At 42.6% G+C, this 144,179-nt stretch overlaps 1 protein-coding gene across 4 annotated transcripts; it reads right to left on the bottom strand.

Annotated features, from left to right (window-relative positions):
- Positions 1-51,869: 51,869 nt before the first annotated feature.
- On the bottom strand, positions 51,870-118,357 carry LOC147635895 (serine/threonine-protein phosphatase BSL2 homolog). 4 transcript variants are annotated; one of them, XR_015266453.1, is made up of 22 exons: positions 117,457-118,357; positions 117,256-117,316; positions 82,581-82,659; positions 82,394-82,473; positions 82,214-82,308; positions 82,012-82,111; positions 81,768-81,837; positions 70,337-70,438; positions 70,140-70,221; positions 69,859-70,038; positions 69,482-69,767; positions 69,140-69,398; positions 55,835-56,005; positions 55,472-55,710; positions 54,390-54,474; positions 54,205-54,303; positions 53,893-54,092; positions 53,703-53,778; positions 53,384-53,519; positions 52,974-53,113; positions 52,423-52,881; positions 51,870-52,299 (listed from the first exon to the last, which is right to left on the bottom strand). XR_015266453.1 is itself a non-coding variant. In XM_086801295.1 (21 exons), exons 1-21 carry the CDS (start codon positions 117,914-117,916, stop codon positions 52,798-52,800), a joined length of 3,084 nt encoding a protein of 1,027 aa, XP_086657421.1. In that variant the 5' UTR covers positions 117,917-118,357; the 3' UTR covers positions 51,870-52,797. The 4 variants fall into 4 exon arrangements, 3 of the variants coding, with proteins under 3 accessions (XP_086657421.1, XP_086657423.1, XP_086657424.1); XM_086801295.1 differs by having other exon boundaries at positions 51,870-52,881; XM_086801297.1 differs by lacking the exons at positions 82,581-82,659; positions 117,256-117,316; positions 117,457-118,357 and having other exon boundaries at positions 51,870-52,881; positions 82,394-82,485.
- Positions 118,358-144,179: the final 25,822 nt, after the last annotated feature.

The following is a 144,179-nucleotide window of genomic DNA, read 5'->3' as shown; positions in this document are numbered from 1 at the left end:
ATTTAACTAAGATAATAATCCATTTACTCAACTAAACCATAGGACTAGAATCCATGCTACCTTCTTAAGAAAGAAATCCTTTTCATAAAGATTTTAGCATTTCAACTTGAGATTGTGATAAGACATTCTTTATTAAGGCATATGCTGTTGTTTAAAAGAATACAAACTTTAACTAGTAAATCAATCAAATAGATCACTATTAACAATTAATAGAGAAGTTGGGGCCATACCTCAACCCCTAAGAATGATATATAATTGAAAAACAAAATATATATATACCTTATGGAAATTTATCGTCTATCGTTGTCTTTGCTCATTAATAAGAGTTTCAAAACTTGATATATGAGAATAAAGAGTCTTCTAATACCTTCTCTTACGATTGAAATCATCCGATTTATCCCCAAGATTTATCTCCTCTTACTCGTACTCTGACTTTTCTCTCTTTCGAAGGTCTATGGCAAAATAGCCTTCTCTGCAGGGCTACGGCATACTATTTTTTCTTTAAAAGAAAAACTATGGAGTTTTGGTCTCTTCCTCCAAAAGACCATAGCAATCCAACCTTATCTTCTAAGATAGATAAGAATAAAGGGATATATACATCTCAAGCTCTAGGATACCTTGAGGCTACTTGTTGCCTTCTTACAGTTTTCCCTATGTAGAGACCCTGACAGAATCAACAAATTGTTTCGGCCATAACTCTCTGATCAAAACTCAAAATATGGTCATATAGCCAGTCAAAAGAACCGAAAGGTATCTAGTCTATAAGCCATCGTGGATAGAATAGGCAAAAACGTCTGTATATAGCCACAAACATGCCATCTTTGGAAACGCATTGCTTTTTCACATTTTTAGTATGCATGAACTCTAAATATGTAAAAGTAGTCTAAATACAACCTCCTATCACCTAAATTCGAATTTCTATTTTTGGAGATACTTATCTCTTAATAGAACTATTCTTGTCTTCTTATTTCTTTTAGGATATTTGGAGCTCATATTTTTATTCTAACACTTTCCTAATGTTTCTAGCCTTATTGTCTCACTCTTCTCTAAGTGCACTCTCTTTCCTTATTGAAATCTATATAAAAGAGACACATACATGGCTTGGGAGGGACCTTACGATCTCCCCCATTTAAAAGAGACACATACATGGCTTGGGAGGGACCTTACAATCTCCCCCACTTAAAAGATTCGAGATGTTCTCATCTCGCGGGCTGGGGTAGTATCTAAATAAATCCTCCTCTCTCTTTCAAAGTGGTGTCCCCACTAGGTAGAAATCTTCTTTTATCTAAACATTGTTCCTAAAGAGTCTCTTATTTCATGTGTTTGACTTGTTTTGTTGTGCCTCCAAAAGGTCTATTATTCTAAAGTTAATTGGTCTTATTATCCTAAGTTCATGCATCCATATATACCTCTCATATGCTATGAACCTTCGAATTCCTTATTCTATACCCCCATGTAATATGGTACTTAACAAATTGTCATGGAAAAATGTAAGGAAATCAATCATTTACGCAATCCAGCCTATGATAGAAATTTCATAATCTTAGTATTGTCTTGTGGAATAGCTCTATTCATCATGCACATTACTTCACATGAATCTTGTACCAATCCTCTTCTATTTACTCATAGAAATACTTGTTGGATTCGATTATCTTTAACCATGCTATCCCTATTTCTTGACCTAATTTTGCTCTAGCTCATGATTCCTTGTAGCAAGGGTGGGCTTGATGTTCCTGTTGAATTAGGGGACCTCTTCTTGATTAACATGGACCTTCTCGACACTTTCTATATATAATTTTTTTTATCATAGTCTCTAGAGCTATAATTATGGCTTTTGAAATAGAGGATGCTTTTGCATTCTTGACGAGGTTATTCAATGGTAGATTAAGCTTCCAAATGAATCGATGGAGAAGAGTTACCTCATCCATCTCTAGAGCAAATTGGAGAAGTTTAACAAAAGTTTGGTGGTATTCTCTTAGGGTCTTCCTTTCTTGGGTTAGCTCCAAAAATTCATTCATTTTATCCTCTCAAAATCCTGGAGGACAAAACCTTTCTCGAAGGTGTACTTTCATGGCATCCCATAACTGATTCTGGTTCCAGTGGTTAGATTGACAACAGTGCTTCCCAACTAATTTGGCATTTCTTACAATTTTTAGACGCGAGCAAGGGTAAACTTGCTTCTTTCATTGTATCCACTTAAAAGTTCAAAACTATCAAATACTTATCATAGCACCACATTTGAAGGCAGTCAAGAGGACTAATACATCTGAGATCTTCATTTTTTTGAGAATTACACATCTGGTGCCTTGGGATTGACACATCCAAATATTATCAGGATTAACACGTCTGAGATGATTAGTTTTCTGAAACTTACACATCTAGTATCTTGGGATTAACACATCTAATAGCATGATCCTTTGGGAATTACACATCCGAAGTTAGACCCATGTTTGTCTGAGATGGGTTCAAGATCTTGGATGATCGTCCTAGTGTAAAGCATCCAATGGATGGCATTCACACATCAACTATTCAAACCTTAATGGAGTTATAATCTTAATAATTTATAATATGCAAGTTAATGAGATATATCCTGAAAATTTCTCTAAACAAAGTTTCGGTCTATCCTTCTAGTCATTCAGTCTCTCACTAGTTTCTTAATTTGATCGCCCTATGTTTTTCCTCAAAAGTTTTCCTCCCCAATCTTATTTCTCAAATTTATTGTACAAATATCTTGTGTGTGCACCCCCAAGATACAAGCACAATTTCATAGTATGATTGTCTCAACATGTCAAATCACTTCTATGGCCCCAGTAGAGATGATTGATTCGTCCTCATATGATAAACAATCACTTGTTTAATCCCTTGACAATTAACCTTTGAAAAACAAATCCTAAGAACTAAGATCGGCTCTGATACCACTTGACAGGTTCCCCCCTTCCAAAATAGGGGAAACACTTGAGATAGTTCACTAAGTCTTATCTTGGAGAAAATTTCCTACTCATTGACATCTTGACCATGCAGAGATTCAAGGATACGATTCATAGGTAAGACCTAGTTCTATCCCCCGTGGTCTTCTAAAAATCAAATCACCCATAGGATAATTGATCATAATTTGGACAACTACTAGTCTTGATTCCTACAATGCTTTTTTCCTCATCCATACAAGCACAGCCGTTGGCCTAGTCTTCTAGAATAGGATTGCCCGAGAACCTATTTATCTAGTGTAGGGCTTTCACTTAATATGTTAGAAAGCTACCCGACTAATCGAGTCCAGTCGTCCGTAAAGATGGTGCCATCGGGGCATTCCATCCTCCCACTTTCCACCCTACTCATGCGTCAATTTGTTTTCTAATTAATCCTACCACATTGTTTGCATAAATAAACATGTTCCTTAATTAAGGCCCTTTTCACAAGGTTTGTTAAAACAGCCTTTTTCCACAGTACAATAATGCGGCCAAAGACAAGATTTATAAAAAAAGTTTATACATGAATCAATTCCATACAAGCCAAACCGGCTCTCTTATTCTTTTCCTTTATACTACTGATGATCTGAAATTCGGCCTCTCTTATTCTTTTCCTTTATACTACTGATGATCTGAAATTCGGCCTTCCAGCCTCTACATGCTAGGCAAAACCCTATGGGACCATATGGCCACCGCTGGGCGAGGACTCAAACTGGCCTGTCACCCTCTCAGGCTCCGTCGCTCGATCCTCCCGTCCCTCAGAGGGATGTCTACACACTAGGGTGGGCTAATTCACCACACTAGCTTGGGCCCTCAGAACTAGGCAGTATCACAATCACTCGCTTAAATCGGTGAATGTCAAGGTAGGGAGAAGTTGTACCTATATCTTAATTTAACTAAGATAACAATCTATTTACTCAAGTAAACCGTAGGACTAGAATCCATGTTACCTTCTTAAGAAAACAATCCTTTTCACAAAGATTTTAGCATTTCAACTTGAGATTGATAAGACATTCTTTATTAAGGCATATGCTGTTGTTTAAAAGAATACAAACTTTAACTAGTAAATCAATCAAATAGATCACTATTAACAATTAATAGAGAAGCCGCGGCCATACCTCAACCCCTAAGAATGATATATAATTGAAAAACAAAATATATATATACCTTATGGAAATTTGTCGTCTATCGTTGTCTTTGCTTGTTTTAATAAGAGCTTCAGAACTTGATATATGAGAATAAAGAGTCTTCTAATACCTTCTCTTACGATTGAAATCATCCGATCATCCCCAAGATTTGTCTCCTCTTACTCGTACTCTGACTTTTCTCTCTTTCGAAGGTCTATGGCAAAATAGCCTTCTCTTGCAAGGCTATGGCATACTATTTTTTCTTTAAAAGAAAAGCTATGGAGTTTTGGTCTCTTCCTCTGAAAGACCATAGCAATCTAGCCTTATCTTCTAATATATTAGATAAGAATGAAGGGATATATACATCTCAAGCTCCAAGATACCTTAAGGCTACTTGCTGTCTTCTTATAGTTTTTCCTGTGTAAAGACCCTGACAGAATCAGCAAATTGTTTCGGCCATAACTCTCTGATTAAAACTCAAAATATGGTCATATAGCCAGTCAAAAGAACCGGAAGGTAACTAGTCTATAAGCTAGCGCAGATAGAATAGGCAAAAACGTCTGTATATAGCCGCAAACATGCCATCTTTAGAAACGCATTGCTTTTTCACATTTTTAGTATGCATGGACTCTAAATATGTAAAAGTAGTCTAAATACAACCTCCTATCACCTAAATTCGAATTTCTATTTTTGAAGATACTTATCTCTTAATAGAACTATTCTTGTCTTCTTATTTCTTTTAGGATTTTTGGAGCTCATATTTTTATTCTAACACTTTCCTAATGTTTCTAGCCTTATTGTCTCTCTCTTCTCTAAGTGCACTCTCTTTCCTTATTGAAATCTATATTAAAAGAGACTCATACATGGCTTGGGAGGGACCTTACAATCTCCCTCATTTAAAAGAGACACATACATGGCTTGGGAGGGGCCTTACAATCTCCCCCACTTAAAAGATTCGAGATGTTCTCATCTCATGAGCTGGGGTAGTATCTTAGTAAATCCTCCTCTCTCTTTCAAAGTGGTGTCCCCACTAGGTAGAAATCTTCTTTTATCTAAACATTGTTCCTAAAGAGTCTCTTATTTCATGTGTTTGACTTATTTTCTTGTGCCTCCAAAAGGTCTATTATTCTAAAGTTAATTGGCCTTATTATCCTAAGTTCATGCATCCATATATACCTCTCATATGCTATGAACCTTCGAATTCCTTATTCTATACCCCCATGTAATATGGTACTTAACAAATTGTCATGGAAAAATGTAAGGGAATCAATCATTTACGCAATCTAGTCTATGATAGAAATTTCATAATCTTAGTATCGTCTTGTAGAATAGCTCTATTCATCATACACATTACTTCACATGAATCTTGCACCAATCCTCTTCTTTTTACTCATAGAAATACTTGTTGGATTCGATTATCTTTAACCCTGCTATCCCTATTTCTTGACCTAATTTTACTCTAGCTCATGATTCCTTGTAGCCAAGGGTGGACTTGATGTTCCTCTTGAATTAGGGAACCTCTTCTTGATTAACATGGAAGGACTCATGTCCTTCTCGACACTTTCTATATATAATTTTTTTTATCATAGTCTCTAGAGCTATAATTATGGCTTTTGAAATAGAGGATGCTTTTGCATTCTTGACGAGGTTATTCAATGGTAGATTAAGCTTCCAAATGAATCGATGGAGAAGAGTTACCTCATCCATCTCTAGAGCAAATTGGAGAAGTTTAACAAAAGTTTGGTGGTATTCTCTTAGGGTCTTCCTTTCTTGGGTTAGCTCCAAAAATTCATTCATTTTATCCTCTCAAAATCCTGGAGGACAAAACCTTTCTCGAAGGTGTACTTTCATGGCATCCCATAACTGATTCTGGTTCCAGTGGTTAGATTGACAACAGTGCTTCCAACTAATTTGGCATTTCTTACAATTTTTAGACGCGAGCAAGGGTAAACTTGCTTCTTTCATTGTATCCACTTAAAAGTTCAAAACTATCAAATACTTATCATAGCACCACATTTGAAGGCAGTCAAGAGGACTAATACATCTGAGATCTTCATTTTTTTGAGAATTACACATCTGGTGCCTTGGGATTGACACATCCAAATATTATCAGGATTAACACGTCTGAGATGATTAGTTTTCTGAAACTTACACATCTAGTATCTTGGGATTAACACATCTAATAGCATGATCCTTTGGGAATTACACATCCGAAGTTAGACCCATGTTTGTCTGAGATGGGTTCAAGATCTTGGATGATCGTCCTAGTGTAAAGCATCCAATGGATGGCATTCACACATCAACTATTCAAACCTTAATGGAGTTATAATCTTAATAATTTATAATATGCAAGTTAATGAGATATATCTTGAAAATTTCTCTAAACAAAGTTTCGGTCTATCCTTCTAGTCATTCAGTCTCTCACTAGTTTCTTAATTTGATCGCCCTATGTTTTTCCTCAAAAGTTTTCCTCCCCAATCTTATTTCTCAAATTACAAATATCTTGTGTGTGCATTCCCAAGATACAAGCACAATTTCATAGTATGATTGTCTCAACATGTGAGGATATTCAAATCACTTCTATGGCCCTAGTAGAGATGATTGATTCGTCCTCATATGATAAACAATCACTTGTTTTAATCCCTTGATAATTAACCTTTGAAAAACAAATCCTAGGAACTAAGATCGGCTCTGATACCACTTGTAAGGTCCCCCCTTCCAAAATAGGGGAAACACTTGAGATAGTCCACTAAGTCTTATCTTGGAGAAAATTTCCTACTCATTGACATCTTGACCATGCAGAGATTCAAGGATACGATTCATAGGTAAGACCTAGTTCTATACCCCACGGGGAGCGTGGTCTTCTAAAAATCAAATCACCCATAGGGTAATTGATCATAATTTGGACAACTACTAGTCTTGATTCCTACAATGCTTTTTTTCTCATCCATGCAAGCATAGCCGCTTGCTTAGTCTTCTAGAATAGGATTGCTCGAGAACCTATTTATCTAGTGTAGGGCTTTCACTTAATATGTTAGAAAGCTACCCGACTAATTGGGTGGACCCGACTAATCGGGTCCACCCGTCCGTAAAGATGGTGCCGTCGGGGCATTCCATCCTCCCACTTTCCACCCTACTCACGCGTCAATTTATTTTCTAATTAATCCTACCACATTGTTTGCATAAATAAACATCTTCCTTATTTAAGGCCCTTTTCACAAGGTTTGTTAAAACAGCCTTTTTCCACAGTACAATAATGCGGCCAAAGACAAGATTTATAAAAACAGTTTATACATGAATCAATTCTATACAAGCCAAACCGGCTCTCTTATTCTTTTCCTTTATACTACTGATGATCTAGAATTCGGCCTTCTAGCCTCTACATGCTGGGCAAAACCCTATGGGACCATATGGCCGCCTGCTCTGGCGAGGACTCAAACTGGCCTGTCACCCTCTCAGGCTCCGTCGCTCGATCCTCCCGCCCCTCAGAGGGATGTCTACACACTAGGGTGGGCTAATTCACCGCACTAGCCTGGGCCCTCAGAACTAGGCAGTATCACAATCACTCGCTTAAATCGGTGAATGTCAAGGTAGGGAGAAGTTGTACCTATATCTTAATTTAACTAAGATAACAATCCATTTACTCAAGTAAACCATAGGACTAGAATCCATGTTACCTTCTTAAGAAAACAATCCTTTTCACAAAGATTTTAGCATTTCAACTTGAGATTGCGATAAGACATTCTTTATTAAGGCATATGCTGTTGTTTAAAAGAATACAAACTTTAACTAGTAAATCAATCAAATAGATCACTATTAACAATTAATAGAGAATCCGGAGCCATACCTCAACCCCTAAGAATGATATATAATTGAAAAACAAAATATATATATACCTTATGGAAATTTGTCATCTATCATTGTCTTTGCTCGTTTTAATAAGAGTTTCAGAACTTGATATATGAGAATAAAGAGTCTTCTAATACCTTCTCTTACGATTGAAATCATCCGATCATCCCCAAGATTTATCTCCTCTTACTCGTACTCTGACTTTTCTCTCTTTCGAAGGTCTATGGCAAAATAGCCTTCTCTTGTAGGGCTACGACATACTATTTTTTCTTTAAAAGAAAAGCTATGGAGTTTTGGTCTCTTCCTCCGAAAGCCCATAGCAATCCAACCTTATCTTCTAAGATATTAGATAAGAATGAAGGGATATATACATCTCAAGCTCCAGGATTACCTTGAGGCTACTTGCTGCCTTCTTACAATTTTCCCTGTGTAGAGACCCTGACAGAATCAGCAAATTGTTTCGGCCATAACTCTCTAATTAAAACTCAGAATATGGTCATATAACCAGTCAAAAGAACCGCAAAAGGTATCTAGTCTACACGCCAATGTGGGTAGAATAGGCAAAAACGTCTGTATATAGCCGCAAACATGCCATCTTTAGAAACGCATTGCTTTTTCACATTTTTAGTATGCATGGACTCTAAATATGTAAAAGTACTCTAAATACGACCTCCTATCACCTAAATTCAAATTTATATTTTTGGAGATACTTATCTCTTAATAGAACTATTCTTGTCTTCTTATTTCTTTTCGCTAATATTTTTATTCTAACACTTTCCTAATGTTTCTAGCCTTATTGTCTCACTCTTCTCTAAGTGCACTCTCTTTCCTTATTGAAATCTATATAAAAGAGACACATACATGGCTTGGGAGGGACCTTTCAACAAGGATGATTCCGTTCAAGCTGGTATATGGCACTAAAGAAGTGGTACCAATAGAGTTCCTGGTGCCGAGCCTCCGAATTGCCATCGCAGAAAAGCTAAGTCCCAAGGAATCCCTACAAAATCACATGGATGAGGTCCTACAATTGGATGAAGATAGATTCAACAGCTTCTTTGTAGTAGCCACAGTGATCCAGAAGCGGAGAAAGAAGTGCATGGACCAGCGTTCCTGGTTTTGGCTATTCAAAGAAAACGATCCAGTCCTACTGTTCCAATCAAGGATGGGTCTGCATTCAGGGATGTTCTAATCTTAGGGATGGTTGGGGAAATTGATGCTCACAAGGGAGTGCTTCCAGAAGTTGGTGATGGCTACCACCTTTGACCATACAACAGGCCAATGCCACCTAACCCTTTTATTTATGGGGCAACGCCAGTAATCCACTACCTAAAAATCGATCACATTAATATGGGCACTCTTCCTGGTAAAATCATCACAAATTTTCTTGAAAAACTCAAATGTTTTAATACCCCTTAATCATGATCACTCAAGGGCTATGTGGCAATCATTCACAAAACAAGGCATGGTAACTATTTTGGACTCTCGCTTAATGTCGTTACTTTCTCACTATCACCTATCTTTTTGCATGCAGGGCATCTTCTTGCACAAAGCTTTCTATGCTACAACCACCTCGTGCAAACCATAGATGAACTTCCTTCTTGCACAACTTCTTCTTCTCCTACAGTAGCCATGGTAACATTGGAGCCCTTCCATTTCCATAGATAACGCATATGTGCAGGGGTGGGTGAGACTCACCTAGCTAGCTAATTTTATCAATATTCCATGGCACACAATACATGTGCACCCTAGAGCTGATGATCTTGTCAAAGCAACTACAAGGGAGGTACAACCATCAACCTACCGAGCATTGAGATGGAGCTCATAGAAGCCTTGGTGGTAGAAGGCTAAAGTTTCCCCTCGACGGCCTTCAAAGATCGCCTTGGGAAAGTAGGAGTACATGGTCCTGCAATTGGGGACTGAGTTAGTGGTGGAGAACATAGGCTCGCAAATCACAAAAGAACCACAACTATCCTTTGCTATACAAAATGTTTCTAAAGAGTGGCTGCCAAAAAAAAACACAGCACATCTCGGTAGTAGTGGCCATGGGCTGGATCCAGAAAGCGGAGAAGGGCAAGGACATCAACTAGGCCACCCTTTGCTTCATGAAACTACAAAAGGAGGCCACCCGCCTGGTGAAGAGAAACACCCATAACAAGATAGAATGGTTGGCGATGTTGTTTCCATTTAGCATCGGCAAACCTGCCCCAGCAAGCCAAAGTGCAAAACACACAAGAACCACGGTCGAAGCCACAAACAGCAAAAAAACAGATGGAGGTGGTTAGTTCGAAAACACACAAGAACCATGGTCGAAGCCACAAACAGCAAAAAAGGTGGTTAGTTCGAAAACACACAAGAACCATGGTCGAAGCCACAAACAGCAAAAAAACCGATGGAGGTGGTTAGTTCGAAGAGGACGATCAACTAGACCTCTGAAATGGGAAGAACCAGATCAACGACCAGGGTATCGTAGTTCAAGCACAAGCTAGTTCTTGCCTCCCAAGTGTCCCAAGAAAAGAAGCAATGGGTACTGGTGGAGGTGCCAACCACAAAGCTGGCTGACCAACCTCCAATAGGCCCAAGTGCCCTTGCATAGTCGGTGGTGGTCTCTCCAGCCAAGGGGGTCCTTCAACCCAAGGCCAACCCAAGGCCAACCCATCAACATCCTCACGGCCCATTGATACACCAAGTACCTAGCCCAGTGCTTTAAGGGGGAGGATCTTTTCAGCATGCGCCAATTTGATGCCCAGATGCTCCGCCTACAAGAAACAATCAATCGATTCCAGTAGCAAGAGAATGACAACCTGAGAGAGCTAGGTAGCAAATGCACAGAGGGAGGTGACCCTTACAAAAGAAGAATAAATCCAAGCCGTCGCCCACTTCATACACTTTCTGGACTTAGTCAAAGACCAAGTCCTCACAAAGACAAAACACAAATCAGCTTTCTCAAAGCCTAGCTGAAGATGCACATCGGCGCCTCCTCCAATACCAACCAAATTGACACGGAAGTCCTAGCCAAGCTCTCAGACACACCCTGCAGGACAACCTGAGTCATCTATGGGAGAACCTCATGGACCAGCTCCGCCTAATCCTCCCAAGCAATGCAAGCAGCCTACAATCGAGCCAAGGGAGGATGCCAACTTGGATGATAATGACAAGGATGCTCAATCTAGACCACCGAGCCAAATGCCCACCCACCAACACTAGTTGATTATGCTGTAAGCCCCAATAGCTCTGACCCAAGCTCGCCACCAAAGGGATCAGCTCCGTCTACATGGTGCATCATGATCTGCTGCTCAAGATGGAGCAGCTAGAGCAAGAGCTCACCCAGTACAAGGAGCAGAATGCCAAGCTAGTCGCCTTAGGTGAGAGGCCTCTACAGGACTCGAAGGAGCCGATCTGACATGCACAATCTACAACTCGCAATGGTGCCAGTTTTCGATGCTACCACATCAAGGGAGGACTCAGCCATGTCTCTATTGAAAGAGCATGCGACAACCCTCCAAAAAAATTATGATGAGCTACAAGACCGGATGGCAGCCATAAAGATGGTCTACAAAGATAAAGAGAATGTGGGGGAGAGGGAGAGCTTCAAACCCTAGCAAGCAAACACACACACACAAGAGAGAGCAAGACACGAGAGAGATGGATAGCTGGATTTTCTTCTATCTTCTTCTTCTCTACTCAACCAACATAACATAAATATGAGAGTACACACTGTAAGGGTTAGTACTTAACTACTACACCATACATGAGTCAGTCCCATAATGTGAACCCGACTAAATGAGCTAGCGCTATAACTATGGCAGTCTCTAGTAATCCAAAATGGTTGTCACACACAGCCTGCCATCCCACTACCTGCATATCACCCATAATCTCACCAACCATGCCAGTGGTGTAGATGCGGAAGCTATCACCCAGGCGGGTCATCAATGTCCGTCATCAATGTCCGCCATAGTACTAGTTGAGCACGATTTCTCAAACTCCACACACTGCACTCCAAGTAAGCTCCTAAACCTATGGAGCTTCTCTGTGCCTAATGCCTTTGTGAAGATGTCAGATACCTGATCCTCTGTCCTGACATATACCAGATCTAGATCTATTGCTAGAACCTTCTCCCTCACAAAGTGATAATGCACCTCAATGTGCTTCGTTCTAGCATGATATACTAGGTTACTAGCCAACTGTATGCTTCTCATGATGCCACAATATATGACAACTACCCTATCCACGGGCTCTCCCATGTCACCAACAAATAGCTTCTGAAACCAAGGTACCTCATAAGCTGCCATAGCAACACCCCTGTACTCTACCTCTGTACTCGACAAGGCAACTATTGGCTACTTCTTACTACTCCAACTCACAGCAACACTCCCAAATGAGAACATAAAACCACTGGTAGATCTCCTATATGCAATACTACCAACCCAATCAGCATTTGTGTACCCATGCAACTGTATCTTTGTACCAACCTCATAGAAAATTCCATAGTCAACTATAGACTTTATGTACCTGAGGATCCGTCTAGCCGCATCCAAGTGTGGCTTCCTAGGGGCCTACATAAACTGACTCACAATTCCACAACATAGCTCAAGTCTGGCCTTGTAATGGTCAAGTAGATCAAACTACCCACTATGCGCCTGTATGTAGTGCGGTCCTCCAAAAGCTCACCTGTATCTGAAAGCTTTGTGTTCTGCTCCAATGGCATTGAAATAGACTTACAGCCTGTCATACCATACTTGGACAACATGTCCAAGCCATACTACCTCAGCAATAACAAAATGCCATGAGGTGATCTCAACTCACCCAAATAATCTTGTCCAAATGTCAGCCAAACTGAAGCTGAAAAATTCTAGAACTTAGTTGGACTCAGTTAGAGGCCTCCCTCACCTATAAATAGACCCTCATTCTTTTGTATTCTCATCTGTGAACTATACCATGTCAATATTACATTAAAATAATGATATTTTCTATTATCCTTTAAAAATCCTTTACATTTTGGAGAGATTGAAGCTTCTCTCTCTCTTCAACCTCCCTTGGAGCTTTACTCTCAACACACTAACCAATTGATTGGTTGGGGGCTTCTTCTAAGATAGAGAAGCAAGCAAAAACAAGAGGTAAAGTATAATTTTATGGTTTTTCTCTACTATTCTCAATGTTTTCACTTCTCAACCCCTCTCAAGCTTGAGAAGTTTCTAAATTAAGTGTTTATAATGCAAATCAAGCTTTTCTTAAGAGTTGTAATGAATAATTAAGAAAAGTTTATCTTTATGCTTAATTTAGGATATTTTTTATGTACATCTCTCTCTCCCCAAAAGAATGGTCATTCCTATGACCAATTCTCTTAATAAATTCTCAATTCACAAATCAAACTCTAGGCTTGTGAAGCTAGAGGTTAAGAAAGTTCCTTTTTATACTTTTATGCTTCTAAAATTATGATAATCTTATGATTTAAATCCATAAATTGGATTTAAGTTTAGAAGATAGTTATACTATCATAATTGTATTACTGAGTTTATTCTTTTTAAAAATATTAAAATTATAAGTAATAGCAACGGAGCTATGGCAAAAAATTTAAGAAATTGATACATAATTCATTCTTATACATAACGTGAAAAGAGAACTTCCTACCATATTCTAGGATTGGTCATCCTATGTTAAAAGAATGATTTTCATCACATTCAATGGAAAACTAATTTTTTAGGTTTATGCATAATTAAATAATTAAGAAAAGAGAAAATTATGGTAATTTTATTTAAATGATAAAAGAGGAATTCCTATGACATTTGGAATTCAATCATTTAAATGGAAAAAGTAAAATTCTTAGCATATTGGAATTAATGGATATTTTATTTTAGATAAATTTATTTTATACATGAGAAATATTTAAATGATAAAAGAGAAATTCCCATTACATTTGGAATTCAATCATTTAAATATTAAAAGTGGAATTCTTGGCATATTGAATTAATGGATATTTTTATTAAAGAAAATATAAATTTTAGATAAATTTATTTTATGATAAAAGAAGAATTCTCATGACATTTGAATGTAATCATTTAAACACAAAAAGAGGAATTCCCATGATAATTGAGATCCAAGAAATTAAATGGAAAAAAAGAGAAATTTTTAGCATAACTCAAATTATGAGTATTTATCAAAAATAGAATTTTGAGCATTATTGGAAAATATGGGTAGATTTGATTTTTGTAAATCCCATGAATTCTTTTATTCAAAAGAAGAATATTGAATATAATTCATTTGAGAAATTGAGAAAGAATATGGAAATAGCCGTCGAGAAAAAGAACCTTTATCTAGGCCAAGCAATTGGCAGAAATTTAGAAAAAGTCCCATTATCGGTATCGAAGTAGGAAAAGCTACTAAATGGGAATAAGATGTAAATGGGATGTGATAGGATGTGGTGTGATGTAAATGAATGTGGATGAGATGTAAAGTAAATGGATGTGGATGTGTATGTGAAAGAATGTGATGTAAATGAATGTGGATAAGATGTAAAGTAAATAGATGTGGATGTGTACATGAAAGAATGTGATGTAAATGAATGTGGATGTGAATGATGAGATGAGAATGAGATGTGAGGTTATGTGAAAGGATGTGATGTGATGTAAATGGATGTGGATGTGGATGCGATAGGATGTGATGTGATGTAAATGGATGTGGATGTGGATGTGGATGTGATAAGATGTAAATGGATGTGGATGTGGATGTGGATGTGATAAGATGTAAATGGATGTGGATGTGGATGTGGATGTGATAAGATGTGATATGATGTAAATGGATGTGGATGTGGATGTGGATGCGATAAGATGTGATGTAATGTAAATGGATGTGAATGCGGATGTGGAATGCGATGTGATGTGATGTAAAGGGGATGTGGATGTCAATGGATGTGATGTGGATGTGATGTGATGTAAAGGGATGTGGGTGTGATGTGATGTAAAGGGATGTGGATGTGAATGTGATGAGATATGAAGTGATAGGTGTGAATGTGAATGAATGGATGGATGTGAATAGTCATGCATGTGAATGACTGGATGGATGTGGATGAATGAGATGGGATGTGTATGAATGAGATATGATGTGGATAGATGTGGATGTGATGTAATGTGGATAGAATGTATGTGATGAGAATGAATATGATGGATATGATATAAATGAATGTGATGAATGTGAGTGAATGGATGTGATATAAATGAATGTGATGAATGTGAGTGGATGTGATGTGAATGGATGTGATATAAATGAATGTGATGAATGTGAGTGGATGTGATGTGAGTGGATGTGATATAAATGAATGTGATGAATGTGAGTGGATGTGATGTGAATCGGGATAGATGTGAATGGATGAGATGTGATGTGAATCGGGATAGATGTGATGTGAAATGGATGTGATGTGAATCTGGATAGATGTGAATGGATGAAATGTGATGTGAAATGGATGTGATGTGATGTGATGTGAAATAGATATGATGTGATGTGATGTGAATCGGGATAGATGTGAATGGATGAGATGTGATGTAAAATGGATGTGATGTGAAATGGATGTGATGTGAATCAGGATAGATGTGAATGGATGAGATGTGATGTGAAATGGATGTGATGTGATGTGATGTGATGTGGATTGGGGTAGATATGAATGGATGAGATGTGAATGAATGTAATGTGATGAGAATGGATGAAGGACGATGGGAATACATATGATTGGACGTGGATTAAGATCACCATCAAGGCACGTGCCTCTTCTGCAAGGTGCCTATTTTTCCTTTCTGCAACACCATTTTGCAGAAGAGGCACGTAAACTACCTCTTGATTCCCTGCTGTCTCAGGAAATTGCTGAACTCATTGGAGAAATATTATCCCCCACCATCTAATCTTAGGCATGTAAGGTTACTCCTCAGCTCTAAAGATGTATAAGCTCTCATCTCAGTCCCCTGTAATCATCCCCTATTTCAGAATGCAAAGAAAACAATGTTTTCTCTTATTTTTAGCCTAGAGAGAGATAACACAAAATTGAGATATTTTGGATACAAAGTTTATCCTGATATCTAAGATGAATTCCCTTGAAATAGAAGTTCAAAAATAATTTTCCAATGTGCATTAGAAATTAATTGAATATATGTATTAAAGACCTTAGCCTAAGGATCCACATTTTCAAAAAATTTTGACTAAGGTCCAAATAGGGCCAATAGGATTAATCCAAGTGTTGGGATGACAAAATTACAAAGAATAAAATAAAATACCCCAAAAATGAGTAAATTCTCACATAAGATTAAGAGTTGACCAAGTACTGGGTTTATTAGTTGAAAATTAAGGTTTATTAGTAAAAAAATCAAATTTTGACACCTCAGTAAGGAGGGAAAGGGATCATGAGGGAGGTGAATTTTTTTCATCATTACCTTGCATTTTAAATTCAAAAAAATAAGATATTTTTATCTCTCCTCTCTCCTCTTGCAAACTAGATCAAAAAGTGAGCCAAACTGGTCCAAAACTTGTCCAAAATGGATCAAATTGAAGCTAGAAGCCTCTAGAACCCAGTTGGACTTGGTTAGTGGCCTCCCTCACCTATAAATAGACCCTCATTCCTTTGTATTTTCATCTTTGAGTAATTACATGCCAGTATTATCTTCATTTTAGTGTAATTCTATTATCCCTCTATTTTGCCTCTACTTTTAGAAGCTTTGGAGATTCACAATTCTCCATCCTCTCTTGGAGATTACCCTCCCCAACTTGGTGCCCAAAGCTTGCTTTAGGGGCTTCACTTCTTTCTTTAAAAAATCAAGCCAAAATCAAAGGTAAGCCTTAATCCAATGGTTTTTCTATCTTTCTCAATGGTTATCTCCTTCCCAACCCCTCTAATGCTTGGGAAGCTTTCAATTAAATGGTTTTTTTCTTGAAATCAAGCTTTCTAATGATTCATAATGTTTAAATGGTTTAATACTAATCTTTGTGCTTAACTATAGTGTTTTTATTAGTAAATCTCTCTTTTTGGAAAGATTAATCATCTTTATGTTAGATCCTTGTTAGAAGGATGGTTCTTAATGATAAACTTAAACAAAACTCTAGGCTTGACAAGCTAGAGAAAAAGATTAGGTATTTTTATTATTTTAATCTAGTTAAAAATGATGATTAATTTCTTTAAGCTTGTTTATGATCAAGAAAAATCATATTAATTCATTTTAAGTTGAGAGAGGGTTATGCTAACATTTTTGGAAATGAGGAATGGATATTTAAGAATAATCAAGAGATTTATTCATAATTATGCTTATAATTATGATTATAATTATGTTATGTATGCATAAATAAATTTTAGTTTAAAAGAGGAGTTCTTATCATATTTCAATTATGAATATTCATGTAAAGTTAGAAAATTGAACATTCTCAGAAGCTATGGCAAAATTTTCTAGAAAAAAGATAAATCTTATTTTTACGCATAAATTTAATAAAGCAAAAAGAGGAATTCCCATCATATTATAGGCATAGATATTTTTATGCTAAAAGAATGATTTTTGTCATATTTATGAAAAATCATTTTATAGTATTTATGCATAATTGTTTAAATAGAGAAAAGAAGATTTTTTGTTATATTTATTTTTTATATGTACATGCATAAACATTTATATGCAAAAAGAGGAATTCCCACGATATTCTAGATACAAATATTTTAAATATTAAAAGATAAATTTTTGGCATATTTCAAATATGAGTATTTTTATTTATTTAAAAAAGAAATTTTCATCGTACTTTAATTAGAAAATGCATAAATTAATTTTGATAGACAAGGTTTTGCCATAATTTCATCTAGAAAATTATGGTATATTAATGTTGAGGATCAAAATGGAGAAAAGAATATTTTAATATATTTTTATGTGAATGAATCAATAAAATGATGTATGCATATTCACAAATAGATTATTAGAAAAAGAGTTATCTTTATAAAATTCCATCATTCTCGAATAGAACTATTTATAATTCTATTGTGACCAGGAAAGAATAAAAATTCATAAATTTTTTCCTTACGATTGGAAATCACCGCCGCCGTTACTTTATCAGATAAATAGAAGAAAAATCCTTAGGAATCAAAGCTAGGATTAAATCCGAGTAATTTATGGTTAGACCACGACCACATGAGAATGGTGGGCCAATAAGATACTTGCCCATCTCTCGAATCAGAAATTAAGCAAAACCTTGTGGCCATTCCCATTTCTTCAATACGAAGAATGGACTACCGCGCTGATTTAGAGAAGTTTTCCTTAAGACCCGAAATCGACGAAAAATAAGTTAAAAATTTGTTGTAACTGTTGGGTGGATTACCGAGATACGAGATTCGTGATTTTCATTAAGAAAGTCTGTGCATGTTTGGCAGTTTCTGTTGACTCTGATGTTTGGTATTTTGACAGTGGTGCTACAAAGCACATTACCTCTCGTATCGTGATATGTTCACTTGTCTTGAGGCTATCCCTAATGGGAATACTATCACATGTGCCAATAATGCTTCTTACCCAGTGAAGGGCATTGGTAAAATTATGCTTACTACTACAAATGGCAGCGCTTTCACACTTTCAGATGGCAGCGCTTTCACACTTTCAGATGCTTTGTATGTGCCAGGGATAAAGAAGAATCTATTATCTGTCTCTGCGCTTGCTAGACTTGGACTTGTAGTCAAATTTGTGGATGACAGATGTACTATTCATGATTTGACTTCTGGTGATACAATTATTGTATCTGGCACCTTGTTTCATGGGCTGTATAGGCTCAATTCTTATGATAAGTGTGTGGAAGATTCAGCAAATGCAGTTTCTGATGAAAAGACAGTTTCAGATGCAAAACTATGGCATGCTCATTTTGGTCATCTGAACTTTGCTAGTTTGCTACGTTTTGCAGAAATTTGATATGGTTGCTTCATTGCCCCCTCTTGAGGCACGATTGAAACATGTTTGTGAAGGCTGTATTTTGGGCAAAATGCAGCGTTCTGCGTTTCCAAAGGATGGTTCTATGTGGGCCACTCGCAAATTGCAACTTGTACATATAGTGATGTATGTGGGCCTATGCAAACTCCATCATTTGGTAAACACTTGTACTTCGTGACTTTCATTGATGATTACTCAAGGCATGCATGGGTATATCCACTTAAGGCGAATTCCGAAGTGTTTTTGTACTTCAAACAGTTTTTACTTATGGTTGAAAATGTATCCAATTGTATTGTGGGCACCCTCCGTTCTGATCGAGGGGGGGAGAGGAGTACATGTCTAAAGAGTTTGATGCATTTCTGGCTAGTTGTGGGATAAAACACCAATGTACAGTGCCGTATACCCCTCAACAAAATGGTGTTGCTGAGAGGAAAAACAGGTCACTTATGGAGATGGCACGATGTATGGTCAAGAGCCAAGCTTTGCCACATGCGTTTTGGCTTGAGGCTATCATGTGTGCTGCATATGTACTCAACAGGTGTCCCACTAAGTCCTTGCAGTCTATTACTCCATACAAAGTTTGGCATGGCAGGAAGCCTTCTATTGGTCACTTGCGTGTCTTTGGTTGCTTGGCCTATGCTTTAGTGCCTGTGCAACAATGCAAAAAATTGGATGATAAGGCTGTCAAATGCATTTTTGTTGGTTACAGTGCTTAGAGCAAGGGTTACAGATTGTATCATCCGTAGTCAAAGCGTATCTTGATTAGTCGAGATGTTGTTTTTGTGGAAGATGCTGTGCAGCCTTTGCTATCATGTACCAAAGAGACAGGTGTGAGCTCACGGGATGTATTTGATACGTTGTTGCCTCTATTTATAGGTGGGAATTCAAATGTAACTCCTAATGAGGCAAATATTCAGCCTATGCAGATTTCAAACGACATCATAGATCAGCCTATTTCTGATGCAGATTTACAGGATGTAATTTCTGAGGATAGGGCTGAAAATGAGCAGGCTAGAGGTATGCCTAAATGGCTGGTACAAACCTTGCGTGATAGTAAAATTGATGCACCTATGTCTAGTCATACTCGTTCAGGTTTTCAACATGCCTCTTATGCATCAGATTGTTATGCTTTGGCTGTGTCTAGTATGTGTGAAGAGGAAGAACCTCTTTCATTTGCTGAGGCACAAAAATCAGAAAATTGGTTAGCTGCAATGCAAAGTGAATATGATGCTATAATGAAAAATGGTACATGGTCTTTTGTGTGATTTGCCTATTGGTAAAAAGGCCATTGGATGTAAGTGGGTTTTTAAGTTGAAACGAAAGCCAGATGGCAGTGTTGATTGCTGTAAAGCTAGACTTGTTGCAAAGGGTTATGCTCAAGAGAAAAGGGCATTGATTTTGATGAGACCTTTGCTCCCACTTGTCGTATGACTACAATTCATAGCATTTGTGCATTGGTAGCTCATAATGGTTGGAATGTACATCAGTTGGACATAAAGATTGCGTTCTTGAATGGAGATTTGCATGAGGAGGTGTATGTATCGCAGCCTCGTGGTTTTGTTCAAAGAGGGTAGGAAAACAAAGTGTTGAAAAAGGCTTTATATGGTTTAAAGCAAGCTCCACGAGCTTGGTATGAAAAGATACATGCATATTTGACTGCACATGGTTTTCAGAATAGTCCAATAGAAAGCACGTTGTATGCTAAACGTGTGGATGATGTACATCTAATCATTGCTCTCTATGTCAATGACATGCTGCTCACAGGACCAAATGAGAGTCATATTGCTGATTTTAAGGCTGATTTGAATGCCTCTTTTGAGATGTCAGACTTGGGGCATTTGCATCATTATTTAGGGATACAATTTAAGCAGTGTGATGGAGGTATTGCTTTGTATCAGACAAAGTATATTGAGACATTGTTGCGGAGATTTGGCCTTGAAGACTGCAAGCCTATTGCTACTCCAATGGAGACAAGTTTGAAGTTGAGTCTTCATGATGCTGGAGATCACTTTGATGTCACACTCTATCAGACAGTTGTTGGTTGCCTCATTTATGTATGCATTACGAGGCCGGACATTCAGTTTACAGTCTCACAGGTGAGCAGGTTTATGCATAGCCCAGGGTCTCAGCATTGGAAGGCAGTTGAACACATCTTTCGCTACTTGAGTGGCACCATATATCTTGGGTTGTTTTATCCCAAGGGGGGATCGTTGCCGCCAGATTTACATGCTTTTTCGGACTCAGATTGGGCTGGTTGCTATGACACAAGAGTGTCCACAAGTGGTTTTTGTTTCATGCTCGTAGCTCACACATATCTTGGTTGAGCAAGAAGCAACCTACTGTGGCCACTTCTAGTTGTGAAGCTGAGTACAGGGCAGCTTTCACCGCTACGATTGAGTGTGTGTGGCTCAGACGGCTTATGGCTAACTTGGGTGTTGGACAGGAGTCTGCCACCTCTATCTATACTGGACAGTCAGAGCGCATTGGCAGTTGCGAGAAACCCAATTTTTCATGCTCGCACAAAGCACATTGAAGATATTGGAATTATGGGATAATTCATTTAATTTTCAAAGATAAATTTTTAGATAAAGTTATTTATCTATGAGAAGTAATTAAATGTTAAAAGAGGAATTCCCATTACATTGGAATTCCATGATTGGATGGGAAAAAGAGAATTTCTTATCATATTGAAATTATGGAATAATTTATTTAATTTTCAAAGATGAATTTATTTATCTATGAGAAGTAATTAAATGTTAAAAGAGGAATTGGAATTCCATGATTGGATGGGAAAATTGAATTTCTTATCATATTGGAATTATGGGATAATTCATTTAATTTTCAAAGACGAATTTTTAGATAAAATAATTTATCTATGAGAAGTAATTAAATGTTAAAAGAGGAATTCCCATTACATTTGGAATTCCATCATTGGATGGGAAAAGAGAATTTCCTATCATATTGGAATTATGGGATAATTCATTTAATTTCAAAAATAAATTTTTAGATAAATTTATTTATCTATGAGAAGTAATTAAATGTTAAAAGAGGAATTCCCACCATTACATTTGGAATTCCATCATTGGATGGGAAAAAGAGAATTTCCTATCATATTGGAATTATGGGATAATTCATTTCATTTCAAAGATGAATTTTTAGATAAATTTATAAATGTCAAAAGAGGAATCCTTACGACATTTGGAATTCCATCATTTAGATGGGTAAAGAGAAATTTCTAGCATATTGAAATAAGGGATATTTTAAAGGAATTTATTTTATAAGAAATATTTATTGGGAAAAGAGGAATTCCCATGGTAATTGGGATCCTAGAAATTAAATGGAAAGAAGAGGAATTTTTAGTATAAATTTGATTTATGATTATTTTACCATAAGAGGAAATATGGGTAGAATTGATTTCTATAAATCCCATGAATTCTTTTACTCAAAAGAAGAATATTGAATATAATTAAATTGAGGAATTGAGAAGCAATATAGAAATAGTCCTCAGAAAAGAATCTTTAATTTAGGCCAAGCAATTGATAGGAATTTAGAAAAAAGTCCTATTATCGATATCAATCTGGGAAAAGCTATTAAATGGTAATAGCATGAAAATGGGATGTGATAAAATGTGTATGTGATGTGATAGGATGTGATAAGATGTGTAGGGGATAGGATGTGATAAGATGTGTAGGGGATGTGATCAGCAGATAAGAATGGATGTGATAAGATGAGTATGTGATGTGATATGATGTGATAAGATGTGTAGGGGATGTGATCAGATAAGAATGGATGTGATAGGATGAGTATGTGATGTGATAGGATGTGATAAGATGAGTATGAGGAGATGTGAAAGGATGTGATAAGATGAGTATGAGATGTAAAAGGATGTGATAAGATGTGTATGGGATGTGATAAGATGTGTATGGGCTGTGTGATAGGATGAGAATGGATGTGTGAATGCGAATAAGAATATGAATGTTAATGTGAATATGGATGTGGATGTGGATGTATGGATGTGGATGTGGATGTGGATGTGGATGTGGATATGGAAATGGATGTATGGATGTAGATGTGAATGTGAATGTGGATGTATGGATGTGGATGTGGATGTATGGATGTGGATGTATAGATGTATAGATGTGGATGTATAGATGTATAGATGTGGATGTGGATGTGGAAATGGATGTATGGATGTAGATGTGAATGTGGATGTATGGATGTGGATGTGGATGTATGAATATGGATGTGGATGTGGATGTATGGATGTGGATGTGGATGTATGAATGTGGATGTGGATATGGATGTATGAATGTGGATGTGGATGTGGATGTGGATGTATGGATGTGGATGTGGATATGAATGTGGATGTGGATGTGGATGTATGAATGTGGATGTGGATATGGATGTATAGATGTGGATGTAGATGTGGATGTATGAATGTGGATGTGGATATGGATGTATGGATGTGGATGTGGATATGGATGTATGGATGTGGATGTGGATGTATCAATGTGGATGTGAAAATGGATGTATGGATGTGGATGTGGATGTGGATGTATGAATGTGGATGTGGATGTGGATGTGGATGTGAAAATGGATGTATGGATGTAGATGTGAATGTGGATGTATGAATGTGGATGTGGATGTGAAAATGGATGTATGGATGTAGATGTGGATGTGGATGTGGATGTGGATGTATGAATGTGGATGTGAATGTGGATGTATGGATGTGGATGTGGATGTATGGATGTGGATGTGTGGATGTGGATGTGGATGTATGGATGTGGATGTGTGGATGTGGATGTGGATGTGGATATATGAATGTGGATGTGGAAATGGATGTATGGATGTAGATGTGAATGTGGATGTGGATGTGGATGTATGAATGTGGATGTGGATGTATGGATGTGGATGTATGAATGTGGATGTGGAAATGGATGTATGGATGTAGATGTGAATGTGGATGTGGATGTGGATGTGGATGTGGATGTGGATGTATGAATATGGATGTGGATGTATGGATGTGGATGTATGAATGTGAATGTATGGATGTGGTTGTATGGATGTGGATGTGGATGTGGATGTGGATGTGGATGTGGATGTGGATGTATGAATGTGGATGTGGAAATGGATGTATGGATGTAGATGTGAATGTGGATGTGAATGTGGATGTGGATGTGGATGTATGAATGTGGATATGGATGTGGATATGTGGATGTGGATATATGAATGTGGATGTATGAATGTGGATGTGGATGTGGATGTATGAATGTGGATGTGAAAATGGATGTATGGATGTAGATGTGGATGTGGATGTACGAATGTGGATGTGTAGTGGAATAATGAATGTAAATATGTATGTGAATGGATATGACGTCAATATGAGAGCGAATGGATGAGATGAGATGTCATGTGAATCAGAATGTGAATGAATGATATAAGATGTGAATGAATGAGATGTAATGAGAAATGGATGTGATGAGACGTAATGTAATTTAAGAAAGATAGGAATGGATATTATGTGAAGTGAATGAATCTGATGTGATGGGATAGAAAATGATGTATCTGGTTAAGAATGGATACACATATGATTTGGATTTGGGTTAAGTAATATGGATTGATGTGGAACAATCTGGAAAGACGAGAGTTCATTATAGAAAATGTATTTGTGAATTGTTTGTAAATGACTGTTTTATGTTAAGAATGCTAGGAAAGCATTTTGACTGTTTTGACAATGTGGTCGTGGTGGAGACCTACCTGATAAAGTTGCAACAGCTGACGGAGACTCAACGGATGACGTCTTGCATAGCAAGGTCGACCGAGGTCTTGACCAGCCTCGGTTCGATTTAAATGGTAAGCTTCCGGTACGGTGGATGAGGGACCAAGGAAGCGGCCTATGAGTGAAGCTCTAGGTGACCTGTGAAGGATCCTAGAGGGTGGTGACCATACGGTGCTCGGGCTCTGGGTCGCCGAAGATACCCACACGTGCGTCGTGGAAGATATTGGAACAAGGAGTACGAGTTGTTTTCTGAAACAGAGTATGGATCTGGCTGATTGACCTTGCTGGTCCTCAACTGATGAGTCCATAGATCTCTTATATGGATCTATTGGTTGATCTTGCTGATCTTCAATGAGGATTCCATCTTGATTTTATAAGTGAATATTTGTCGGGTACTATGAGATAGGAACTATCGAAAAGGCCCCTGAGTGAACAGGTGGTGAGCGTTCTGGTTGCCAATGATGCCATAGATACTCCGATGAAGGAATGATTGGAAATTATGATTCAACCGAATACTTGGAAGTTTATGATCAGTAATACTATGATTTCATTAAATGACTGATTTAAATCTAGGAAAAAGACAATTTCATATTGGGTGTGTAAGTGGTGTGACTGAAGTTAAATTTGCTTGAAAATCCAGCTAGGGGCCCTGGGAACTCTTTTCCCTGGTACCCGGGACAAAACCTAACCAAATTCTAAATTGGATCCCATCACTACAGTGGTTGGGCGGTTGGCTAACCCATGGGACTGGATGGGGTTAGGCTAGACTGATGGATCCGTAAAATGAGACTCAATTTCTATTGTAGTACGCTAGATGAAGTAAATCCCAGATAGTAATTGTTCTATGGAAAAAGGAATCAACGGTTGTGCCTCTCGATGGGGAAAAAAGCGTTTTACAAAAAATCATGTAAGCTAGAAATCCTACTTTTTCTTTATTCCATTTAATGGTTTTCTAATTTTTGTTTTCTTTAAAATGAAAAATGGTGCTATGCCTTGTTGGAAAGGCTTTCCCCCTCTCTTCATTCTTGAATTCAGTCTTTCTTTATCCTAGATGTGTAATCAAATTGTTAGAATTAAACTTTTCATATTGTTTCTCTTTAAAAAGTGAAATTTGATTAGTTTAGAATGCTTTAAACCATTTGGGATCATTTCTAAGTAACTTGAGAATGAAAAAAATTAAAAAATGGTCAACCATACAAAGGAGGTTATGGCAAAAAATTAATTAATTTTGTGAAATAAGTTTTATCTTTTATCATTCAAAAAGAGTAATCCCCATCGCTTGTGTATTCTAAAAGTGTTATTTTTATTCTATGCATAGAAAAATGCATATTAGAAATATTTTTATAATTAAAGTGTTATTTTCATTAGAATTAATTTCTATGCATAGAAAGATGCATAAAGAAATTTATTTTTATTTCAAAAGAGTTATTCTCATCAATTTTGATTTTATGCATAGAAAGATGCATAAAGAAATTTATTTTTATTTCAAAAAGAGTTATTCTCATCAATTTTGATTTTTTTGCATAGAAAGATGCATGAAGAAATTTATTTTTATTTCAAAAGAGTTATTCTCATCAATTTTGATTTTATGCATAATAGAAAGATGCATAAAGAATTTATTTTTATTCCAAAAGTTCTATTCTCATCAAATTTTGATTTTATGCATAGAAAGATGCATATAGAATTTATTTTTATTTCAAAAGAGTTATTCTCATTAATTTTAATTTTATGCATAGAAAGATGCATAAAGAATTTATTTTTATTTCAAAATAGTTATTCTCATTAATTTTGATTTTATGCATAGAAAGGTGCATAAAGAATTTATTTTTATTCCAAAAGTGTTATTCTCATCAAATTTTGATTTTATGCATAGAAAGATGCATAAGAAATTTATTTTTATTTCAAAAGAGTTATTCTTAATTTTGAGTTTATGCATAGAAAGATGCATAAAGAAATTTATTTTTATTTCAAAAGAGTTATTCTCATTAATTTTGATTTTATGTATAAAAAGATGCACAAAGAAATTTATTTTTATTTCAAAAGAGTTACTCTCATCAATTTTGATTTTATGCATGGAAAGATGCATAAAGAAATTTATTTTTATTTCAAAAGAGTTATTCTCATCAATTTTGATTTTATGCATAGAAAGATGCATAAAGATATTTATTTTTATTTCAAAAGAGTTATTCTCATTAAAATTGAATTTATGCATAGAAAAATGCATAAAAGATTTATTTTTATTTCGAAAGTGTTATTCTCCTTAAAATTGAATTTATGCATAAATAGATGCATAAATGGATTTTTATAAAAGTGTTATTTCCCACTGAAGTTGTTCTTATGCATAAATAGATGCATAAAGAATCTTTATATCAAAAATAAGAATTCTCTTACATTCTATAAATAGATGTGATAAGATGTGATATGAATCAGATGAATAGAGAATGGATGTGATGAGCATAGAAGTGATGAGAATGAGAGGTAAATAGATGTGATCAGATGTGATGTGAATCAGATAAATGTGAATGAATGATATAGGATGTGAATAAATGTGATAGCATGTGAATCGGGATGTAAATAAATGATATAAGATGTGAATGAATGTGTTAGCATGTGAATTAGGATGTGAATGAATGATATAGGATATGAATGAATGTGATAGCATGTGAATCGGGACGTGAATGAATGATAAGGGATGTGAATGGATGTGATGTCATGTGAATGGATGTAATGTCATGTGAATCAGAATGTAAATGAATGATATAGGATGTGAATGAATGTGTTAGAATGTGAATCGAGATGTGAATGAATGATATAGGATGTGAATGAATGTGGGATGTGAATGAATGATATAGGATATGAATGAATGTGTTAGCATGTGAATCGGGATGTGAATGAATGATATAGGATGTGAATGAATGTGATAGCATGTGAATCGGGATGTGAATGAATGATAAGGGATGTGAATGGATGCGATGTGATGTGAAATAGATGTGATAAGATGCGATGTAAACTGGATAGATGTTAATGTATGTGAAGTAATGAGATGTATGGGTAGATGCAAGTAGATGTGATCTAATGAGGATAAATGAGGAAATAAGTGATGAGATAGAAAAAGATGTGATTAGATGTTAATGTATGTGAAGTAATGAGATGTATGGGTAGATGCAAGTAGATGTGATCTAATGAGGATAAATGAGGAAATAAGTGATGAGATAGAAAAAGATGTGATTAGATGAGAATGAAAATACTTATGAAATGAATGTGGATTGATGTGGGTTGATGTGTGGATAATGTGGATTGATGTGGATGGATGTATGGATGATGTGGATTGACGTGTGGATTGATGTGGATGGATGTATGGATGATGTGGATTGACATGTTAATTGATGTGGATGTATGTATGGAAGATGTGGATAGATGTGTGGATAGATGTGTGGATAATGTGGATGTATGTATGTATGGAAGATGTGGATAGATGTGTGGATAATGTGGATTGATGTGGATGGATGTATGGATGATGTGGATTGATGTGTGGATAATGTGGATTGATGTGGATGGATGTATGGATGATGTGGATTGACGTGTGGATTGATGTGGATGGATGTATGAAAGATGTGGATGGATGTGTGGATAATGTGGATTGATGTGGATGGATGTATGGATGATGTGGATTGATGTGGATGGATGTATGGAAGATGTGGATGGATGTGTGGATAATGTGGATTGATGTGGATGGATGTATGGGTAATGTGGATTGGTGTGGATGATGTGGATGGATGTATGGAGGATGATGTGGATTGATGTGTGGATGATGTGATTTGATGTGGGAATGATGTGACGTGATAGGGATCGATGAAGAAAAAAAAATTGTGGGAAGATGAGAAAAGATGGGGACTAATGTGAAAGGAGATGAGTGATGAGAAAAAATGGAAATATTGTTGGAACTGTATTTGTATGTGAAATCTGTTTTTAAATGACTGTTTTATATCAAGAATGTTAGGGAAGCATTTTGACCGTCTTGTAAATGAAGTGAGGAGATCTATCTGTTAAAGTTGCAACTACTGTACGGAGAGTCAACAGAGGATGTCTCGCGTAGCAAGGTCGGCCGAGGTCTTGACCAGCCTCAGTTTGATTTAAATGGTGAGCTTCCGGTATAGCGGATGAGGGACCAAGGAAGCTGCCTATGAGTGAAGCGCTAGGTGACCTGCGAAGAAGGATCCTAGAGGGTGCTGACCATACAGTGCTCGGGCTCTGGGTCGCCGAAGATACCCACACATACGTCGGGGAAGATATTGGAACAAGGAGAGTAAGAGTTGTTCTCTGAATTCGGGCATGGAGGGTGTGTTGGATCTTGTGAGTGTCAACATGAGATCTGGTCAAACCTTCAACTAGAGATGGCCAATGTGCTTTGGATGATGAGACACTTGCTGGTCCTCAACGGATGAGTCGATGGCTCTTTTATATGGATCCGTTGGTTGATCTTGCTGATCTTCAACGGAGATTCCATTTTGATATGTGAATATATTGCCGGTTTACTACTATGAGCTAGGAACTATCGAAAAGGCCCCTAAGTGAACAGGTGGTGAGCGTTCTTGTTGCCAATGATGCCATAGGTACACCGATGAAGGAATGATTGAAAATAACGATTCAACTGGAGATTTTGAGGATTGTGATCAGTGACACAATGGTTTCATTCAATGATTGTTTTAACAATGGTTTCATTAAATGATTGTTTTAAAGATAGCTGATGCTGAGAAAAAGGCAATTTCATATTGGGTGTGTAAGTGGTGTGACTAGTTTTAAGTTTGCATGAATATCCGGCTAGAGGGCATGGGAACTCTTTTCCTTGGTACCCGGGACAAAACCTAAGCAAATTCTTAATTGGATCCCATCACTACAGTGGTTCGGTGGTTGGCTAACCCACGAGACTGAATGGGGTTAGGCTGGACTGATGGATCCCTAAAATGAGACTCAATTCTGTTATGGTATGATAGATGAAGCAATGGAAAAGAATCAATGGCTGTGCCTCTCAATGAGGAAAAAAGCGTTGGTCTCTATGATCCAAGTGCAATCTTTTCATTGATCTGACTTTGATACTACGGGTTCGGTCAAATCAGTTCAGTTAGTTAAGGCTTTTGACTACGTTAGAGAAAAATTTATCCTAGAGGAATCGCTCGTGCTTTCCGGGCAAGGGAAGTTTTTCCGGGTGGAAGAACCGATGGAGTAGTCTCTTGTCCGGATATCCATGGGCGAGGCCCCGAGTGTGAGACCTTGCCCCGTGCAAGAAGTGCTACTTCCGCTGCTAGCACCCCTGAATTCGTTGTGCGATGGGGACAGGGATCTTTCACATCCCATCACATACATTCTATCCACATTACGTCACATCCACACCTATCCACATCATATCTCATTCATTCCATCCACATCCATATCACATCACATCACATCCTTTCACATAACCTCACATCTCATTCTCATCTCATCATTCACATCCACATCCATTTACTTTACATCTCATCCTTTCACATAACCTCACATCTCATTCTTATCTCATCATTCGCATCCACATTCATTTACTTTACATCTCATCCTTTCACAGAATCTCACATCTCATTCTCATCTCATCATTCACATCCACATTCATTTACATCACATTCTTTCACATACACATGCACATCCATTTACTTTACATCTCATCCTTTCACATAACCTCACATCTCATTCTGGTCTCATCATTCACATCCACATCCATTTACTTCGCATCTCATCCACACTCATTTACATCACACCACATTCTGTCATATCCCATTCACATCCTATCACATCTCATTTCCATTTAGTAGCTTTTTCTACTTCGATACCGATGATGGGACTTTTTCTAAATTTCTGCCAATTGTTTGGCCTAAGTAAAGGTTCTTTTTCTCAAGACGGCTATTTTCATATTCTTTCTCAAATTCCTCAAGTGAAATATGTTCAATATTCTTCTTTTGAATAAAAGAATTCATGGGATTTACAAAAATCAATTCTACCCATATTTTCCAATAATGCTCAAAATTTCACTTTTGATAAATATTCATAAATTGAATTATACTAAAAATTTCTCTTTTTTTCATTTAATTTCTTGGATCTTAAATATCATGGGAATTCCTCTTTTTATATTTAATTAATTGAACTCTAAATGTCATGGGAATTCCTCTTTTATCATCAAATAAATTTATCTAAAATTCTTTTTTTCTTTAATAAAAATATCCATTAATTCAATATGCCAAGAATTCCACTTTTACTATTTAAATGATTGAATTCCAAATGTCATGGGAATTCCTCTTTTATCATTTAAATATTTCTCATGCATAAAATAAATTTATTTAAAATTTCTCTTTGATATTTAATAAAAATATCCATTAATTCAATATGCTGAGAATTCCACTTTTCCCATTTAAATAATTGAATTCCAAATGTCATGGGAATTCCTCTTTTATCATTTAAATAAAATTACTATAACTTTCTCTTTTCTTAATTATTTAATTATGCATAAACCTTAAAACTTAGTTTTCCATTGAATGTGATGAAAATCATTCTTTTAGCATAGGATGACCAATCCTAGAATATGGTAGGAAGTCCTCTTTTCACGTTATGCATAAGAATGAATTATGTATCAATTTTTTAAAAATTTTACCATAGCTCCGCTGCTATTACTGATAATTTTTTATATTTTTAAAAAGAATAAACTTAGTAATACAATTATGATAGTATAACTATCTTCTAAACTTAAATCCAATTTATGGATTTAAATCATAAGATTATCATAATTTTAGAAGCATAAAAGTATAAAAAGCCACTTTCTTAACCTCTAGCTTCACAAGCCTAGAGTTTGATTTGTGAATTGAGAATTTATCAATGAGAAGCATCATTTGAATAAAGAATTGGTCATAGGAATGACCATTCTTTTGGGGAGAGAGAGATAAATATAAAAAGCATCCTAATTAAGCATAAATGTAAACTTTTCTTAATTATTCTTTACAACTCTTAAGAAAAGCTTGATTTGCATTACAAACACTTAATTTAGAAACTTCTCAAGCTTGAGAGGGGTTGAGAAGTGAAAACATTGAGAATAGTAGAGAAAAACCATAAAATTACACTTTACCTCTTGTTTTTGCTTGCTTCTCTATCTTAGAAGAAGCCCCCAACCAATCAATTGGTTAGTGTGTTGAGAGGAAAGCTCCAAGGAAGGTTGAAGAGAGAGAGAAGCTCCAATCTCTCCAAAATATACAGGATTTTTAAAGGATAATAGAAAATATCATTATTTTAATGTAATACTGGCATGGTATAGTTCACAGATGAGAATACAAAAGAATGAGGATCTATTTATAGGTGAGGGAGGCCACTAACTAAGTTCAACTAAGTTCTAGAATTTTCCAGCTTTAGTTTGGCTGAATTTGGACAAGATTTGGACCTAGTTTGGCTCCCTTCTTTTGATTTGGTTTGATCCAGGACAGAGGAGAGATAAAAATATCACAATTTTATTGAATTAAAAACTCCACAACATGTGTGAAATAGGCGCCTCCTTAAAGTCTTCCCCCCTCCTTACCAAGGTGTCAAAAATGTATCATTATACCAAAATATCTCATTTTTTTAGTAATATCTCATAGTTTTTAACTAATAAACCTTGTACTCAGTCAACTCTTCATCTTATGTGAGCATTTACTCATTTTTGGGTTTTTTTTTATTCTTTGGATTTATCTCATCCCCACACGGATTAATCCAATAGGAACCTTAATTGGACCATAATCCAAAAATTTCTGAAAATCTTGACCCTTAGGCTAAGGTCCTCTGTACATATTTTTAATTAATTTCAATTGCAAATATTAGAAAGTTCTTTTTGAACTTCTATTTCAAGGGAAACCATTTTAGACACTAGGAGGATTTTTATATCCAAAGATATCTCAATTTTGGATTATCTCTCTAGACATTTTCTCTCTCTAGGCCAAAACAGGGTAAAACAAGATCTTTCTTTTATTTCAGAGAGGGGAATATTTACAAGAACATATGGGGAGGTTCTCACACCTTTACACCTCAAAAGCTAGAAGGAGGAATCTTACACTAAGCTAAAATCCTATCCCCAGTAGCGTGGCGCCAAAGATGTTAACCAAATCAACATGCTACCTTGCACAAGAGAGGGATAGAAGAAGAGAAGGAATACCATACAAGGGTTGTTTCAAGAACTAGAAAATAGCTAACCCTAATAAGGGTCAACTCCCCTATGTGAGGCCAGTAGGGGCTTACTCCACCTCCACTTATCACTCAAATGGAGCTTCCACAAGCTAGGTAGAGAGAAAAGAGAAAGGGAGCTATGGAGATATCAACCTCTACTCCATGCCTTTGTGTGTGCAAGAGTGATCTCAAGAAGACAAGAAGAGGGAGAAGAGAAAGCAAGACAAGAACCATCACCTACATGCACAAAACCACAAGCAAGCAAGCAAGCATCAACAAACACAATCCTTCCACCATAGCCACAAGAGAGTGTGAGAGAAAGAGAAGGCAAAACTCAATTGTGATAATGGGATTGTCCCTTTTCATATTTTGTAAGTCACTTATATACATGAGCTCTCTTTACAATGGCTAGCTGCTCGCCCATTTAACAATTGGGGGCCCAAAACTGATTTCCTAGCTCTATGTACACGTAGGCTTATTCTCATGGCTAGCATTACACGTCATAAGCTCAGTCATCCCATTCATTATTTACATGAAGTGCTTAGCATGCCGTTACATAATAATGAGTTACAAGAAGCATAGCCATGCTTAAAAATAATGTTAACGAGTGTGGTTAACAATGATGTTGCAAAAGCATTTGGTCAATGCTCCACCCTCATGTTACCTCTTTGGGTATGGCAGATGTGCTCTATTTTGTAAGGCCCTCTATATGAGGAGTAGCCATTTTGTAAGAGCACCCCTTCTAGTTCCTATTTTAGATGCTAGATGTGGTCAAATGGTTAGGAGACGGATTATGTAGACTTGGCACTCTACTAAGTAGGGTGCATGCTTGTGTAGGCTACATGTATGCATTTGTGATGAGTGGTGGGACAATAAATCAAGGACACATTGTTCGCAAGTTATGAGGCATGTTTGAGGATCCAGATGGCCATTATAGCCTAATATGGTCCAAGTTGATGATATGATTAGACATTTGGACCAAGTCATGGTTGGCGGACATGGTCGACCTACACTGACCCTGGGGCATAATATAGACTAGTTTAGCAACCTTTGTTATCATCGAGTTCATTATGTTCAAATGCTCTTGTAAGTAAGAAATCCTCCATTGTGAGTATATCTAGGCTACCATCAAATCTCCTTACCTAGAGCACATGGGTGTAAACTTTGTAATCAATAATATTATTTACTCTCCACTTCTTTCTACAATTCATTGCTTTGTGATTCTCCACACACATACACATAATATACACACATATGTGTATATATTATTTACTCTCCACTTCTTTCTACAATTCATTGCTTTGTGATTCTCCACAAACATACACATATTCTATGTGTATGTGTGTGTGTACATATATACACACATATACATACATGCACATATATACACACATATGTGTATGTATATATGTATGTATGTATGTATGTATGTATGTATATATGCATGTATGCATGTATGTATGTATGAATGTGTGTATATATGTATGTATGTATAAATAAATTATATATATATATATATATATATATATATATATATGAATGTATATGTATATATATTTTATTTATTTATTTATATATACATACATAACATACATACATACATACATACATACATACATATATATATATATATATATATATATATATATATATATATATCTTTATATATATATATATACATACATATGTACATATATATACATGCGTGTGTGTGTGTGTGTGCATGCGTGCATGCGTACGTGTGTGTGTGTGTGTGTGTGTGTGCGTGCATGCGTGTTTGATCTATATTTATATTATATCCACAGCCGAATAATAAATTCAAGAACCCAAACAGTGTTAATAAATGAAGAGTTAAACATGATTACATAAAACATGATTACATAACAATAGTATTGTTTACAATAACCATGTCATAAGCTACGGGAGACTATCTCAAATATTGAAACTTGTGTCGGAAAGGTTAAACAGCAAGACATTTGAGAGGGTAAATCTTGTTACCTACATCCATCCAACATAGAAAAATAAATTGTTAGCCTGTATGTGTAATACAAGTGTCCTCATACCTACCACATGTTATAGATGTCACTCAAAGACCCCAATGTTTAAGCTATGGTTGGGTCAATTGGTCCCTTTTTACTTCATGAGTCAATTCCCAAATTTTTAGATAGATAACCAATAAACACATTTTGTAATCATCCTCAAGAAATGTAAGCTAAATAAATGAAAAAATAGTCTCATAGTGGGTAAACTAATGGGCTTTGTATGTCCATTGCTGCCCAAGCTACACCTTGCTGAAACTAGTCATCTGTTCTATTACAATTCAACACATTAGTTACTAGCCAACTACCAACATCATCAGAATTAAGAGATAACTGGAGTGAGTTACTATATTGGTCCATAGAATCAAGGCCCAAATTATTGGTAGAAAAAGTCAAAAAAGGGGATAAGATCCTCTTGGTAGATGTAACCATAATCTACCGATTGCTTACAATCAAAGGGTCAAATTACTTGTAGTCAACACCATAGGTATAAACCTACCCGAGTGCTAGATGCTAATAGACAACAAAGTGGACCGTATCAACAATCCTAAACCCATTGTTTATTATAGTATTTTATATTCATAGAGTCATTAGATTATTAAAAGCAAGTATGTGTGTCCATAACGAATGTATTCTATAAATAGAAAAACAGTTCAGAATGCCTGGTCTAAAATCCCCTGTGTTACCGCCATCGATAGCATCATCCTTATGTGGAGATCAAATAGTACAATGATCAATTCTAACAATCCTAGAGCAAGCCAAATGAGCAAGATATTGTGATCTCTACAACAGCCTCGAATCAATGTATATCTCTCAAAAGGGCCTCTTGGTGCAAGTTTTGAAATTAACAATATATTACTGAACAGTAATAGCTACATTATTATATAACTCAGGCATTAATCAAGTTATCATTATGACTACACAGTAAAAGCATGGTTTTGAAATTAACAATATATTACTGAACAGTAATAGCTAGATTATTATATAACTCATGCATTAATCAAGTTATCATTATGACTACACAGTAAAAGCATGGTTTGATATTAGCCCAATATACCTCAACAGTAACAGCAAAATCAATAGTGGTAGCCAATAATAGCCAGATATTTTGAATGACTAGTGCCTTATTAAGGACTCCTAGTCAAATTATCAGAAAAGCGAGAACCTCATCGAAAAAAAAATATAGATGTTCTGAGTAAAAATTAGTGTTAAAACCCACAAATTCTGTTGGCGATTTGAGTTATCAAAAACACGAAGCCCCTTTGTCATCTTTCAGAATAGAAAAAACATACTTTTATTGCGAGTACCATTCAAAATATCATGTCAACAGATATACATAGAAAGAAATGTATGTGCATTTTTTCCCACCAAATAATCACCAATGTTAAGAAATTAATAGAGTTTGTATATGCATGCATGTTATCTAGGGTTAAAATTTGGTCTTTTTGAAAAGAAAGAGATTAGCAAAGTTTAGACGAGTCATGCGCCCGCAACATGCAAACATCTCAACAGAGTAACAATGCTCAAAAGCCCTTCAAGTGGGATTCTAAAGATCATTATCCTAAGCATGCAAGATTAGTAGAGTTTAAACGAGTTATGCGAACATCACAATAGAGTAACAATGGTCAATAGCCCTTCAAGTGGGATTCAAAATATCATTATCCCAAGCATGCAAAGCCTGTCGCCCTTCAAGTGGGATTCTAAAGATCATTATCCTAAGCATGCAAGATTAGTAGAGTTTAAATGAGTTATGCGAACATCACAATAGAGTAACAATGGTCAATAGCCCTTCAAGTGGGATTCAAAATATCATTATCCCAAGCATGCAAACCCTGTCGTTCGCAACAACAAAGAAAATATGACCCATATACATGGCATCATAGTTACTGGAGAAGAAGAACTCTAGGTCGAGCCAGAACAGTCGATATAGCCAAAAACAATATTACACAACAAGCTAAGTGAGTATGTGTAACTCATATGAACGGTGGCCTTTTTATACCCATAATCTCACAGAGCATTCCAGCTACCAATGGCTTGCGTGCTCAAGGAGGATCCAACTATAATTATGTGCAGAGTACCCAAGCATGACTAGTGTGTTTATGCCTAATAATGGGAGTACAGCCAAGAGTGATAGGTAAAGTATTTAAAGCCTTATGTAATATCACTCAAAAACAACATTAATTTGGTTAAGTTAAGAAACTATATGAGTGTAATGTGTGTGTGTGTGTGTGTGTGTGTGTGTGTGTGTGTGTGTGTAACATAGCACATTAACGATGCCAAATTTAAGAGCATACCTTAGCCTTGCCAAATCATGTGTCATTGGGTCTTACCTTAGAGCCATAATGTGTGTGTGTGTGTGTGTGTGTGTGTAACATAGCACATTAACGATGCCAAATTTAAGAGCATACCTTAGCCTTGCCAAATCATGTGTCATTGGGTCTTACCTTAGAGCCATAATTGAAACTTCCTGATGCGGGTGTACTAGCTCATCACATCCTTACTCCATTGTCACACTAGAATGCACCTTTACCAATGGGGTGGTGAAGGTAGAGCCCTCTCTATACCTATACGAAGGCAAAAAAGAGATGAAGATTCTCACAAAAGGCTGGGGAAGAAGGAGAACTAATGCAAGAGGAAAACCTATAAATAAACCTATCTAGCATGCATCAAGCAAGCAAGATTCAATAGCATACATGTAAGTAAGAACAAAGAAGAGAAGAGATCATAAGTATTCTATTGAAAGAGAATAATTTTTATTGCTTTTAGTATTAAAAATGACTTATATACAAGTGACTAGTTTTCACACTAAGCCGGCCAAACTAAAAAATGGTATAGCCTCTTAAGCAAGTGTCTACAAGAATTCCTTAGACCTTCCCTATTTGACATTAGTCTCAAGGTAAGGCTGCTTTATCTGTTCCATTGCGCTATGACAAAAAATAACTACCCGTTTAAGTGGGCAAGCTGGCAAAAAGCCTTTCGATATGTGGGGCACGTGAGATCATGTTAGCCTATATAGAGTGATCTTCCATTCATGAGTCATGATCAAACTCAAGAACCATCCTCTTTGTTGGTGATTGTGTCACATAATGAAGTCTCTACATCCCGAACTCTTTTATGCCAAATCAACTCAATGGGAAGTAAAGCTTCTACATCCTAAAGACCTCAATCCCGAACTCTTTTATGCCAAATCTCCTCAATGGGAAGTAAAGCTTCTACATCCTAAAGACCTCAATCCAAACTCTTGCCAGCCGAGACCTCCACAACTCCAAGGACTTAGCCTTGAATAACTCCTCTCAATTTACATCACCACTAATGCACCCTGACCTCATGCTATGATCAATGGGCAAGATTTGATCTGACTCTTTGTGGGAAAATCCGGTGCTGTATGCACCCGCACCTTGGTATCTTATAGGTTAGCCATGTCAGCCCCACCAACCCACGACTTGATCCAAAGGTACTGTTGAGATTACAAGCTCGATGATAGCTAGATCTAGGCATGATATGTGCTGGCATGGTAGACAGATGTGTGTTGACAATAAATGGCCGCGTCCAGCTGGCTGCAATGTGTGGACATTAGATAGGGTTATTTGGTGTGTGAACACAGCACATGTAGTGTGTGGTGTGTAGTCCTCTTCTATTATGCATTGTGTGAGAGTGGATATGGATTGCCTCTATGGTTAGGGTTACACTAATGGATTAGGGTTTGTTCTCATGTGTGTGTGCTCTCTTATTATCAGTCTTTTATCATGGTTCTTTTATCATGGTATCAAAGCCTGGTGCTCTCTATTAGGGTTTTGTGAGTGAGTAAAGAAGAGGGAAAAGACCTATTTTGGATCTATCCATTGGAGCTTGGAGCAGAGAGAAGCATGTAGCACACGCCTACTTGACAGATCTGAGAGCTAAGGACCATGGGTAAGCAAAGCTAAACACCCTTGAGCAGATTGCAGGTGATTTGACACAAACAAAGTAGGATTTGAGTTGCCCAAAGCAAGTGAAAATTTTGGTTTTTTGCAAGCTTTAATGGAAAGCTTGAGAGCTTGATTGGAAGAGGAAAATGCATGTAATAGTTGCAGGGCACATCTATCTGGCATTGGTGAATGGGATAAACACCATATTGGGGAATATGGGAATTTCCCAGTAGTTTGGGACACGTGGTCAAATCTTTGGATTAATCATAACTTGAACACCGTTACTCCAAATTGAGCGCTCTATAGCTCACTAGATTCCATTTTCCAAGCGCTTTCCAACAATAGGTCACATGATATGGTTTTGAGAAACTTATAGGCATGTTATCCAGGTCCCACCTTTTTAGTATTCAAAAAATGGGAGTTGGGAAATTCCCAAACTCATGAATATAGTGTTGATAGCAATGCATATGCAATCCCTTACTTGATTTGGAGCAAATATATGTGATATTGAAGAGGTCAAATTTTGGTTTTGAGCTACACAAGAACAGAGGATGTATGCAAGAAATTGGAGCCATTGGAGGGTCAACCTATGCACATTGGTGTGATTAGGGTATAGTGCAAGGTCCCATATCTCATCCCATATGCTTGCCACACTCAACCATGTCATTGTGGAGTAATTAACTCATCAACACAGAGGCCAGAAATTAGTGCAGAAATCCACTGTGGAGAAGAAAAATTGAAGCAAGCCCAAGTGGATGTATATCATGTATAATGAGCTTAGCAATTGTACCCTACATATGTATATATCTTTTGACAGAACCCAAAAGCACTAATTTGGGTGCAGTGATGCAAAACAAGCTAGATTCAACAGGTTTAACAGAGCTGTTAACTGAGAGTAATGAACAGAGCTTTACTAAATTAGCAATTACTTTCTCCTCTTTCAAAATTGGACTAATTCCTTACATTATGGAGTTAGATAACATTGATACAAAGCCAATGAATGCATGGGCCTGAGATTAGGATGCATATTGAGTGAATTGGAAGCAGATAAGTGTCGGGTAATTAACAGCTTACAAGTTCCCGACAAAACAGAGAGCTATTTTTGGCATGTACTTGGCACTTTGTGAGCTGGGATGATGTTTATATGCTACATGGAGGATGTATGAATGTCAATGCATATTTTCCACACTTGATTTGATCATTTCCCAGTGTTTTGGAAGATTGAAAGGCTCAAAAAAGCTCGTCTCACAACAAGGCAAAGTGGACTGCTCGTACATTATTGAGCTCAAATGCTATGTGGATGATCTTGTATGCATAATACAAGCAAATTAAAGCAAATTAAAGGTTTTCTCAGAATTTATTGAGCTCAAATGCTATGTGGATGATCTTGTATGCATAATACAAGCAAATTAAAGCAAATGAAAGGTTTTCTCAGAATTTATGAGCAACGCCAGGTTGTTTTCAGCATTTGCAACAGTGGTTTTGAGTCCCAGAAGTTATCACCATAAACATTATGGGCTGTGTGGCCAGCATTGGTGCAGAGGTTTATGTATGTATGTGCATGTCTCAGTTGATTATTGGAAATCCTCAGTGAACATTGTGGTAAATAAAATGAGTGACAATCTTGATAAAATTGTTGGTGAGAAGCTTGACAGGCACAACTTCAGCATTTGGAAGTATCGTATGATAAATTTCCTCAAAGGCAAAAACCTATGGAACTTGGTGATAGGCGATGAGGCAAAGCCAAGGGTTCCCCAAATGAATGCAACACCTGCCTACCTTACGACACATCAAAATTGTATAGAGAGGGCCTTCAAAGTGTCGCATTACTTCTCCATATGTGTTACAAACACCATCTTATGCAATATACAAGATACACATAATCCCAAGGATGCATGGGATACTTTGGTAAAGTTGTATTATACGACCACAGCAACAAAAAAGATGAAATTGAAGTAAAAGATTAATGGTGTGACTCACCATAATAGAAGTGTAAATGATTATGTGCAAGAAATCAAAGAATGTGTTGATGCACTAGTATCTATTGGTGCTCCTATGGTGGATGATGATGACTTGGCAGCCATTACATTGAATGGCTTGGGTAAAGAGTACAAGGCATTTGAAACCTCTATCAGGGTTAGAGGTGAAGACTCCCTAGACTTTGATGAGCTAGTTTCATTGCTTATTGTAAAAGAGATAAAACTTGGATTAGGTGCCTCATCTAGCACAAATGAAAATGTAAGAAATCAAGCATTTCACACTTATCGTGGTATTAGAGGTAGGGGGAGATTCAGTCCAAGAGGACATGCAGGTGGCCGTGGTTGGTAGGATAGGTCACCACAGTCTCAACTAAATTTTTAGCCATCATTCAGTGCTAGAGGTGGTCATGGTTATGCCCCTCAAAGAGGTCGAGGTAATGCTCGTGGAAGAGGTCGTTTAGCAAGGCCAACAATCATCTGTGCAGCATGTGGATTGTCACAATTGTGGAAAGTTTGGTCACATGGCACGTGATTATTAGCGCAAACAGCATGATTTAAGAGAGGGTAGAGCACATGGTGTGGCAATTATGCACATGGTGGTAATTTTACATCCAGCAAACATGAAGGTAATGTAAATCATTTGTTGCAATGAAGCATGTAGTGGGTTCCATGATGACACATGGAGGCAATGATGATACATGGTATATAGATTCAAGAGTATCAAATCACATGACTTTCCATGGTGAATGGTTTGAGCATATGAAATCAATGGGTGAAAAATCATATGTGGAGACAGGTGATGACACTCAACATGCTATCACTTATGCTAGGAGTGTGCCATTGGTGATACATAATGGCGAGGTGAAGTCTATGTCAGATGTTTTGTATGTGCCTTCCATTACAAAGACTTTGGCTTTTGTTGGTCAAATGGTTGAGGAAGGATTATAGGTAAGATTCAATGAGTATAGTTGCTTTGTGTTAAGGACTTTAAGAATAGTGGTGGAGTTATTGCCACAACAAGGGCAAAAAGGAAGGTAGGTTATTCAAATTAGATGCAGGTTTTCCAGAGTTTAAGTTGGCTATGTTTTCTAAAAGCCATAATGTGGTACAAGATATTGACATGTGGCCCAAATGTATTGGGCATGTGAACATACAAAAGTTGAAGAATATGCAATCAAGAGGCATAGTTGGTGGGCTGCCCAGATTCAAATATGATGGGAGTATGCATGCATGTGATGCTTGCCAGTTTGGAAAGCAAACAAGGTTACCATTCCCATGAGAAGGCAACATAAGTAGCAGGCCACTTGAGATTGTTCACACTGATGTATGGGAGCCTACACAAAGCCCATCCATTAGTGGCATCATGTACTATGTAACCTTCATTGATGATTATAGCAAGATGACTTGGATCTACTTTCTCAAAGAGAAGAGTGAAGTGTTGGCAAAGTTCATGGATTTCAAGGCATTTTCAAAAAAGCAATATGGTTGTTGGATCAAATGCTTAAGGATGGATGGAGGTGGTGAATACACCACACATGCATTTGAGGACTTCTTGAGGATGGAGGTGGTGAATACACCACACATGCATTTGAGGACTTCTTGAGGAAGAATGGCATTAGAAGGCAGCTTTCATGGAGGTACACACCTCAGCAGAATGGTATTGCTGAGAGAAAAAATAGGGTCATTGGTGATGTGGCTAGGGAAATGCTCAATGAGAAGAGCATGCCAAACTTTTATTGGGCAGAAGCATGTGCCCAGAGCAGTGTATTTGCTTAACAAGACACCTACAGCTACCATACATGAGAGTAAGCGAGAGATGCATCTTACAGGATATAGGCCAGACATTGGGCATCTAAAAGTATCTGGTAGCATTTCTTATGTGCATGTGCCAAATGAGAAGAGGAAGAAGCAGGCATGATGGTGCAAGCACAAGTAGTAGTGCTATGGACAAAGGAAAGAAGAAAGTTGAAGTAATGGCATTACATGATATGAGTCATCTAGTTCGGAGAGTTTGGATGAGGAACTTGGCATACTAGTCTTACGCACACTAAGTGCAAAGCAAGAGAGATATGTGCCTCCACATGCGAGAGTGATAGGTGTCCAGAGTGATCCACAGGTTTTGAGGAGATCACAGAGTTAGGTATCCAATTGGCCACTGACATACCGTGTCCAGAGTGATCCACAGGTTTTGAGGAGATCACAGAGAGTTAGGTATCCAATTGGCCACTGACATACCGTGGTTATGCTATACACTATGCATATATGACTTCTTTGGTAAAGCATGTGGAACCTACATGCTATGCATAAGCTATTGAAAAGCATTTATGGGAAAAGGCAATGGATGAGGAAATGGACGCATTGGTTCATAATGATTCTTGGGATTTGGTTGCTTTACCAAACAAGGCAAGAATGTCATTGGTTGTAAATGGGTTTATAAGGTGAAATGCAAGTCAGATGGTTTGATTGAGCGTCATAAAGCACGACTGGTTGCTAAGGGTTATGTACAGACCCAAGGCTTGGATTATGGTGAGACGTTTAGTCCAGTGGCAAAGATGGGAACTATGAGATCAGTTATTGCCATGGCTGCAACAAATGGTTGGGAAATACATCAAATGGATGTCTCAAGAATGCATTTCTAAATGGTGATTTACAAGAGGAAGTTTTTATGGAGTAGCCAGAGGGTTATGTACACCCAAGGTACCCCACTCATATATGCAGGTTGAAGAAAGCACTTTATGGGCTAAAACAAGCACCTCGTTCTTGGAGTGATAAGATATGCCAATATCTTATCTCTATTGGTTTTTAGGTTTTTATGGCAGATTCTTCACTGTATCTGAAGGATACAGATCATGGGATTGTTGTGGTTATGACTTGATTCTCACACGTGATCAGGCTACAGATATTATGCATGTCAAGAGAAGGCATTGAGTGGGCAGTTTGATATGAAAGACGGGTAATTTGAGGTATTTTCTTGGCATTGAAGTGGTCAAAGATCATGGAGGAATATGGCTAGTCCAGCGTTAATATGCATTGGATATGTTGGCTAGATATGGAATGATTGGATGTAAACCCATGATGAGTACACACTTGGAGCAAAATGTGAAGTTGAGGGTTGATTTTGGTGAAGAGTTGGAACATCCATGTACAAGAAGATGGTTGGCAGCCTCATTTACATGACTATTACAAAGCTAGACTTGAGTTATGTTGTTGGGCTTGTGAGTCAATTTATGCAAAGTCCTAGAAAGCCTCATTTGGACGTAGTGAGATGGATCATGCGTTATGTAAAGACCACAGCACATTATGGTCTTCTTTATGAGCATGGTAAAGGCTTAGATGTATATGGCTACACAGATGCAAATTGGGCAGGTAGCTCTTAAACAAGAGATTTACTAGTGGTTATGCCTTTACATTTGGGAGTGCTGTGGTGAGTTGGAGTAGCAAGAAGCAACCCACTATTGCTTTATCCAGTACTACAGAGGCCTAGTACAACAGAGGAGAAGCCCATAGCTGCATGTGAAGGAGTATGGTAAAAGAAACTATAGGCTTATTTGGGTTAGCCCATTGAGGGCAAGGTTGTCATACACTTTGACAACATGAGCAGCATACAGTTAGCCAATAATCTAGTTTTTCATATGTAGACCAAACATATAGAGGTCCACTATCACTGTCATGGAGAAAAAGTTGGATGGTACATTGGATTTGAAGTATGTGAAGACTAAAGAGTAGGTTGCCGACATATTTACAAAGCCACTTGGGAGAGAGAAGTTTGAGTACTTCCGTACCATGTTGGGAGTACATGCAATGAGCTTCAGGGGGAGGTGTTGATAGCCCAAGCTCATCTTCTTCATCTATGGTTGTACATCATGAGCCTGAGAGGGGTTGTTGAGATTACAAGCTTGATGATAGCTAGAGCCAGGCATAAGATGTGCTGGCATGGTAGACAGTAGCATGTGTGTGACAATAAATGGCCTCGTCCAGCTAGCCGTATTGTGTGGACATTAGATAGGGTTATTTGGTGTGTGAACACAGCACATGTAGTGTGTGGTGTGTAGTCCTCTTCTATTATGCATTATGTGTGAGTGGATATGGCTTCCCTCTATGCTAAGGGTCACACTAATGGATTAGGGTTTTCTCTCATGTGTGTGTGCTCTCTCTTATTATCAATCTTTTATCATGGTATCATCAATGAGAGCATTGCCCTAGCCACATCACCAATGACCCTGTTTTTCCTCTCACAGCAACACCATTTCGTTGAGGTGTGTACCTATACGAAAGCTGCCTTCTGATGCCATTCTTCCTCAAGAAGTCCTCAAATGCATGTGAGGTGTATTCACCACCTCCATCTGTCCTCAAGGATTTGATTCAACAACCATATTGCTTTTCTGCAAATGCTTTGAAATCCATGAACTTTGCCAACACTTCACTCTTCTCTTTTGAGAAAGTAGATCCAAGTCATCATTAATGAAGGTTACATGGTATCTACTGCCACTAATGGATGGGATTTGTGCAGGCCCCCATACATCACTGAACAATCTCAAGTGGCCTGCTACTCATGTTGCTTTCTCAAGGGAATGACAACCTTGCTTGCTTTCCAAATTGGCACAAGTATCACATACATGCATACTCCCATCATATTTAAATCTGGGCAGCCCACCAACTATGCCTCTTGATTGCATATTCTTCAACTTTTGTATGTTCACATGCCCACTACATTTGTGCCACATCTCAATATCTTGTACCACATTACGGCTTTTAGAAATCATAGCCGACTTCAACTCTAGAATACCTGTATCCAATTTGAATAACTTGCCTTCCTTCTTGCCCTTGGCAATAACTCTATAACCATTCTTAAAGTCCTCAACAAAGCAACCATGCTCGTTTAATCATACCTGTAATCCTTGCTCAACCATTTGACCAACAAAACCCAAACTCTTTGTAATAATAGAAGGCACATATAAAACATCTAACATAGACATCACCTCACCATTATACATCACCAATGGCACACTCCCACCATGAGTGATAGCATGCTAAGTGTCATCACCTATCTCCACATATACTTTTTCATCCATTGGTTTCATATGCTCAAACCATTCACCATGGCAAGTCATGTGATTTGATGCTCCTGAATCCATATACCATATATACTCATTGTCTCCATGTGTCATCATGGAACCCACTACATGCTTCATTTCAAACAAATAATTTACACTACCATCATGACTGTTGGATGCAAAATTTTCACCATGTGCATAATTTTCACCATGTGCTCTAACCCCTCTTAAACCATGTGGTTTGCGATAACAATCACATGCCATGTGACCAAACTTTCCACAATTGTGACAATCCACATGCTGCATAGATGATTATTGGCCTTGCCAACAATGACCTCTTCCACGAGCATTACCTCGACCTCTTTGCCAACAACAACGACCTCTTCCACGAGCATTACCTCGACCTCTTTGAGGAGCATAACCATGACCACCTCTAGCACCGAATGATGGCTAAAATTAAGTTGAGACTGTGGTGACCTATCCTCCCAAACCACGGCCACCTACACGTCCTCTTGGACTGAATCTCCCCCTGCCTCTAGCACCACGATAAGTATAAAATGCTTGATCCCTTGCATTTTCATTTGTGCTAGATGAGGCACCTAATTCAAGTTCCATCTCTTCCACAATAAGCAATGAAATCAGTTCATCAAAGTCTGGGGAGTCTCGACCTCTAACCTTGATAGAGGTTTCAAATGCCTTGTACTCTCTTTACCCAAGCTCATCAAAGTCTAGGGGGGAGTCTCCACCTCTAACCCTAATAGAGGTTTCAAATGCCTTGTACTCTTTACCCATTCAATGTAATGGCTACTAAGTCATTATCATCCATATAGGAGCACCAATAGATGCTAGTGCATCAACACATTCTTTGATTTCTTGCACATAATCATTTACACTTCTATTGCTGTGAGTCACACCATGAATCTTCTACTTCAATAGCATCTTCTTTGGTGTTGTAGTCATATCATACAACTTTACCAAAGTATCCCATGCATCCTTGGGATTATGTGTATCCTGTATATGGCATAACATGGTGTTTGTAACACATATTGAGAAGTAATGCAACACTTTGAAGGCCCTCTCTGTCCAATTTTGATGTGTTGTAAGTTGGGCAGGTGTTGCATTCATTTGGGAAACCCTTGGCTCCACCTCATCGCCTATCATCAAGTTCCATAGGCCTTTGCCTTTGAGAAAATTTGTCATACGATACTTCCAAAGGCAAAAGTTATGCCTATCAAGCTTCTCACACCAACAATTTTATCAGGATTGTCGCTCACTTTGTTTACCACAATGTTCACTGAGGATTTCCAATAATCAACTCAAACATGCACATACATACATAAACCTCGGCACCAATGCTGTCCACACAGTCCACAAATGTTAGCGATAACTTCCTGGACTCAAAAACACTGTTTGCAAATGCTGAAAACAACCTGGCACCGCTCACAAATTCTCAGAAATGCATCCGAAACAGTCAACTTTTCAAAAACCTTTAATTTGCTCGTATTATGCATATACAAGATCATCCACATAGCATTTGAGCTACACTTTGCCTTGTTGTGATGACAGGTTTTTTTGAGCCTTCCTATCTTCCAAAACACTAGAAAATGATCAAATCAAGTGTGGACGATATGCATTGACATCCGTGCATCCTCCATGTAGCATATAAACATCACTGATCTCATAAAGTGCCAAAATTAACTCTCTAGTTTGGTTGGGAACCTATACATGCCAAAATTAGCTCTCTATTTTGGTTGGGAACCTATAAACTATTATATACCTAGCACTAATCCGCTTCCAATTCACTCGATATGCATCCGAATCTTAGGCCTAGGCATTCATTGGCTTCGTATCAATTAGTCCAACTTTGAAAGAGGAGAGAGTAATTACTAATTTAGTGAAGCTCTGTTCACTAATCTCAATTTAACAGCTCTACTAATCCTATTTAATCCATCTTGTTTTGCATCATTGCACCCAAATTAGTGCTTGTGGGTTCTATCAAAAGATACATACATATGTAGGGTCCAATTGGTAAGCTCATTATGCATGATATATATCCATTTGGGCTTGCTTTAATTTTTCTTCTCCACCGTGGATTTCAACACTAATTTCTGGCCTCTTTGTTGATGATTTTATTACTCCACAATGACATGGTTGAGTGTGGCAAGCATATGGGATGAGATATGGGACCTTATGCTATACCGTAATCACACCAATGTACATAGGTTGACCCTCCAATGGCTCCAATTTCTTGCATACATCCTCTGTTCTTATGCAACTCAAAAACCAAAATTTGACCTCTTCAATATCACATAGATTTACTCCAAATCAAGTAAGGGATTGAACATGCATTGCTATTCCATTCACCAATGCCAGATACATGTGTCCTTCAACTATTATATGCATTTGCCTCTTCCAATCAAGCTCTCAAGCTTTCCATTAAAGCTTGAAAAAAACCAAAATTTTCACTTGCTTTGGTCAACTCAAATCCTGCTCTGCTTGTGTGAAATCACTTGCAATAATCCGCTCAAGGGTGTTTAGCTTTGTTTACCCGTGGTCCTTAGATTTTAGATCTGTTGAGTGGGTGGGGGTGTGCTCCAAGCTTCTCTTTGCTCCAAGCTCCGAGCTCCGAGCCCCGAGCTCCAATGGATAGCTCCAAAACAAATTTTTTTCCTCTTCTTTACTCACTTACAAAACCCTAATAGAGAGCACCAGGTTCTGATACCATGATAAAAGACGGATAATAAGAGAGAGCACACATGCATGAGAGCAAACCCTAATCCATTAGTGTAACCCTAACCATAGAGAGAATCCATATCCACTCTCACACAATGCATAATAGAAGAGGACTACACACACCACACATATATGTGCTGTGTTCACACACCAAATAACCCTACCTAATGTCCACACATTGCGGCCAGCTGGACGCGGCCACATGCTACTATCTTCCATGCCAGCACATATCATGCCTGGATCTAGCGGTCATCGAGCTTGTAATCTCAATAGTACCTTTGGACCAAGTCGTGGGTTGGTGGCTGACATGGCTAACCTATTCCTATGCCGACATTGGACACTATATATAGACTAGTATGACAGTATTTTTTCATCATTGAGTTCATTGTGTTCAAGCACTCTTGTAAACAAAGACATCCTCTATCTAGAGTCTGTCTAGATCGCCATCAATGCTCCTTACCAAGAGTACACGGGTGAGCAACCACACCATCAGTTTGTAATCAAAGTTTGCAAGAAGTAATATTTTTTACTCACTTCTTTTAGCAATTCAGTGCTTCATATTGTGAAGATCCTACTTCCACTATTATGTTTTCTTAAAATGCACGATATGTTTCATTGCCTTGGTTTCTTCTTGGGTCGGTAGGTTGGCTTATTTGAGTATGCCTGGGTTCTAAACTTTAATATTTGTCAAAGTAGTATCCTTGGAGAGAGAGAATTGATTCGGACAACCACCACCACCATTAATCATTTTGATCATAGCATGAGGTCAGGGTGCATTAGTGGTGATGTAAATTGAGAGGAGTAATTCAAGGCTAAGTCCTTGGAGTTCTGGAGGCCTCGTCTATGATGACAAGAGTTTGGATTGAGGTCTTTAGGATGTAGAAGCTTTACTTCCCATTGAGAACATTTGGCATAAAGGAGTTCCGGATGTAGAGGCTTCATTATGTGACACAATCACCAACAAAGAGGATGGTTCTTGAGTTTGATCACGACTCATGAATGGAATATCACTCTATATAGGCTAACATGATTTCACCCGCTCCACCTATCGAAAGGCTTTTTGCCATCTTACCCACTTAAACGGACACTTATTTTTTGTCATACGGCAATGGAACATATAAAGTGGCCTTACCTTGAGACTAATGTCAAATAGGAAAGTTCTAAGGACTTCTTATAGACACTTACTTAAGAGGCTATACCATTTTTTTAATTTGGCCAGCTTAGTGTGAAAACTAGTCACTTGTATATAAGTCATTTTTAACACTAAAAGCAATAAAAATTATTCCCTTTCAATACAATACTTATGATCTCTTCTCTTCTATGTTCTTACTTACATGTATGCTATTGAATCTTGCTTGCTTGATGCATACTAGATAGGTTTATTTGTAGGTTTTCCTCTTGGATTAGTTCTCATTCTTTCCCAGTCTTTTTTGAGAGAGTATCTTCATGTCTTTTTTACCTTCGTATAGGTATAGAGAGGACTCTACCTTCACCACCCCATTAGCAAAGGTGCATTCTAGTGTGACAATGGAGTGAGGATGCGATGAGCTAGCGCTCCCACATCAAGAAGTTGCAATTACAGCTCTAAGGTAAGGCCCAATGACACATGATTTTGCAAGACTAAGGTATACTCTTAAATTTGGCATCGCTAACAAGTTCAATATGGTTAACGTGGTTTCACCCACCCGACCTAGGGTAAGGCGGTATGCCATATTACCTGCTCGAACGAGCAATTACACTTTATAAGATAATGCTGGAACATATAAAGCGGCCTTACTTTGAGCTTAATATCAAATAGGAAAATTCTAAGGACTTCAAATATATACTTGCTTAAGTCTAGTAATAGAGGATGGACCATTTTTAAGTTTAGCAGAAGTAGTGTGAATATTGGCTAGTCACGTTGCAAGAAATACACAATGATGTAAGGCAAAGCTTGCAAGAAATAAATCACAATGGTCCTATAAGATCTTTTGAGCGGGGCTTCTCATTTTGTCATGGCTGTTGTCACCTTGCATACAACAGGTTTTAGAAAGTGCTGTGGAGAGAACAGAAATCAACCCAAGAGCTCCTTCCCAGCTATGATTGTAATGCAAATGGCCATGCTCCTTCCCAACTGTGATTGTAATGCAAATGGCCATCAGCACTGGTCATCAATCAGAGATTGTCATTTGCAAAGCTACATTTGGATGACCTAGGCAACTTTAGCTTTTGCAGCTACCAAGTTCGACGCAGGCAAGAGAAGTTTAAAACTGCTACCCTCGCATCACAAAGTTGGAGTATTATAACAGCATTTTTAGTCGTCCGTTGTAAGATGATAGAATAGTGAACAGTAGAGAGAGAGTTTGCAAGAAACAAGCAGAAGGTAGGACAGGAGACACTCCGCTACGGCCACAGCCACAGCCACAGCCACAGCCACAGCTAACGAAAATGAAATTACTGTCTTCAAGTGTAGAACGTGGTCATTGAATGCAAAAGTCATATTAAATGCAAATTGTTTTGCATGCTTGTAAAATTGGAGACATGAAAATCAACAGAACTTACATTATTCAAATTTGGGGGTGATGTTAAGTGGGCATATGCACAGGGTATCACTGCTGGGGGTCGTTACGGTAGGACAGTTGTGAAGGAAGAGTGCTTTTACAGAGAAATGCGCTTTTACGGTAGGACAGTTGTGAAGGAAGAGTGCTTTTACAGAGAAATGGTATGTATGGTCTTTCACTAAATGGAAGATTAGGATTTGGGTTATTGCTCAGCGCTTGGGCTGATTTATGCTATGTCCTTCACTTTTGCTTTAACCCGTTGATCAAAGTGTGCAGGAAAACAGCCAGTTATCTACAGCTCAGATTTCATTTCACGGGAGCATTGTACTGGCACGGACACGACGATTATGGAAACTTGAAAGAGAGAAGCAGGGTGAAGGAATGAGTTTTGACCAAGTTAAGATGAACGGTGTGATTCCACAAAAAATCTGCATTTTGTACCACCTTCAGAACCAGTGTATTAACCACACAAACCTTCAAGCGTGTGCCAGTACCCACATCAAGTTGATAGAGCACTCCACAATATGCCACCTTTAGCATCTCCAAGGAGAAGAGCAGGGTGCCTGGTCTCCGTGTTCTCTTCTTATGCATAGGAGGACAAGCTTTACTAGTTGAAGCAGCACATGATCTCTATAGAGTTCAACTGGTTACCAAACATCTCCACAAATGAGCTTAGAACCCCTTTTTGGAGAGCTCTTAACTGGTAACTTCTTCTTCCACCACAAGTTGTCTGAAGACATATGAATGGCCTACGCGACATGATTTGCAAGAATCAGCACACTTTTTTGAAATACTACAATGGTGATTTGTATTTCCATTATAGCTTACATCCGCATAATTTCCAGATATTTAACAAATAAAAAATTTTGACTCAATGCTTGCACTAACAGCAAAGCATGCTACACACTACTTGCTTGCATGGCCAACCTACTGTGCCCTGCTCAAGCCTATCAAACAAGAATGCATGAAGCTTTTCTGCTACTATGGTAGCCAGAAAAGTGTTTATTGTTGCCTGCAAAACGAAGTAATCCTTCTTGCTTACAAGCTAGAAATCCAGCTTTGCACTCCAGCTGATCAAGATTTCTGACACCAGGAAGGTTTCCAACTTCGTTTGTCAGATGTACTCAGAGCTGCACCACCACTAAACCCAAATGTAACCACAGCTAGCACCCCAAGACTCTTCAAAGCATCTCTGCATCATGGAGGAGAGCCTGATTCACTTGAGAAGTACAGAGGTAGACTTGCACAAAATCTAAGCTAAACTGAACAGCATTCCACACGCGAAGACTGAAATGTGGATGCATCCCCAATATACCTGTTATCAACAGGTTTTGTAAACCTCCACGGAAAGCCTGTTCACACTGTCCAGAAGCACCTTGTAAGTAGAAGCACTACTTGAATTCCTCTGAGTGAATCAATCTTCCTTAAAAAAAGACTCTGATCATCATGCACCTCGCCTCTAAGCCTGTGCAAGTGTGCACAGTCTAGGTTAGATTCCACACCCTGTCTGTAAGCCAAGGCATATGCTTCACAAGACTACATGTATACAAAGCAATGCTCCTGACATCTCCAATCTGCATGGGAGGGTTACTTGGAAACGTTGTAGGATAGAAGAATGGAATCCCCTTCAGATCCAAGCCAAAGAATTAGTTCATTAACTGCTTGCAGCCTGCCTGCCTAATCAAGTCCCTTAGATCCAAGCCAAAGAATTGCGATCATTGACTGTTTGCGGCCTGCCACGCGTGGGTGTTGGAGGCCTTTGAGTGTTCAACTCCTACAATATCAGAGACCTGCATGAGTGACGAGGCACGTAGAAGCAAAAAGGATTTCATTTTCTAGTATGATTACAGTTGTGAACAATTCTACCTGCATCCATGTGTCTTCAGCATGATGCTCTGGAGAGGTATCTGGAGAGAGCACCGTAGGAGGAAGGGGATGGATAAGCTTTGGTACCACAATCAAATCTCGTCCTAGAACTAAGATGGCTCCAGCATTATTTGCAGTACCTGCAACCAATTTTTCCACTTCACAGGTACTCAAGGAACCCAATGCACTATCTTTTGCTTACACAAACCATTACATTAACCTAGCCTTACCACGCCAAGGGGCTTGTAGCCCAGCGGCATTTGTGCCTCTTGACCAGGAGGTCAGGGTTTCAAACCCCGCTGAAGGCACCCCATTGGTGCTTGGCTAGGTGCAGCCCGGCATATGGGTCTACGGGCAGTAGAATGGTTAACTATTAGTAAGATTTAATCAACCAAAAAACCTAGCCTTACCACAATAATTAGTGGCTGAAAACAACGTGATCAAGTGGCCTTGCGCAAACCGCTCAAAACCATCCATGACACACTCATGCGCCCTTACAATCAACTGCAAATTATTGTTCTTGCAGAACTCCATCACTCGATCAGGCTGTTCAGAAAAGCAGATGAACACATGATAGTTAAGGGTCATGCATGAAGCCCCACCTCACGCAGAATAAAGATCCACAAGCTCTTTCCTAACCATACTTGATGGGAGAGACCAACAAACATCCTCATTTGATGCTAAAAGAGACCCAGGAGGAGTTCCCTAGACAAGGTGCATAGAAGGTACCCCAAATGTGACGAGGCCCGGCCCTCTTGCATTAGGCCGTAAGCCCTCTACACTGTCATTTTCAGTTGGATCAGACCTGGACAAGAAGGAATAGGGGGGTATATTACTTAATAATAACACTACAAACTCAGTTGCATGCAACTTGTGGAAAAGCCATTAACTAGCAGATTTGATCAGAATAAAACCATACCACAGTAGATCCATTAGCACGACTGACCCTGTCTCCATGGTGATAGGTCGTTGCAGACTCTCAATCTGCTCCACATGATTTATAGAACGGCCAATCCCACCGTGCATGCATATTATCTTCTTCTCAATAGTAGCAGCTAAGGGAAGCCAATTGAATAGCTGGTTAATGCGGTGCCAAGCCCATATTCCATCATTTTCACCCTATCCACCATGTTTCAGGTGACAACAAAAAAAGGGATTAGACCCCTGCAAACACTAATGTTTTGAGTGAAATAAAGAAAAAAACTCAATAATAGCTCAACTTTTAGCATACCATTCGCTCAATACACTCCATTCGAAAACCAAAAAGGGCATTGATGTCAGAAGCTTCATGGTTTCCCCGAATCAAATGTACATTCTGAGGATATTCAACCTGTTCAAATCATCTCAAGTTAAAATCCCCCACCCATCCATGTTAGCAAACCTTCATCACAAAACATTGCCAAGCCACCAACCAACCTTGAGAGCAAGCAGTAGAATGATGGTTTCTAAGCTGTGCTGCCCACGATCCACATAGTCACCAAGAAAGAGGTAATCAATATACCTAAGGAAGCAAAGGCACAAAACAGCTGACTGGCATCAAACTTCTTGCCTTGCTTTGAAATCAAGTCACAAACAATAGAATAGAATAAAAGCCTGGTGGAGCACAGGACTCTATAGCAAAATCAAGCACCTGAGTAGTGAAGAAGCCCATTGGTCTGACAGAAACAGTCACGGGGGATAAAAATTGAAAATGGAAATGCTACCATATGTGCATTAGAAATGGCCCAAAACTCGAAACGGAATCTTGCCAGCTCATTGATTTGTGAGGCCCGCCATTATCAGGGAAGCCATGTCTGAGCACAAGTATGTCTGGACCTAATTTCAGGAGCTCAGGGTAAACTTGATTGCAACAAGACAGCATGGACCCAGGGTTGATGGGCAGTAGGATCTGGCACCAAAGCCAGGCATAAAATGCATTCAGCCAGACAGCAGTAGGTGGAGCTGGTGGCAGCAATCAGACTAAGGCTGATGGCAATGCTCAGACTGGACATGACAGCACACATAGGACTGCACAGCTGGCAACACAGCAAGAACACATGGCACAGTGGGTAGCAAGGTCTGAAAAATCCCTGGATAAACCTCATTCGGCCAAGTAGCATCAGGTGGAGTTGGTGGAGCTTTGTAGTTTTTCTTTTTTGGGGGCACCGGGAGGGGGGGTGCGGGGAGGGGTGTGCACGGCGAAACCGCATAGAAAGGAAGCTTGGTGCAGCAATAGCAGGTTGACTGCGACATGGAAGGCAGCACTTGAGTAGCCAACATTTACTGTTGCTCACCTGGCTGCAGCTTGCTAACAACTAGTTACAAATACCAAGCTGCAACAAATGAATAAAAACTGGCCAATAGGGAGGCTATTAATAGGGCCCCATCTCCTCTGCATTTAAGCATCCACTCCTTCAGCAGCATCTACCGTGTCATGGGCATGCGGGGGCTCCATCCATTGTAAGATTTCAGCATTTAAAGTATCATTGAAAAGACAACTTAGATTTCTGTAGCCTCACGTTATATCTCCAGCAGTCGATGGGGAACCATACTCATCAAACAACCGCATCAGATCACCAAACTGACCATGCAGATCACCAAATATTTTTACAGGAGCTCTAATTTGCAGAACACTGTGCTCTCGAGCAAAAATGTTCTGTGCTGCATCACACAGTTCTGCAATTGCTCCACAGTCTAGAATAAACTGCCTTCGCACAGGAGGCTTCCAACCACGTGGTTTTAACAATTGTTCTATCACCTGCAAAAATTTACCAAGGCAAGAAAATCTTATATATGTACATGTTAATGAGCTGACCTATGGAGTACTCCATGAAACAGGGTTCATTAAGGACGAGAGCTCTTGCATCAACATTTTCAGTTACCTTCTTGGATACACTATTAACAGACATCTCTCTATCCAACAACTTCCTTGCTGCATTAGCACTCTCAGGAGTCCCATAGCTCACCCTGCGTCCCTCATTTTCAAATTGATCTATAGAGAGCTGCCTTACTAATCCTCCTAATGCTCCTCCAGATTCCGCTGCTATAACCACCTGCAGCCATGAAATGTCAGAAATTGTCATGATTTTCTTGCCATGTTAAGAAATCTCCCTCCCTCCCCCCACCTCTCTCTCTCTCTCTCTCTCTCTCTCTCTCTCTCTCTCTCTCTTCAGCAACCTATGAGGGATTTCATCCACTGAGGGCCGTCTATACCCTCACACATTCACGAGCCTCACACGCCCAAAGATGTCTCTGAGTGGACACTTTCGTCCCCTCTTAGTAGCTTCCCAGGTTTCCCCTATTTCCCATTTTCCCATGTTACTCTTGATCTCTAGATCTATAGATCTTTAGATCTTTTCTCACTTTTTTCTGTTACACACCACTGACATTTGTACTTCATCTGACCAGATTATTGTAACTTTTGGTCTCATAGGTCATTTTGGCCTTTTGAAGACGTTAATACAGATTTCGATTTTTTTCATTTCATTTCTCTCAGCCTCTCTGTGACAAAGCTGGCATATTCTGTCCTCTGGTGCAGCTGCCCCCAGCCCATATCTTGCTGTCTCCACTCTCAGCAACCGATGGGATGATGACACTTGAAGGAGATAGAGTGCTGGTATGCACAGGTAGGCACTTGGTTTGCCACGCACGGTATGCAGATGGAGGGAACCCCCCATTCTAGTACAGCATGGAGGCACCGTGATTTGCTCTCAACCGCGCAGAGCGGAACAAGGTTATCAGGAAGGACATTGTCAGACTAGATACAGAGAGAACATGGAGTTCACCTAGTTGTCCACTGGGGACAAAGATGGTCTTCTACAGAGATCCCCTCCTATGCCTGATAGAGGATGGGTTCATCATCTGCCCACGCACATGGACACACACCTATCCTTTGGGGTGAGATGTGCAATCGGCCAGATCCGCACGTCGTCCCACCAACTGAGGGTGGAGACTACCAGATATGGGCCTAGGGCGATCGCACCAGAGGACAGGATATGCCGGCTCTGTCACACAAGGCCCCAGACAGAGGATCATTACATATGCCGATGCCCTGTATACTATGAGATTCGAGGGAGGTTCCACTGCCTTTTCCAAGCTCGGTTCGCACCACTTTCCAGGATCATGGACTTCCCGGATCAGAGATGCCTAGGACTTTTCTTCTAGAGCTCCGTAGACACAGGGACTCCCTGGTGAGATCCAGATCAATTGTAATTGCTCGAGTACCAACACAGAGAGCTCTCACCGACTTCTTCCATACCAGCACTCCGAGGGCCGATCCACCCATCAAACCCAGACCACAGGCTAATGCAGGAGCTCGACCGAGAGGTGTGACACTCAACAGAGCCACTGAGTTATGCAGAGCTTGACGCCCTAGACCCCATCGCCCTCGCCCACGGCCACACCACCACAGGAGGATCCGGCCATCATCTCCCATCATCGCAGGACCTTCTCGTGCCAGCTCAGTTTTACCACCTTGAGTACCATGTCACAACGGTCCATGAGGGATGTATTAGGGTGATATGAGAGCTCTCTACTCATGTACCTAGATCAGATTTTATAGTTCTAGATTTTTGTTATCTTTCTTTATTACTATTTTGTACCCAGGATGATTTACCTCATGGATATGATGTAACCTTTTGGTCTCATAGATCATTCTGGCCTTTTGAAGACGTAAATATTTCTCTCTCTCTCTCTCTCTCTCTCTCTCTCTCTCTCTCTCTCTCTCTCAGCCTCTCAGCTTGCTCCAAGATTTTCAGTACCACATGTACATAGTATGTGGATCTTCTTCTCGTCTCATTTTCAACACTTTTTCTTTCCATGTTCACAGTCTACACACAAAACTTTTGGAACGTATGTTGGTCTCATAGACCGATTGGGTCGTTTGTGAGCCTTATTCTCTTTGTACATGGATCAGCCCTAGCATCTCAGCTTTAGCATTTTAGCTTTACCATTTTCTTTCATTTTAGTACCCATGATGATGTATTCCATGGACATGATGTAATCCTTTTCGTCTCATAGGTCATTTTGGCCTTTTGTGTGTTGTCCCCTCTCCACCTCTGGTTTCTGCTCAACCACTAGCGCCCAATCTCCCCTCTGTTATTCTGCCCTCCACAGGCCGGTGCCTACCAGCAGCTTTTCCACACAGAGCTGCTCCTCTCTGGAAGCCCTCAACCGTCACCTCCAGCTCCCACGCCAACGACCTGCACTAGCAGTAACGCATGCAGCAAAAGTGGAAGTATCATTACTTTATCATGGCCTTACCAATGTCTGCTAACGCCCCGTTCATTGAGAAGTTTGTCACCAATGGATTCCCAATATGGCAGCCTAAAGTATAGCTTCTCCTTATGCATGAGGGCAACGAGGATCTTGGAGACACTGAACCTGAAAAGCACAAGCTGTGGTGGCAACGGAATGACAGGGCCATCGCCCTGATTGGTCTTAGCCTCACGGATGCTTTGGTTCATCACATTGACTTCAAGTCAACGGCCAAGCAAAACTGGGAAAAATTGGAGAGCATATTCGGTAATAAAATCACTAATTCCAAAGTTTTTTTGAAGGTCAAGTTTTATGATCTTAAAATGAATGAAAATGAAGAACTAAGGAATCATTTGGCCATGTTCGGTTCAATAGTCCAGTAACTTGCTAGTCTTACATGTGAGCCTGAAGATGAAGACAAAGCGACTACACTTATTAAGAGTATGCAAGTGATCACTTGGTTTGAGCACACTTTGAAAGTCGTTTGCTTGGTAGCTACAACCTTTGAAGACCTGGTGGCTTTACTCCTCCAGAAGGATAGGAGAAATAAAGAACAACAACAAACAAGCAGTAGCTATGATCATAACAAGTCTTCATCAAATCCAACAACTGAAAAAGTGGCAGGAAGATTTAGTGCAGTTACTGCAAGCGTGTAGGCCACAAAGAAGCAAACTGCTTCAAGAAGAAAGAGAAGAAACAAGCGCATCACCATGCAAATCTCATCACCAAAGAGGACATTCCACAACCATCCAAATACAGCAATGAAGAAGAAATCCATGATGCAACTGTTCAATTCCAAAATGTCTCCCTTCGTGAGGAGGAAGACTATGACTGGGCTTTCTAACTCCTCTCTCTATTTATGTGTGTGATTGTCATGGGTACTCTGCCCAGGTAGTCCCCCCAAAAAAACATGTAATAAATGTTCAATATATGTGCCACTGTTTATGTGTCTTTACCGCCTTGTGTAAGGTCATCCCTGTTACGAGCAAAGGTGGGTGACGAAGAGCTGGTCCTGAAACTCCCGTCACTTGCATATTGGAGGATTAGCATGGCACAAGAGGTGCCATGGCTAGATCGTTCCTTTGCAGCATTTGATGGAGCCAAAAGGCAATTACTTCCTTTGCGTGTCGGGTCTCACCTTCGTCACTCCGAAGGAGAGTTTCTTGGGTATTTCGAAGCCTCACATCTGTGTCCATCTTATGTGCGTAACCATCCTATGTGTGTAGCCTTATTCATATGTATGTGTGTGACCTCATTCATATGTATGTGTGTGTGCACACCTACTTAGGTGTGAACACCCCCTTATATGTGGATAGGATAAGTGTGCTACATGTCATTAGTGTGTGTGCGCATGCGTTGACATGTGTCTTGTGTATGTGTCAAAAGATAAGGCTACTCTCTAGCCTACAAAAAGTGTTGTACTTTGCAAGTTCAAAACATCAATAAACTATCATGGTACGTGCAATCATTTGCTCTCTCTCTTGGAGCCACTGTCTTTCTATCTATAGCTCTCTTACACCGTCTATAGGAGATCGGAGTCCCATCTGACATGGTTTGGAGCATCATCGCCCTCTCTGAGTCCGTCACCGGACGAGTGAGAGCCCGAGGAGGTACATCACAGGAGATTTCCAGCACTATTGGGGTGAAACAGGGATGCCCTCTATCACCCACTCTTTTCGGCCTCTACATTGATGAGATTTCGAGCTTCATTGATGAATTAGGCAGGCTGGTCCCACGTTGGCAGGCATATTGGAGGATTAGCATGGCACAAGAGGTACCATGGCTAGATCGTTCCTTTGCATCATTTGATGAAGCCAAAAGGCAATTACTTCCTTTGTGCGTCGGGTCTCACCTTTGTCACTCCTCTGAAGGAGGGTTTGTTGGGTATTTCGAAGCCTCACATCTGTGTCCATCTTATGTGCATAACCATCCTATGTGTGTAGCCTTATTCATATGTGCATAACCATCCTATGTGTGTAGCCTTATTCATATGTATGTGTGTGACCTCATTCATATGTATGTGTGTGTGCACACCTACTTAGGTGTGAACACCCTCTTATATGTGGATAGGATAAGTGTGCTACATGTCATTAGTGTGTGTGTGCATGCGTTGACATGTGTCTTGTGTATGTGTCAAAAGATAAGGCTACTCTTTAGCCTACAAAAAGCGTTGTACTTTGCAAGTTCAAAACATCAATAAACTATCATCGTACGTGCAATCATTTGCTCTCTCTCTCGGAGCCACTGTCTTTCTATCTATAGCTCTCTTGAACCGTCTACAGGAGATCGGAGTCCCATCTGACATGGTTTGGAGCATCATCGCCCGTCCGTCACCGGACGAGTGAGAGCCCTCTTTGAGTCCGTCACCGGACGAGTGAGAGCCCGAGGAGGTACATCACAGGAGATTTCCAGCACTATTGGGGTGAAACAGGGATGCCCTCTATTACCCACTCTTTTCGGCCTCTACATTGATGAGATTTCGAGCTTCATTGATGGATTAGGCAGGCTGGTCCCACGCTGGCAGGCATATTGATCCCCATACTACTTTATGCAGATGACATCGTCCTCCTCTCAGACTCATCCGAAGGGCTTCAGAGACAGTTGGCTGCCTTACATGACTTTTGCACTCAGTGGGACCTCTCTGTTAACCTTGGTAAAACCAAGGTAATGGTCTTCAATACTTCTCGCCCCTTCACATTCAGATTGAGCTTCACATATAGAGGGGATCTTGTGAAGATTGTCTCATCCTATGTCTACCTTGGTGTCACTTTCAATGGACCACGCTTACCATGGTTCCCGCAGCACATGCCAGAGTGACGCGGGATATGCAGCCTTGAGCTAACTTGAGCGGCAGTGCTTCTAGGCACATTTCCAGGAGCCCAGGACAAAGGGCTGAATTTTTGACACCCTCGTCACACCAGCCTTGATGTATGGAGCAGCCTTCTGGGGCCAGATTTATCCGATGAGGATTGGCGGCGAGTTGAGAGGCCCCAGGTCATGATGTTCTCCCGTATGATCCCTAGCAAACCATCACTCCCACACCAGATTATCCAGGCAGAGTTTGCTGTAGCCCGCGGATGGTAGTGGATGCACTCTTCCAGACAGTCACATACCTCCATCACATCAGTCACATGGATCCCCACAGGTACCCGAGGCTTGCCCTGGAGTCCTCCAGACAGCTAGCACTTGAGGGGCACTCTGGAGTATGGTATGCACTAGTTTCCACTTGGTTCTCAGTATATGGGCTCTGCATGGACCGCCTACTCTCCCTTCAGTACAATTTGGACTCCCCTTTTCTCCGGCTGTTCCACGAGGATACCAACTAGGTTATCCAGTTAGATCTTCTCAACCTCTACACACATTGCACATGGATCACACCTCCGGAGCTCCCCATGTAGATGCACATCTCCAGAGATCACTTCCTCACACTCATTGAGGATGGATTCATCAAGCAGCCGGGCTACTTGAGTGTTCACATGTCCCATGCCATGCGGATTGCGATTGGCCAGATACGGGTTTCATCCCACCACCTCAAAGTAGAGACAGGTAGAGCTGAGCACATCTTCAGAGCCAGGAAGCTCATACGGAGACCCAGAGAGGAGAGGATCTGCCGATTATGCCACACAGAGGTTGAGACGGAGGAGCATTACATATGCCGCTGCCGAGTATACTATAAGATCCGCAGGAGGTTTCACTGTCTATTTCGTGACGGATTTGGTCCACTCTCCAAGATCATTGACTTCCAGGACCAACGTTGCCTGGGCTTCTTCCTGCTTGAGCTCCGCAGACACAGGGACACCTTCTTGAGAGAGCCTCGGCCCCAGCCACCCCGCCCCCTCCCTCGCCAACCAACCATCACCAGTTTCTTCCGGACCCAGGAGGTGGAGGACACCGACATAGTGGATCTTGTGGACCCTCCAAGAGCTACTCTGGACCTGCCTCGCCCGAGAGGAGTTACCTCGGACCGAGCCTCTACACTCTAGCGTGCCCAATGCCCTCGACCCCCCATCGGCCACGATCACCTCATCAACTCTAGATCCAGGACATGCTCCACCGCGATCGAGCTACCTTTCCACGTGACATAGCTGAGGGAGACCTCTCGGCCATACTCATTAGCCCCATGCTTGATATTTTGGAGAGTGGTATACATCTACTCGGAGCTGATGTTGCTCTCATGTTTCTATATTCTTAGTATTCCATGATGAGTTTCCATGGACAGTTTTGTATCACCCCAATGAGATAGCTATGTTTATGTTTTCTTTCTGTTTTATTTTCCATTCCATGATGAGATATGCCATGGACATTATTGTATCACTTTGGTCTCATTAGGCCCATTGGATCTTTCGTAGACGCTTAATATCTCCCTCTCTTTTTTTTCTTTTTTTCTTTTTTTCGTGAAATGGTGTAATATATTATATGTAAAAATGTACATCTGCCACATGGCTCACACAGAACCTATGGCCCCAAAAAAACCCCCACAAAAGATCCTCTAAAGGATCATGACCATGCAAACCTGTCCACTAATAAGAAAGCCTCCTAGCCAAATAAGCATCCCAGATAAAAGCATCAAAGATGAGCCAGCCGAGCCGCCGTAGACCATAACGAAATAACATCTGCATCCAGTAGTAGCTGAGCTGAGAGAAGAGAAGAAAACTACCAAAGCAGCAAACCGCGGATACGTAGAATGTGCCCATGTATTCCAGACAAGGAATCAAAGATGAACCCATTCCGTGTAGTCCAAATATGCCAAAGTCCTATCCATCTAAGGAAATGAAATATCACAAGGTGACTTGTCCGAAGTAATGACTTGAGGACAAATCCCAAATATCCACTGATGAGCCGAAACAGTAGACCTCTCTACTGCCTCCCAAACGCGAGAGACAAAAGACCAAATCTGATGGGCCACTGGACAACTCATGAACAGATGCATAACTGTTTCAGTGCATGTCGTGCAGAAGAAGCAAGAGGCCAATGTAATTTTACGACGGCTGAGCTGATCCCGTGTAACCCTCCCACCAACATCCTCCAAATGAAAACCTTACCTTGGTAAGGGAGTTTAGATTGCCAACCACACATAAGAGTTTTCTGCCACCATGATTTAGACTTGTGCAATCCCCACACCTTATTGGCCTTGGCTGAAACCCAATCTTTCTCTGAAACGAGCTTATGATAGACCTGGTTAGCTGAAAGTGATATCAAGTCACCAGATTTACATAGTGCCCAATCAAGCCAAGGCTGATCTGCAGATGGCCGAGGCAATGGAGTAAAAGGCTCAACTGCATGCATGATGTCAACCCATAGTAGCTGAAATGTCCGAGGAACCCTAAAGTGCTGCCGAATACGACGAAACGAATATGGCCTGTCACGACCAGGTATCACAGCATCTCGGATTCTAACCAAGCCTAACCTGACCATGCGGTTGAGTCGTATGCGTGAAGCATCTCTGTCTGGCCAAACAATGACACGCGACTCCACAAATGTTTCGAACTGCAAAGAGTTCAAAAGTAGTCTTTCATGACCAGGATCCCACCGAGCCAATAGTAGAACTTCATGCCAAGAAAGGAGAATATGCGATAAAATGTGAGATGAGCGAATACGGACAGGATGAGCCGCATTCACAATGTCCCACCATGAAGCCTGCACACACGTGTCCGTCCATGTGACAATCCCTCCAACTCAATCAAGTCACGAGCCATGAATACCCAAGGCTGCTCCTGCAAACACATATCCTGAAAAAGCACCCACCTACGTGCCACCATATGCAAGCGGACATCCAGTAAAGCAACCCCACCCATTCTTTTGGGCGTCGTAATGTGATTCCAAGCTATCCATGTTTGACCCATAATATTTTCTTGCCTCTTCAAACCGAATGGGAGCAACCAAACGGAGAAGAGATTTGTGCGTCCAAGGTAGCAAAGGCAAAAAATAGGAAATCATGCTAAGCATAATAATCTGAGCTACCTTAACCCTCACGTGCATAGGCCACCCTTGAGCTTTCCAATACACAAATTTATCCGAGATCCGAGCAGAAATCCAAGCAAGAAGCGCTTGGGGGTCCACATCCACACCCACCGGATACCCAAGATGACAAACAATGTCTCCTGTATGCACCACACGGCCTTGCCACCCTAATGCCTCAAGATCAAATTCCGTGCATACAATGAGGACTGATTTTGTTGAATTTATTTTCAGCCCAGAAGCCAATGCAAAATTATTCCAAGCTTCCATTGCTCGATCTATATTGGCTTTTTCGGCCCTGAGAAACATAAAAGTGTCATCCGCAAGGGCTTGAGCAACCAATTGCTTGCCATGAGGGAGATGCAAACCAACCACTTCACCATGCGATGCCATAGCATCTAGGCAAGATAACATAGGATGAGTGGCAATGGCAAAGAAAAGAGGGCTAAGAGGACAGCCCTGCCGGAGAGAACGGGTGAGAGAAATACCATCCGAAAGTCCTCCATTGAGCATAATCCGCGTGATAGAGCCAGAGCCAAGTAAATGCACCAAATTGGCCATTTTGGGACCAAAGCCCATGGCTGTCATTAACTGAGAAAGGAAAGACCAACTGACATGATCAAAAGCTTTTTCAAGATCCAGCTGCACCATCACAATCTCTTGCTTCTTTGCCTTGGCATAATCCACTCCAATTTGAACATTAAGAATATTATGCAAAATATTCCTGCCATGCACAAATCCATATTAATATGGATGAATAAGAGTAGGAAGTACCTTCTGCAAGCGATTGGCAAATATCTTTGTAAAGATTTTATACATAATACCCATAAGTGAGATCGGGCGCCATCGAGCCAAAGAAGTAGGCGAAGGGACTTTGGGCAACAAACGAAGTATGCCCAACTTCCAATCGGCAGGCATATATCCCTCATCCCAAACCCTTTGACAAATAAGCGTCAAAGGCTCTGCAAGCTGATCAGCATATTTTCGGAAAAACTCATTTGTCAAACCATCCTAACCAGGGCTCTTTCCCATGGGAAGTTTGGAGAGAACAGCTTCCACTTCCCCTTGAGTAACAGGAGCATCAAGCTGAACCGCCACATCAGGGTCAACTTGATATCGTACTTCAGCAAACAATGACTCCCTTGCAGCCAGGACAGCCGGCGAGACATCCTCTCGAGCGGCAAGCAAATCTTCATAAAACCTGATGCAATGCTGAATTTGCCTTGGGCATCCATCAGCCTAACAATATTCTCACGCATATGTTTTTGATGCAACTTATCATAGAAGCGATGAGATTGACAGTTAGCATCCCGCAAAGCATCAAGATGTGCAAGTAGTTTAAAGCGAACATATTGTGCTTCCTGCACCCTAGATAGCTCCTTTTTCAGCCATTCTATGGCATCCACAACTTCAGCATCCATAGAGTCACTAAACATGAACGCCTGCAAGCCCTTTAAAAGCGACTCAAGAAGAGCCACATGCTGTTTTTGTATAGAGGCATTAGCAAGACCATAATGCCGCGCTAATTTCCGAGTGTTGGTAAGGAACACTGGCCAAGCATAATAATCAGCCATGGACACTCTTGTGGAGAAATGTCGTATCAACTGACGCATATAAACATCAAAAACTTCATACTCCAAAAAAGTGTGATTCAAGCGCAAAGGCAAGCGTCCCAACAAGCCTTTATATGCATCCACAAGATGATAGACCATTTCAAACACAAGCGGCCAATGATCCGAGAAAACCTGTTGTTGCTCATCAACCATCATAGTAAGAACCTCTGGCAAAAAGAGATCTTGATGTAAAATTTACATCCTATCCAATCTAGCATAAGTGCCCCAAAACTATTGTGAGGCATAAGTGTAACCCCTTTCATCTGGATGCAACCAAGACCACATGTCTTGTTTTAGCGACCTTGCTGCAAAAGCTTCCCACGCCATTCTCTCCGGGCCATCCATTACAGAATGAGGCGACGTGGCTTGCTCCTTGGAGACACACATATTAAAGTCTCCCATCACAAAGCCAGGATGAGAGATTGAAAGAGCACACAAGTCATTCCACAGCAAACGGCGTGCATGAGCATTATTTGGAGCATACACCCCTAACAACCATAAAGACGTATCATCCCAAACAATCTGTATCACTAGAAATCTTCCATGAACATCTTGAATCACAAGAGAAGGCTGAAACTGCGAACGAACAGCAAACATAACACCAGACTGCGAAGCAGGATGTCCGCTGTAGAAAACATGAAACCCCTTATATACATAGGCTTTGCCAGCCAACTTATGCTGCTTATGTTCAACTGCACACAAAACATCCCAAACCATGACAAAAAGTTGTACGCCAAAGCCTGAACTGCTTTTGGCGCCAAGAAATACCCTTTACATTCCATTGTACAATTTTCATAAGTCTTCCCAAAAAAGGAATCAACAAGGCCATGTACTAGGCCCAAGACAATCTGCCAAATCACGAACCTTTTGAAGCATTGCATTTTTAGACATGGTATTTGTGATCTCAGACTGCCCTTGGAGTTCCCGAGCACGTGCCGAAGGGTAATGACCATCCCATGGCGAGAAGACCTCACCCTTCGAACCAAACAAAAGAGGCAATTGTTGTTGTGCTTCTTTTGTTAGGTGACTTCTAATAGGATAGCGTTCTACTCTATCCACCCCAAGAGCCCCTATACCCTGAGAAAGTTGGGGGAGACGAGCATATGTATGTAAGGGCCCCCGATGAGTACGCAAAGGCCCCCGCCAAACAGCATCTGAGAAACCCCCCCGCGGGACAACAAATCGTGTCTTTTTACCACATACTTCCACCCATGGCTGCTCAGCCTCATTCTGAACATCCACATGTACATCCATGTGCTGGGCATCATGTAAAGGAGCATCATGCTCATCTTCCACGGGCAACTGCCCATCAACGATATCCTTGAAAGCAACAACTTGTTCTTTCTTAGGACATTCGGAGACAAAGTGGCCCATCTCACCACATTTGAAACAGTGGCAAGCAAATGTATCTCACCTCAATTCATACTTTAAAGGTTGCAACCCAGCCATATTGACACGCAAATGTGTCAGCCTAGGTCTCCCAGTATCCCACAACATGCATAGACGATTTCGGTTTCTAGATGTCATTCGAGGCACCACCAAGACATCACCGATACCTCGCATGAGACCTGGTAAAACACGCCAAAACATTGGTGGGAATTGTTTCACTTCAACCCAAACTGGGCAAGCCTGGCGCAACATATCTTGGTACTCTGCCATAGGCTTCCACGGAACCACATGAACCAACTGCCCATCCAAAAAGAGTGGCACCTGCTCCAAGACTGCCCTACGGGCTTCTGAAGTGCGAAAAAGTATTTCATAAAAGCCTCTCGGACCATCATAAATCTCCTCAAGTGCCTCACGTGACACCAAGCGGCCCAACCATGCTCTAAGACGAGGCAACAATGGAATACGCCTAGTAAAGAAGAAGATAGCAGCACGATCATGAAAATCTGCTAGCTGTTGTAGCAACAAAGGAGTCTCCATGCATACATCAGCCACACCACCATTATCTACTGCACGCTATTTGCCTTCACATATTCTTGCAGAAGCTCACCAGTGATCTGCAGCAAACATGCAAACTCCGAAGAAGGTACTTGAGAACTTTCCTCTGCATTCTCTCCAACATTCACCGGAGTGTAGCTTGCATCAACATCAAGCCTTTGACGTTTTTGTTGCTCCGAGGCATCTGAAGCATAACCCACATCCTTCTCAATCATCTCCTCAATAAGATCCATGTTAAGGCTATTGGCACCCATGCCACCAACAGCAGCAGCCAGGTCATCCAAATCCATGTACAAAAGCAAAGAAAACCCGTTCTCTCAAACCCTAATTCAGCACCTGAAAACCCTAATTCAACCCTAAATCAGCACCTCGCTGGTGCCAATAACAGCGAACCACTTGACACTTGCTCGCGAAGCGGAGTCGAGGAGGTGTGGCAAGGCGTTCGCGATGCGAGGATCCTGCAGATGGCAATTCTCTCTCTCACACAGACCCTCTCTCTCTCTCTCTCTCTCTCTCTCTCTCTCACACACACACACACTCAGAAAGGGATGTACAGAGAAGAGAAACGAAAGGAAGAAGAAGACGGGAAATGCTGCAGATCACTGGGGTCGCAGGACAGAGGATGCAGGTGCACAGCAGGTCACACATCTAACGGACAAGTTGCAGCTCGACAGGTCATAGGTCGCAAGTCATAGGCGTGCAGGTCACACAGGTGCACACAGGCGCATAGGCGAAGGTCGCACACCAATATCTCCCCCTCTCTCTCTCTCTCTCTCTCTCTCTCTCTCTCTCTCTGCACACACACAGCGTGGAGCACTTTCGTCGTCCTTAGCTCCGGCCTATGGTCCTGTAACTCACACCTTCAGAAATGAGAGATCATGGACAGAAAATACAAAACATTGCTCATCGCACGAAGCAAAGTGACCATAGCAACACCACAATATCCTTTCTGCTTTACTGGCTTGAGGAGTCCCACAAGCTTGTACTAACCATAATAAAGAATCAGGAGTGCTGGGCGCCACCCAGCTAGTGTGTACAACCTGCCACCCATTAGCTGGTAAAAAACCTGTTCACACAACACTCCTGTCCAGACCTGTCCAGCACATGCAATTGCCTCCTTGCTACGCTGGTCACTTGCTAGCCAGACTCTGGCAAAGGTTGACCACCTTCATCCTGCTCTGTTGCATTCGAAATTTGATGGGCCCATCGCTGGCTTTCAACATACACACTCTAGGAGGTCATTGTCAAAACCCCTCCTCCAAAAAAAAAAAACATAACAAAACTAAAACAGCAATCAGACAACTGTGGCATGATTGCAATAAGGCTCTATCTAGCACATGAGTTATGGCTTTGGGCATCATGATGTAAGTAAATACTATCGTACAGATTGCAAGGAACTAGCTAAACTAAACTTACTGCTTTGTAATGCAAGCGAACACCAGTCTGGGGTAAAAGGTTTTCTACGGACATCGGTGGAGCTTTGGTAACAGAGGCAATCTTTGAGGAAGACTTCTCTTTGATTGCTGCAGGATCTGTTCCATCATCCAAATCAGAAGCACTTTGATCCCGTTGCTCCATAGTTTGTCGTTCTTTTGCAGCAGCTAACGCTTTACTTATAGCCTCAGCTTCAGCCGCTGAAGCTTCTACCAATGACTCCACACTTTTACTTCCTCTCCTGCTCATACCAGAAACACCATTAGCATGCCTTTTCTACACGGACGTGCATGTGGACAAATAGCTCCATAACTAATGGCATACCGCTGAAAACCATGTGAAAAAGCATTCTCAGCACTTATATCCATAGACATGTCACCATTGACAGGAGCTGCCACAGGAGTTCCCAAAACAACGGAACCATTTGACATTGGCTCTGGTTGTGCTACTCTAGCATGGCCATCCATATAACCTGGCCGACCAGTGATAGCTTGGGTCACAGGTTGTCCAATTGCAGTGGAAGAATTTGTGGCAGCGGCATGCAGAGCAGCACTGGTGGTCTCAACTGCCGCAGGGTCCTCAGATACCAGGAGATCGTCTAGCAAAACACCTGAAACAGAAAAGGGAACCCAAAACATGTCTCATGAAGAACTTTGAAAAGGCTAAAACTTCCATTAGAGATGGTTAACTCTCTAGATTACCTCCTCGAAGACCACCATAAATGAAGATTAAATCACCAACAGAAGCAGCGGCATGCCGGCATCGTCTGGTTAGCTCACCAGATGCCTCTCCCCCAGCTGCATCAGCACTATACCTTCCTGTACGAGGACTCGTAACCACTCCTTTACGATCCAACCAAACTCCCGCAGCAGTATCCAGCACTAAAACCATTCAATATTACCATCAGGAGTCATTGATCAAACGGACCTTTTAACGCCATCGTATTATTTCATTTTTTATTGAGTGCAGAAAATAATCAAACCTGCCACACCAGAAGCATCCTCTACCATCCTGCCCCCCCCAAGTGCACCCCCCGAAACATGAAGCCTTGCATTGACAAAAACCTGACGCACATTATCAGCTCTCATGAGGGCAGTGAGCTACAAAGGCGGGCCCAAATTTACTACCAATGATGTACAGATTACAATACAAACCAATCCGTACAGAATTTTCACTTACAGCAGCATGTTGATAACGAGGAGACGGAGAAATACCAGGGGCCATAGCCCACTCCCACCGACCATCACGATGTTTCGCAAGACCATATGCATTTGCAATGGGCTACAAAAGCCAAAAGCAGCAACGAATTCAGCTGTTACAGAGAATTTGCATGATGTCACTTAAGCGAACTTTTGCTCAAACTCCCAATCATACCCCAATTTTTGCCTCAAAAACAGTTGCAAGTGCAATAATGCACCAAAGTTCAAAGTAAGCTTGCAAGTCTTTAGCATCTGCAGACAAGTAATAGACGTCTGTACAGTGTAGTGTGATGCACACCAATAATCTACACCAGGCAACATTCTCCAAGGAAAGGGTTGTAGGGGGCAGATCAGAATGGGGGGGGGAGTAGAAAAGAGAAAGAAACAAAGAAAGATTTATTAGCATCTGTGAGAGGCCAAAATGGCTTAAGAGACCAAGAAGGCACAATGTGTACATAAATCGATAATAGGAGATGCATAGGGCACCCTTAAGTTATAACAACAAAGAAATAGAAGATAAAGGCAGCTTACCATCAGAAAGCTTATGCGAGAGAGAGAGAGAGAGAGAGAGAGAGAGAGAGAGAGAGTTATATTAAACGTCTTCAAAAGACCCAATGGGTCTATGAGACCAAAAGTGATACAATAGTGTCCATGTAATCTCATCATGGTACAAAAGAAAACAAAGACGAGAGCTATGAATGTCAAATCCAAGCCATACGATACAAAGTGGGACCATCATCATCATACAACCTATGGAGCTAACCCCCTAGTAGGGGGAGGGAGCCGTCAAGGATATCGAGCATGGGATTAGCCTATAGAAGGCTCTGCAGATCTGCCGGGCGTGGGAAGGTGGCTCTGCGCCTCTCCAAGATCTCCTCAAGCTGGGGCTGATGTCTGTGTTGCTGGCGAGGTCCAGGGAGTCTAGGGCGTTGGGCTTGCCGTAGTGCCATGGCCTGGTCTAGAGTCACGCCAGAGTGGGATCTGGCGGGGGGTCGGGCACTCAAAGTGGAGGTCCCACAGACACCGCGTCCCTATTTGGGACGACGCTCTGTGATGATGACTCGCCCGTCCCTCATGCACCTTGGGCATGTTCGCCCATCTGTGCTCTACCTGGGTTTGGTTGAGATCATCCCCTAGGTATATCTTCTCCCCTCGGAGAGCTGTCCATGTGTCCATGAGGGCGTCTCGGCTAGCAAGGTCTGAAAATTTCAAGATGAGGGGGCGCTCCTGTGAGGTGTCTCGTACCGCACGCCATGTGTCCACATAAGGGGTCCCTTCCACTTTGAGTTTCTTGCATAGGGCTAGAGCGTCAGCCTTGGGAGATTCCCCCTCCTTTAGGCCTGTCACCCTCACATGAAGAGCGCGGACCTTCCTCCTCTCCCCCTCTTCCAACGTATCATGTATGATGGGCATGGGTGTGGGGTGTTTTCTCAACACTTCTGTCCATTCTTTCTCTACTTCTTGCTTAACCACTGCGGGCCCCCCACCTCCATCTCCTTCTTTGTGGCTACTCAACCTTCCTGCACTTTGTTTTTTAGGCTTTCAACCTCCAAGGCAAGGGAGGGATTACTTTTCCCTTCTTCTTTCATTTGTGCTTTGCATACATGTAGCTCCTCCTTCAGGTCTTCAACTTGTGCTTTCCACTTTCCCACTTTGGTCGCATGGGCTTCGTTGAGCTTTTTAATTTCCCTACCTACAGGGTGCTTCTTTGGCTTCTCCGAGCTTGCGAGCACGTGTTTCTCCATCCTATCAATGATTGCATTCAGTTATGAATGCAGGGCCACCCATTACCGAGATCTCTTCATCTTGCTGCAAGAGAGAGAGAGAGAGAGAGAGAGAGAGAGAAGATTATGTTGTTGCCTCCTTGGGGGCTTGAGAGAGAGAGAGAGAGAGAAGATTATGTTGTTGCCTCCTTGGGGGCTTGAGAGAGAAAGAAAGAAAGAAAGAAAGATATCTTAAGCGTCTACTAAAGACCCAATGGGCCTATGACACCAAAGTGATACAATAATGTCCATGGCATATCTCATCATGGAATGGAAAATAAAACAGAAAGAAAACATAAACATAGTTATCTCACTAGGGTGATACAAACTATCCATGGAAACTCATCATGGAATACTAAGAACATAAAAACATGAGAGCAACATCAGCTCCGAGTAGATAGTATACCACTCTCCAAAATATCAAGCATGGGGCTAATGCGTATGGCCGAGAGGTCTCCCTCAGCTATGTCACGTGGAAAGGTAGCTCGATGGTGGTGGAGCATGTCCTCGATCTGGAGCTGATGAGGTGATCGTAGCCAACGGGGAGAGGGGGGGGGGGGGGCCTAAGGGCGTCGAACACTCTGGAGTGCAGAGGCTCGGTTCGAGGTAACTCCTCTCAGGCGAGGTACGTCCATAGCAGTTCGTGGAGGATCCACTATGTCGGTGTCCTCCACCTCGGTCCGGAAGAAACTGGTGATGGTTGGATGGCGAGGGAGGGGGCGGGGTGGCTAGAGCCGAAGCTCTCTCAAGCTGATGCAATGGAAGTATGTGACTGTTCGGAAGAGTGCATCCACTACCATCGGGGCTGCAGAAAACTCTGCCCGGATAATCTGGTGTGGGAGTGATGGTTTGCTGGGGATCATACGGGAGAACATCATGACCTGGGGACTCTCAACTCGCCGCCAATCCTCATTGGATAAATCTGGCCCCAGAAGGCTGCTCCATACATCAAGGCTGGTGTGAGGAGGGTGTCAAAAATTCAGCCCTTTGTCCTGCGCTCCTGGAAATGTGCCTGGAAGCACTGCCGCTCAAGTTAGCTCAAGGCTGCATATCCCCGCGTCACTCTGGCATGTGTTGCGGGAACCATGGTAAGCGTGGTCCATTGAAAGTGACACCAAGGTAGACATAGGATGAGACAATCTTCACAGGATCCCCTCTATATGTGAAGCTCAATCTGAATGTGAAGGGGCGAGAAGTATTGAAGACCATGGTTTAACAGAGAGGTCCCACTGAGTGCAAAAGTCCTGTAAGGCATCCAACTATCTCTGAAGCCCTTCGGATGAGTCTGAGAAGAGGACGATGTCATCTGCATAAAGTACAATAGGGATCAATATGCCTGCCAGCGTGGGACCAACCCCACCTAATCCATCAATGAAGCTCGAAATCTCATCAATGAGAGAGTGGGTGATAGAGGGCAGCCCTGTTTCACCCCAATAGTGCTGGAAATCTCCTGTGATGTACCTCCTCGGGCTCTCACTCGTCCGGTGACCGACTCTGAGAGAGGGCGATGATGCTCCAAACCATGTCAGATGGGACTCCGATCTCCTGTAGACGGTGTAAGAGAGCTATAGATAGAAAGACAATGGCCCCAAGAGAGAGAGCAAATGATTGCACGTACCATGATAGTTTATTGATTTTTTGAACTTGCAAAGTACAACGCTTTTTGTAGACTAGAGAGTAGCCTTATCTTTTGACACATACACAAGACACATGTCAACGCATGCGCACACACACTAATGACATGTAGCACGCTTATCCTATCCACATATAAGGGGGTGTTCACACCTAAGTAGGTGTGCACACACACATACATATGAATGAGGTCACACACATACATATGAATAAGGCTACACACATAGGATGGTTACGCACATAAGATGGACACAGATGTGAGGCTTCGAAATACCCAACAAACCCTCCTTCGGAGTGACGAAGGTGAGACCCAACACGCAAAGGAAGTAATTGCCTTTTGGCTCCATCAAATGATGCAAAGGAACGATCTAGCCATGGCACCTCTTGTCCCACGCTAATCCTCCAATATGCAAGTGACGGGAGCTTCAGGACCAGCTCTTCATCACCCACCTTTGCTCGTAACAGGGATCACAGATAAGGAACCTTACACAAGGCGGTAAAGACACATAAACAGTGGCACATATATTGAACATTTATTACATGTTTTTTTGGGGGGACTACCTGGGCAGAGTACCCATGACAATCACACACATAAATAGAGAGAGGAGTTAGAAAGCCCAGTCATAGTCTTCCTCCTCACGAAGGGAGACATTTTGGGATTGAACAGTTGCATCATGGATTTCTTCTTCATTGCTGTATTTGGATGGTTGTGGAATGTCCTCTTTGGTGATGAGATTTGCATGGTGATGCGCTTGTTTCTTCTCTTTCTTCTTGAAGCAATTTGCTTCTTTGTGGCCTACACGCTTGCAGTAACTGCACTAAATCTTCCTGCCACTTTTTCAGTTGTTGGATTTGACGAAGACTTGTTATGATCATAGCTACTGCTTGTTTGTTGTTGTTCTTTATTTCTCCTATCCTTCTGGAGGAGTAAAGCCACCAGGTCTTCAAAGGTTGTAGCTACCAGGCAAATGACTTTCAAAGTGTGCTCAAACCAAGTGATAACTTGCATACTCTTAATAAGTGTAGTCGCTTTGTCTTCATCTTCAGGCTCACATGTAAGACTAGCAAGTTACTGGACTATTGAACCGAACATGGCCAAATGATTCCTTAGTTCTTCATTTTTATTCATTTTAAGATCATAAAACTTGACCTTCAAAAAAACTTTGGAATTAGTGATTTTATTACCAAATATGCCCCTGTCATTCCCTTGCCACCACAGCTTGTGCTTTTCAGGTTCAGTGTCTCCAAGATCCTTGTTGCTCTAGACACTGTTTCCCATATGCCCTCACGCATAAGGAGAAGCTATTCTTTAGGCTGCCATATTGGGAATCCATTGGCGACAAACTTCTCAATGAACGGGGTGTTGGCAGACATTGGTAAGGCCATGATAAAGTAATGATACTTCCACTTTTGCTGCATGCGTTACTGCTAGTGCAGTTCGTTGGCGTGGGAGCTGGAGGTGACAATTGAGGGCTTCCAGAGAGGAGCCGCTCTGTGTGGAAAAGCCGCTGGTAGGCGCCGGCCTATGGAGGGAAGAATAACAGAGGGGAGATTGGGCGCTAGTGATTGAGCAGAAACCAGAGGTGGAGAGGGGACAACACACAAAAGGCCAAAATGACCTATGAGACCAAAAGGATTACATCATGTCCATGGAATACATCATCATGGGTACTAAAATGAAAGAAAATAGTAAAGCTAAAATGCTAAAGCTGAGATGCTAGGGCTGATCCATGTACAAATAGAATAAGGCTCACGAACGACCCAATCGGTCTATGAGACCAACATACGTTCCAAAAGTTTTCTGTGTAGACTGTGAACATGGAAACAAAAAGTGTTGAAAATGAAATGAAAAGAAGATCCACATACTATGTACATGTGGTACTGAAAATCTTGGAGCAAGCTGAGAGGCTGAGAGAGAGAGAAAGAAAGAAAGAAAGTAAGATTTTATTAACGTCTTCCAAAAGACCGAACTCGGCCTATGAGACAAATCGGTGTACCTGTATGGGGTATCTTCTGTCATCCCAACAAAATGAAAAAGTACTAAACTAAAAAGCTGAATCTGGGTGTGCAATAGGTACAATGAGTGGTGAAGGGGATGGAGCTCTACTACTAGGAGAATGCAAAGCTATATGCATGGAGTAAACAATCATGATATGCAGCCTAGCTAGCTCCATCTTGTACCATACTGGGGGTATAAAATGGTATACATCAATGAAGGGGGTGTCCACACCTCCCTGAAGAACATGCTTGGGTGTGCTCTGAAGCGAGCCAGTCGCTCCACACCCTCTCTGTGAAACTGAGCTCTGATCTCTGTCATCTCTCTCTGGTATAGGCGTGGTGTCCGAAAGCCAGGTGTCCTCTGTCTCCTGCGGGCTCTGAGTGTCTCTGCTCTCTAGAGAGTAATTCCCTGCCGTGTAGGGACTGGGAGTGGGATGGATCTCTGAAAAAATGTAATAATTTGTGTGTCTGTCGTCCCCCCTCTGGAGCTGTCTGAGCCTGTAATGATGTCTCTCTGTGGCGCTCTATGTCTAGAATGAATCTCCCCAGTATGTGCTGGTCTACTACCTCAAAGATCTGGCGTAGGGAATGTGACTCTCTGAATAAAATGGGATATCTCTCTCTGATGGCTGTATATGCTTTGCATCTGCATACATAATGCTCCTCACTCTCCACCTCCTCTCTGCACAATCTGCATACCCTCTCCTCTCGGGGTATCCGTGCTGCTCTGCCAGTCTCAATCTCCAATCGGTGTGATGAAACTCTAAGCTGACCAATAGCCAGTCGGGAGCCGTGTGGTAAAAAGCCCTCCATGTATCTAGGTCTCTCTATAAATCCATCATCAGTGATACTCATGAAGTGATCTCTGTAGTACAGCATCTTCGGTGGAAGAGGTTGTGTAGGCGATATCCATGTCTCTCGTGTATAGAGCTGCCATAGATCCTGTCTCAATACTCTGTTCCTCTCACTATGAGAGAGACGGATATGTGGTGCATCCCTGTCATACTGGAATGCGGCCATTCTCAATCTCAAGCTGGTGTGACGATGTGCGAATCTGACCAATAGCACATCGTACTGCATGAGACAAGTGTACATCCATGTAACTGGGTCTGATCACAAAACCATCTGCTGTGAGCTGAAGAAAATGCTCTCTGTAGAAAGCCATCTTCGTGCCCAGCTCCTCTGTCGGCTGTATCCATGTCCTCCTAATGTCCAGCTGAACTAAATCTTGACGGATGAGTCTGGTAATCTCTGTCCGAGTGAGAGTGAGAGAGGGTGCCTCCAGAGAATACTGGAAGGGAGGCAATCTGTCCATGCTAAAACCATGTGCCTGGTAGATGATCCATGTCTAGGCCATGCTGTGAGAACCAATGTGTGACCTATGCATACCATGATCCTCTGTCTCCTGCCTCAGCCAGCTGTCTAGATGCCTCAAAAGCTCTGTATGACAATCTGTCCTATGGCATCTCTCTGAATCTGTCTAGCAGGCATATAATCTGGAATATGGCCTCTACCATCATAGGGGGCGCAGCAAACTCTGCTCGGATAATGTCATGAGGTACTGACGGTTTGCTGTGTATCATGCGTGCCATCATGAGGGCCTGTGGTCTCTCTATCTGTGTCCACCAATGGGTAGCAAGGCCTGGCGCCCATACCGCTGCTCCATACATCAATGCCGGTGTGACTAATGTGTCAAATAGCCACCCCTTCGTCCGAGGGTCCTGAAAATGCGCCTAGTGGCACTGTCTCTCTAGCATAGCCAATGCTGCATATCCCCGTGTCCATCTAGCTCTAGCTACTGAACCCATGGTGAAGCGTGTGGCTGCTGCAGAGAAGGTAACCCCTAGGTGCACGTATGATGTCACCACCTCCACCTGGCGTCCTGCGAGAGTGAATGTCAGCTGACTCCTGCCCTGTCTCGATGTATGAAAGACCATAACCTTGGTTTTCCCAAGGTTCACAGTAAGACCCCTCTGTGTGCAGAAATCATCGAGTGCATGTAGATGCTACTATAGACCACCTGGAGACTCAGACACTAATACAATATCATCAGCATAAAGCATAATATGTACTGAGGTACCTGCTAAATCAACCCCATCTTCGCCTCCCCATGTAATGAAGTCAGCCACCTCATCAATGTATAACCCAAATAGCGTAGGGGAAAGTGGGCATCCTTGCTTCACACCAATGGTGCTAGCAATAGTCTCGGACATACCTCCTGGACATCTCCTAGACATCTGACTCGCCCAAAAACCTGCTCATATAATGCATAGATGCCCCATGTCATATCTGCTGGTATGCCAAGAGACTACAGGCGCTGAAAGAGCCTCTCTCGTGGTACTGTGTCAAATGCCTTGCGGAAAACCATAAAGCAGCAATAGAGCTCTCTTCCTCACTCTGGCCTGATCAATCATACATCTCAAAGTGAATACATGGTCAGTGGTAGAGAAAGCTCTCCTGAAGCCTGCTGCCTACCCTGATGAGCATAAACCTGTTCGCTCAGCATATCAGCTAAGCTCTTGCTCCAACACTGCACCATAGAGTTTGGCCAGCACGTGGCCAACCATAACCGTCCTGTAGTTGCTCCAATCGAGCATATCCCCTGTTTTGTGAATCGGCACAACTGTGTGCATCGTCCACTCCGCAGGCAAACCCTCTGCTAGTGCCCTGTTAAACAGGTGTGCAAGAAAAGGAGCCAAAGAATCTACTGCATATATGAGATGCTCACCCTGCAGGCCCATATGGTCAGCGGCCCGTCCATGCTGTAGGCGGCGGATAGCTTCCTGTACCATCGAGTGGGTAAAGAAGCTAGCTGTGGTAGGTCGACGCTCCTGTGGCTGAGGTATAGGTGGCTGCTGTGGGGCGTGGTATAGGCTCTCTGCATATGTGTGCCATGTCTATGGGTCTGCAATAGGTGGCGGTGTCCGGGGCCCTCTCAAGTGCCACCATGAGACAAGGCTATCTCTACTCATGAAGAAATGAAAGATCTCTAGCTCCTGTATATCTGCGAAGGCCCGCCTTTTGCGGCGAGTAAGTCTCCTCATCTCTCTCCTCGACTCCTGCTCTGTGATGGCTCCCAAGGCTCTCTATATGCGGAGCCGTGAGTATAGGGCGCACTCGTCATCATACCATCTGTTCTCGGGCAGGGTCCCAGATCTTGCAGGCTCTCCTGGTGTACACGATGTGGGAAGCTCTGTAATGCAGCCGTGTGTAGGAGTGATCCCAACTGGGCTGTAATGGTATCCATAGGTGCCAGGGAATCCATGAGTAGGAGCCCATCCTCTACTCTGCCAGTGTATATGTCTGCCATGTCATGTGTGAAGTAGATGGTAGTGTGTGGCGTCGGTATGTGGGGGGCTGGTGATACTGATGATCCGGCAAGGATTGCGCCTTCCCCTCCGCACACAGGAGGGCTGCTGGACTCAGAGTTTGCAGACGACACAGCAGCCTACCTTGCTGGAGATGTTGGGAATCTCTAGAGATTCGCGGATGCGATAGAGATTTTCTGCCGTGCATCAAGAGCACAGATCGGCACAAGTCGTGTGGTTTTTGGGTAGGCTCACCACCCACCCCGACTTGGCGACCAGTTGAGGTTTTCCAATGGATCTCGACGGGCACTCCAGTCCGATACCTTGGCTACCAGGTTGGCACTGATATCTCTCCCAAGCAGCAGCTCGCACTTCTTCCGAGTATTCGGAAGAAGCTTCTATATTGGAGCTCAACGAGGCTATCCCTAGCAGGCAGAGTGGTGGCGGCGAACAAGATACTGCTTACCACCATGTGGTGCATCACCTCGTGCTGGGCCTTTTCTCGGGCTTGTATTGGACAGGTACAACGTTTGATCCGGAACTGCCAGCCAGGGCTAAGGTGGCATGGAGAGTGATCATTCAGCCACGTAGTAGAGGGGGGCTAGGTCTCATTGATCCAACCATACAGAGCCATGCCCTGTTGGGCAAGTTGATTGTCAGAGGACTCCAACCCAGTGGTGAGCCTTGGAAGGATTTCCTCTTGGCCCGGATTTCAGCCTGCACTCCGAGCCTTGGAGGCCTATGGCTGCAGAGTACTAGATGGATCTTCATAGAGATGCGAGCCCGTGGTTCAGGCCTGACAGGGATCCAGGGTAGAGATAGGCTTAGCATCGACATTGACTCAGCTATTCCTCCGCAGTGGTTGACTCTTATTCCAGACCTGACCCCTTCAATGTGGCTAGGTGTGTTCACCAAACACGATATTCTCGTGGCGGTCTATGGAGCACATGAGGACAGTTGTCTGCTCACTTTTTCTACTGGATTACATGGCAGATTAGAGAGATCAGAGCACCCCTTGGAGGATTTCAAAGGCTGCACCTTGCAGAGGGTGAGGGTGATTGGTTTTCGGGCACGTGCATGGCACATAGATCTAGCACCGGCCAAGGTGGCCAAGGAGAGATTTTGGCGGCGGTTATGGGACCTTGAAGAGTGGACGTGGCATGATCCCACAAATCGGGTGGAGACCCTGGATGCCCCTTTCTTTGCATATACAGCGAGACTCGGTCGTCTCGCAGGATCCAGATGTCGGAGATAGATGGCACGCTGGCAACAATAGCACACTGGCAGTCTCAGGGCCTATCACAGCACTTCCTTTCAGATTAATGGAAGAAGCTTTGGGACACCTTTCGGCCGAGGAAGATCACTCTCTTCCTCTGGTTGATGGCACACAGGAGTTTGGCAGTGGGTACTTGGCTGGCAGTCGGAAGGCCGCCAATAGCTTGCCCGAGGTGCGGCCACCCCCAGGAGTCTTAGCGACATTGCCTTTGGATTGCATGAAGGCTCAGCAGATTTGGCAGCAGATTCTCCGCATCTTTGCTATGGACAGGGCATCGACCTAGATTATCACTTGGGGTACTACCGCTTGGGCCACTGGGGCTAGAGTGGTCAGGACTTACGAGGAGGATGTGGGAGGCCATGCCCTTCAGGTCTCCCACCATCATATTGCAGTAGGTCACAGCCCATCTGCAGGTGTTTGGCGTCCAGGCTCATGCCAGCGCTGGGAGATTTGCAGTAGCATAGCAGCCTGGCACATCTGGCGTGCTAGGTGTAGCGAGGCCATCGAGGGTACCCACCCTCCGCCGGCTGAGACCATCAGGAGCATATGGCTCAACATCATCCACACCCTCCGCGGTCAGTGGGGGAGGCTGCAAGAAGGTTCTGATTGCATGCAGAAGCGGCAGGAAGCCTTCTTGAGACTTTGGAGGCCTGGCCCTTTCCTCACAGATAGAGGCGTCGACCCCATTTGGCACCATAGACCACCTGTGTGGTTGTTTCCCCCCCTCCCCCTGTATGAGATAGCCTTCTCCTCATAGAGCGGCCAGCCGAAGGAGAAGCATCTCTCCCCATTATGATCACTTGTTTCCCGCCCTTATATGAGGCGAGTTTGTATTTAGCCCTTTGTGGTTGTACTTAGCCCTTTGTGGCTGTTTTCTCTTTAACTAATTGAAGGATCTTTTTCCCGGGAAAAAAAAAAAGGAGTGCCCTGGTTTGAACCTACTGAAGCAATTGTCACTCCAAGGGGGGCACTGATGCAAAAGCTCTTATCATCCAGGATGTGGCAACCGGTCTCATTGTAAATATCCGGCTTGAAAACCGCTCCCAAGTATGTGTATGCTCGTACAATCTCCACTAGATCTCCATCAAATGTAAAGGATTGTCAATGCAAATAAGCTAGGCTACTGTGCCTTCTTGGCAGAAAGGGATTGTAGGGCTTTCCCACTATATGACAGAGCCAAGGCAACACATACCAAGCAGGGAAAGAAAGCACCTTGTCAAATAGCCATATGCAACACCATAAAACATGAATGCCAACTTAGAATGCATACAAATACTGGCAACAAAAAACATAGATTAACTAAGTAATCTTTTACAAAACTTGATAAATTGTGCACTAAAAACCATAATCTTTAGGCCTTTCAGGCTTTAAGAAGGATCAAGATGCACAATCAAGTGACAAGCATTGAAATTGCAAGATACAAGTATAACTTACCATACTAACTGCATCTCGCCCCCCACACAGCAGTAGTAGGCCATCTCCTCGTGCACTTGCAGTGGCATACCTTCACAATGGTTCAAATCAGATGGTCATGATGCCAACCATTGAAAAGCACTGTCAGTAACTTTGCTTGAAAGCGCATGGGTATTCCACAACTGACTCCAGATATAAAAAAACAGTTCCAGCACTTCAAGAAAGCTATATTTAAAACAAGACTGCTAAATACTCTCTGGCATACATGCAAGGAGGTGGACCTTCACCCTCAGGCTCTAGCCGTCTCCATTCATAGGGCTTAGATGCTGTGTCTAGAGCCCATACATCTGCCAATGGGCGCCTCCCTGCAGAAATTTGATTTATCCCAGAAAATATATCAAAACGTAGAAAGAACCATGCCAAAAGACATCCACCATAATCTATCAAGTTCAAACCTTTCTACTAACCATCATTGCCGCCAACTTCTAGAAGAAATCTTTGTCCAACTAGTGCCATGACATGACCATACCGCGGTCCAGGTCCATGTCCTTGGACAACCACCCTAACAGTAAACCACACACACATGTAAAAAGTGTTCAATAATAAGTCATGTACTTAAGACAAGCATCATGTTGAGCATCGTTTACCTGTGCCATCTAGGTCTTGGCTGCGTAAGATCAAGAACATGAAGATCCTCAGGTGAAAGTCCAGCAGGACCGATTCCACCCTGCATAACCATAGTTAGGTCCAATAAAAGTTCCATCGTTTCTCTGGAGATGCAAAACTTTTCAAAGCCAAAATCCTAAGGTGATGTAAGCACTGGTCTGAGCATACCTGTATAACTACCATTGTTCCCACTGCAGTTGCAGCATGTGCCGCACGGGGAGAAGGAGGATCCCCAACAGGATTGAGCCTGATATATATATGCAAAAGTTAGAAATACAAGGCATTCACAAATATATGGTTTCCACTATCAAAATGAGCAAAAGGGCAGCAGCAGCAGCATACTGTAAAAGAAATAGGAACAAGTTAGGGGAACACCATCTTACATGTTACACGAGCATGAGCTATAAGCTGATGGATTAAACACAAATTCCAGCACTTGTAATAGTCTGTGGGATTACATAAACTGATAATACAATCTAAACTTTCTTCTGGAACAGCCCACCTGTGAATACACACATGATTCCATGCAATAAGGCTTATGTTTACGTCTAAACTCATGTGAGGAAGATAATGTCAGAGACCAGAACTTCAAGAAGAGTGATGCTGGTCTAAGTCTTTATGTTATGCATTCAAAGGATAGCATTGTGATCATTGTTTTGTATGTTGATAATTGAATATCACTGGCAATGATCAATCCTATAAAGATGCTCTCAAATCAGCTCTATCCAAGACATTTGAGATGATCGATATGAGAAAGCTTATATATTGTCTTGGCATCAAAAAGTTGCAAACTACAAAAGGGATTTTCTCGACCAATCAATGAACGCCACAAAGTTGCTTGAGCTATTCAACATGCATGACAGTAAGCCAAGCACGACTGGTGTACGGATATGCTGCACTTGCTCGTTTGGAGAGAGAGCGGTTTTAGACTCGCTTCGAAGAACCTAGTACAAAATGCTAGCTATCTCATACTTTGGTTCACCCTGAATTGGGCATGAAAAAGAAAACGAGAGCTTTTCTTTTCATTAGAAATAGGATGGAACCAAATCATAGTCACAAGAAACGTTTCGAGGTTTTTTTTCGTTTCGAGGTTTTTGGGGTTTTGTTTCGAAAGGTTTCGTCCCTTGGCTAAGAAACCGCGAGGATTCGAAAAATCAATGATTTCATAAGGTATAAATACTTAAAGAACTTATAGTAGCCATCTAAAAACATAGTGTAATGATGAAAAAAATGGTGTCTTCTCACACATCTTGGGGAACCATTCTTACTTTGGTGAGACATAATGGCAATTTCGCTTGATTAGATGTCACAAGTGGTTCAATCAAGCACTCTTAAGAAATTGAAGAAGAGAAGGTTGAAATTGGAAAAGATTTAAGACATTGAAGGATGGTGTATGAAGAAAAAGGGAAAAGAAGAGAGGAGAAGAAGAGCAAGGGAGAAGAAGAGCAAGGGAGAAGAAGAGGAGAGAAGAAGAGAAAGGAAGATAAAGAGGAAAGAAGAAGAGAATAAAGGAAGAGGAGTAGAGGTGAAAGAAGTAGCAGAAGATGGAAAAGGGAAGGAGGGAGGCAAGAGAAGAAGAGGGAAGGAAGGTGATGATGAGGATATGGAAGAAAAATAAAAGTAAAAATATCCCCAAAAAAATTGGGGGAGAGGGAACTAAACCTGAAATTTGGGAGAAACTGCCGTATTGGAGAGGTTTCGAGGTTTTTAAAAACCGTTTCGAAGTTTCGAGGTTTCGAAAGCTAGAAACATGTTTTTTTGTTGCTATGAACCAAATCTTTTGATGCCATTCTATTTCTAATGAAAAGAAAAGTGAGTGTTTTCTCCTTTATCTTGCCTTTTCGAAATTCGGGATAAATGGAGCCTATTTTTGGGGACCGGACTTGGGAGATGAGGACCAAAGGAGAGTGGAGAGACTGTGCTCTCACACATGATCAATAGTAAGTGTTGGTATCCACAGGATCACACAAGGAGCTATGAAGGATGAAATATCATCATCATGGTGAAGTCTGTGAAGAGGAGAGAGAGAGAGAGAGAGAGAGAGAGAGAGAGAGAGAGAGAGCTCAAGTGTAAGAGAGAGATTGCACAACTTGAATGGTATTCATATTGTGAGAATGAAGGACCCAAGTACATGCTCTTACAGGCACCAAGGCCTTTGTCTTTTGACCTAGACCTAAATAAGGGGTGTTCACACCACAAAAGACACTAGACTAGACTCCAGACTAACTCCAAAATATCCAACAAACTCCCCTTCGGGGTGATGGTGGAGTTGCATGCATTACCTTCAATAGTCCCGTACACCAACTCAGGCAAAAACACAAGACGTGTTCCCCACTTCAAACTCAGAGGCCAGTAAGCATGGCTCAAAGGCCAATGAGCATGGCACAAAAGGCTCAGAGGCTCAACAAGCATGGCTCACAGGCTTAACAAGCATGGTCTTGGCGAAAGTCTCAGACTTGCTTTAGGTGACAAAGACAGCCTACATTAGCATACCAAAACAACCCCCCCTCGCCTAAAGCAGGGGGAAAAAGGGTATGATGGAGAGGAGCCGGCATTACAAAGTCCAAAAGGATCCAAAATAAATAATTTTGGGGGACGACCCGAGCAAAGAACCCTTATCTCATACAAAATAGGAAACTAAGAAGTAGAGGAAGAAACCACCCTTGATGCCGACCGTTAAGATGATTTTTTGACGTCATTTCCAAGCCAAAGAGACTTGGGGTCCAAGCAATATGGTTCTCGAGATAGATGACAAAGAAGCAATTGTTAGTGAAGCACATCTCATCGATGAAGAAGTAGCTGATGAAAGACACATATGCCAAGAAACAAGCATCAATGCTAACTTTTGAAGACCCCATGTCAATAGCTTCATGATAGAAGCTGAAGATGAAGCCCATGTGGTTGCCTGGGGAATTTCAGTGAAGGCACCTTGTTGTGCAAAGAGTGCCTCCTCCATGAAGGAAGCTAGCACTAAGCAAAAATAAACGTTGGAGAGCCTTTGATGCTCCTTTACCTTAGCTTGTAGCAAATAATGAAGTTAGAGTTGCCTTTTTAAAAAACGCAGCCAAGTACTAGGAGGAGATTGAATAGAAGAGCAGAAGCTTGATAACAAGGCACCAGCCGTGCTACTCATGTAGAGGGGCTCGAGATCCGGCATAGAGTGCCTAAAGGCTGTGTCATAGTTGTCAGGTACCAAAAGTTTGATTTGGTACGGTACGTTCAAATGCGGTCTCGGAACGCACCGCTAAATGTTAAAAATAAAACTACGGTGGAGATACAGTCCAATAAAAAATACTTTAAAATATAAATATAGATGCAAAACTTAGAGAAGTTACAAGTTACAACTTACAACTTATAACTTACCCAAGACATAAAAATTTAGAATGTTGCAACTTGCAAGTTGCATAGAAAATGAAAGTAGACAAATGTACATGTGACATGTCAAAGAGTCATGAATATATATAAAGCCGCAAAAGTCGGCATGCCGCATGGGCAAGTACAAAAATGAAAAAAGCCCATAGAGGACTATAGAGGCTAAAAGCCTATGTCACCATCTATGTCAAGAGTCAGGACTCAAAGCTATCGCTAGGCTCTTCACTAGAGGAGGACACCTCAGAGCTCCCACCAAAATCCCCATCGCTAATAACGTTGCCCTCATCATCATATTCGGGCTATATGACCTTCTCCTCTCCATTACCTTCCTTGTGGACACTTTTAAGAGTGTCCACCGTCAACTTGAATTCGTCGACGTTTACCTACAAGTTTTATAATTGATTAGGGGCTAAATAATAAAACATTGAAAGTTATGTAAGTCTAACATGTTACATAACAATATACCTGTCTAGCTTGACTCATATCACGCATTGCATGCACCATGCGCAAGTTATTGCGGCAATAGACCAGCCGCTCTAACTGTCTCGTGCTCAGTCGATTGCGTAACTTCGTGTGTATAAGTGAGTAGGAACTCCAGTTCCTCTCACATGCACCCGAAGAGCAATCCTAATCCACAATAAAAATAAACAATATTCAGGATTCTAGTATCTACACATAATTTAGTAACTTGGTGCCAAGTGGTTAGTGCTTACCTGCGCTAGAATCCTCAAAACCACTCTTTGTAGGTGAGGTTGTTGCCACCAAAAGAGAGGCTTCACCATAGAATCCCTCCTCCAACATACCGCATTGGCGAATGCGGGGCCATTCTGATCATTATAGTTGATGAGTTCCTGTAAGAACTGAAATTGCATATTCTCATCATCAGGTAATGCTTTTGGTAAGAAAGCATCCCTAGCTGAAAGCAACTCTTGATCAGTGAAAAATGGGAGTGCTTTGTAGACAGGATGCAACAAAGTAGCAAGGCCACGGATAGGCCTCTTCACCCACTTCCATCTCTTCTCCACGAGTGCCAAGATAGCATCGCGTCGAGGAGTAGCCTCAAGGGGATCACTGTGAATTTTAAAATAAAGGGGAGAATATCTTATATGAGAAAAACGAAACAACAAGTATTTAGATTCAACATTCTATTTTAGTTTATTACTTATTCTTGAAAAGTTGAATCTTATTTACCTTGTTAGCATATACTCTAGATCAAGCTCATTGAGGACTGTGGTGCGGGTAATCTCAACAATGGCCTTTGTCATAAAGTGAGTGAGGAGCCCCATAGTAGCCCCCTCCATGACTGTCATGCGTAAAACCCTATACAAGGGAGTAACCGCAATGACTAGGGCACGGACCTACCACCAGAACTCCTCTCTCAACAATAGCCGTTGAATGGCTCTTGCCTCATCGACACACGAAGGTATCTCACCTTGTATCCATTCCTTCCACTCTAGTGAAACCACTGTTACTTGGAGCTTAGGCATGACATCATAAAGGCGCTCTAGAAGAAGCCACATGTAGGCAAAGCACGTCGAGGATGGCTCCAAGTCACTGTGATGGCGGAAGATAGCAAGGGCCTTGACTTTTTGACTGAAAAAAGTGACAATTTGAGTGGCTTGTGTCACCACACTCTTCACCCACTCTAACTTGCCTATGTCCTCCATAAGCAAGTCAAGGCAGTGAGAGGTACAAGGAGTCCATACTATGGACTTAAACTCCTCCTCAAGCAAGTGGCCCATCTTGCGGGAATTGGACGCATTGTCCGTAACCACTTGAACCACATTTTCGAGGCCAACCTACAAGGATGATGGATCATGGATACATGAAAAAGGAAAATAAATAAGACTTGAAAGTTAAGTAAAAGGCAAGGCTAAACTTTCAACCTTCAAACTCAAAAATTAAAATTGTATCTCACCTCGATTATGGCTTGTCGAATGTGGCGATAGATGACCTCGCCCGAGGTTTTCTTCCCCGCCTTTCCAGCATCCACGGCCCGCAAGAAGTACGTGCCAAGAGGACAAGATACTAGAATGTTGAGGATGCCCCTCTTCTTTCTATCGGTCCATCCATCGGAGAGGATGGAACACCCATACTTTACCCATCCCGCTCGGACGGGCTCGAGGGTCTTGTTCATTCTCTCCTTTTCTTCATCAAGTGTCTTTGTGCGCATGTCGTTGTAGATGATACCATGCCAAGGGCTATGGCATGGTCCTACTTCGGCAATCGCCCTCACCATCCTTTGCCATTGAGGAGTTTTGAGGATAGAAATGCGAGATTGCACTCAATGATCGTGCGTGCAATCTCCACATTTACGTCTTGTTGCTTTGCTCGGACCCAAGAGAGAGAAATGAAATGAAATGAAATGAAATGTTATATTAACGTCTTCAAAAGGCCATAATGACCTATGAGACCAAAAGTTACATCATGGTGGATCTGATACAATGTCTGGATTTAAAAAAAAAACCCAGAAAATGAAAAAATAAAGATGATACTACTGGCACCTAAAAAATGAAACTGGAACTGGAAGGTACACTATGGAGGTACCTCCATCTCATAATATGTGCCGCATCGGACACTGGCGGATCTCCTCAATATCCTGTGTGGTCAGCACCCTGACTGGGTGTCTCGCATGCCTCGCAAGAATAATCCGAATCTGCCGCTGCAACCTCCGTCTATGCTGGGATGCCCTCCTCCGTGGTCGTGGGCGTCTGGACCACCCAAGCTCAATCGCACGATCAATCAGTGTACCCCTGGTGTGGGCGGTATCCATGTCCTGCTGCTGCTGTGGTCCATCTGGCGCAGTGATGGCCGGACTAAAGAAGTCTGTAATGTGCCTCTGAGTCTGGCTCTCTGTGCGCCTAAGCAGGCTATCTCTATGTCTCCGCAGCTCAAGCAAGAACAATCCCAAACACCTCTGGTCCTGGTACCCCATGACTCTGGAAAGTGGTCCAAAACCCTCTCTGAATAAACAGTGGAAACGACCACGTATCTCATAGTATGCAGTACAATGGCATATATAATGCAGCTCTGTCTCTGGCTCCCCATGGCATACTCGGCATATCCTGGCCTCAGCTGGTATACCTCTATATCGGCCAATCTCAATCTCAAGCTGGTGTGAGGATGTGCGAATCTGACCAATAGCACATCGTACTGCATGAGACAAGTGTACATCCATGTAACTGGGTCTGATCACAAAACCATCTGCTGTGAGCTGAAGAAAATGTTCTCTGTAGAAAGCCATCTTCGTGCCCAGCTCCTCAGTCGGCTGTATCCATGTCCTCCTAATGTCCAGCTGAACTAAATCCTGACGGATGAGTCTGGTAATCTCTGTCCGTGTAAGAGTGAGAGAGGGTGCCTCCAGAGAATACTGGAAGGGAGGCAATCTGTCCATGCTAAAACCATGTGCCTGGAACCAAGATGTCATCTGTCCATACCAACAAGCCGTGTCTCCCTGTAAAGCTAACTGTCGGGAGGACTCCAGGGCGAGGCGTGCATATCTGTCTCGGGGGAGATCCCACAAGCCATGTATGTAGGAGACTGATCTCGTAAGAACCTCAATCACCAGAGGGGCAGCCGCCAGCTCTGCTCGAATAATCTCATGAGGTACCACAGCCTTGGCTCTAATAAGCCTAGCAATCATAGATACCAAAGGCCTCTCCATACCTCTCCACCCGCCTGCGCTGTGATGGCCCACTGAAGGTCCCCATATCTGCACTCCATAAAGCATAGCTGATGTCACTAGAGTGTCAAAAAGCCAGAGTTTTGTTCGAGGTTCCTGAAACTGAACCTGCGAACACATCCTCTCCAAACCACCCAGGGCTGCATGTGCTCTAGTCAATCTAGTCTCTGCTGCTCTCCTCATCGAAAACACTGGCCCACTGAATACTACCCCAAGATATGTATATGCATCTGTATACTCCACAATCTCCTGCCCATATGTAAATGTGGAAGCTGATCGCCGAACCCACTGTGGCGTGGTGTTAAACACCATAACCTTGGTTTTGCCAAGGTTGACAGACAATCCACTATCATGTGCAAACTCATGTAAAGCATCCAGATGACGCTGCATACCCTCAGGAGAGTCAGAGATCAACACAATATCATCAGCATATAACAATAGTGGGATCCATGTACCTGCTAGCTAGAGAGAGGCCACATTTGCTCCAATGAGAGCCTCCAAGAGTGGCTTGCCTCTTGTGTGGAACCTCAAACTCACTTGGCCTCTTTGATGAGGGGTTGGAGTTGGTGAACGGGGGAGAAGGATGTGGAGAATGATGAAGAGGATGTATCCCTTGCCGGCGGGATGACTTCGTCTTGAGCGGCGGCAACCCCCCCGGGGGGGGGGGGGGGCGCTCTTCCATTATCACTTGCTTCGCCAAGCAAGGAGTACTTCTTCACAATGCCATCAGAAATGTCTTGAGGGATCATCTTGCAAGGTACAATTTGCTCCCCCATCTTGGAGAGAGGTGCAAGAAGCCTAGTGGCACTACTAGCGTGGGCCTTGCCACAATACTTGCAAGTCCATTTCCATGCCCCCGACTTCCCCTCGTTCTTCTCATGGGTAATGGCATGCAAAGTAAATGCTTCATGCTTTTCTCTCATGGTGAAAGAGGAGAGAAGGGTCCCGAGAGAAGGAAAGGGAGAGGTAGGGAGAGGCTTTGTTAGCGCATTCATCCCCCGATTCTGCTCTTTTATGGTGCCCATTTGGTCCCTTTTGCATGGCCCTTGCTTGTGGGCTGGCCACCCCTTTTTCTAGTATTTTTCTGGGATTTTTCCCAGCCTTTCTGGCATTTTCCAATCGGCCTTGTCCAGTAGCTCCAGTCGGCCTGTTTTGCAGCTCCAGTCGGCCAGCTTCCCCCCTACTATAAATAGTGGGTGCTGGCCTCTCATTTCTCATTCAGTCTTGTACATATTTTGCTCCCTCACTTATGAGACTTGTCGTGTCTCTTGCTTGGGACTGTTTTGCTTCAGGATATTCAGCATAGTTCTCTCCATATCTCTCTCTCTCTTGCACTCTCTGTTCAACACATTCTAGTGCCACTCTGCTTCCGCTCTGTGCACTCTTTCATGGTATCATCGCTCCCGGTTTAGCAACCTCTTTGCTGCCCCAGATTCAGCCCTGTTTTCAGCACCCTCTCCTCTGCGTTCTCTCTCAGATCTGCAGCCCTTTGCTGCTGCGTTTTCTGGACAGCACTTGCTGGTCATTTCGCCTATAGTTTGGCTTTACCAACACAGCCATCAGGTACTCTTTGATCAGCGTTTTTCTTTTCCACGTGGAGATTGGACATAGGCGGCCTGTTTTTTCAGGACAGCAGCCTTCAGTGTGCTGCGTTTTCCTCTCCAGTGGCCTTTCCCCTTTGCAGAGGGGGTCTTTGGTGTTGCAGGCTTTGGTGGCACTCTTGGTACCTGTGGAGGACACTCCTTCTTCAGAGTTTGTGCGCTTTTTTCTTGAGATTGAGCCCAAGCTTTGGTGATGGCTGCACCGACTTCTCTTCATATGTTTGCTGAGTCCGCAAAGTTGGATGGTTCCAACTACACCCTATGGAAGGTGAAGGTGAAATCGGCCTTGCGTGGCGTGGATCTTTGGGATTGGCTTGTTACACCGGCCAATGCCACCCCTCCTACCCTTGCTTCCGGTGGTGCGACTCAGGCACAAATTGATATTTGGCAGTCGATTGATCGACGCGTTTTCTCCTTTCTGATGTTGAACGGTCAGGATTCTGTTCTCTCTCATGTGCGTCCAGCAGATGCTGCACATGAAGTTTGGAATGCTTTTGCAGATCTCTATGCGGCTTCCACTACTGTGTACATTCAGAACAGGTCTCCAAAAGCTGCGCATCATTTACTAGATGGCTGGGCATCCTGTGCCTGATTCTAGATGGGCTGGGCACTGATTTTGCAAGTAACCTAAGGCTAGGCTGCCCCACACTTGCCCTACAGCCCAATAATTGCTTCATGGACTCTCGGCTGCCCCTGGCATGCCCCTAAGGCTGTCCTACAACCCCTCCATGGCTGGTGGGTTCAGCCAGGGCCTTCTTGGCTCTCATGGGGGTGGTTTCACACCATCCCCATGCCCACACTAAGCCTTGGGGTAGCCCTATGGGCTGGCCCCTTGTTCTAAAAGCAAACCCTAACTAACTACTCAGTGATCTGACATCCGGTACCATACCAGATACACAGAATCCCTAACATCATTCAAGAAGGAGACTCACAGCACGTACTGGCACTGTTTCATGTGCAGGACAGTGCACACCTGACCTTGGACTCATGTGCAGGACAATGCACACCTGACCTCGGACGACTGAGATGGATCCCTGGCTGACTTGTCCCGGACGGGGCTCACATGGGACCAGTTCACCATCCCAGGTCCTGCACCTTCTGTACAGATATGTCTATGTGGCATCCAAGTGCAGGATGCACGTGACATCCCCTTCTGCTTAACTTGATGGAAGCTACATAGCCTCCAAATAATCCGTCAATAACGCCGGATAGTCTTCGAAAAACTCTTTGTCAAGCCATACCGCTTCGTGGGTCCCTCGGTCCTGAAACTTCGTGAGGAACTGTCTTAGTCTTCGGCCTGAGCCATGCTTGAAACAATGCAGAAGGATCTGTTCTGGAACCATGACTTCTGCTTCATCAACAATATCTGGTTCCGCTTCGTCTTTGACTTCTGAAGGGATAGGACCTGCATATGGCTTTAACCAACTGACGTGAAACACATCGTGCATAGTCCAACTCAGAGGTAGCTTTAACTGCATAGACACCTCATTAATCTTTTTCCTGATGGGAAAAGATCCGAAGCTCCTGAAAGACAACTTTGGGCATCGCTTGTCCACCTGTTTCAACCTTTGCTTCATAATCCGGAGATAAACCCAATCCCCTTCCAAAAACTTCATATCCCTTCGGTCTTTATTGGCCTGTCGAGTGTAGGCCTCCTGCGCTTTAGCCAAATTGTCTTTTACTGATTCTAAAATCTCCTGGTAAGACCATGTCATTCTGTTCGCTTCAGGTACTGAAGACGAGGTCCTGGTCAACAATGACTGGAAAGGTCTTCCAAATGCTGCCTCATATGGAGTCCTGCCAATAGCTGAAGAAAAAGAATCATTCAAAACAGCTTGAACTAAAGGCAAATAAGATTCCCACTTACCTTGCTGATCGTGGACATAACACTTCAGCACATCAAAGGCCAACTGGTTGTATATCTCTGTCTGGCCGTCCGTCTATAGGGTGGAATGCACTGGAAAAATTCAATTTAGTACCAAAGTTATCAAACAATGCCCTCCAAAAATGACTAGTAAACTTGGCATCTTGATCTGACACTATGGTCCTAAAAATCCCGCCAATCGGGTAACAATGCCGAGTGAACAACTGGGCAACATCCTCGACGGTCACATTGGCCCTGCAAGGAATAAGCATAACAAATTTGCTAAACCTATCAACGATAGTTAAGCACTGCGTATTACGCTTACTTGGACTGGGAGGCAGATTCGTGACAAAGTCCATTGAAATATCTTGGAAAGGACCCTAAGGAATTGGCAAGAGCTGTAACAACGCTATCTTCTTTCCACGAGGAGCTTTCACCTTTTGACAAATATCACAACGTTGTACATATGTAAACACCTCTCGCCTCATCTTTGGCCAATAATATTGCCGTTCTAATTTCTCCAGAGTCAAATTCATGACCCTATCACCACCAGTAATGGCGTCATGGCATCACGCAGAAGAGCTCCCCTGAACGACTTCATGACACACAGTCTGTTGGGGTAAAGGCGTTATGCCCACCCTTATAGTGTGTACAAGCCCATAGGTTATAGTACATAGTACACTTAGTACTTTTAATGTACTAAGTGCACTATGTGTACTAGTGCAATATACATGTGTGATAGGGGAGTCACACACTCATATCTTCATGAGTTAACTTATCCCCACAACTCTCTCTCTCTCTCTCTCCCTTGTTAACGGCGCTAGTTGGAGAACCATTGATAGGCGAGTGTGGTAGCTCTACACGGCGAAGGCAGCGCTGGCCCTTCAGCGTGAGCAGCGAGCGGATACACAGGCGACACACAACCGTGGCGCTAGAGGGAGGGCGAACAGGCTGGTCCACAAGGCGGGCGTCAACAGTGCGAACGTATGCGAAGGCAGTAAAGCATATTAGCGTGGAGCGTTCAAGCGCTACTTGGCGGAGGCGTAGTCGAATCGGTAGGTAGCTGCCCCGAGCCACATGGTAGTCATGCCGAGATCCAGGCTAGCATGCCACCATGCGAGGCCCAGCAACTAGGGCTCCAGAGGCCTCACCACCAGTCCCAGCTCTATCCGCAGACTAATGAAGGAGCCTTCCTTGCGGATCCCAGGCCTAGAAAAGATGCCCTGCACTCTCACTGAATGAAAAAGATGGTGAAGGACCCGATGGTGTAGGAGTTGCTGGAAGAGGAGCAAATCTGCACGAAGAAAGCAGGAGCTTCAGAAGTTCTGAGCCGGAAAATAATAGAGACCCAACAGCATCACCAAATTCAGCAAACCCCCCCTTTCTTGCAAGAAATTACAAGGTATTCTGCTTCAATTTTTTTTTGGGATTTGCAATTGAGCAAGTACAATCAACAATTGAGCAGGTACAAGTGCCCAATTGCTCAATTTTTTGAGCAAAATTGGCAAAATTGGGTGACATCGGTCACAATCAGGATCAATTTGCAGGAAATTGGTCACGATCAGGATCAATTTGCAGGAAATTGGATGTCGAAATTTGGGGCTTTTGATGTAATTGTGCAATTAAGCACTCATACATGCTGTATGATGTGAGAAATCGCACATTTGGGCAAAATTGCAGCAAATTGCAGTGCAAATCAAGGGGCTTTTGTGCCGATTTGGTTGATTTGCATGTAGGCACTCGCATTTGATGCTGTGGATAATGTGTTGATGCCTTACAAGCACTCAATGTGCCTGTAAATCAAGGGGCTTTCATGTATTTGATGTATATGTGGCCAGGGGGAAGCATCGTGAACACTCTGGATGCCTTCATGTGCGTCAATGTACCATGTATGATCAACAATTGATCTTAAATCAAGGGGCTTTTCAAGTTCGTATGCTTGTTGAGCTTGGCAAAGCAGCAGGCAAGACATTTATGCCTTGAATCCTCAGAAATCAGCTTGCAGTCAAGGGGCTTTTGCCCAATTTCTGTTCGGGACTGTTGTATGCAGTGTTCGGGACTGTAAAAGTCTGATTTTCACTCATTTGGACAGCCAGGAGAGCATTTATTGCTATTGTACCTGCTGGTACAGATTTGGCACAGCTTTGTGCAAGTTTTGGCATGGCTGTACACTGTTTTGAGTGACCAAAAGGTTCAATTTCAGCTGCTGTACTTGCCGGTACAGGTTTGGTACATCATTTGTGAGCAATTGGTACTGTTGTACAGTACTTTGGAAGGGCAACAGAGCACATTTAAGGTGCTGTCCAAAATCTGCAGCAACCAGATTTTGGTGATTTCATCACATAAAGTGGGAGAAAAGTTGCATTTGTGCTTCCGCAGTGGGAGATAAAACTTGGGAGATAAAACTTGGGAGAAAAACTGTGAGCACTTTGTGTGCTTTTGGTGCAGTGTTTGCACATTTTTGCAGGGAGTCAGGCATTGACAGGTTGCATATTGCTATGGCAACCACAAGTGAGAGCTCTTCATTGCTTCACATCAAGAAGCTTGAAGGCTCGCATAATTATGATATTTGGCAAACCCAGTGCTACAATGTGTTGCTCCAGAAAAAGCAGCACAAGCCTATCAAAGAAAGGGGTGTAATGCCCGCTTCTCTTACTGCTGAAGAGTGGGAAGATATGGATGAGCTGGCAAGATCTACTATCATGTTGTCTGTGTCAGACTCATTACTTTTCAGCATTCATGAAGAGAAGACAGCTTGGGGAATGTGGCAGAGATTGCAGGACTTGTATGCCCAGCAAAGTGCCTCAAGCAAAGTGTATTGGTTGAAGAAACTCATAGGTCTTCAGATGAAGGAAGGGGCGTCTATGACAGCCCATTTAAATGAGTTTAATGGTATTGTCAGCCAAGTCATTAATCAAAAGTTGGCAATGGACGATGAGTTCAAAGCCACTTTTTTGTTATGCACTTTGCCAGAGAGTTGGGACACATTCAGGACAGCCACTAGCAATTCGCATGCTATGTTGTCATATGCAGATGTTGAGGGTGCTCTTCTTCAAGAAGAGATGAACAGGAAAAACAACTCTGTTGGAAAGTCCAATGCAATGAATGCACGTGGGAGATCCCAGCAAAGGGGAAAAAGCCAAGAAAGGGGAAGGAGCAAGTCTCGCTCCAAAAAGGATTTGGAATGCCATTATTGTGGCAAGAAGGGACACATTAAAAAGCAATGCTACAAATGGAAAAATGATCAAAAAGAAAAGGGAAAAGGCAAAGACAAAGACAAAGATGAAGCCAAAGATGTAAAGCCAAAGGGCAAAAGTGGAGTCAAGATTGAAGAAATCAATGTGTCACATGCAGGTGGCAGTGAGGATGAGGTCCTATTTACGTCTTCACTTGATGCCCATTCACTTCTTACAGGTGGTCATGGTATGCACTCATGGATCATTGATTCAGGTGCCTCCTTTCATGTCACAGGTTGCAGAGACTTGTTTGTCAGGTATACTGCTGGCAATGAAGGAGTGGTTTATTTGGGTGATAACCATGCATGCAAGAATCTTGGCAGAGGTGATGTGAGGCTTGTATTTTCAGATGGCTCACAGCTTATGCTCCATGATGTCAGGCATGTGCGATCAAGAAGAACCTGCTTTCTACTGGACAGCTTGATGATGCTGATTATGTTACCACATTTGGTAGTGGAAAGTGGAAAATTAGTAAGGGCTCACTGGTTGTTGCCAGAGGCTCTAAGGTGGACACTCTTTATTTCATGCATGCAGGTGTTTGTCACCATGCTAATGTAAATGCAACCGAGCTGCCGGAAATTTCTGTGTGGCATAGCCGGTTGGGACACATGAGTGTCAAGGGAATGGAGCAATTGTCTCGTTTGGGTTACTTGCCTTCTCTAAAGTTTTCAAGTTTTCAGTTTTGTGAGCATTGTATATATGGTAGGCGACTACAGTGCCCCCACAAGAAAGCTCTTGGACAGAAAGATGCTCAGTTAGAGCTTGTGCATACAGATGTATGTGAGATGCCTCAGCTTTCTTTGGGAGGGGCAAAATATTTTGTGTCTTTTATTGATGATGCCACACGCAAGGTGTGGGTTTATCCTCTTCGTTTGAAGAGTGATACATTCTCAGTGTTTCAGAAGTTTGTTGCTCTTGTTGAGAATCAAACTGGCAAAACACTGAAGGCTTTGCGTTCCGACAATGGTGGAGAGTATATGTCCAAACAGTTTCAGGACTTTTGTGATGCTAAAGGCATCAAGAGGGAGCTCTCTACTCCTTATGATCCTCCACAAAACGGGACAGCAGAGAGGATGAACAAGACCATACAGGAGAAGGTCCGTTCTATGTTGTCACATGCTGCATTACCTCATGGTTTTTGGGCTGAAGCTGTTATGACAGCCGTTCACCTTATAAACAGGTCACCTAACACGAGGCTTGGTGGGAAAGTGCCAGAAGAAGTATGGACAGGGAAGCCTCCGTCATACAAGCACTTGAGAGTGTTTGGTTGCGTTGCGTACGTGCACATACGCAGGGAAATGCGCACCAAACTTGATCCAAAGTCTCACAAATGCATATTCCTATGATATGGTGACAGAGGTGAAATGGGGTATAGACTTTGGGATCCCATGAATAGAAAGATCATACGCAGCAATGATGTCATTTTTGATGAAACATGCATGTATAAGGAGCCTGCAAGGCAACAGGAGCCTGGCAAAGTCATCTTTGATGATGATGGACATCATGGACAACAACAAAGGGCTGTAAATCAGCCATTACATCAGGAAAACCAGCCCTTAAATGGTGCTGAAAATGGTCCAAATGGACAGCCAGAGATGGCAGAAGATATCCCTATGGATATACCACAGTTAGAAGAAATACCGGGCATGATATTTCAGCCTTATGGCATGGAACAGGAGCCACCAATGGGTGATATGCAGGCTGGACAGCAACCTGCAAATGATGGTCATTGGGTACAGAGGTCCACTAGACCCTCCAGAGCCCCTGACAGGTTTGTTCCAGGGGTTGACTACTTGATGCTCACTGACTGTGGGGAGCCCTCATGTTATAAGGAGGCTTTACAGAGGGCAGACAAGGCTCTATGGGAGCGTGCCATGAAGTCAGAGATGGATTCTCTGCATAAAAATGGAACTTGGAAGTTGGTGCATTTGCCTGCAGGCAAGAAGGTTTTGCCATGCAAGTGGGTATACAGGCTCAAAGTTGCATCTGATGCAAAGCCAAGATACAAAGCCAGGTTAGTGGCTAAGGGCTTCAAGCAGGAATATGGTGTGGACTTTGATGAGATCTTCTCTCCAGTGGTCAAAATGACCACACTTAGAGCTGTGTTAGCCTTGGTTGCACATGATGATCTGGACTTGATTCAGATGGATGTGAAGACAGCTTTTCTTCACGGTGATCTCCATGAGGAGATATATATGCAGCAGCCAGAGGGTTATGCAGTGAGTGGAAAGGAGAAGCTTGTATGCAAGCTGAAAAAGAGTCTTTATGGGCTCAAACAGGCAACAAGAGAATGGTATCATAAATTTGATACATTCATGAAATCTCAGAAATTCAGGAGAAGTGACATAGATCACTGCTTGTACACCAAGAAAGCTTTGGATGGCAGTCTATTGATCCTCATCTTGTATGTTGATGATATGTTGATTGTCGGGAAATCTCGTAAGGAGATGGATGCCTTGAAACAGAGGCTGCATCAAACCTTTGATATGAAGGATTTGGGTGATGCAAATCACATTTTGGGTATGCGGATACTTCGGGACAGAAATCAGCATGTGTTGTATTTGTCTCAGAAGGAATACATTGGCAAAGTCTTGCAGAGGTTCAATATGGATGGGGGGAAGAAGACTAGTACTCCTTTGCCTCCATATGTGAAACTCAGTGCTATGGACAGCCCACAGTCAGATAGAGACAAAGCTGATATGGCCAAGATTCCATATGCTTCAGCTTGTGGCAGTCTCATGTATGCCATGGTTGCTACTAGGCCGGACATTGCATTTGCAGTGGGAGTAGTTTCTAGATACATGGCTAAACCTGGCAAGAAGCATTGGGAAGCAGTGAAAGGTGTCATGAGATACCTGAAGGGCACACAGGATATGTGCATTTGCTTTGGCAAACAGGATGCATTAGTGCATGGTTACACGGATTCGGATTATGCCGGTCATCCAGATAACCGGAAGTCTACTACCGGTTATGTGTTTACATTCACAGGAGGTGCTGTGTCATGGATATCCAGGATGCAGAAGTGCACTGCCTTATCTACTACAGAGGCCGAGTATATTGCAGCCACAGAGGCTTGCAAGGAGGCATTATGGCTATCTCGGTTAGTGGTTGATTTGGGCTATACAGGGGATATTCCATTGTTGCATTGTGACAGTCAGAGTGCCATCCAGTTGGCAAAGAACCATGTCTTTCATGCAAAGACGAAGCATGTGGATGTGAAGTATCACTTCATCAGAGAGGTGATGGAGAACAAGCAAATTCAGCTTGTTAAGATTCATACGGATGACAACCCGGCTGATCTGTTGACGAAGAGTTTGCCTCCGGAGCGGTTTGCTCATTGCAGACACTTGATGGGCATTGGATGAGGCCAGTTTCAGCCTTGATATGGCCTTGTATATTATCATGTACATGCTGATTATTCTTTTCCTTCATTTAAGGACACTTTGCCTTTAAGTGGGAGGTTGTTGGGGTAAAGGCGTTATGCCCACCCTTATAGTGTGTACAAGCCCATAAGTTATAGTACATAGTACACTTAGTACTTTTAATGTACTAAGTGCACTATGTGTACTAGTGCAATATACATGTGTGATAGGGGAGTCACACACTCATATCTTCATGAGTTAACTTATCCCCACAACTCTCTCTCTCTCTCTCTCCCTTGTTCTCTCTGTGTATGTCTCCCACACATGAATTAACCTAACCCTAATTCCTGTTTCTCCCACACACAGTCGGCCTTTGTAGAAAAGCCAACCATAGCGTATCAGAAAGTGGCATGGTCCTGTGGCCTCCAATGCATGTTCCCACTGTGTACCAAATTCCTCGAAATCCGCGTACATGTGTTTCATGTCATCTAGTCCTGTACCAACAAGATCAAGTCTAGTGGTTTGAATCGTAGTCACTTGTCCCTTCCTGCTCAAAGCATCGGCCACTGGATTGGCCTTTCCTGGAAAGGTACTCAATCATCCCACCAAATTGCTGGAATATCTGACTCCAATAGTGTTGTCGATCACTCCACTGTGCACTTGGCATTGTCTGAATCCAGCGTAATGCATGATGGTCAGTGCGAACCTCAAAGTCACGACCATACAGAAAATGTTTCCAATGTTTCAAGGCCTGTATAACTACTAGGAGTTCACGATCATAGACTGAGTAGTTTTTCTCTGCGGGCAGTAACTTACGAGACATGTAAGCTACTGGATGACCATTCTATTGCAATGCACCTCCAATTGCGATGTTACTCGCATCGGTGATCACCTGAAATGGTTCGTCCCACGAGACAGTGCTAAACAAGGCGCTTCTGATAAAGCCACCTTGAGGTTCTTAAATGCCTCCAACGCTCCTGGAGTCATTCGAATCTTTTGCCTTCTTGTCTTCACACCCTTTAGCAGATCGGTGAGATCCGCCGAGAGATCAGAAAACTTATCAATGTGGGTGGAGTATGCCTGGCATATACCCACAAAGGATCTGATGTCATAGGCTGTCTGAGGTACTTCCCAGTTGACAATCTCGGCCACTTCAGCCGGATCAAGTCGAATGCCTTCAGCACTAATTATGTATCTCAGGTAATGTACCTGGAACAGATAAAATTCCGACTTCTTCTCATTGACGTAGAGATCGTTGCTTTCCAGCAACTTAAGAACTTTCTCCACATCAATGTCATGCGACTCAACCGTAGCTAAAAATACCAGTATGTTATCCAAAAATATGAACACACACTTTCCAATCAAATCCCGAAAAACACGCATCATCATGTAGTTAAATGTAGCTGGGGCGTTCGTCAAGCCAAATGGCATGACCACAAATTCATAGTGGGCCCGTTCCGTACGGAAGGCTGTCCTAGGGATGTCCCCCTCCACAATCCGCACCTAGTGGTACCCACTCTTAAAATCAAGTTTCGAGAACACCTTTGCTCCATTCATCCTCTCGAGAATATAATGAATTCGAGACATCGGAAATCTGCTCTTGATAGTCAGCTTGTTGAGTGCACGATAATCGACACAAACGGGAAGACCCATCTTTCTTCTTGACAAATAAGATCGGTGCTGCAAATGGCGACACGCTGGGGCGGATGAAGCCAGATTGCAACAATTCTTGGAGTTGGCGGTCCAACTCCGATTCCATTGCCTTGGAAAGGTGATAAGGAAACTTACTCGGGGGTTTCGAGCCTGGGAGGAGCTCAATCTTGTGGTCCTCCGGTCTGGACGGAGGGAGCTGGGAAGGGAGGTTGTCCGGAAGAAAAAAAAATTTGGAACTTTTCAAGGAGAGCCGAGTACTTCTCGGAAGCACTGGCCACCGTCTGGGCTGTCTCGATGTAAATCATCGCACATTGTGCGCCTTTCCTGACTGCTCGCTTAGCCTGCTGGCTTATGAGCGGAAAGTTTGGAATTCCTGGCTCACACTTAATGGTCACTGGGGCGTTTGACACATTCCGATTGATCTGGAACGTATGCTTGTCCCACTTGACATCTCGAAGAAACTTGTGAAACCACTGAATACCCAAAATTATGTCTGCTCCTACAAGAGGGGCAACCATAAAATCACGCATAAATTCTATGCCCTAAATAACTAACTTAGCACCTAGAGCTTCATACTTGACGCTCGTTGTCATGCCTGTGCTAAAACTCTCAATCTGTTTATCCACCGAAGTCAAGTCGAAACGGACACGCCTGGCGGCCTGTTCCGTGACCACATCCTCCGTGCTGCCACTGTCAAACAAGACAACGACTCTCTGGCCACCTATGTAGCCAAAGAACTTGAGCAATTCGTTGCGCTCATACTCTTGGTCATGGGCACCCTTCTGCTTATGTTCGAGCTCCCGACTAATATTTGCTCCGATTGAAGCACCGGGGTTTGAAGAACTAGGGGCATCCACTGGGGTCTGTGTGGGAGCTGTGCTCACCACGGAAGCTATGGAGGCAGCGGCGGCAGGCTTTGGAGGCTTCTTAGGACAATCTGGAGAAGTATGTCCTTTTGTATGACAAAAGAAACATCTACCCTCCTTCTTGTACTGAGAAAGCTCCTCAGCACTCAACTTGCCACTTGTCTTGCCTGCCTTCGCTTTCTGGTCTGGAGTAAGCTTAGACGCATTGTTCGAGTTCTTGGAGCCAGAGGCTCCCACGCTCTGTCCTGGGGAAGACCCCGTCTGGTTCAGGCCTTTGCCCCCCGAGGTGGTAGCCCTAGGAGAAGCCGGTTGGGGTCTTGGGCTTGCCACCATTATGTTTCATTTCTGCACTCTGCGCAAGGGAGAGTGCGTCTTCAAAGATGGCTGGCCAAAACATACGCACCTCCCATTGGATTTTCGTGTCAAGGCCATACAAAAACTGTCCTTTCTTGTCCGAATCAGATAAGACTAATTGCAAATATAAGGTCGAAATTCTATTGGCAAACTGAAGGACTGGTTGCACGTTTTGACGCGCTCCCCTGAACTCGTCTTCGAGTCGCTCAAGGTAGTGGGGCGGTAGAAACCGCTGCTTAAGGTCACCGACAAACTCATCCCACACATAAGCTGCCATACCTAATCTGGTGTGGGCATGAGCCCACTGAGTCCACCAAGGAATGGCCTCACCTTCCAAGTACCAACTGGCTAAGATCACTCTGTCAGTATCCGTCTTTCTAACTACGCAAAGTAAGCTTCAATCTGATGTAACCATGAATACAGAGTTGTGGGATCGAGTTTACCATTATACTTACTGAAGTTCATTTTCTTCGGAAAATGATTCGAGGGTGCCGCCGGTGTCAATCTGGCGTCCAAAGCTGCTAGGTAACGCTCGTACTCCATGCGTCGCATGGCTTCGTCTTCACGTCGTCGAATCTCCAATGCACGCATCTGCAACTCAAGCAAAGAGCTCGGCTGCGGTTGTGACCCTGCGAAAGGGTCCCTGTGTCGAGGATCTGGAATCTGGGATACGGAAGGAGAGGGAGAAGGAGATGGAAAACGTGACGCTGGAGAACGGGTACGCTCTTCTAGAGCCAAGATCTGCGCCTTCTGCTCGTCCAACTTGGTTGTCTGGTCTACGATTGCTCGCATCATCTGCTGGAACATATCTGTAACACTCAAGCCTGGTGCCCTAGCTGGGCTGCCTCGTGCACTCTGGTCCCATGGTTCTTGGTCTCTCTCATCGTCGAGGCTCGCCATAGCAGAAAAATGCACTTCCTTTCCGGAACGCAATCTGACCATCCACTATCTGTGTGGGAGACGTCCAGAGGCTTCCAGAGGCTGAAAACCAACCGTCCTTCGAGGGACAGGAGTCACTCCGAAAAGGGTAGTCCACCGGCGTCTGAAAACCAACCACACAAGCGAGAAAAAATTCTGGTTTCTTTGCTGAATCCTGTGCAGGACTGTGCACACCTGACCTTGGACTCATGTGCAAGACAATGCACACCTGACCTCGGACGACTAAGATGGATCCCTGTGCTAACTTGTCCCGGACTGGACTCACATGGGACCAGTTCACCATCCCAGGTCCTGCACCTTCTGTACAGATATGTCTACGTGGCAGTGTTAGCACATTCATCCCCAGATTTTGCTCTTTTATGGTGCCCATTTGGTCCCTTTTGCATGGACCTTGCTTGTGGGCTGGCCACCCCTTTTTCTAGTATTTTTCTGGGATTTTTCCCAGCCTTTCTAGCACTTTCCAGTCGGCCTTGTCCAGTAGCTCCAGTCGGCCTGTTTTGCAGCTCCAGTCGGCCAGCTTCCCCCTACTATAAATAGTGGGTGCTGGCCTCTCATTTCTCATTCAGTCTTGTACATATTTTGCTCCCTCACTTATGAGACTTGTCGTGTCTCTTGTTTGGGACTGTTTTGCTTCAGTATATTCAGCATAGTTCTCTCCATATCTCTCTCTCTCTCTTGCACTCTCTGTTCAGCACATTCTAGTGCCACTCTGCTTCCGCTCTGTGCACTCTTTCAGGCTTGAGGAAGAGAGAGAGAGAGAGAGAGAGAGGGAGGGAGAGGCTTGAGGAAGACTCAAGAGGGAGAGCCTAGAGGCTTGAAAGTTAAAGAAGAGGGAGAGGCTTGAGCCTTGAGGGGGAGGCTTGAGCCTTGGCCCTTGAGGAAGAGGGAGAGAGCCTAGAGGGGACTCAAGGGAGAGGATAGACTTGAGCACTTGTGAGGGGAGGTTGAGCAATGAGAACTTGTGAGGATGGGGTTAGGGGAGGGCCTATTATATAGATAATAGGGAGAGCCTAGAGGCTCAAGGCTCAATAGTCAAGCCTCAAGCAAAGGCAAGTTGGCAACCAAAGGGCAAACTTGCCAAGCCTCAAGGCAAGCAAGCAAGAGCCCCAAAAAACACCCATCAAACGGCTCTCCAAAATGGCTCTCCAAACGGCCAAAAAATGGCGAAAAAAACGGGCAGAAAACGGCAAAAAAAATCGGTTGAAAAAAAAAACAGTCCTTTCAGGTTCGATTCGCCCTGCACCGTACTATACCGAACCGCCTCGAACCATACTATTCGAATCGAACTGAATCGACGGTCCACGAACCGGGTGCAACTATGGGCTACGTGCACGCAGAGCACCAATCTGGAGGGAGGAGGCGGGGCAGCAGCGCAAGTGCCTGGCCCAACCAGCGACAACGGATCATCCTGCAGATGCACCGCCCAACGGGGGGGAGAAGCCGCTAAGGTGGAGCGGCCCGCAGTAGCGCCGCCACCACCACCAGATGTGCGGGCGGAGAAGTGGCGACGGTGGAGGCCTGCGCAGTAGCGCCGCCAGATTGCACCAGCAAAAGCGGTGGGCTCCGGCTCTGGGGCGGCTGAGAACGGTGGCGGCGGAGCTCACAGGGGGGGGGGGGGGGGAACATAGAGTTACAAGATGCCGATTGAGACTCTAGCGCTACCACAATGAAAAAGCAAACGATGTTGATGATGGTTGTAGCATCAAAATGCAACACTCCACATGAAGAAAACACACGATGACAATGACGATGGCGACCAAGCTCTAATACCATGTTTGTATCCACAGGATCACACAAGGAGCTATGGAGGATGAAATATCATCATCATGGTGGAGAGAGAGAGAGAGAGAGAGAGAGAGAGAGAGAGAGAGAAATGAAATGAAATGATATATTAACGTCTTCAAAAGGCCAAAATGACCTATGAGACCAAAAAGGTTACAACAATTGGTGGATCTGATACAATGTCTGTGTAAGAAAAGCTAAAACAACTAAACAACTAACTGAAACTAAAACAACAACTGTGAGGAAAGGTAAGGTACTAGGAGCTCCTAATGAATAACATCTAGGAAGGAAAACTCCAACAACAAAGGTAAGCATCATATACATCACTATCCAAAGATGTCTCTCATCGGTCGATGGCGTATATCCTCAATGTCCTCCATGGTGAGTACTCTGACTGGACGTCTCCCATGCCGTGCTAGTATGGTCCTGATCCTCTGTTGTAGTCTCCGCCAGTGTCGAGATGGGCCTCTCATCTTGGGGAGCCTGGACCGCCCCAGCTCTATAGCCCGGTCAATCAGTGTACCTCTGGTGCGGCTATACTCTGGGGCTAGCTGCAATGCCTGCTGGCCTGAGTGCTCAATCTCTAGTCGAAAGAAGTTTGTAATCTGCCTCTGTAGGTGTCTCTCCCTCTGTAGGTGTCTCTCTGGTCGAGAGAGAGAGAGTTGAAGTGTGAGAGAGACTGCACAACTTGAATGGTACTCACATTGTGAGAATGAAGGACCCAAGTACATGCTTTTATAGGCACCAAGGCCTTTGTCTTTTGACCTAGACCTAAATAAGGGGTGTTCACACCACAAAAGACACTAGACTACACTCCAAACTAACTCCGAAATATCCAACATCAAGCCATTGGTACTACATGCCATAGGATTGGCCAAGTTTGGGTCATCCCCTCTAGTCATACACACCATGTTCGAAGCCATCAATTACATAGAAATCGCATCCCATGCTTGGCTCTGGAGTCTTCTAGAGAGTTGAGAGAGAAGGATCATAGCAGCTGCTAGTATGCATGCACCACCAATTGGTTCAAGTCACATGGCTTTTAAATGGACCCCCCCCCCCGGGCCCCCGCGCGTGCACGGTCCCCAAGTACAACCTAGACTCCTCCTTTCTTGATCGATCAGGACAAGAGATCAACCGGATCATCCGTTGTTATGGCCCATTTCTAACCCTTTAAGAACTCTCTCTCATTCAATTGTAACAAAGCTATTTTCCACTAGCACATGTACACATGAGGGTTTAGGCATATAGATTTTGGCATGGGCTCATGTGGACACATCTTTAGAGTAAGTGACTATATAAATCACTTATTGGGTAGCTTTTGTATCTTTTGACATAATATACACATTTACCTCTTGGAGCTAATAGCTTCTCATATAAGCTTCCATGGCTTTCTTGATGATCCTATGGCAACTCGAGGCATTCAGGTGCAAGCTATGAGAACTCTAGCCACTAAGTTCTACCCTGCCTATGTACCTTTCTTTCAATAGTATCAAAGCTTTGCTTAAACCCTTTTTTAGGGAGTGATTAGTACCTAATCATTTCGGATTAGGTTTTACACATCATTTTTGGATTAGGTTTTACACAATTTTTTAGATTTGCTTTGATCTTTGTTGAGAGTGGATTAGCAAACAATGGGATTAATGTTAATCATTTTCGAGTATATGCTAATCACAATTTTCAAAAACTTTAATATGCCCTGATCTTTATTATCTTCTTGATTCGATTTCTATTACCATAATCTTTGATTAAAGCTTAATCTCGTCACTTTTGGATACATTAGATGATGTCACACGTGCGGAAGCTCTCTGTCTTCTTTCAGCTCTAAACACCTTTCATAGGAGCATACCAATGCAAAATGCAAAGAAGACAGAGAGAGCTTTATTTTCAATAAATTCATACAGTACAAAAAGGGTACATGTTCTTGGCAACCCTAGGCATGCCCAAAAGGTAGTCTTGACTACAAGAGTCCTAGTCTATGATCACATGAATGAGATGAATGAAAGAGTCCTAGTCTATGATCACATGAATGAGATGAATGAAAGAGTACTTAGTTGAGCCTTTATATAGGCCTTGAGACACCCCCATATGTTGCCGACTACTGTCGGCCAACAAAAAAATATATACAATATTAGCCTTGCTGCCGACCAACCTAGTAGCACCTCCAGTGCCCTATCGACCTGTTCTTGCATCCTCAGGATGCCTTCTGGGGTCCTCATGTGCCCTGCTCATGTCCTAATTCTTCTGTTTATCTTTTGCCTTTCAAAGATTAGCACTAGGTTGAGCATGCACATGACATCCCCTTCTGCTAAACTTGATGACGGGATTCCAACTTCTAACCCTCGAGGCTGGATGACTGTCATCATCCCTTTGTCTCCACATGGACTCCCAAACCTGTCATCCTGCCCGTCCTAGCAACCTTTTCACTGAAAACTATGCCTTAGGTCTCTAAATCTACTCCAAATCTGATGAAGATCTATGCATCTATTCCACTTTGTCCCCTTGTCTTCTTCCCCTGTCCTTGAAAGTTGAACACAAAATCCTTCTTGTGACAACTGGTCCCGAGCATCCTTGGCTCCATCCCTTGGATGAACTTCATCCCTTGGAGTACTCCATAAAAGCCTATCGGGCAACCCCAAATCGCTACCTGTTATGAGACTTACAGGAAACACTATAAGGTAAGACTAGAAAAGATTATTTATATATAAAAGGTTTACATATAAATAAGGATTAGGGAATTTCAAATTGGAAATACCTAAAGCAATGGTTATTAGCCATTAAGGTTAAAGTAAAAGGAATGTATATTGTGCACAAGGGAAGCCCAAAGGCCACAAAAGTAGGCGCCCCCTTCTAGGGGGAGCTAAGGAGGCATTGGAGAGTGAAAAGACCATGCCTAGCCAATGAAAGGTCAAGGGGCTAAAGTTGGAAGATCATGCATCACTTCGGCCTATATAACCATGTGTTTAGGGTCCATTTGGGATATAGTTGGGTGGAGAATTAAAGTTCTAGTCGTACAAGTCCTAAAGCTTATAATGCAAGGAGCATTACACTATCGACTCTCAAGAAACGCTCCCCTTGGGTTTACCTGACACCAACCAGCTTCAAGAGGTCTTGACACATGCTGCGTTACTCTCCTTGGACTATGCACCTTCATCTAGGACACCATCAGTGTTTAGCATTGCCGAACCTAAAGCTCTGATACCACTATAACATGCCGAAGCTTACAGACAAGATTATACTTCGGATAACGAATATTCAGCACCTTGGTTCTTGATGATTTGCACAATGCAGCGGAAGTACGAGAGAGAGAGAGAGAGAGAGAGAGAGAGAGAGAGAGAGAATAAAGGCACAGTACACCCGATTAGGTCCCAAATATCCTCTGTAAGTCCCCCACCAAGGATGGTGTATTTGCTTTATTGAATGATGAGAAAAGACTCAAATCCGTAGATCTTCCTGTGGCTGTAAAACTTCAGCCTGTGGTTGATCTGTTCTTGACCTTCAAGCTTCACCTTTGCTTTAGGCTCCCTTTGGCTGTCCTGGCACAGAAGGTGTATATTTAATGGCAATAAACACATTGTGGAAGATTAATAAAACACGCCAACCCCTGTAAGAGTCCGCCGACTATATAAGCATAGGCTAGCAAGTCTTCCTAGGCATCTCATAATTCACAAAATGCTGAAGTGTTCCAAGGCCTGTTCATTGACCGCCTTGGAGATGCTGTCTGGCAGCCATTGTGCCCTGGCCACACTGTCTAGGCTGCCTACGAGGCTTGCCGACAGGCTGTCCAGGCCATAAGGGCTGGCTAACCAGGCCTTTAGCCCTTCTAGGCCTGGCCAACAGCATGCCCAACCTTGTGTTGGCTGTTGGGCTTGACCATGGGCCATCTTGGCCCTTATGGTGGCCCAAAAGGGCTAATCCCCTTTGTAGGCAAGGGTCTTAACCCTTCTCTCGGGTGGCCCATAGGGCTGCCCCTTCTATCTACATGCAACTACATGCTCTGCTCCTAAGATGCCTCGTATCTAGCTACAAGTCGGACACCCGGAACACCTGTCATCATTCTAGAGGGTAATGTTAGAAGTCATCTCCTGTCTATTTGTATACACCAGGGCCTTTGTTGTGGGTGTGCCCGCCCGTATATCGTTTTTCCACACTCCCCGTATTTTTTTCCCTATTTTTCCCATTTTTTCCTAGTGGTTGGAGGGCTGCCAGGTGATGCCAGGAGCACCCTATTGCTGGCCGACTGGATCTACATCAGTCGTGGGCTTTAGGAGTGCTGGCCGACTTGCTTTGCTCAGGCGTAGGCATCAGATTGCTGGCCGACTGCTATTTTCAGCAGTCGTGAGTATTTTCTCAGTCGTGGGCACCATCTGTAGCTGGCCGACTGCTCACATGGAGATGTATATATTGCCCCTCAGCCCCCACCACTTTCTCATTCACTTTTTCGGGATCTTGTGTATAGAGAAGAGTTTACACACCTATCTCTCTGTGTTTCTTGTGCTGATTATTTTCTGCAGTCTACTTGCTCTTGTCTACCCAAGTTTGGTTGTCATTTCCGCTGCATATTCTGACATGGTATCAGAGCCCTAGGCTCTAGGAGATCTTGGGCGTTTTTTCTGAGCAAGAGGGGGAGCAACAGGTTGCTGATCGGTGGACTGTTTCGGGCTGAACGGGAAGAGAAGGTGCAAGAGGACAGCCACTGGCATATTTTCAGATTTTCAGATTTTTCCCACCCACCCACCCTTTCAGGTTACTCTCTGAGATGGCAAATTTACTAGAGATGGCTGAGAAGCACGTGAATATTCCGACTCTCCCCACGTTCCCAGTGGATCGTCAGTTAGACGGGTCCAATTACGGCATCTAGAAGGTCATGATGGAGTCAGTTTTGGAGTCATATGACCTTGCTGATTTTATTATCATAGGGGTGCCACGGCCGGAAGCTGAGGAAGGGGAGTTATTATCGACGAGGAAGGACCGAGAGGCACAGGCACACATGTGGGACCGTGTCAACGCCAGGGTCCGGTCGTTTATATTCCTAAATTGCACACCACAGGTGATCAACCATGTGAAGCACATGACGCTGGCAAGAGGCATATGGGAGCACTTGGCTTCTTTGTACAACAGGGTGTCACCCATGAAGCGGATATCCTTAAAAGTGCAGATGCGGGTTATGAACCCTGCAAAGTCTTCGACGATGCGGGAACACATTAACAAGCTGTAGGCCCTCCAGCAGGAAGTCCTTCAAGCTGGGAAAGAGATATCATCCGAAGATATGGCCATCACGTTACTTTCCCACTTGCCTGGTCAGTATTCCGCTTTCTATTCCTCGTTGATCACGAGTGGCAGGCTCAGCACCATTACTTGGGAGGAGCTTGTGCCAATGGTCTTGGACCAGGAGGAACGTTTCACGAACCCTCCTCACGGCGGAGGTTCGGAGGCCTTAACTGGCCAACGGTCGAAAGGCCGTAATACCAACAAGGGCAAAGGGAAGGCTTCACCGGAGAAGTCTTCTGAGAAGAAGCCTGATCCAGAACGAGAGAAGCTGAAGGCCGAAAGATCGTGTAATGATTGTGGCGAGAAAGGCCACTACTGGAGGAAGTGCCCTAAGCGGACAGGGAAGAGTGCTGATTCGTCAACCTCAGCTACGAAGACTCCGGCATTTGTGCACTTGGAGATGGTGGACTCCGATGATTCATCATCTTCGAGCGAGGAGGCAGTTAGCTTCAGCGCGAAGGATACCCGGGAATGGATTCTCGACAGTGGTGCTTCCAGGCACATGACTCCATCCCGTGACTTCTTTCTAGATCTGAAACGGCAGTCAGGTCGTATCTTTATTGGCGATAACTCCACTATTCCGATTCATAGTGAGGGCCAGATGGAGATTATTCCCGACGGCAAGGGGGGCAAGCATGCTTCCCGTGTTCTTTATGTCCCTGCTCTGGGCTTTCATCTTTTGTCAGTGCATGAGGTATGCAAGACTGGCTTTCGGGTGGAATTTGAGGAGCATTCAGTTGCTCTAAGGGACCGTGAGATAGGCAAAGTTGTTTGGGAAGGCGGTGTGGAGAATGGCATCTACAAGCTCTCTGCACTCTCCTCATTGACAGGCTCTCAGGTCGGAGATTTGTGGCACTTTCGTTTTGGCCACTTAAATGTGGATGCTTTGCGGCGCGCCTTCCGGGACCAGATGGTGGTTGGCTTGCCAGATGTTGGTAGTAGGCAAGGACGCTGCAGTTCTTGCATACGTGGTAAGCAGCACAGGGAATCCTTTCCGAAGCAGGCTTCCAGGCGGGCTTCGAAACCTTTGGAGTTGATTCACACTGACTTGTGTGGACCACAGCAGATACCATCCTTGGGAGGATCTCTCTACTTCATGCTGCTTGTTGATGATTGTACCAGATTCACGTGGGTCTACTTTCTTTCACAGAAGGACCAGGCTTTTGCTCGGTTCAAGGATTGGCACGTGATGGTGGAGAAAGAGTCTGGATTTCAGGTCAAGACTCTCAGGGCTGACAAAGGAGGTGAATTCTCCTCGACTGTATTTTTTCGGTTTTGTGCAGATCATGGCATCAAGAGGGAATTGGCCAATACCGGATCGCCTTCAGAGAATGGAGTTGTTGAACGTAAGAACAGGACTGTGGTGGAGATGGCGAGGACCATGCTGGAGCATCGTGATCTTCCTCGTCCACTTTGGAGTGAGGCTGTGGCAACAACTGTCCATACCATTAACCGCTCTCCGACGACTTCTGTACCCCATATGACTCCATTTGAGGCATATTTTGGCAGGAAACCCGATGTCTCGCACTTCCGTGTCTTTGGGAGTGACGCGTATGTACATATTCCGAAGAAGCAGAGGGGGAAGCTTGACTCCAAGTCCCACAAGCTGGTATTTGTGGGGTATAACTCTCTTTCCAAGGGATACAGGTTGTATGATCCAGAGAGGAACGAGATTGTTGTCAGCCGGGATGTGATCTTTGACGAGCATGTTCCAGCATCCACTATCGAGGAGCCGCCACTTCTTGAGATCCAGAGGAGTCTGATGATGATTCCCAGTCTACCACTCCAGTTGATCCACCTCAGTCATCACAGGAGGTTGAGCCCGCGGTTGGAGTTGAGCCCCCGCGATCACAGGAGGCTCCACGATCTGTTCGAGTACCTAGGTGGTTGTTAGACACCCTTCGGGAGTCAGGTGTCACGGAGCTACCCTCCGAGTGGACCACAGAGGACGGTTCTCGAAGATCACATCGAGTCTGAGATAAAAGCAACACGGCGGAGCTTCTTCAGGTGAACTATGCTCTGATGTCTCGTATCATGTGGGATAAAGAGCCCACTTCCGTAAAGGAAGCCCTTTCACAGGATACTTGGAGGGAAGCCATGCAGGTGGAACTTGATGCCATCGAGAAGAACAACACTTGGGAGTTGGTTCCGAGGCCGTCGAAGCGGTCAGTCATTGGTGTCAAATGGGTCTTTAAGACCAAGTACGCGGCTGATGGGTTGGTGGACAAACACAAAGCCAGGCTCGTGGCTAAGGGTTATGCTCAGCGGCCAGGCATCGACTACGAGGATACCTTTGCACCGACAGCGCGGATGACCACGATTCGGACCGTTCTTGCCCTTGCTTCTTCTCAAAGGTGGCCCGTGTACCAGATGGATGTAAAATCGGCGTTCCTTAATGGTGACCTACAGGAGGAGGTGTACGTTGAGCAGCCTCCAGGCTTTATTGTTCCAGGATCGGAAGGGATGGTTTACAGGTTACGTAAGGCCTTGTATGGTCTTAAGCAGGCTCCCAGGGCTTGGAATCAGAAGATTGATTCCTTCTTTATTCGGACTGGATTTCAGAGATCGGTTGCAGATCCGAACCTGTATCTCTTTCGGGAACGCGGCATGGTCACACTTATCATCCTTTATGTGGATGATCTCATTCTCACCGGCGGTCATGTGGAGCACATCGGAGTGACGAAGGCTGCCTTGTCAAAGGAGTTTGAGATGACCGACTTAGGCTTACTCCACTTCTTCTTGGGATTGGAGATCTGGCAGACCCAGAGGGGGTTTTTCGTCTCTCAACAGCGGTATGTTCATGAGTTGCTTGAGGCCTTTGGGATGGAGAACTGCAAGCCTATTGCTTCGTTGCTGGACCCGAACACAAAGTTAACTGTTACAGATCCTTGTGGCCAGTTGATGCCTCGCAGCACCGGAAGTTGGTTGGTTCATTGATCTGGTTACTAAACACCAGATTGGACTTGAGCTTCTCCGTGGGGCTGTTGAGCTCTTTTATGCAGACGCCATTGAAGACTCATTGGGACGCAGGATTGCGGATCTTGCGGTATCTGCAGAGTACGAAGGATCTGGGACTCTTTTACACAGGAGGGAATGAAGTCAAGCTCCAAGGTTGGAGTGAATCAGATTGGGGAGGAGATCCGGACACGAGGAGATCTACTTCAGGATACACTTTTACCCTCGGCTCAGGAGCAATTTCTTGGAGCAGCAAGAAGCAGCCAACTATTGCCCTTTCTTCGACAGAGGCAGAGTATCGGGCTGCTTGTGGTGCTGCTTGTGAGGTTGTATGGCTGCGGAGGCTGCTAGGCGAGATTGGGTTTCCACAGAGGGAGCCCACAGTCATCCAGTGTGATAACCAAAGTTGTATAGCTATTGCTCGGAACCCGATTTTCCATGCCCGGACCAAGCATATAGAGATACAGTATCACTTTGTACGTGAGAAGATCTTGGCGGGTGACATCTTGCTACTTTATTGTTCGGCGGAGGACAATGCGGCGGACCTCTTCACGAAGTCTCTACCTCAGGCTACGCTCAGGCGGCACTCTGTCAGAATATGCAGCGGAAATGATATCCAAACTTGGGTAGACAAGAGCAAGTAGACTGCAGAAAATAATCAGCACAAGAAACACTGAGAGATGTGTGTAAACTCTTCTCTATACACAAGATCCCGAAGAAACTGAATGAGAAAGTGGAGGAGGATGGGGGGCAATATATACAAGCCCATGAGGGCAGTCGGCCAGCTCTAAAAGAGGCCCACGACTGGACAAAACCCACGACTGCTGAAAAATAGCAGTCGGCCAGCATCTGATGCCCCATGCCTGCACAGAACAAGTCGGCCAGCACTCAGACAGCCCACGACTGATACAGATGCAGTCGGCCAGCTTCAGAGTGCTCCTGGCATCACCTGGCAGCCCTCCAGCCACTAGGAAGAAATGGGAAAAATAGGGAAAAAATACGGAGTGTGGCGAAAAATGGGAAAACACCTCATAAGGGCGGGCACACCCACAACAAAGGCTTGAAGGACTTCCTGCAGAAGGGCCTGCAGCTTGTTAATGTGTTCCCGCATCGTCGAAGACTTTGCAGGATTCATAACCCACATCTGCACTTCCAAGGATATCCGCTTCATGGGTGACACCCTGTTGTACAAAGAAGCCAAGTGCTCCCATATGCCTCTCGCCAGCGTCATGTGCTTCACATGGTTGATCACCTGTGGTGTGCAATTGAGGAATATAAACGACCGGACCCTGGCGTTGACACGATCCCACATTTGTGCTTGTGCCTCTCGGTCCTTCCTCGTCGATAACAACTCCCCTTCCTCAGCTTCCGGCCTTGGCACCCCTTTGATAATAAAATCAGCAAGATCATATGACTCCAAAACTGACTCCATCATGACCTTCCAGATGCCGTAATTGGACCCGTCCAACTGCCGATCCACTGGGAACGTGGGGAGAGTCGGAATCTTCACGTGCTTCTCAGCCATCTCGATTAAATCTGCCATCTCGGAGAGTAACCTGAAAGGGTGGGTGGGTGGGAAAAATCTGAAAATCAGAATATATGCAAGTGGCTGTCCAGCCTCTTTGCCCGCCTTCCTCTTGCACCTTCACTTCCCGTTCAGCCCGAAACAGTCCACCGATCAGCAACCTGTTGCTCCCCCTCTTGCTCAGAAAAACGCCCAAGATCTGCTAGAGCCTAGGGCTCTGATACCATGTCAGAATATGCAGCGGAAATGATATCCAAACTTGGGTAGACAAAAGCAAGTAGACTGCAGAAAATAATCAGCACAAGAAACACTGAGAGATGTGTGTAAACTCTTCTCTATACACAAGATCCCGAAGAAACTGAATGAGAAAGTGGAGGAGGATGGGGGGCAATATATACAAGCCCATGAGGGCAGTCGGCCAGCTCTAAAAGAGGCCCACGACTGGACAAAACCCACGACTGCTGAAAAATAGCAGTCGGCCAGCATCTGATGCCCCATGCCTGCACAGAACAAGTCGGCCAGCACTCAGACAGCCCATGACTGATACAGATGCAGTCGGCCAGCTTCAGAGTGCTCCTGGCATCACCTGGCAGCCCTGCAGCCACTAGGAAAAAATGGAAAAAATAGGGAAAAAACACGGAGTGTGGGGAAAAATGGGAAAACACCTCATAAGGGCGGGCACACCCACAACAAAGGCCCTGGTGTATAAAACTAGACAGGAGATGACTTCTAACACACTCCAGCTCCCTGGTGTTGGTTTCACAGCCAGGAGCTGAGAGGGGGTGTTAGAAGTCATCTCCTGTCTATTTGTATACACCAGGACCTCTGTTGTGGGTGTGCCCGCCCGTATATCATTTTTCCACACTCCCCGTATTTTTTTCCCTATTTTTCCCATTTTTTTCTAGTGGTTGGAGGGCTGCCAGGTGATGCCAGGAGCACCCTATTGCTGGCCGACTGGATCTACATCAGTCATGGGCTTTACGAGTGCTGGCCGACTTGCTTTGCTCAAGCGTAGGCATCAGATTGCTGGCCGACTGCTATTTTCAGCAGTCGTGGGTATTTTCTCAGTCGTGGGCACCATCTGTAGCTGGCCGACTGCTCACATGGAGATGTATATATTGCCCCTCAGCCCCCACCACTTTCTCATTCACTTTTTCGAGATCTTGTGTATAGAGAAGAGTTTACACACCTATCTCTCTGTGTTTCTTGTGCTGATTATTTTCTGCAATCTACTTGCTCTTGTCTACCCAAGTTTGGTTGTCATTTCCGCTGCATATTCTGACAGGTAACTCATAGTACGGACCAGCACTACTTCATGTGCAGGGCTTTCCTTCATCTGTAGCTTCCAGTGATCATAGTTTGGACCACTGAGCTTCTTCGTGCAGGGGAGACCCATATCTACCTCAAAGAAGCTGTCTCAAACAACCTCTGTAGCTAAGCAATCCACGTGCTCTCTCAAGCACCTTTCCACAGGATCCAACTAGGGACTAGTAGCCCCCTCTGAAGATGCAGGGTGGACAGCAGCAAAAGAAACCCAAAACACACCACCGGGAACCTCCTACCAGAAGGGGGAGGGGATCTTGGAGGGAGAAGAGCTGATATGCCACTTGTCTGGCAAAAATATCCTTCAAGAACCTTCCAAAAAATTGATGCCCTTACTGAATTTGCAGCTAGAACTCCTCCACTTGCCTCTGTACAAGAAAATGCAGCCTAGGGGCTGGCCGACAGCAGTAGGAGGGCTTGTAGATCAAAAAACGCAGCTAAGGAAGAAAACACAACCACTGTTGAATTATCTACAGCTTGGAGAATCTAGGGAAGCAAAAAACGCAAGGCATAGTTGAAGAAGGAGAGAAGCAGAGAGCAGATTTGTGCAACAGCCTGAGCCTAGACGTATGATACTATGAAAGAGTGTGCACAAGTGGAAGCAAATAAACATGAGAGAGAAAGATTGCAAGCAAGAACAAGACCTTTATTAGCTTGAGGTTACAGAGTATAAGAGCCAGCAAATAGGGCACTAGCACCCTTTTATTTAATAACCCATCACACATTTTCACTACCATGAATGTGAATATTCCCAACACTACATATGACATTGGCCTTGTACTTTCTTTCGGCATTCATTTTTCAGGTTGTCTTGACATCCAATTTACTCATGGATCACATGTAACATCTTTTTGGTCTCATAGACCCTTCGGGTCTTTCATAGATGTTAACAGCCTCTCTCTCTCTCTCTCTCTCTCTCTCTCTCTCTCTCGTATAATCCTAATATCAAATTCATCATTGAGATTTGCAGAAAATATTTAGTCATATTTCTCCTCTTTTAGAAATTTGTAAAATGCCAGACTTTACATCTCTTCTTGGGCTTGAAAGAGTTCTCTTACCTGGTCCATCTGTTGGATACCACATTGTAGCAATGGATATCAGCCGTAGCTCCTGCCAACCCTGCACAAAGCCATCCAAATCAGAGACTTGGAGGTGGTTTGCACAGTAAAATGCATAATAGAATCGAGATCATTGATTGCTGCTGTAGCAACAGAAAATTTGCAAATCCTGGACAAGACATGAGAGACGAGTTCTCTTACTGATGCCAGAACTGTTACTGGGTGTGGGTGGCCCTGCAGCAGCTGAGCTGCCTTCAAGGGCAGTTGCACCACCAAAGAGTATAAGCCTAGGCCCAATGTAGCCAGGAGTGCCTTCTTCTCCAACAGCGCCAATGGCTGTTAAAGTATGGCCACACCTTGGACCTGGGCCATCATCTTTCTTCTCCATGACAGCATTTACTGCTCTGTAAGGAGGGGCCGGCCTTGGTCCTGGATGATGATGTGGCTGCTGCTGGGCCTGTGATGGCTGTGTTTGCGGCAAGGTCATTTGCTGTTCTGGTGAAGGTGTTTTAGGAGCTGATGGTGATGTTGATGCTGATGCTGATGCTGACGGTGACAGTGATGATGATGATGATGATGATGATGATGGTGGTGGTGGTGGAAGAGAACTGAATGCTGCCGTTTGCTGCTGTACGCTCCCTGCTCCATAGTCAACTTCCATATCCTCCAATTTTCAATGCCTGCTGCTATCCTGCAGCAGACCATCCTGCCTTATGTAAGACCTCCATCAACACGCGGCACGTCTCTAAATTTCCGTACAATGCAAGGAACCGCATCCCATCAGTCGCCAGTGCCTTCAAAATACCCCTGGCGGATCCATATACTAAACCTCAAAACAGGCACAGAGAATTTTAGGTAACCCTGGAAAGCTTTTGCATTGAAGCTCGATAAGCAGAGCTATGGAGTGCGATGGGAGGGAAGTGCGCAAGAATTGAATGAAATGAAATGCAATGGCGGTGGAAAACAAATAGAAGAAGCTGCGGAGGCTAGGGTAAGGGCAAAGTAAATGCGAGCGAGGAAGCGAGCTTGTGTTGGAGAAGACAAGTAGTCGGGGAGCTGCAGTAGCAGGAAAATATGACTCTCCTTGTCCTAACCCTCGAGTTCAAATTTCTAACCCGGGGTTAGTATCCGAAACCCGGTTTTCGTCACCGGCTGCCCCGGTCCCGGGTTGCGTTTACTAGCACGCTGCGGCTTAGGTTTCCTATTTTGTAGTGCATTTGTTATCTTTAGCACAAGTGGAAATCGAGTTGTCCAAGTTGCTCCTAAGCCCTTTCCAAGATCCCCATAGCTTCGCTTTAACAACTAAGCCATGAGCTTGCAACCAAAATTCACATGCAATACCGAGAGTGTTCCCCTCTATCAGGCGATAGATTTACTATGATTAGTATCTTCCACCTTTCTCACAAGTCACTGGGCACAAGGGATAGATTTACTTTGATTGGTATCTTCCACCTTTCTTGCATGACCCTTAGAATCCCCACTAAATCTTTGAAAAAAATCGAGGTGATAAGTTATTTGGCATCTAACATCCAAAACACATTGCTCCTCTCTCAAAACCCTCACAGGCGACCACTTGCCACTCCTCCCCCCCTTTACCGCTAAGGAGACATAGCTCTAAGAGAGCTTAAACCTTGTTTAAAGGCATTACTCTGCAACGGAACAACCGACACTTTACCTCGAGTGACACTTTTGCACCCTCCCATGTGTCAAATCTAGTAATGGTTTTTGTCTTGCTGCTTCACTTTTGGAGAGAATGGCCTCACTATGGGTAATCTTACCTAGCTTGATATAGCACCTCTTTGGGCATGACATGGCCCTTCACTTATGAACTAGGCACTTGCCCCACACAATAGTGCTAATAAAGCAAAAAAAATGTAATTTTCGATTAACATCAAAAAAAGTGTTTTTCAATTAGGCTTTGTTTTAAGGTGTGACTGATGGTACAATGAATGATAGAAGAGATTATGTAATGTTGTTTTAATATTGCCTTGTGCAATGAAGGATCGCTAGTACTACCCACTATCAACCCCCAATGAAATTTGCGACAACCAACAAAATGAGCAAATAAAGTAGGCCTAATGATTTGGCGATGTGTATGTACTTAAACTAGCAGCCTTTTTGTTCTACTTTAGCTCCTTAATGCTATCCAAATTGGATGACTCCAAGGCATTTATGTTTGAGAAAGCAACAAAAATATATTGAATGTGTGAGCTAAGGAGAGAAATTATGATTCCACATTAAAAATTTATATCAAAGCCAAGTCTAGCTCTTGAAAGTGTGTTTTTCAACTAGGCGTCTACCCTTACACACAACAACTCTTCAAGGCTTTCAAGGATTTATAGATGATCATTCATTTCAATGCTCTATAATAGTTCCTTTATATATCATCAGTTGTTTTCAATGATAACATAAGGGATACAAAATTCATCCATGCACGTGACATGTTTGACTTATAATAAAAAAATATGCTTTATGATACACATCCTTTTTATAGCTTACGTCAAGTACCAAGTGTCCACAATACTTGTGATTGCACAATAAATAGTCTCTTACCCTATGAATACTCCAAATTATCCACCACCAATGTGCAATGTAAAGCAGCTCATTCCAATGGAGATGATTTTCAATATTTTTGGATCCCATAACTAACTATTTATTGCAAGGTCCTACCTTGCAAATAACTTTTGATATTCTAGGTAGATAAAAAAAGTTATTGATGGTGATGTTTCTAACTATCAATGGTAATGGTGTTTCCACTAACACTTGCTCAAAAAGACCATGAAACAAACACTAAGTATGCAACCTATCATAGTATCAGCTTTGTCCCTTATGGCAACCTACAATTCAACATTCAACTAGTCAACTCATTAATGAAGTCGTGGAGATGTCCACATAGATTAACTTATGAATCTTTTAATGCGCATGTTCAACTCTCTCATGTTTTCCCAAACTTGAAGCATCATTATGCGTGCGTAGCTGTTCTCTTTTTCCAATCAACGTTTTATGAAGTGAAAACACCTCTTTTCATGGGGAGGGGGTAATTGTTTAATGGTAAAAGGTTGTTCTCCCTCTTTGTAAATATACTTTTCTCCCATTAAGAATGCATATTTAATTCTCTACTTTCAAGTTGTAAATTAATAAAGGTATATAATTGTTTGACACTTCAAGATGCTATTAAAACAAGTACTATACTCTTTCTATTTGTGAAATTGTTCTCTTGCCTACTAAATGTAAGGTCCTTTTTACACTAGATGACATGATTTTGAGTGAGGTGTGTCAAATTTCCAAGTTTTAAAACACAAGGTATTAATTGCACTTTTGTAATTGTCATAATTTGGTCTTCAAATCCTTGGCAAGTTTACAAAACTTGAAGCTAAATTGAGATATACAAAGTCACATTTGTAGAATAGAACATATTTACAAAATAAAGACTCTAAATCTAGTGAGGTGGTGATCTGTGTAGAAATTTATTTGTTGGCATACAAATGCATGCCCCTACTTTGTAGAATAAAATTTTTAAGATGTGCAAGATAAAGGTGCATGTATTTAGCATTAATATTGAGTGTTCATTTTCTTGAATATTAGAAATAAGCATGAAATTTTCAATCATAATTATGCTTTTGTTTTACCTCTAGTTTAAAGCTACCTACGAAAACTTGTATGAAAAGATTGTGCTTTGTCATTTTCCTAAGTTTCTTTTTCAAGGTACTATGTTGACTCCCTTATTTCTCCTAAGCCCTTTTTTCTTCCATTTTCAATTCGCTTCTTAGAGGATGCAACATATGCTACAGGTTTCCTTCATCGAGTAACAGTCTATGATAGATGATGGGAGTGTTGTCTAAAATTTTAATTTCTTTTGAACATTACTAGTCTAGCCAATAAAACATAGTCCTTGAAATTCACGGCGTAAAAGGATTTTGAAAAGATTATATTATACGATAATTTAATGTGTCTTTAATGGTCATTTTGCAGTGCACACGACGTGTTCAAACAAACATCTATTTGTTACAAAAAAAATCTCATTAGGAGCTTTACATTTATGAGAAATGTGTATGCAATTAACATTTAAAACTTTTTAAAAGTTGCTACAAAAATAAACTTAAATAACAAATATTAAATAAAACTTGACGACGTGAAATAGAATCCAAAAGTAAGAAAGTCTTACCTTGGTGTATTGTTGACTACAAAAAGGAAAAAGCTAATAAAAATAAAGAATTTAAAACAATTCGTAAATAACCAAAAATATAATCATTTGTAAAAATGAGGACTTATTATGCGTAAGTCGAACTGATAAATTTTGCAAGCTCAATGCGGCTCTATGGTAGAAATCTTTGATATAACCTGCACATCAAGCTTACACCACACATAACAACATGCCTACCCTCATGCACAAACTCAAGTCTATAAACTAGTTAAGTGAAATAACCACACAGCCTAGAATAACATTGGCCTTGAGTGAGGTGCATAATCGAAAAATCTACCCAAGTCCTGAATCCCTGTAGAGCTGAGGACGCATCTAAAACCATTGTATCTAGTTTGGTCATAATCATATAACAATAATTGCTTTTGGTCTCATATAGCAATAATCATATAATCATATAACAATAATTGCTTTTGGTCTCATATAGCAATAATCACTTTTTCTTCTTCTCCTCCTCCTTTCTTTCTCTTCTTCTTCTCCCTTCTTTTTTTTTTCTTTTCTTCTTCTCCTCCTCCTTTCTCCCTCTTCTTCTTCTTCCTCTTCTTTCTTCTTCTCCCTCTTCTTTCTCTTCTCCTTCTTCCTCTTCTTTCTCTTCCCCATCTTCCTCTTCTTCCTCTTCTTTCTCTTCTCCTTCTTCCTCTTCTTTCTCTTCTCCTTTTTCCTCTTCTTTCTTCTTCCCCATCTTTCTTCCTCTCCCTCTCCCTCTCCCTCTCCCTCTTCTCTTCTTCTTATCCCTCTCCCTCTCCCTCTTCTCTTCTTCTTATCCCTCTCCCTCTCCCTCTTCTCTTCTTCTTATCCCTCCTCTTCTTCTTCTTCTTCTCCCTCTCCCTCTTCTTCTTCTCCTTCATTTCCTCTTCTCCTTTTCCTTCTCCTTCTCTTTCTTCTTCTCCTTTTCCTTCTCCTTCTCCTTCTCCTTCTCCTTCTCTTTCTTCTTCTTTGTCTCCTCTTCTTCTTCTTCCTCTCCTCCTTCTCTCTTCTCCTCCTATGCTTCTTCTCTTCCTCCTCCTTCTCTATCCTCTTCTTCTTCTTCACTCGCACCTAGCTCGTTCTGCCACATAGCTCTCCTTTTATCCCACATGAAGACGTCTACACTTGACAGGGAGGTATAACATGCACAAAGGGCTTTTTTGGTTTTCAGCTCGTGGGAGAGAGAGAAGCATCTCCCCGTGGGGTCAACGTCAGCGCCGTCACTTGTTGATGCCGGTGGTTTGCTAGCTCTGCTGATGAATAGTTGGTTGGATTGGCCACTTTGTGCTATTGGCGCACTGATGATGGCCATTTCGGTCTTGTGCGTTATGCTACCCTGACCTCTGTCCCCTTTCGAGACTTGTGCTGCGTCTGCTACTACTACTGGTGTCACTTGCATGACTGTTTGAGAGCCAAAAATAAAAAAACACCAAAAACCTTTTGTCTAGGAATCTAACGGAGCGTCGCCAGGCTTTGATACCACCATGATGGAAAATAGCGGACCTTGGAAAGCGTGTGGAACATAAAGTACAAATGCCAAAGAGAAAACACCAGATTGGGTACAAACTTCCCCCTAAGCATGTGCCAAAAGCATCCATGCTTGAGTATTTATAGTTTTTATTATTTTAAAAAATAGGTTACAAGACTTTTTTTTCCTTTGCTTTCTCTACAAGCTTTCTTTTACAAAAATTGAGTAGTAAAATATCAGAAAATCTCACTCCTGATAGAAACCAAGCTTCTAGAGGAGAAATGGTGAATTCCCCCAAGCTAAATAGAAACCATGACCAACATCGGGACAAGGAGATGTATTAGAAATGGCCAAGTTAGGAGGAAGATTGCTTTTCCTAGTTGCCAATCAAGTTTAAAGAAAAAACCCTTCTCACAAAGCACCTTTTATAAGCAATACGTGAAGTTTTAGGTTGATGAGTAGAGCATTCATTTTAAGTCTTGTGCCACAACAAAAAATCATCAACTATTTATTAGACATACGTTAGAATATGTGAATATGAAGTGGGAGCAAGTAAAGATCACACACACAAGAGAGAGTACACAACCAAGAGAGAACTAACACTAGAGTCAGAAACCGAAAAGTATTGATTTGAATTATGAATGAAAAATGTCCATGCTTATATACATACTTATAGAGCCAATCAGTTTGTAGGGTTGGAGGACAAATGTCTGTGCGATTGATAAAATGCCTAAAATAGCTTTAAAATATGAAGATTTTCCCTAATTACGTTAGATAAATATCTAGATTAAAAATGACCTAGAATGGGGTGGAGATGACACATGATGATATTTCCCTGTCCTCTTACTTTGTCTTCAAGCTCAAGGAAGAGAAATTCTTCAAAGTGCTTTACAAAGGCCTTTCTCTGATCTTTTTTTGAAATACCATATGGATAAATGTAAATATCATCATGTTGAGATAATCGATCCCAAGATCTATTGACTTGTTTGTCTCAAGGCCATTTAAAAACATTTTGCATTTAATTTTTTATACAAATCTTAGAAAAATAAAAATTTCTTTATTACTCTATTTTTTTAATTCATTTACGTTATGAGGGTTTTGTCTCACGAGCTTAATATCCTTGTACAAAGGTTGCAGCTTAGTCTCGTTGTACAAAGGTTGCATCTTCCTCAGGGATAATAATAATGTCCGAGGGAATATACCTACCAAGAATCCTAAACCATCTATGCTATAAACATTGGATCGCGAGGGAGTGAACTATATAACACCACCTCACGTATAACACCGATCCTCATGAGGATTAGGGTGAGAGAAAGGTTCTCCAAAACCTCGTGTTAAGGCTAAGAGATAGCTTTGAGAGGGAACCACTCACTTCTACTCACCTCAACGTGTTGTGGGGATCTTTTTGATGGCCAAATTTATAACCCTTAAGATCTCCAAGCTCAACACTGCTATGGGTAGCTTACAATTCGTCTTGTCTCACAAGCATTGTCACATCGTTGTGCTGCACTATGGGCACTACTCCATCTTCTCACCTCAAATCACTCACACACACTCACTAGCATGCATAAGAGAGAAGATTAGAGAGAGGTGTAGAAAGAGGGAAAGCTTAATTGCCCTTTCAATGTTATCATCATCCATTGGTGCATTAATAGATGCCAATGCATCTATACATGCTCGTTAATTTAATGATAATGATGATGAGGAAACTGCAAAAGAATTGTGGGATACCATCCAGAGGAGGTATCACCGTGAGAACTCTGCTTAGAAGGTAGCCTTAGAGAATCAGCTTTTCAACCTCAAGATTGGTGATACTATGGAATCCACACCCATTCAGAATAAATTGGTCTCTTTGGGGAGGAAAGCTACCGACGAGGACTTTGTCAATCGGCTCTTCGCAAATTGCCCGAGACTTTCTTTGCTTTTTGTGATACTATATCACTTCTTCCTTCTACTCCTAATCTACATACCATTGTCAATATGCTTCAAATAGGGTTAGGAGAAAGAAGACCAGCTAGGTACTTTTAAGACCCTTCTTCAAGCTAAGGGCAAAATCAAATGGCAATCCAAGGTTTCCACAGGTGACCACAGCCACCAACAATCTTGTTCATAAGAAGCTTACTTGTCATTATCGTGGTCTCAAAGGTCACATTCACCCTGATTGTTGCAAAAAGAAGAGAGAAGGTGGTTCTGCTAAGAAACCCCTCAATCAAACCTCTTCATCCACCACCAACTAAACTAAAAAATCATCTTCCACTAAGGAGAGAGTCTTCATCGGTATATTGAGGAACTTCCCTTTGACTCTCATGTTCCTTCCACCTTATGTCTTATGGATTGGGTGGTTGTTGATAGTGGGTGTACTACCCATATGACTCTTGACAGGACCATTCTTCATGACAAACTTCCCAACTCTTAGCCGTGTGTCCATTGGTGATGCTTCTTACTTGGAAGCTTCTTCAATTGTGGTAAATGTGCGACTTAACTCTTCCTCCCCAGCTTAGCCTTCTACTGCTTGTTTTCATGGCAAGCTGTTAATCCCATTTTGGATTAACAAGTATGCTCCTCCAATTGAGGACATTAATAAGTGTCATGTAAAGGCACTATAAAAGTTGTACATTATGAGATATTGACCACCCAAGGCCTTATCTAAGTAAGTTTTGGGCACCCAAGTGTGAATAAGGGCCAAATGTATATAAGGCATTTTCTCATAATAAATAGACAATCCCCCTTTGTGCTATTGAGAGCTCTTGTTTGTGTCTTGAGAGAGATTGAGAGAGAGCATTCTAGCACTTGTGCCTCTTCTATGCTTGTATGTTGCATGCTTGTGTTGGAGAGTGAGAGAGAGTGATTGCCTTATGCGATGGTGTCTTGAGAGAGATTGAGAGAGAGCATTCTAGCACTTGTGCCTCTTCTATGCTTGTATGTTGCATGCTTGTGTTGGAGAGTGAGAGAGAGTGATTGCCTTATGCGATGGTGCGAGCGACTCTACGGTGACAGCGTGGAGGTGGAGCTTGACAAGTGAGCTTGGAGGCCTCAAGGGACTCAAGTTCAAAGCATTGGTAAGTGCCCTACGATAGTTGTGTTTTATTACTCTTCCCTTAGGTGAATGCATTGAGTTTCCTTTTGGAGGTGTGGTAGCCCATATTATTTTTGGAGCCGCTACCGGGGAAACACCTTTGTTTCTTCCTTCCTCTTGGAGTTTCAGCTCCCATTACATAAGATTCATGATTGCCTTTGTATTCTGGTAGTGCATTGTGTAGGAAATGAATGGATAAGATTTGTGTAGAAGTGGAAAATCGTGAGAAATTGGTTGTGTTTGTTGTGTATTTGTGTGGTGGAGTAATCTTGGAAGAGAGCTTCACTATTTTTTCTAGTTAATTTTGATGTTTGCATCATTGGAATCATCAACGTGAACGAGAAAGTTGGTGTTCTATTTTTCTTTCTTTTCAAAAATTCTTAAAATTAAAAAAATAAGGAGTCATTGATTGTACCTTGAACTTGTATTACACTCCTTCAGTGTGGCACAATCATTTTGGAAATAGTTGGATAAGTATTTTGCACCCAAAATCACCTTAGTCGACTCAGGAAGCTCCCATGTGAAACTATAGGAAAATCGTTCATGATGTGAACCGTTTTGCAACTTCACACTGTGAACTAATCTTGGCATCAACGCCGCGATTAATGCCGTGATTCACGGGATTTCCTTGAAAAAAATAGGCAGCCTTATCCTGACACCACGAGGTCTGACAAAATTAAGAATCGTGAACGTGCAAAAACTATTTCAGAGCGCTTCACGGCGTGAAACATTTTCATTTCACGACGCGAACCATTTTTAGTTCATGACGTGGACCAATTGCTTTTCATGACGTGAAACCTTATCCCTTCACGACGTGAATCTTTTTTGGTTCATGACGTAGACCAATTGCTTTTCATGACGTGAAACCTTATCCCTTTCACGACGTGAACTTTTTTTGCAAGTTCACACCGTAATCAAATCAAACTCACGAACTTGGTATAGTCAGATTACGGCTAATAAAGTCTTGAGAACATTGAAAATCATAACAAGGTAACGTGGAATTCTGAGTCCAAAAGCAAAAAACTTAAACACGTGAAAGTGCAGAAAATCGTCTCACGACATGAACTGTTTTTTGACACTTCACGTCGTGAACTGTTCTCTACAGTCTCACGGCCTAAAAAACAAGTTGACAGAATTTGACCAAAATTTAATTGGGGCAGAAAAATAGCTTATCAAATCATATATACATGCACTTGAGGTCTGGAAAGCTCATCAAAGATGACCTCACTCCTGAAGATAGTGCATTAAATCACCCAGGATCTTTCTATCAACAACAAAAGAGTGTGGGTTTAGGTCACTCAGCACTCAATTGAGAGTCCTAAGCCCATCTCACGGATTTCCTTCTCACAAAAATCCTTCTCCATGGGTTTTCCCTGGTTCACGGGATTACCCCTCACGACCTAAACTTTCACGGTTTTAAGACCTGCACTTTCATGTTAAATAATTTCACCTTTTCAATATCACAACTAACGCACCTCATTTATTGCTCACACCACTAAAACCCTTCTCATCACAATTAACCTTCTTGCCATTATATAAAAAAAGAAAAAAAAAAGAAAAAAAGACAACAACAAGGAGTGGCACATGCCCCACCAGTCTATAGAGACTGATCTTTTTTACATGAAAAGGCCGACGAGGCCCAAAGATGAACTACCTAGGTCCATACGCCCCCCCGGCTTTCCAAGGTGCCATCATAAGCAAGGCGATCCACATGGCACATGGAAAGGTGGCATTGCAGTATCATAGCCCGGAGTGTCTCCAGATTCTGGAAGAGGCAAAAGTGAAGGATAAGCTAGAGAAGGTGGGGCCTCATAGGAATCACAGGTTCTCCCCAGGAATATAGACACGGGGCTTTGTGCAGAATACATAAAGACATATGACAAAGCCACCAAGCGAGGTACAGTAACAAAAGCCAATGGCACCATAGAACAAGTCCTATCACTAAAGATCTCATACGTGAAGCTCTGCAGCTCCCACCACCAGTCAAGATACACCCACATGCCTTTGACAAGATGCCTCTGGATGCTACATTGAAGAAGAGCTCATACAACTCTAATGGAGCTGAATATGAGAGCATCAAAGATGAAGCCACAGAGAAAGCATGTAGGGCGATGTCTTTAATCATGCAGGTGAAGCCAGTGGACCATTACCACAAGGTACCACTGAATAGAATCGCAAAGGTCCATGACGAAAAGGAGGAGGACTGGGCATATTATATACATAGGGAGATGGAAAACTACCTCAAAGCCCATCAATCAAAGATATGCAACCCGTACCTGATGACACACCTGATGACACAGGTACTGAACCATGTGGCTCAGAGGACCCTTCTAGAACTAGAACCAACATAGAAAATGCAATTGGCACTCCTCCCAGAGCAACTAGCACTCCTCCTAGAGCAACTAGCACTGATTGCTGCAGAGAAGCTATCCTAATGGAAACAAAGGCAATAATGAAAGAGATCAAGAGAGGAAGAAAAAAGAAGATGAAAAGGAAGATGAGAGGTGTCATACTAGACGTGGCTGAGGAAACACAAAGGATTGAGACTCAACTCGCACAAGAGATTAAGTCGTACCAAGAAGTACTTGAATAGCAAGAAGCCACTGTCAGCGAGGCCACACAAGAAGAAACACAATAGATGACTCCTCCTCAAAGCCCAGCTCGGCTAATTTTCAAAAACCTATCTCTGTTCAAGAATTCTACTATGTCAGATACACCTGCGGGGATGTAGCCATAGATTGGAGCAGCAGCAATGCTAGGGGAAGAACCCCAAGAGCTTGAAGAAGCAACATCGCTCTCGGTGCAAGTTTCAGAAGCGCCATTGGATACAGGTAAAAGGCCAAGAGTTGAAGATACACCTAGCCCAAGCAAAAGAAGGCGTCTGGAGGACGAAGGGATGATCCGAGAGCCGTCATTCCTACAGAATATAGACTATGAAAAATTATTTCAGGAAACTATGGAAGGATTGGATGAGCTACTAAATCTGCCACATGCAAGACTGGAAATAGCAGCAGCAGCGGCCCACAAGTGCATCATTGTGGGAGACAGGAGCGACGAGTATGGAGCTACCATCTCCTCACAACACATATGCTTCATGATCGTAATATGCCATACTCTAGAAGCAAGTTCAAGAGTCGAACAATCAAGTCTAGACCTTACAAGAACACCTAACAGTGGCGGAGGCCACACAAGGACGTGATCATGAAGAGTTTAAAGGCAACCGAAGGGGCAAGAGGCAGGGTACCAAGAACTGGAAAATAATAATTTGGTTCTCAACCAAACTATTGTACACATAAGTAAAGGGAATACGGATATGAAAGTGCAGTTGGAGCATAATAAAGAGCAACTTCAGAAGGAAGTTACCCATAACCAAGAGCTAATCAGCCATCCATGCCCAGCTACATGAGCTCCAGCACAGTTCCTTATCCAAAGAAGAAGAGCTATAAGGTCAGATTCAAACGTTATCCTTAAGTCTGCTGAAGGAAGCAGAAAGTAAAGTGACCCACTTGCACAACAAGAAAGAGAATAAACAAACAAGGAAAATGCGAAGAAGGTTCGAGCCCTTAATGATACCATTAGCACCAATCAAGTTGAGATGCAAAGAATGGTGATTGCACACCAAGAGGCAATGGTGCAAATCACCCAACAGTTTACAAGACAATCAAAGATTGGATGTCGAAAGACTTCAAAGAATCATAGAAGCTCAGGGAAGGGAGGCTACCGCCAGATGTGTGAAAGAGGAAGCAACAAGGGGCTGATGCAGCAAGGATGGTTCCAGAAACAACCATATCAAACCTCCTCATCACCAATGACTCCCGTATACAAGAGGAGGTTTGATATGTCTATGTTATGCATGCTTGTCATGGGCTACCACACCTCCAAGAGGGAACTCAATGCATTCACCTAAGGGAAGAGCAATAGAAGACAACTGTCATAGGGCACTTACCAATGCTTCGAACTTGAGTCCCTCAAGGCCTCCAAGCTCACTTGCTAAGCTCCAAACCTTCAAGCTCCACGTCCACGCTGTTATCATAAGGTCACTCACACTGTCATTATAAGGTCACTCACACTGTCGCATAAGGCAATCACTCTCTCTCACTCTCCAATACAAGTATGCAACATACAAGCATAGAAGAGGTATAAGTGCTACAATGCTCTCTCAATCTCTCTCAAGACACAAAGAAGAGCTTTCAATAGCACAAAGGGGATTGTGTCTTTTCATTATGAGAAAATGCCTTATATACATTTGGCTTTTATTCATACTTGGGCGCCCAAAACTTACTTAACTAAGGCCTTGGGTGGCCAATATCTCATAATGTACAACTTTTATAATGCCTTTATAGGACACTTATTAATGTCCTCAATTGGAGGAGCATACTTGTTAATCCAAAATGGGATTAACATCCCCCCCTACTACCTGATGTAGGTTTTGTCCTCAGAACTTGTTTATCGAGGTCGAAAAACCTGGTCGCCAAACTCATGACGGTAGAAGTTTCGGTGGGATTAAAGCTTTTTGAGGGTTCTTCTAAATGCTGAGTGTGATCTCTAGAACCTAGTGTCGACCATGTCCTCGAATGTGACATGTAGGCAGGAAGACACCTTAGGTGATGATAGTACAACATCATGTCTCTGTCAGATGGACCTTGATTCATGTCAAATTGCAGTTGCTTAGCCTCATACCCATCATATTGTTCTCTGGGTTGATTGATTAGGACCACAAGCAATTTTAAGAATCTAACACTGGCCACTATTTTGTTGGGTTCGGGATACGGCGCCATGTCTATATCCAATTCAGCATCTGTTTTCTGTGTTTCCTTATGTCTGTAAATGTCACTTGCATGAAGATTGGGAAGTTATAACATACATGCGAATCTCGCTGTTTGGCCTCTTGAAATTCCATAGGTGTCCATCTCCTCTTTAGTGGCATGTACAAGGGATCAACTCGTTGAGTTGGTGGCACACACATATATACATGGCTGTATTCTGTAATTGTTAGGAATTCCTTTCTCTAGTCTGGCTATATGCCAAAATCTTCCAACTTGGCGTGTGCATCATCTGTGATAATTGTTGTTGCATATCCCCCTCTTGTATGGATTGGGTGAGCTTTCCTCCACTTATGGAGAAGCAATAACTGATCATAAATGTTACCATTGTGATTTTCAGCAATTCAACCAATTGTGGATTGGCTAATTTGGTCTGCCATGTCAAAATAATGGGGAGTATGCACAACGGAAGCAATAGTTGATGGCAAGATAGAGCAATATATATGAGAGAGAGCAAGAACACAAGATGTATAGAAAGCTTCTATATTACCTTCTATTTCAGCCACTCCAAAGTTGGCTTAACCTTCACCCTCAAGTGTTGTGTTACTTGTGTTACAAAAAGTGAAGCCTCCTGCCCTTTATATGGGGTTCACCAAGGGCTAGGGCTTAACCTTCACCCTCAAGTGTTGTGTTACAAAAAGTGAAGCCTCCTGCCCTTTATATGGGGTTCACCAAGGGCTAGGGCTGGGCCAACCCTAAATCCCTTTTCCACCCACATACCCACTTTATTTGGGGTGTGTTCACACCTACATGCCCTCTTTCTCTCACCCTTTATCACTTGTACATCATATATTTCAACACCCCCTCTCAATGCTACCATGGGACAATGCCAAACATGGAGCAAGGTGAGCATTGGACATACAAGAACAAAATGACCCCCTCTCAACCATAGGATAGATGACAAGGTAGGTAGCCTTTATAGATTAGGCTTTTACAAAAGTGATGAGTTATAGAGAAATGTGGTTCACTCTCCCAATTCTAGGAAACATGCTTCACTCCTTAACTAGAAGAGTTGCTTATCATGTGAGGAACTTCCAAAATTCCCCTCAACCTTAGTAATATCTTTGGTACCATCTCTTCCATAGTGGTTTCGTACACCACCCTTGTTGCTCCTTTGCTTTGATGAAACCATCTTCTTGCAAAAGAAAATATTCAAGTGGGATTTGGATGTACCATTCTTCTTACATTGGCTTCATTGGTTACATCTTCGTGCTTCTCCAATGCTTTCTCATGGTAGACACGCTTCATGCGTACATGTCTCCTTCAAATCATGCTAGCTTCTTTAGTCCAGCCTGCTGCTGCCACATAGACTAACATAAGGCTGCGACCTATGTTTCAATAGCTTATGCATGTGCTTCTCAATATGCTTCTTGCTTCCACCTTCCGCTTCATCATGATGCATAAATACATACACCAATGTGGGCATTGATTCAGGAGAGGTCTTACCACTTGTTTATCAACACAAGGGTAGTAGTAGCTAACTCCATTACAATATGGTAGATGACTTCCATGCATATGAGTTCATAAAAAAATTTAGGATCAAATTTCATGCTTGCGCGGATTTTGCTTGGTTTTAGAAATTGCATATGCCTTGCAATTCCCAAGCGAGAATGGCAAAAAATAATTTCTTCCTCTGCTTGCCTCGAGCTTGAAGAAAAAAACTTTGAGTGCTTAAAAACTTTAAAGCAAAAGGTTTAAAGAAAGAGATCTTTTTAAAGCGGAGTTTTGAAAGGTTTCAAAGAACCTTAGAATAGAGAGTGTTTTTTTAAAAGAAAAAAAACCTTTCATAAAAACTCAAGGTTTTTAAAAAAAACCTTAGAGTGAAGCGCTCTTTTTTCTCTCTGAAAAAAACGCAGTGTTTTTCTTACGTGTCGTGATGTCCACGTTACGCGGCTGTTGAAGCTACCATTTATAGAAGCTATCTGTAAGCTATCTATTGTAGCAGCCAAGGTTTGCTTACCAAGCTAATAAGGCTATTGCTTAAGCATCAAGCAACAGCGCCCAAGTGTAGACCCGACGGATTGCAGAGTGGACGAACGGCAATGGACAAATAGTGATGCTACATTTTGTTGCTGTGTTGATTCGTTGGCTGGCTGCTTGTGCGATTGTCGATGAAGGGTTGCCTGTATTGTAGCTAGTAAGGCTTTCAAACGCCACCGTATAAGTCGGCATCCATACTGGATAGAACTTCACACGACGACAACGGAAACACTGGATGGCGAGACGAATGGAAAATGTTGAAGGAAAAATGAACAGCGGATTGAAAATTGCAGCAGTGAGATGACCTGCATTTTTTTTTCTTGCTTATGTCTTCCACCTCCTTGATTGTGAGTCTCACATCCAAAGTCTTTATAAGGAAGCTCCAAAGAACACAAGATATATAGAAAGCTTCTATACTACCTTCTATTTCAGCCAAAAGTTGGCTTAACCTTCACCGTCACGTGTTGTGTTACTTGTGTGTACAAAAAGTGAAGCCTCCTGCCCTTTATATAGGGTTCACCAAGGGCTAGGGTTGGGCCAACCCTAAATCCCTTTTCCACCCACATGCCCACTTTATTTGGGACGTGTTCACACCTACATGCCCTCTTTCTCTCACCCTTTATCACTTGTACATCATATATTTCAACATGCCGTGCCACGTTAGACCACAAGGTGCCCTCTCTAGCCAAAGGTAGCAGTTCTTCTAAATCTGGGCAAGGTTCTCGAAGGGGGTACGGTACATAATGTTACTTTGTTGGTGTGACATTGGAGTAGGCCTCTAGTAGAATCCTTCAAGTTGGCTCAAATGGTGTTATTTGCATTAACACCTTGAACATTAGTTTTGGCTTTAGTAGTGGATTGCCAGCTCGTATGAAGCCTTCATACTCTACACCAGACAATGACTCCAAAATAGTATCATCAGTAAAAGCTTCAATATTGTCTTGGGGGAGAGTATGTCGTACCTCTTGAGTTTGCCATTGGGGGAGACGGGTCAGGTGTCGGTACCTCCTCGGGGGCGAGAGGGTTAGTGGGAAATTCTATATGTTGAGAAGAGAGAGTAGAAAAAATGCAATATGCTTGAGACTTGTCAGTAGGCGGAGCATTAGGATATGGATTAAGTAATTTGCTAGCTACATTAGAATACAAGAGGTAAGCAGGGTTAGAGGATGTACTGGATGTCTCTTCTTGACCATGACCTAAGCTGGGGGGTGGGTGGCTAATCTTGTGGAGTTTCATAAAATCTCGAAGCTCAGTGATGTCCTCAGAACTTATGTTAGGATATTCGATATGTGATTTATCAAAAGAGTAAAGGACATTGGTTAACATGGATTCTAAATGTTTGTAGATATTATGATATAATTTTAGAATACCAAAAGGATGATATAAGGAAGACTCACATAAGTTTAAGTGCTGGTGAGTATTGTAGACTTCTAGCCACCCATGGCTTATAATCCATTGATAACTTTGTGCTACCACCTCGTAGTTGGCCGGGGTTTCGGCAATATTATCTGAAACAAATAGGTCTAATTTTTTGACACTGTTGTCTAGGATTGCAGAGTTTTGGAGCACCCAACACCAACTACGAAGGTTTAGCACAATAGGGTGCAATGGATAAAAGTAAATATTGTATGGATTAGTTAATACTACATCCCCCTGCAAAATTCCCATAATGATAGTGGGATCATCACGCTCAGTATTTTGCTTAATGAGGGTTAGTTCACCTAGGCTTAGGTCCTCAGACATATTTATATCATATTTGAGTAATGAGAGGGTTAGTGTAGACAAAAAAAGAGTAAGAGTTTGAAGAGGGGCCCGAGGAGTTACTGGCACAACTGACCTATCTTCGAGGCTCGCTCAAGGAGTAGGTGCATTTCATCTGTAGGTTCTTGTCTTTGACTTCGGTCCTGTATGGCTAGTTTTTGTTCCAGTTATTGTATACATGATTCATTGGTGCTGAGGAGGTTTGATATGGCTGTTTCTTTGACCATCCTTGCACCATCCTTGCAGCATCCAACTCCTCGAAACACCTTGTTGTTGCTTCCTCTTGCGCACGTCTGGCGATAGCCTCCCTTCCCTTACCTTCTGTGATTCTTTGAAGTCTTTCGGTAGCCAATCTTTGACTATCTTGTATGAGTGACTTGCGCCATTGCCTCTTCTTGATGTGCAATCACCATTCTCTGCATCTCAGCTTGATTGGTGCTGATGGTATCATTAAGGGCTTGAACCGTCTCCGTATGTGCCTTGTTTGTTTGTTCTCTTTCTCGTTGCAAGTGGGTAGCTCTGCTTTCTACTTCCTTCAGGCTTAAGGATAGCGTCTGGATATGGCTTTGTAGCTCCTCCTCTTTGGCTAGGGATGTATGCTAGAGCTCTTGTACCTGCTGGACATGGATGGCTACTAGCTCTTGGTTATGGGTAACTTCCTTCTGAAGTTGCTCTTTAGCTTGCTCCAGCTGCGCTTTCAAATCCGTATTCTCTTTAATATTTTGGAAAATAGTTTGGCTGAGAACCAAATTATTATTTTCCAGTGCTTGGTACCTGGCCTCTTGCTCCTCGGTGTAGCCTTTAAACGCTTCATGACCGCATCTCTATGTGTGGCCTCTGCCGCTATATCAGGTGTTGTTGCAAGGTCTAGACTTGGTTGTTGGACTCTTGAATTTACTTCCAAAGTGTGGCATTATGATCATAAAGCATATGTGTTGTGAGGAGATGGCACCTCCATACTCGTTGCTCCTGCTCCCACAGTGATGCACTCGTGGCCACTTCCCCTTCTGGTCTTGCATGCAGTAGATTTAGTAGCTCATCCAGCCCTTCCACTGTTTCCTAAAAGAATTTTTCATAGTCTAGATTCTGTAGGAGCGACAGGTCTGGGATCATCTCTTCGTCCTCTAGACGACTTCTTTTGCTTGGGATGGGTGGATCTTCAACTCTTGGCCTTTTACCTGTATCCAATGGCACTGCTAGGATTTGCACCGAGGATTTGCACCGAGGGCGATGTTGATTCTTCAAGCTTTTGGGGTTCGTATGTTGGCACTGCTTTCACTCCAGTCTCTGGCTACAGCCCCCCAGTTGTGTCTAACATAGTAGAATTTTTGAGTGGAGACAGGTTTTTGAATATTGGTTGAGCTAGGCTTTGAGGAGGAGTCATCTGCTGTGTTTCTTCTTGTGTGGCCTCACTGCCAGTGGCTTCCTGCTGCTCACATACTTCCTAGAATGACTGGATCTCTTCTGCAAGCTCAGCCTCAATCCTTTATGTTTCCTCAACCAGATCTAGTATGACGTCCCTCATCTTCCTTTGTGTCTTCTTTTTTCTTCCTCTTCTCTTGATCTCCTTCATTATTGCCTTTGTTTCCATGAGGACAGCTTGCCATTCCTGCATCTCTGTAGCAGTCAACGCTGGTTGCTCTCTAGGAGGAGTGCTAATTGCATTTGCTCTACTGATCCTGGTTCTGGAAGGGACATGGTTAAGGACTTGTGTCATGAGGTATAGGTTGCATATCTTTGATTGATGGGATTTGAGGTAGTTTTCCATCTCCCTGTGGATATAATATGCCTAGTCCTCCTCCTTTTCTTCATGGACCTTTGCAAATCTGTTCAATGGTACCATGTTGTATCGGTCCACTGGCTTTGCCTACATGATTAAAGACATCGCCCTCCTGCATGCCTTCTTTGTGGCTTCATCTTTGATGTTCTCATATTCAGCTCCATTAGAGTTGTAGGAGCTCTTCTTGAACATGGCATCTAGAGGCATCTTGTCAAAGGCATGTATGTGTATCTTGACTGGTGGTGGGAGCTGCAAAGCTTCACAAATTAGATCTTTAGTGAGATCAAGACTTGTTATGTGTATCTTGACTGGTGGTGGGAGCTACAAAGCTTCACAAATTAGATCTTTAGTGAGATCAAGACTTTTTATGTGGTGCCATCGGCTTTTGTTAATGTACCCCACTTGGTGGCTTTGTCATATGTCTTTATGTATTCTACACAAAGCTCCGTGTCTATATTTCTGGGGAGAACTTGTTCCATCTTGCCGAGGCCCACCTTCTCCAGCTTGTCCTTCACTTCTGCATCTTCCCGAAGCTGGAGACACTTCGGGCTATGATACTGCAATGCCACCTTTCCATGTGCCATCTTGTGGATCGCCGCTGAATGATGGCACCATGGAAAGCCTGGGCGTATGGACCCAGGTAGTTCATCTTTGGGCTCCATGATGATGGCCTTTTCTTCTGGCTCATCGGGGAGCCCATAGCACTGGCTTGTGTTATCGTGGGGTGTTACCATATTATAGTAGTGATGTGTGTGAACACACTTAGGACCGCCGGGGCACTTTTTCCCTCACTAGGAGGTTTTTTCCCCCGTGCATTGTATATACGCCCATTATCTTCTAGGGCTTGTAATCTTTCATTTTTGGCACTCATAATACACTACTGTGTTGTGCTCAAGCTTCCTCATCTTCTTGAAGTTGTGTGTGCATTCCTGCAACCCTAATTCCAACAATTGGTATCAGAGCAGGCTTCCTCCTCCCGGGCAGCATCACCGGCACCTGCCGCTTCATCTCCTCCGATTGCGACGAGATTTCACGAGCGTCTGCAGGTTAGTATATGCCGTGGGACAGCCCATAGGGCTTGGTCGTTTCAGAATTTTGATCTGAAGTCATTTCGCCCTCCGTTTTTGCATTCCAAGTACTGCGCAGGCAAAATCGTCCTACTGTGCAGATTTTCTGTCAAGATTAAAATCTGCAGGACAGGTGCCCATTCGTCTGTTTTGGGCTGTGCTACATAGCACAGGTCGATTTTATACAGGTTTACCTCTTACAGACAGCATTTACATCTAGTAGTACAGTCATTGGCCATGGCTGACAACAATGATGTATTCCGCATGTTGGCTGCTGAGGATAAGTTGGATGGCACCAACTATCCATTGTGGGCATATATGATGCGACATGTATTGGTAGCAAAGGGGTTATGGAACATTGTGCAGGGTATTGATGCACGTCCTATTGTGGCTGGGAATGCTGCAAATACATCAGAAACAGGTACTGTTGATGATGGTGCAGGCACAAGTGCTGTAGCAGCTGTTCGAGAACCACCACTTTCAGCAGAGCAGATTCGTTGGGATGGTAGAGATGCGCAGGCTCATGCCTTGATTGCGCTGTCTGTCAAACGTACCATTATCCCACATATTCGCTCCTGCAGGACTTCTAAGGATGCTTGGGATGTACTTGCCACATTGTATCAGGCAAGAAATGAGGCTCGTGTTGCTTACCTCCGAAAACAGTTGGAGAGTGAGCATATGAACGAAGGTGATTCTATGGATAGCTTTTTGACAAAGATCAAGGATTTCAAAGAGCAGCTCATTTCTGCAGATGAAATCCTGTCAGACAGTTCACTTGTGCAGACTGTTTTGAATGGTCTACCAGATTCTTATCAGGGTTTTGCTTCCACTCTTCGCTTGATGATGAAAGGCAATCCCAATGCCTTATCATTTGAGGAGTTAGTTTCTGTTTTGCTGCAAGAAGACCAGTCAAGGCAAAACAGGAATATTATGCGTGTCGCAGATCAAGCTTTCGTTGCTAGTCAGAGAAGCGGGAAAGGTAAAGCTGGCTTTTCTTCTAGTAAGCAGAAATCTGCAAATGCTGCGCAACCAAAGAAGGAAGACAAAGATGAGAAGAAGGGTGACAAACAGAAGACATTTTGCAAGTACTGTAAGGGAAATGATCATGTCATCAAAGCGTGTCCTAAGCTGGCTGCGAAAGAGGCTAAGAAGAAAGAGGCTGGTATGGCTGTTGCAGATGCCTCTCCTTCTAACAATGAATCTGCTAATGTTGTGCTAGATACAGAATGGGCATTCAATGCGCAGTGCAGTTATGACCCATCTTTGCATGACACATGTATGTCTGCAGTAGATTCAGATGTATGGTACTTTGACAGTGGTGCCACTAAGCATATCACCTCGCAGCGCAGTTTATTCACTTTCCTTGAGTCTGCTCCCACAGGGAATACTGTCACTTGTGCCAATAACTCCTCTTATCCCGTTAAAGGAGTTGGACAGATTGTGCTGAATGTTGCAAATGGCAACACCTTTACACTTTTTGATGCATTGTATGTGCCAGGGATAAAAAAGAATCTGCTGTCAGTCTCCGCATTTGCCAAAACAGGTTTGGTTGTAAAATTTGTGGATGACAGATGTACTGTTCATGATCTCTCTTGTGGTGACATCATTGTAGCATCTGGTTCACTATGTCGAGGGCTGTATAAGCTCAATATGGATGGCAAATGTGTAGAGGATTCAGCATGTGCTATTATGGATACGCAGGCTATTTCAAATGCAAAACTGTGGCATGCACGTTTTGGTCATCTGAATTTTGCAAGTTTGCTGCGCCTGCAGAAATCTGAAATGGTGTCTTCTTTGCCTAAGCTTGAGGCACCTGTCAAGCATGTTTGTGAGGGCTGCATATTGGGTAAAATGCAGCGTGCTTCCTTTCCCAAAGATGGATCAGTGAGAGCTGAACGCAGATTGCAGCTTGTTCACAGTGATGTTTGTGGTCCCATGCAAACTCCATCATTTGGAAACTACCTTTACTTCGTGACTTTCATTGATGATTTTACCAGGCATGCATGGGTATATCCTTTGAAGGCAAAGTCCGAAGTGTTTTTGTGCTTCAAACAGTTTTTGGTTATGGCTGAAAATGTGTCAGAAAGTAAGATGGGCACCCTCCGTTCAGATCGAGGGGGGGAGTATATGTCTTCAGAATTTAATGCATTTCTGGCTGAGCGTGGAATAAAACACCAATGTACAGTGCCGTATACACCACAGCAAAATGGTGTGGCTGAGAGAAAAAACAGGTCTCTCATGGAAATGGCAAGATGTATGGTTAAGAGTCAAAGTCTACCACATGGTTTTTGGCTTGAGGCTGTCATGTGTGCCACTTATGTACTAAACAGGTGTCCCACCAAAGCATTACAGGTTGTCACTCCATATGAGGCTTGGCATAGCCGCAAGCCATCTGTTGGCCATTTACGTGTTTTTGGTTGCCTGGCATATGCATTGGTGCCTGTGCAACATCGCAGAAAATTGGATGACAAAGCTGTCAAATGTATTTTTGTTGGATATAGTGCTGAGAGCAAAGGCTATCGTTTGTATCATCCACAGACAAAGCGCATTTTGGTTAGCCGTGATGTTGTATTTGTGGAAGATGCAGTTCAGCCCTTGGTTTCATGTACTAAGGAGACAGATATCAGCTCACGTGATGTCTATGATACATTGTTGCCTCTTTTCAGTGGTGCACAGTCAAGTGCAATACCTCATGAGGCAGTTTTTCAGCCTATGCAGGTTTTAAATGATGGCACAGATCAGCCTATATCTGATGCAGATGTGCATGATGCACTTGAGGATGAGAGACAAGAGATTGAGGGCTCTAGGAACATGCCTAGATGGCTGGTGCAGACTTTGCGTGACAGCAAGTTGGATGCCCCTTTGTCTAGTCGCACTCGTTCTGGCTCTCATGGTGCCTCTTATGCGTCAGATTGTTATGCATTGGCTGTTTCTAGTATGTGCGATGAAAGTGAGCCTGTTTCATTTGATGAGGCACAAAGTTCAGAAAATTGGATGGCTGCTATGCAAGCAGAATACGATGCTATTATGAAGAATGGTACATGGTCTTTATGTGACTTGCCCCCTGGCAAGAAGGCCATTGGCACTAAGTGGGTTTACAAATTGAAGCGTAAGCCTGATGGCACAGTGGATCGCCATAAGGCTAGGCTTGTTGCAAAAGGTTATGCTCAAGAGAAGGGCATTGATTTTGATGAGACTTTTGCTCCCACATGTCGTATGACCACTGTTCGTAGCATCTGTGCATTAGCAGCTCATAATGGTTGGAATGTACATCAGCTGGACATAAAGACTGCGTTCTTAAATGGAGATTTGCATGAGGAAGTGTATGTATCGCAGCCTCGTGGTTTTGTTCAAAGAGGGCAGGAAAACAAAGTGTGCAAGTTAAAAAAGGCTTTATATGGTTTAAAGCAAGCTCCACGAGCTTGGTATGAAAAAATACATGCATATTTGACTGCACATGGGTTTCAGAATAGTCCAACAGAAAGCACTTTGTATGTTAAACGTGTGGATGGTGTACATCTAATCATTGCTCTCTATGTCGATGACATGCTGCTCACAGGACCAAATGAGAGTCATATTGCTGATTTTAAGGCTGATTTGAATGCCTCTTTTGAGATGTCAGATTTGGGGCATTTGCATCATTATTTGGGGATTCAATTTAAGCAGTGTGATGGAGGTATTGCTTTGTGTCAGACAAAGTATATTGAGACATTGTTGCGGAGATTTGGCCTTGAAGACTGCAAGCCTATTGCTACTCCAATGGAGACAGGTTTGAAGTTGAGTCTTCATGATGCTGGAGATCACTTTGATGTCACACTCTATCAGACAGCTGTTGGTTGCCTCATTTATGTATGCATTACGAGGCCAGACATTCAGTTTGCAGTCTCACAGGTGAGCAGATTTATGCATAGCCCAGGCATTAAGCATTGGCAGGCAGTGAAGCGTATCTTTCGCTATTTGAGTGGTACTCGGCATCTTGGGTTGTTTTATCCCAAGGGGGGATCATTGCCGCCAGATTTACATGTTTTTTCAGATTCTGACTGGGCTGGTTGTTATGACACACGCGTGTCCACGAGTGGTTTTTGCTTCATGCTTGGAAGCTCATGCATATCATGGTTGAGCAAGAAGCAGCCTACTGTGGCCACTTCTAGTTGTGAAGCTGAGTACAGGGCAGCTTTCACAGCTACGGTTGAGTGTGTGTGGCTCAGACGCCTTATGGCTGATTTGGGTGTTGGGCAGCCATCTGCCACCACCATCTTCACTGACAGTCAGAGCGCATTGGCAGTTGCGCGGAACCCAGTGTTCCATGCTCGTACGAAGCACATTGAGGTGCACTACCATTATGTCAGGGAGAGACTCTCTGCAGGAGAGATCAGTTTGGCTTATGTGCCAACACAGGATAACCTTGCAGACCTTTTCACAAAGGCTCTGCCTCGTGAGAAGTTCGAAGCTTTTCGCAAAGCTTTGGGCTTACTCCCTTTTGTGGATTCGTCCACATAGCTAGACACTTCCCTCTACATGAGTGCTAGCTCTTGTTCACCGCATCACTCCAGGGGGGATTTGTTACCATATTATAGTAGTGATGTGTGTGAACACACTTAGGACCGCCGGGGCACTTTTTCCCTCACTAGGAGGTTTTTTCCCCCGTGCATTGTATATACGCCCATTATCTTCTAGGGCTTGTAATCTTTCATTTTTGGCACTCATAATACACTACTGTGTTGTGCTCAAGCTTCCTCATCTTCTTGAAGTTGTGTGTGCATTCCTGCAACCCTAATTCCAACATGGGGGTCTCTGCAGCTTCTAGGTTTGAGGTCGACATTTGTACATGTAAAAAAAAATCAGCCTATAGACTGGTGGGGCATGTACCACTCCTTGTTGTTGTTTTTTTATAATAAAAAAAAGACAAGAAGGTTAATTAAGATGAGAAGGGTGTTAGTGGTGTGAGTAATAAACGAGGTGTGTTAGTTGCTATATTGAAAAGGTCAAATTATGTAATGTGAAAGTGCAGGTGCTAAAACCATGAAAGTGCAGGTCGTGAGGGGTAATCCCGTGAACCAAGAAAAACCCGTGAGATGGATTTCTGTGAGACAGAAATCTGTGAGGTTTAGTTTTGTGAGAGTTAGTGTCATGAGATGGATTTCCGTGAGATGAAAATCCGTGAGATGGATTTCCATGAGAAGGAAATCCGTGAGGTTTAGTTTCGTGAGAGTTAGTGTCATGAGATGGATTTTCGTGAGACGGAAATCCGTGAGATGGATTTCCGTGTGACAGGGAAATCTGTGAGGTTTAGTTTCGTGAGAGTGCAGGTTTTTGGCCATTTCCATGAAACTGCAGGTTTGGATGTGAAGTATTTATGTTTTGTTTTTTTGTAGATTTAATTAATGCATGATAGGATCAGACCGCCTAGCAGAGTTTAGTGTAAGGGATGATCAATCTCACAGAGCAATGAATAAAAATAAAAAACAAAATAAAAGTCCTTTGTTGAAAATGCAAGACGTTTGTTTGACGACATGCAAAGATTTTGTGTGCTTGAGACATTTAATTGATTATGATCAAAGTTTGAAAAGATTAAAAGAAAAGAAAAAACAAAGAAGGGCACAAGCTCCCACCTCAATATGTAAATGTCAATTTGAATTCGAAGAAGCGAGGAGGGATACAATGCAAGAAAGCGTGATTACATTTGAGCACACGATGGAAGACGATTTCAAAATGACGAAAAAGGAAAGAATTTTGAATTTATAACGCACTGGGCGGCTGCATTAATGAAGAATGCATTTGTGTTATCCTATGGTTGGTTTTGAAAAAGTAACCGTTTCACGGTGTGAAGCACTTTGGACCAACTCACGGCATGAGCTGTTTTGCATAGTTCACGGCATGAACATTTTAAGATTAGTTCACGGCGTGAACCTTTTTGTACTTACGGTGTGAACTTTTTTGGATCATGTGTGTGCAAGATTGATACCTTCTCTTTCTCTTCATGTGCTCAGACATTCAAACATACATATAAAGGAGTGAATGATACCCAGTTTTACCTTGTATCCATTTTGTGAGACTAATGGATACCTTCATCTTTTTATTGCCATGGGAACCAAGGTGGCACTTTGGCACTTTTGGGTAGGTGTTGTTGTAGGCATTTTAACTTCGTGTGGGAGTGCTTGATTTTTTCCTCCACCCAACTGAACAATTTTTCTATTGAGTCCTGTGGATTGGGGCTTGTAACAGTGTCCATTTGTTGAACCTTCTTTTTTCTCCCTTCACGGTCCTTGTCCAGCTCCTTGATCGAGGTGGTTATAGGTATTGGCTTGGCTATATTTAACCCACCTTGTTGGGTTGCCTTCTTCCTCCACACCAGGATTTGTGCACTCTTAGCATTGGTTTTAGTTGGGAGTTGGTTCTGAATGTCTTTACTACTCTTTCCTTTGTAGGAGGTGTTTGCAATGCTAGCCACTGTGGGTGGCGTTTGGGCACCCACACTATTGTATTGCCTTGGTAGTAACCTTGTGCCATTAGCAAGTCCTTTCGGACCCATTGCTTACGAATGCCTTGTGGAGTGTTGATTTGTCTAGAGTACCGCCAACTTACCTCCTGTGAAGATCATTTACGTTCCTTGACTCCCTTTTGAACCCCCCCTCTTATTGATTCCTTATTAACCTCCTTCTCCTCCTTGTGGAGCTGGTTTCTAAGTTGAACCTTAGGCACCCAATGCTATGTACCCTGTGACTTGGGATGCTTTTTGCGTAGGGATTGCGGAATTGCTGCCTTTTTTGCTTCATGAGTTGATGTCACCGTGCTTGGTGT

This window comes from Cibotium barometz, chromosome 8 (genome assembly GCF_041138505.1).
Source record: "Cibotium barometz isolate CiBa-2024 chromosome 8, ASM4113850v1, whole genome shotgun sequence".
NCBI lineage: Eukaryota > Viridiplantae > Streptophyta > Polypodiopsida > Cyatheales > Cibotiaceae > Cibotium > Cibotium barometz.
This window is presented reverse-complemented; position numbering and strand designations above follow the sequence as displayed.

What these genes read in the sequence shown, in the direction of transcription:
- LOC147635895 (XM_086801295.1), bottom strand. Translation starts at nt 117,916, where the DNA reads ATGGAAGTTGACTATGGAGCAGGGAGCGTACAGCAGCAAACGGCAGCA. An exon ending in CTCGTTATCAACATGCTGCT is followed by an intron (nt 70,222 to 70,336) that starts GTAAGTGAAAAT and finishes AATGTGCGTCAG; the next exon opens with GTTTTTGTCAATGCAAGGCT. An exon ending in TGGAGTGTATTGAGCGAATG is followed by an intron (nt 54,093 to 54,204) that starts GTATGCTAAAAG and finishes CATGGTGGATAG; the next exon opens with GGTGAAAATGATGGAATATG.